At 41.0% G+C, this 101,595-nt stretch overlaps 2 long non-coding RNA genes across 7 annotated transcripts; one reads left to right on the forward strand and one right to left on the reverse strand.

Moving 5' to 3' along the window:
* Window positions 1–675: 675 nt before the first annotated feature.
* Window positions 676–71,429, reverse strand: LOC135279476 (uncharacterized). 6 transcript variants are annotated; one of them, XR_010346709.1, is made up of 5 exons: window positions 60,402–60,503; window positions 59,834–59,948; window positions 58,050–58,131; window positions 3,199–3,386; window positions 676–740 (listed from the first exon to the last, which is right to left on the reverse strand). It is a non-coding gene; the product is annotated as an uncharacterized LOC135279476 (long non-coding RNA). The 6 variants fall into 6 exon arrangements; XR_010346708.1 differs by lacking the exons at window positions 676–740; window positions 3,199–3,386 and adding an exon at window positions 47,152–51,236; XR_010346707.1 differs by lacking the exons at window positions 676–740; window positions 3,199–3,386 and adding an exon at window positions 47,152–52,613.
* On the forward strand, window positions 65,878–73,440 carry LOC135279477 (uncharacterized). Its single transcript, XR_010346712.1, has 6 exons — window positions 65,878–66,016; window positions 66,792–66,904; window positions 68,228–68,326; window positions 68,470–68,641; window positions 70,530–70,671; window positions 72,786–73,440. It is a non-coding gene; the product is annotated as an uncharacterized LOC135279477 (long non-coding RNA).
* Window positions 73,441–101,595: the final 28,155 nt, after the last annotated feature.

A 101,595-nucleotide genomic window follows, 5' to 3' on the forward strand; every position in this document is an offset into this window, starting at 1 on the left:
GCTTGCAGAGAGAAACCAGCTTGTCTGGCCCTTCAGGGAATAGAGAAAGCTGATCTGTATCTGTCTGCGGCTGAGCAGAGCTTCTTTTCCCACTTTTTCCCCCCCTCCAACTTTGCCCCTGGGCTCTGGGATAAAATCTGCCCCTCTTGCCCATTCTGAGTGGGGTGTCAGGCAGTTCATACCCCCCGGGGAAAGCCCATTAACAGCTTCCCGCTGGCCTGAAGGGCCCGAAGTCTCCAAAACCAAACCAGGCTGCCCACACCCATAGCAGAACAGCTCCAGCCCTGTGTGAACAGCTCCTACATGGTGCCACTGAAAAGCAGTTTCAGCAAAGCACATCAAACTTGTGCACTTTTACCCTGACACGGGTGCATTCTCCTCACTGCCCATTGCTTAAAATGTGAACAGAATCTGGGTTTTATCTTCTTAGTGACCTGGTTCAGGCTCATATTTCCAGTATTTCTGGAACTATTTCAGTGATGAACTGTAGATGGAGTTATTAACCCACCAGAAGCATCTGACAGAGGAAAAGGAAAAGGCCCTCAATGCATTCTTCAAAAAAATTCCAATCTCTGTGATTGTTTGTTCATTTACTAAAAATGGTATATTTAAAAGCATGGAAAGGCAGAAGGCTGAAGTTATTGAAGCATGTGACAGATATGACAGTTGGCTTGGAAATGCCACAGGACTTCTCCATATACCATTATTCACGTCCGAACACTTCTTAACAAATTATACACCTGCAGAAAAAAAGAACAAAGTACATAAATGCAACAGGAAAAGGAAAGATCTCAGGATCAAAAAAATACAACCAACCTAGCGCTCAACAAACCACATTCTTAGAAAGACAAATAGCCAATTTTACATGAATGCATTTCATTTTAGGAGTAGCAGTAGCTCCTCACTGTTCTGCAGTTGTCAGCTCACATCACAGCTCACTTTCTCTCATATTTCAACCTTGTTTTCAGCTGATCTTCAAAGGTTTTAGAAGTTGGGCAATAGTCAGCCCCCTATTCAGTAGCATCAGGATTGGGCTAATGCAAAAGCAGGTTCACTTTCCAAGACATGCCAATTGCTGAAAATATCTGGATGACATTCCCTTTGTAATAGAAGAGCTCTCAATTGTTACAATACTGGCACATTTCTTTCTAAGGAAGCAGAACACCCAGTCTGCAGTGGGTTAAGAAAATCCCCTGGAACTGCATCATAAGCAAATTTTATTCCTATTCAGTGATTTATTTAAATGCAGTTATCTCTGAAGGATAAGAAACAAATCCTCAGGGTATTCACAGAAGCTGGGAGTTAGGGCACAAGGGGATTTTTCACCTTCAGATCGAATTAACTGACTTTATTGTAAAATGAGGGTGGTCAACTGGGATGGTCAACCAAGCATTTGTCCACGACTACAGAACACGACTAGCAGAGGAACTCTGTGACCTGAAGGGGTTTTGAGTAATCTGAAAGCTCAGCTGTGGGAGCAAGTGAATTAACAGTGACTACTGGGGCTGAAAACTAACAGCCAGTCCTAGAGAGGATCCTGGAGAGCTGTTTGATTTAAAGACACTCCTCACCTCTCTCTCTGTCGGTTCTCCAAGGGATTTGGTATGCATTTTCTTATCACCCTGGGCAATACAGAGATATCAAGACACGGTTTGTAAAGTTAGAAAAGCTGGTGTGCTCTCTTCCAGGCAGCTCTTCTCAGAACTGCGTGCAGAGGCAAATGTGGGAGTGTCTTCTCACCCCCAGATATCCACACTGGAGCCTTGATCAGGCCATTAATTTACACCAGGGCATTGTAGGGGGTGGACTAATTCTGAAAAGTGCCAACACAGACATTCAGTATTGTCAGTCTGAACAAGGTGGTCCTGGTAGCCTCCATGCAAGACCATAACATGTTAAATATTCAAGTTTTCTTTTGCAGATAATGCCACAAGACAAACCTCAGACAGAAAATTGTTCACATTTGCAGGGAGTATAAAGATTATGCATTTTAGCCAGCTTAAAAGTATGTAAAGTTACCATTTAAAAATAAAATGCCTTGATAAATGTTTGTTATAATCCCTATGACACTGCAATTATTTGAACTGAAAAACCTCCACACCTAGCAAGGCAGTAATTTGATGGCTTGCTGAAAGAAACAAGACCTAATAATGTATTCATGTTAAGATCCCACATTAAATGGAAGAATCATCCTTGAAAGGATGGATGTCTGATTCTCTGTCACCCTGATTCTCTGTTACCCTGGGGCTCCTTCAGGGCTCTCAGATGAAACAGCCTCAGACCATCAGTGCACTTTATGCAGGAGAGCAGAAAGGGGAGTTTGGGCTGATAATTGAATAACGCAGAATGTATGGCTGGTTTTTGCTGTACTGTACTGGAGCCAGCGTGGGGACAGGTGGTGAGAGCGGGCTCCCAGGCTGTGTTTGTGGCTGTGCACACTGCCACACTGCTGCCAGGGCACCACTAGATGTCTGTCTCTGCCTGTGCTCGCCCTGGCACCGCGCGCTCCGGGAGGGCCTGGCCACCAACTCGCCTTTTGGACCCCAGCTTCTGTCTGTGCTTGGACAGTTTACCTCACATAACCTGAGTGCTGGTAGAGAGCACCCACTCATTGAGTTAACTGTTTAGCAGACCAATTAACTGCAGCTACTCCCCTCCATAAGTGCAGGAATGAGATCGTTCTCTTCCCCTCCACAATATGACACGATTGCAATGAAAAGTTAGAGCAGACTGGGTATAGCCATGTATCCAGCGTGACACAAGAATTATTGTGGGGAGTGGCACTTCCGCTGGTGTCTCCAACTGCATCAGGATTTGCAGAATTCCCCTTTCCCACAACAGAGATGTCCATTTTGCTGTGTCATTTTAACAGGCTCGTGTACAGCTCCACTCACTAATGCAGAGTTTACCTCTCAGGCTCTGTGTGTGTTGACTAATCTCTCTCACATTTTGCACTTCTTCCCAGCTGACTCAGCTGGTTGCTTTGTTAAAGACGTTTCCCACTCCTCACACATTAAGTAAACGTGACTTGCCTGCCCAGTTTGCCCTCCCCAAGCAGTGCCAGGGCTGAGCTCCTGTGGAAAAGCTTCCAACAGACACACTCAGGGCAGCATCTGCTCAGCGAGGCACAGAAACTCCACACCGAGGGATTCAGAGTCTTTGGCTGACTCCTGCCAGCCAACCTGCACAGAGACCCACCTCAGGAGCACTGCCATCTCTAGATTAACCTGTGGCAAGCAAGGCAGATACAGCTTCCAGCCATTTGTGCCACTTTTCTGCAGGAATGAGGATGGCGGGCTCAGATGTTGAGGTTTGCATGTGGACAGGGTAACAAAGGGCTCTCTCCTCAGCTCTGTCTCCCCCTTCTTCTCCACTACTGACCAGTCCTAGGAAAGAATTGGAGAATTTTTTAGAATAAGATGCCAAAACACTTTAAATTTGTCTTCAGATCCTTTGTCATACAATTCGGCTGTACTAAATGGATCAGTGAGCACATTCCTTGTATATGTTAAAGTCCCTCAAAGTAGAGTCATGCAGTCATCTAGCTTATTTTCCCTCCTAGTAAATAATAAATTCTTTCTTTTGAGTGTGTATCTGCAATTACCTCCATTTCCATTAAGAAACAGAGTTAGAGTGGGTCTCAATGGTTTGCTAAAGGACCACTCACAACACTTCTGGCAGACCAGAGAGAACGCCAGGAACAGAAAAGACAATTAAAGAGTCAGATACTCAGTGTTTCCAGCAGGTTCTCAGACAAAATAAAAGTACTGTTCCACAGAATCTTCAATTACACATTGGAGTTCAGTATCATCTAGTATTTTGGAGAATAAAAGTGTAAATGGGTTTGAGGAAGGAATTAGAAAAGTTGATCCCCATGATGACACATCTGCTTACCTGTTTAACAGACATTTTTTTGTATTGAACTGAGTACAAAGTCCTCTTGCAGCAGAAACAAGTCCAACCGATGGAATGAGGGGAAAAGGTTCCCTGTTCCATGCCTATTCCTTAAACATGACCCCCATCTTCCACCCTGCTCTTTCTGGAGATGGGATGTTTCACTCCAGAGGATTTGTGTTGAGGTCACCACTCCAGCCAGAGGAGAGAGCAAAGCTCTGTTTCATGAGGGAGATCTAGCAAGCAAGTGCAGCCATCATTCTACAATGCAAACAGGATTTGCAGGGAAGGAAGAGCTATTTCTGTGATTTTCCTCCAAGGTTCAGAGACTTGGTTCCTATAAAAGTATCACGTCTTAGTTCAGGATGGCTGGTTCAGGACACGCCATGGAACAAGCAAACAATAATGGCAGGGTTTGCATCATGGTCAGAAGAATAAGCTGGTTAAGTCAATCCAAGTGCTTTTCCCCTTTCACAGACAGGAAATTAGGCCTTTCTGCCCTGATGCAAACCCCTACTGCACACCAGGCTGCCAGGTGTGGAAATCAATATGAATCAGAGAAGAATCAATAAGAATAAGAGAAGACAAAGTTTCAAAAGGAGCCTTTCCACCTTTTGTGACCCAAGCGTGGTACAGTGGTTGTAAGGGTAATTTTGAAACTAAGGGCACTGCAATGCTGATTTTGCTTTGCAAAGCAAATGCCAGTTCTCCAAGTGCAGTGGCAGCTGATGGCAGCTCAGGGCTATATCCATTTTTATTCCATGAGTGTACCAGGAGCTAGTAGTGCTGGGAGGTGGCTGTGGAAAATGAGGGCATCTAAACAATTACTTGTTTACATAAATATTCTAAATATGCCTTTAGTAAAGCACTGGGGTTATAGAACTAATTACTCTGCTCATCTCTTACTGACTTCCATGGCTCTACCTATTCACTTTTAGGGTAGCTATCTCATTTTTGGTATGGATTTCTATATGTACCGAGTTTTATTGTTTCCAATGCTACAAATACTAAGCAAGTACATTATTAGCAAATGCAGTAAAAAAAATTTAAATCAAATTGAAATAAAACCAAACACAGTCTATTTACATGCTTATTTAATGATACACTTCAGTGCATGGCTAGTTATATACACTGCCTTGCATTAGAGAAGACTGTACTCAACTCACTCAACTCCCTTTCTTAGCTCAGGAACTTCTCAGCAGCAATTCCACTGGAGATCTCACACACCTAGCCTTTGCCTTTCAAAGGAAGATGGACTCCCTGAAAAAAAAATCCTTATCTTAGTTTTCCTCTCATTTTCATACTGCTCAGTGACGCTTCTTACATAGTCTTTATATTTTTTTTTTTTTTCCCAACATTAATTTTTTTTAAAGCTGGCAAAATTCTAGCAACTAGAAATATCCAGAGAGAATGCCTTTCCAGTTTAGTCCAAAACTGTTGGTGTGGGGCTTTTTTCTCAAAATGAGAAAATCCTCCCTTATCAATTGAAACATTTTGTTCATTTCACATCACTAATTTTTCATGTTTTAATTTTCAGGATTTTTTTTCCTCATAAGCTTCTATGTTATGTTTAAGTAAATTTATCCATACACAGGATGCTTTTGCTATTGTTTGCCATCCTAGAGGCTGAACTGATCCCGGGCTTGCTAAAAAAAGATATGAAGAATATCTGTGATAGCCCACTTCTGATAGAGAATTGAATCCATTTTGGAGCAGCATTGTGAGAGCCCCACCACAGCCCCTCTGCTCCTGGAGAAATGGACAGAAAAACCTTGTCAGCAGCCTCTCCTCTGCTGCTGTTAACTGTGTGTAACTTGGCTTTAAATAGGCTGTAGTTTGGCTCTGGATATTTTCATTTAGGCCCTTAGCATTAGACTCCCTGACACACTGTTAGCATTACCAAACCTTTCAGATACATCAAGGAAACAAAACTGAAAAGGCAGTGAGATAAATCTATGCTCCCAAACAGATGCTGCACAATCACATGCAGCTCAAGATGCCAGTTCCTAACATCTTATTTCAGCGAGTCTTACAGATAAGAAATTTAACACAATCTCACCAAACACAAACTGAATCAGCCTGTAGCATTCATGGATTTTAAAGTAAGCAAGAAGAGCTGTGACTATCCAGTTGGATTTGCATTGCACAGGCCAAAGAATTTCATCCAATAAATCCTACTATCAAATGAATTATTGCTTCCTTCCATGTAAGCAATCCTTAGATCCAGTAAGTTGTGGCTGAATTATAGCACATCTTGCAGGAGGGCATCCAGCTTCCTTCCATCCTGTAATGCTTACAATGCTAGGCACAGAGCCCAACAAGCCATCTCCTTCCCCATTTCCTAGTGCTGGAACTTAATCCAGCTTTACTGTGAAGGTAAACTTATGTTGTGAGTATTACTTCCATATACCACGTGCCAGAATTATACCTTTACTCAGGGAAATAAATGTTTCTTCAGAAATGATGTCTGGGATAGTGGGAGGAAATCAGTCAACAAGAGGATTGCAGTCTACAGAAGTTCTTCCTCTTTGGATCTTATCCCAATTTCTTTTGCAAACTTGGAGAAATTTGGAAAGTAAAGCAGAAAATGGAAGGAGAAGTGAAAACAAAATAATACAGGGCAAGAACGTGAAAATATCTCAGGTTTATCTTGTGCCTCTCACTGGAAATTTTGGAAAATAAAACCCTGGAGCATAGGAGTGTGTGGTGGGTTAAAGCACACAGTCACTGGCTCACGGTCCCCAGCAGGATGAGGGAGAGAGTCAGAAGAGAGAAAGTGAGAAAACCCGTGGGTTGAGATAAATACAGTTTAATAGTAAAGCAAAGTCTGTGCACACAAGCACATCAAAACAAGGAATTCATTCCCTGCTTCCCACGGGCAGGCAGGTGCTCAGCCATCCCAGGAGAGCAGGGCCACATCCCATGGAATGGTGACTGGGGAAGACAAACACTTCCACTGCAAAGAGCAGAACTCAGTGTAAGCCTCTGACTCATCTTTGGGAGCCTCTTTGTGTCTGCCAACAAACAGCAGCATGTAAAGAGCAGTAAATTCCTTACCTGGTGCTGGATTTGGGGGGTAAATTTGGACATTAATCATAGCTATGTCTGGATGAATGCAGACTGAAAATGGTCCTATTTATTCTACCGACAGATATCTGAAATCAATTTGCAGCTTATTTTATGTATCTATTACATAATTGCAACAAGGAATATGTTTAATAAGCAGAATCCCAACAACTCCAGGGTGGAGGAGATATTTTCGTTGTTGTAGGTGTTTGCCATTGGTGACATAAGCAAATACAAGATGTCCCAGCTGCAGCCCATTCTCCTGCCTGATTCAAGATTTTAATGTGAAAATGGCTATTTTTAGGCTGGAGCTCATTTGAGGTTGTTCTGTGTCCCCAGCATGTAGCTGATTGCTATTTGGGGGAGTGGGGGTGAACCAGTGCAATCTGCAAACATTACGAATCAGAATTGACTGAAAAGCAGAGCCAAAGCTGCAGAGACCATTCTGAGATTCAAGTCCAATCTCTGGTACTCTGCCTTCTCTTGAAGATCCACTCTTTAGTTATAAGTGACACTTCTTTCACATTTTAAATAGCTGGCAGAAAATAAAAAGGAAAAGACCCTAAAATGCTTTTGCCAGACTAGTCAATGCATTTAAGATTAAGCTGAACATTTCTATACATCAGTGACCTTTAAAATCTGTTAGGAAGGTGAGATGTTAGGATTTAGTCTCAGCCAGGTGATTGATGTTTTTTTTCAACTGCAAAGCAAAGCTATAGCCTATTTATAATCCTCTTTAACAGCACTTGGTATAAAGATACAACTCATTTCTTTGTGAAAATAGCCTGGCTCTGCAATAGTGTGATATATTGAAAGAAAACAAAGTAAGAACATGGAGCTTGCCTCCAAGATATATATTAAAAGTGTCAATAATTGCCCTGCATTTGAAGGAATTTTGTTAATATGAAAACCTGATGGCATTCCCACAAAGGAAGCATCAATAGGGGTGTTCATTCATCCACTTACCCTCTGAAACAGATTGGCAACTACAATAAACAACAACAGAAGCAGCTTTGTGGGTGGGGTGTTTGTTTCTCAGGATGCTCCCAAGGACGTCACTTTATCCCACTTGCAGGAAGGGCAGTCTGAGGGATGATGCCCATGGACAGGAATGTTTAACACAGCCCTTCACTCCTCAGCCCATCTGCTCTGCTGCCCTGCTCCTCCTGGGCTCCACGAAAGGGGCACGGAGCTGGAAATGGACCTGCCCTTCCATGAGCTTTCACCACACAGCTTTCTCATCCTGTCCTTACAGAGGACATGGGAAGAGGGAGAGAAATTCTCTTGCCTTCACTGCAGTAAAGAAAAGGCTCAAATTCACCCTCTTTAAACCTGAATGTCAAGCAGAAGGCAGGACCTTGTTCTTTACAACGACCCCGTTGTTTGCTTTGCCCACCTCATTATCTGACCCTGCATTGCACCTCCCACAGTAAACCACCAATAAACCCACTTCATACTATCACCAAACATTTGCCTTCCTTCTGGAAGACCATGCTGAGGTTTCTTTTATCCCCTCCTTCATTGTGATGTTTGTAAATAGTGCATCGGAAAAAGCCTCAAAAATGGAAAGCAAAATCTATTTGTTTTACTTAAAGGGATATACCTTAAAGCCTGTCCTAATGCACTTCCAGAGCGTGTCTGCTCTGGGGTTGACGTATTAAGCGCATATTATGCACTCAGGTTTCTACGCTGCCATCACTGAATTGCTTGGTTGCAGTTGAGCTGCAGTAAAAATTCACGAGGAAACACATCCCTGGTGCCTCGGGCCAACTTCTGTTTGAATTTTCCAGGGAAGGAGGAGGTGGGAGCACGGCCTGATTTGTTGCAGGCTGATCCCTGTGCAGGCAGTGCCTGCTGGCTGCTCAGTGCCCATCTTGGCACTCAGCCAGGAGCATCCTCTTATCCTGGGGATACCCCCTACATACCTTTTCCCTTATATCTACCTGTTGCATATTCATAGGCCCTTATGCATAGTAAACTTTTCCCCCAAACTAGTTTACATGTTCCAAGAACTGTTTAGCCTGGCTCCTCCTTGGGTCTGCCTTTTTAGTGCATGCAGATGCCTTGGTTGTGGTTTTAGTCCTTTTTTATCATCAGCTGCAGTTTTTGGGCCTTGCTGCACTCTGCCTTCAGAGGGCAAGTGCTGATCCTGGCAGATGTGTCCAGGTGTGCTCATCCTGTGTGCATTGGGTGTTATCCCATCCCAGCAGGCATTTTAACACAAGCACACTGATATCAGCTATTTCACTACTATGTCTAAGCTTAATTAACAGAAGAAATCAAAAGTATATCTTTATAATAAAGTAAGTTTAATATTACACATATAAAATCCATTTTAATATTTGTGAAAAGTCAGTATTATAATATGTATCTATAGCACACTCACCTTCGTCTTTACCCAGGCAACAGCTCCTTGCAGTCTGCAGCTACCAGTCCCCATCACTGTTTGCAAGCCTTTTCCATATTTAGTAACTAGGGGAGTTAATTCCAAGATTTCACTCAGGGGAGTTCCAACGTGAAAAGGTAGCTGTTGAATTTAACACCTTCTTTTTGCAAGGAAACAGCATATTTGTACAATAGCAAAGTGCTCCCTGCCATCATAGGCAAGGAGCTTTCTACACTGTGCATGTCCCAAGAACCAGGTGTAAATGAGCTAGACAAATTTAAAACCACATCAAGCTTGAGGCTCTGAAATGGAACCTCAGTTGCTCTGTCTGAATACCATTGGGACTTAACTGCAGTGCAGACCCTCGGAAAAGCCCCATCAAATATGTGCTTGGAAAGGGTCAAAAGACAAACTGAATGGCAATGTGATCAAAGTTAAGGTTTCTGTGGGCAGGGGGAAGGAAATGTTAACCAATCTGTCAAAGGAAATACTGAGTCAACACGTTGGAAAACATACCAGTTTGAAAATTTTTGTATAACTTTAGTCAAGGTATTTTGTTTGTCTTTGCCCTGGGAAAAAGAATTTTAAGTTTCTTTCCAGGTCATATTTCCACCAGGCGGGGTCTGATGAACTCAACAGATCAACAGACTGTGAGTAGCCCAAAAGATAAAGGGCCACCAGTGGCCATCAATGGAGCATCAGTGGCCATCTACAAACATCTACCCCAGACTCTGCTGCTGTCAAGGTTGGAGACATCTGCTCAGGAAAGGACTGATAAGAAAATCAGAGAATGAAAATCTAATTAACAATGGAGGTAAGGAGATTCAGATCCAATGGGAAACTGAATTCTGGCAGTTGCTCAGCTCTGGACCAATGAACTTTAAAATAGTACATCTCTATGGGTTTTGACTGTACAAAGTTTGGGAGAACATCCTGCAGAAACTTGTGCCAGGGAATGATTCTCTCTGCACACCCGGGTTATGTGTGGATGAGATGGTTTCTGTGGTACATCCTGGCCAGAAGAACATCCTGGCTGGAGAATAAAAAAGTTTTTTACAGAAAGAGTGATAAATTTCTGGAATGGCTGCCCAGGGAACTGGTGGAGTCACCATCCCTGGGTGTGTTTAACAAAGCCTGGATGTGGCACTGGGTGCCAGGGTTTATTTGAGGTGTTGGGGCTGGGTTGGACTTGATGACCTTGAAAGTCTCTTCCAACTCAGTGATTCTGTGAATTCTGTGAATAAAGTAATGCCTTGACTCTCTAACATTAAAGATGTTGTTGGAGGGTTTTTGTTTTTCCCGCAGTTTCGGTGACAAACACAGTGGCAGGACTGATTTTGTTCTCTGTAGTCAGTCTGGAATGTCCCAGTTCCTCTGAAAGCTTTGCTGGAGGAACACGGTGTATATATTTATTTTACCTGAAAGCAATACAGGAACATTTGCTGTAACATCTTGATATGAAAATGTTAACTGTTAGTGCTGCACTTCTCAGGAAAACAAGCAGAAAGGAAAGAATAAAGCTCGAGTAGCAGGTAAACACTCCTGCTACTGCATCTTCCTCTGCATGTCCAGCCTTTCTATTTTGGTTCTTTGCTGAAAGGAAGTACAGGACCATACCTAAGAAACATGACTGTCAGCATTCATTAAGACCAATGCTTAATCTCAGCTGACAACATCAATGTCAGCATCGTAGCTGGGAGCTGGCAGCATTTCAATAGAGGATTCTTCTGAGCTCTTACACACTACTTCAATAAATAATCCTACCGGGAAATATGGAGAGGAGCATTTAAAATGATTTTAGCTGGCACGTCACTGCAAGGTTGAACCACCATGTAGTGATGTGCCCACTGCCTAATTCCACTGTGAAATGTTGAAATACAGCTTTTAGCTCCACAGAAGCATGTAGGCCTCTATTTACATGCAAATTAATGCTATTCATGTGTGAACTACAGCAGGTACTGATTCTGCCAGATGGAATAATTTGGGGATGGGCCCATTCTCTTTCGCTGAGGGCTGCATGTATTCTCACATGCTGTAGATAATTGTTGGAGTTTCTATGTCACCAGAAGTCCCAATTAAATAGCTATTTAAATAATTTACTTTTCTTTCCAAGTGAAACATGGTCATGCATGCAGTTTCATAGACTAAAAATAATGATGGCAGTAATCACACTTCTAATGCCACCATTAGTAATAACACCATTAGCACGGAGGGAAAAGCAGGTGGCTCAGGGCAGAGTATCAGGAAACCTGGACGTGTCACTGCCCAGTGATTTTGGACATGCCGTTTCATCCCAGAACCAGAGAATGCAACAAATTGGAAAAGACCCATCAGGACCAGTGAGTCATTGTCTCTTCCCTTTGTTTTCATCTGTAAATTATTCACAGAAGGCATAATACTTTGCTCAGTTCCTGAACTGAAGTAGGCAAAAAAACCCCATAAATGTTACTGTGACATTTACATGCATTTTGCTGCATTAGCCCCCACTTGACCTTCACCAGCAGAGAGGGTCACTTGATTTTAATCAATGGCAGCCCCTAATTCCACAGAATTAGGATATTGAAAAGCAGTAGGTGGCTAAACTGACTGATGCAAACAGGCCTGGCTTGGCTGATGGTATTTTATTTGAAGCACTGATATGCTTAATATTAGTTCAATTATCATCAGCAGAGAAATCAAGATATCAGTCTGTGAAGCTCCTCAACATGCAGTGGCCAACTTTATATGAGGCAGCAACAAACACAAGACCTGAGAGGAATCAACAATAGGATCTGCTGATCTATTTACAATTGGAAGCTACAAAGGATTTCTTAGCCAGAGATTTTCATTCTCTTGAAGTTGGAGATGCAGAGACAGATTTCGACAGTTCCACAAAGAAAAGGATTTAATTAAACTGAAGAAAATGAGATAAACTTTGCATAACAAAAGGAAGGAGGAAAATACACCCATCTTGCATAAAGAGGCTGGGATAGGATGTGCGGGGCTGTCCCCACCTCCTGCTCTCCTTGCAGCCCGTTCCTGTGGTGTGACCTTCAGTCCCTGACAGGGCTGTGCCCCCGCTGAGTCTGTGTCTGCAAAGGGCACCAGCAGAGTGGCCATGGAAAGCTGGGTGTGGAAAGGAGGAACCCAAGCAAAAACAATCAGCTGCATATTGACAAATCCACAAATGCAAAATGACTGGAAAGATCATCATCAAACAGAGGAAAAAAACTCCAAACCTACATCAGAAAATCTCTAAATTCAGGCTAAATATGCAGCCATTAGGAAGGTCAGCAGAGCCCTTTCCTTTTCCAGCTTTCCTTATTCCAGAGCCATGTCATGAGCATTCAGCTTCACTGCTCCCACCCACCAGAATACCCCCAAATGCCTTTCCATGTCAGGGGCTCTGGGGTCACAGGATGGCTTTGCTTCACCTGTGAGTGATGGTGAGCACTGCAAAGCACAGGCTTACCAGGGAATCATTGCAGTGGGAAATACAGCATCATCTTACAGCCACGGAAAAATCCCCTTATGCTAATCCCTAATTCACAGTCAAAGATATTTCTCCCTAAATATAAATGGTCTTTCTGAAAGGCCATTAAAAAATAAGATCAGTCACATATTCCTGCAGAAGGGAAAAGAGAAACCTGTGAGAATCACAGGTGAATGGCACACGTTCTGATACTACTGCCTGAATTGCTTTTTCTTTTACCAGAGATAAAAACAGAACAAAACTAAAGTCCATTCTGGACTTCTGATTTTTTTCTTCCCTAAGTGCTTGATTTTAGGTCACTAATTTTGTTTTGCCTTTTAAATTTAATCTCTCTTGCTGAAGTCTACGGGATAACAATAAATTCAGAAAGTGAACAAAGGGCACTGCCCTGCAGCTGTGTCCATGTCTGTGATTGCTGTGTATTCAGCTGGTGGCACGTGTTTGTGAATGAAAGGCTGGGTTTTGCTTGCTTGCTAAGCAGCACCCCCTGACAGAGACATGGAATCAGCACCTGCCTGGGACCTGAGACATGGGAAGAAGCCCTAACAGCAAAAACAATGAGCAGCTGTTCTGTGTGCACCTTTCCACAGCCACTAAAAGCTCCTGCAGGACATCACATGAGAAGCCCACCTCGTTCTGTTCTCAGTCTCTCAGAGTGACCAAGGAGGGAGCACAAGCGATGGGAATGCACAGGGAAATGCTCTCCCTCATTAATTCAGTCTCTGTGACAAAAGATTTGAACAGACTTGCTTTTAGCAGCCAGTAATATGCTTCTCCTTAAAGAGTTTAATCACATTTTGAATCCATGTTTAATTTTATTTTCCAAAAATCTTGTAGCGATGAGTTTCGCAAATTAATTTTACAGTTTGTGAGAAAGAACTCCCTCTTCTTTCTGTTAAATGTACTCACCAGTAAGATTGCTGGTTATGTTCCTGCACACCCATCTTGAAAACATTAAAGTAATAATTCCTGATGCTTTTCCTTTTTATTGTTTATGATGTTATCTCTTCCATCACATGCATCCCTTTCATTTATTTTCTAAGCCAAAGACTCCAAATCTGTGATCTTTCCTCCTATTTTGAACATTCTTGTTGCCTTCCTCCTGTTTTAATATTCTGCCCTGGGCATTACTTTGGACTTTTCAAATTTTATCTGCGATTTTATTAGTTCTGTGAGTTTAAGGTCCAAGCTTTTCAGTTTGCAGTTTGATTATCCTGATAATTTTTTTTATTGCCACTACACTTGAACCTCCAGGATCTCTGCTAATGTGCTGATTAGTACAAATCCCAGCTGAAAGCCTTGGAGTGTTTCCCTTCAATAGAGAAGCAGTCCATGTATTCCCACCCTTTATTTCTTATCTTTTAACCAGTTTTTAATACTTTAGAGGACCTTTCCTCTTATGCTTTGATACCTTAGTTTCCATGCAGGTGTCCCATGAGAAACCCTGTCAGGAGTGTTGACTGAAAACCACTTGGATGAAATGTTTGTTATCAGGAATTAGAATATTCATTCAGAATCAGCAACCTGTGGAATGGACTATTTGATTTCTGGAGAAAAGGAAAAGGAATTTTGAATCATTTATAGGATGTTTCCTGACATCGTATGTCAAAATAGATGCTGCAGATGACATTAAAATATCATCATTTCAGGAACTTAGCTGATGTTTTAGTAATACCTGGTGAATAATGTAACTGGTATTTTTCTCTAAATTCTATATAATCCCACTTTCCCCGCTTCTTTTTAAATTTTTAAAAAATTATTTTTAAACTGAAAACTAAAATGAAAATAGGGATGACGTGACATTAAATAAAACAAGCTGAACTTGCCTTCCAGCACACTTTGGTGAGGCTGAAGAGAAACAAGGGCTGATACTCAGCACTGGAGCCCCTTGGCAGCTGCTGTCAATCCTGGCTCAGAAATCCTGGCTTAAGGTGCAGGCAAGGCAGACTGAGAACAGCAGCCTCTCCCCTTTGCTGGTGCCTGCTGCTCTCCAGGAGTGCCTCAGTTCTGGCAGAGGCTGCAGTGCCACACACAGATCTGGGGACAGGCCACCTTCCCTGCCAGCCCTGGCAGCAGCAGCCACAAGAAGCCCCACTTCAGCACTCTGCCCAGCCTGGCACTTCTCCTCCCCAAAAAACCCAGGGAACACTCCAAACCAGAGTGCTCCAAGCTGGGGCTGCCTCCTTCAGAGCCCAGGAAGGGCAGAGAAGAGACACAAAAGGGGAGAGCAGCGGGGCCCTGAGAGCCCTCCCTGGGCACAGCCTTCCTGCTGTGCTGCAGCCTGTCTGTGCCAAACACCCAGAGCCCCTCTGCTGGCATTCCCAGCACATCCTGCCCATGCTGGCATTCCCAGCACATCCTGCCCATGCTGGCATTTCCAGCCCATCCTGCTCCATGCTGGCATTCCCAGCCCATCCTCCCCGTGCTGGCATTCCCAGCCCATCCTGCCCCGTGCTGGCATTCCCAGCACATCCTGCTCCATGCTGGCATTCCCAGCCCATCCTGCCCATGCTGGCATTCCCAGCACATCCTGCCCCATGCTGGCATTCCCAGCCCATCCTGCCCATGCTGCCATTCCCAGCCCATCCTCCCCATGCTGGCATTCCCAGCCCATCCTGCTCCATGCTGGCATTTCCAGCCCATCCTCCTTGTGCTGGCATTCCCAGCCCATCCTCCCTGTGCTGGCATTCCCAGCACATCCTGCCCATGCTGGCATTCCCAGCCCATCCTCCCTGTGCTGGCATTCCCACCCCATCCTGCCCCATGCTGGCATTCCCAGCCCATCCTGCCCCGTGCTGGCATTCCCAGCCCATCCTCCCCATGCTGGCATTCCCACCCCATCCTGCCTTGTGCTGGCATTCCCAGCCCATCCTCCCTGTGCTGGCATTCCCAGCACATCCTGCCCCATGCTGGCATTCCCAGCACATCCTGCCCGTGCTGGCATTCCCAGCCCATCCTGCCCAGCCCCAGGCACTGCTGGCACTGCCCCTGCCCGGCAGCACCAGCTCTGCCATCCCCACGGAGCAGCTGCAGGACGGGACAGAGTCAATGGGAATTCAGGTTGCTGGCACTCAGGAGGGCCCTGTCTGCCTGAAATATGAGTTATCCTGGTAATTTGGAGACCTAAGCAAAGTGAGCAGAGAATATGTATGAGCAGGCTTTCACATCCTATTTCCTTCTGGCCAGGGCATGGAAAAAATAATTTACCAAGGAAATGATCTCACAAAGACATAACGTAAGAATTGGTAATGTCTAAAATAAAAAAAAAAACCCCACCCTCTCTAAATGTTATATTTCCTTATAATTTCTTAAAACAATAATTTTTCATCTTGAAAAAAAAAAACATTTGGATTTTATTTTATTTTATTTTATTTTATTTTATTTTATTTTATTTTATTTTATTTTATTTTATTTTATGCTTGGGTTACTTCCTGATGGATAATCACATGGAGATAAAATTCAGATTCGTGTGTACCAGGCATTTCAGGATATAATATGTCATTGTTAATTCCCTAAGCCATACATTGCAAGATTACCAACATTAAGATTACACTTAGAAGACATCTGCAAATACTAAGAACAGTAAAGGTCATTAAATAAAATTAACATTTCCCTGTACTTCAAGTAGAATAAAGACTTTGAATTCCTGCTGCAGGTGTCAAGCCCACTCCATTTTGCCTCTCCAGTCATGACCAATTTCATTTGGGAAGTTATCTTTATATCAGGGAAGCTTCCTACAAGGTTTATCTGGAGCTACACAACAATTTTAGAATAAAAACTAAACAGGAAATTTTAAAAGACAACTTCCCCCCTGGCCAATAATCTAGAAACATTTAATGAGGGAGAATTACTGCTCCTTAACAAAATGGAGAAAGATTAGAATACTTGATGAGAACATTGTTCAAATTTTTCCTTTCTAAGGTGTTCTGTGCTGGCTGGGAGCCATTTACTCCTGCACTGCAATTGAAGAGAACATTTGCCTCCTTGGTTTTCCACTCTAATATCTCATAGCACAAGCAGAGCTTTTGTTATGCATCAGCAGCTGCCAATATTTTAATGAAAGGCTCCAACAAAACCGCTTGTCCTTTTCTTTTTATTTCTTTTAGCTGGCAGATCTTCAGAGTTTCACTCCCCAGTTCAAACCCAGTCTGCTGCAATCTCTGCCCACAGCCCTACAGGATCTCCCAGTATTGTCCCATTACAAACTGATTGACTACACTGTCAGAACCTCTCAACAAACTTCCCAGTTTCATTTAGTCTGCAGGACTTCTGTCTTCAGCAAAGCAAATTCCCAATTCCACCCTTATCTCATATTAAACTGGAAGGAATATTTCACATCAGATGGGTTCCTGCTGAATCCAGATATATTTAGCAAAGTCTCTAAGCCTGTCTCTTCATCCTGTGATCTGCATTTGTTTCTCCACATGCAAGGCCTTTCTTTGCCTATTTATATAGGGTTTTAATTTTATATATATATATATATATATATATATATATTAATTCTTGTCTGAGTGTGTATTTCTCCAACACTCTTGGATGCTGTGAGGGGCACAAGAAAAATGCCAGGCACCTAAGGGAGCCTGTGCCTAAGACATATAAATCTGCAGAGTTAAATACATGGCTAAATTCTCCCTTGAACTCTGTGACAAAAAGATCTGGGAGACTTTTGCACTGGACTCTGCTGATGTCTCTGTTTTATACTTTTGGTAACAACAGCACTTAACCAGCTTCCCTTCTGGTATGATATTCCAAGGACCTTTCAGTAAATCAGTTGCAATCAGGGGGTAAAAAAGAAACCCTTGAAAGGTAATAAATGTCAATTCATTTGTACAACAAGAATAATGAAGCTGATTGCAAAACACAGGTTAGAAAAAAACCAGTGGAAACACTATGAATTGCATTCCTATTCATGATGCAAAATTTAAAAGCACAGAATTTGCCAAGTTTTAAAAAATTCCAGAGAGCTGATATTTTTTTACCCATTTCTCCTGGCTTTGCTGATTTATCTGGCAGTGATATGTCTGTGGAGATATAACACTGCTTGGCGTGCTAAATAGTGTCACTTTCTTCTGATTCTGTCGAGTTTTCATGTTGACTAGCACAAGGAAATGTTAACCTCTCCTGTTCTCACTCCTTCAGTGTGATTTCTAATACTTCTGACACAATCTCTTGCATGTCCTTATTTCTCTGTAATTACATTAACACGATGATGTGCCTTCATCTGGGACTTCATCAGGATTTCATCTTGTAAAGAAAAAAAAGCCCTAGATCACTGAAGTACCTTTTTTCTTACGGAACCACCTTCAAAGCCTTAACCTCAATGTTTCCAGAGATCTGTCAGCTTAGAAGTAACACCTGACACCATCAAATTATTGCCATTATCACATCTAGGGCAATCATTTCTCCCTCCCCTGCCATCCCAAGGTTTTCAGAAAACAAAAAGCAGGGTGTCTTTCAACTTGGAAAGTTGTTAGCCACAGGTGTGACTTAGATTTACCGAATTATTCTACTGTAGTGTCCCAGGAAGATTTGGCAGAGATTGATTCCAGCCACCCCAAGGATGACACACATCAAACTCCTTCACAGATGCTTATTCACCCATCAGTTTATATAACTGCTGACCCCGCAATTGCTGAAAACTAAAAGGGGTAAAGAGAGAGTTGGATGTGTGTGATCTGGATGCCAGGTCATTAAGGCTAGTCTGGTAAGACAAAACAGAAGGGTATGATGCAGACTTTCTACCTCAGGCTATGAACTTGTCATCTTACAAGAGAAGTGAAGCCAGTCTGCCTAACTGCCTGAGCAATAAATAGAACATCTTTCCTAGCACATAATAAAAGCAATGGACACCTTCTACTTCAGTTTATCTTCTTCATTCTCTCGTCTAACATTGCCCTGAGCTCTTCTGGAGTGCTTGTTTAAGAGTGCTCACTGTTGTTACCCATAAGCAATTAGTTGTGGTAATGGGGCTATGTCTTATGCCACAGCTGTCATTTTATGTTTACAAACACAACATCAAAACTTCATGAAGCAGGGGAATGTAGCTTATTTTTCACAACCTGAAACAATGCCTAAGATGGGAAAAAAAATGTACTGTAGTTATTTCCTAAAAATTTCCCACAGCATGTCCAAGTAAACTGGAATGTGAGCAAACACAGGACCTGGGCCATTTTTGTAGAGCTGAGATATTTCTCTGCTGACACAGTTTAATACTAAATATGTGTTTGATCAGATGTTCCAGTTTAAGATGGTTTCTTCCCTATGGCAGAAACCTGCCTATGGCACAGGGGACAGACAAGAGGAAACTCAGCAAGGGTTCCATTTTGAATCCATTATTAACAAAGCATGGTTCACACTTGACTGCTGAGAAGGTGTTCTGTGGGTGCACAAAAAACATATTTAGGGTTTATTAAAATAGCTGAAGGATAGATATTGCACTGACTCACCTCCCCCCACTCTTGATATTCACAGAATTTAGGGCAGCTGGGCCAATTTGGTCTCCTGTATCTGGCAGGACATTAATTTCATTTACCTTAATGTTCAGCCCAATGCCCTGGTCTGCAGTGAGGCATTTTGATCCTTGACAAACCGGTGGGAACCACAGACAGCAGTGTCGAAAGCATTCTTCAAACCTCAGTGCTGGTTGGAGATGAACTGAAGAAGTGAAAGAAGTGGTTTGCATTGGCTCTCTTCCTATGAAAATACAGAAAGCCACACTGGCTGTGCTCCTCTTCTGGCTGCTGCTTTTGAGTTGCCTTAGCTTTGCAGTAAGAACAAGTTGCCTTGCTCACCAGGTAGCAAAAACTTCATTCCTGGCTGTTGTGTCATGAAAATTGTTGATTTTCTTTAGAGGAAACATTTGTTAAAGGGTAATATTTGATCTTTGGTCTTCTGAGGAGAGTGTTTTCCTTCCTATGAATGGCTTCACCTTGGCCTAAATTAAAACATGGCTTGGTCTCAGTGCCCTGGCACAGTCCATGCACTCAGCTCCAGCCTTGTTTCCTTAGCTCTTTAAGCTTTGAGTCGGCAGAACTTGTGTCTTCAGTTATTGCAACAAAATTATGCTTACAAACGAGGGAGATAATCAGGTCTCTTTAAAAATCAGGTTTATGGGAACTAATCTAAATGTGAAGTTAACTCATTTTTAAAGCAGCAGCTTAAACTGTCATTAGAGCAACAAAATAAAGGCCTTTGGGGAGAAGGGAACATTAAGAGGAAGGAGCGGAGACATCAGGTTACAGAAAGTTGTTTCTGCCCAGCAAACAAGTAGTAGAGCTAACCACTTCATCTTCCACCTCACATAAACAAGTAGTTGATGATACAATAAACGCAGCAAAAGTGAATCTCGGTACTGCAAATGGCTTTATGCCAAAGCACAGCAAAAATCAGGCACTGAGGCTGGATGAGCTCTTTACAAACAGGCAGGTTAAGACTGCAATATTGCACAAGATCATTTAAAGCCTCTAAAAACCCTTAAAATTTCTCTCCCTCTTTCACTGGCACTTTAATAAGGCAATTCCCAATATTTGACTTGTGAAATAGTCTGGAATATAACAGTTGTAGCAGCAGCCTGTAGTGAGGCTGTTCCTTATTGGCCCTGTGTGCACATTTGAAGCCCCTTTGTACCACGATGAAAGCTACACCTACTCCAGGGCTTATTTGCACACAGGGAGTAGTTAAAAGTTTTAATTACTGGGAATGCAGATGGTGGGGCTGATTCTGGGAGTAGCAGGCTATTCTCCCAGTCCCCAGCATCTGGAGACCACTGGCATCCATTTTTTTTCCCTGAATGAAATCCTTTTCATCTGATAACAAATCTGTGACTCACATTGTTCGCTTCAGCAAGCCAGCACAGTGTCACATCAGCTTTGTCCCCATCTTTAAATATATTCATGCCATCTGTCTCTTGGTCTCAACTGGTGAAACAATTGCAACGTAGGTTACGTACAGTCAATTCCCAGTTGTTCTGAACAGCTTGAGATGTCTCACATCTAAACTCAGTGGCTTGTGGAAGAGACTGGTAAATGACTTTTTACAGGAAGATGATCGGTTTAGGATTCCCTTTGCAGACATTTCAGATGGCAAGAAGTTCAAATTTTAGCTTGATATCTTTGCACTTTTTCTCCATATGGTTTTGGTTCTTCTTGCAAAGAAAAGTGTTTGTCTCCATATGTCTCTTATCTTGAGTTTCCAGTGTCATCTTTAATTAGAAATTGAAGATCAGTTGGTTTGATTTATATTGGTATTTGTCATTGCTGCTATTGTCTTTCAGGCAATCATATTCAGATGTTAATGTCAGATTAAAATTATTCTTTAGAGAGTCATAAATATGAAATATGCAATTAAAACATTGCCATTTTGAAACAACAGTGTATGACAGACCTCTGCTCATGGCACCTCAGTCAGCAGTGTCCTTGTGAGAGAGCACTGTGAATCTGTCACTCAGACCTACCCCGCCAAACTTAGATTAAATCTGGGACTGCAGACACAGTTCAGATTCAGACACCAGGGGAGTTAAATTTGCGGTCAGCTCTTGTGATCATGATGAAATTGTCAAAGTGAAGGATCACCCAAGTGGAGAATGTAGGTGGTCCTTGCTGGAAGCTGGGGATCAGGAGCCATTGGGTGCCCTGGTGTCCTTGGGAATGCAGCCCAGGGGGAGCAGAGCGCTGGTCCCTGGCAGGACGCAGCTGGGGATGGAACCCAACCATCCACAGAGAGAAGAGTGGAGACTGTGCAGGAGCACAGGCCTCAACAGACAGGCCAGCACTTATGACACAGGTGTGTAAGCAAAACCACTCTCACCCAGATTCCATCTCTGAAAGTACATCATACTCCTAATTTATTTTTTTTTTTTACTTGAAAAACTTCCAGCTTCCTTATGAGGTCACTCCACACCAACCTGTGGGTTCTGGTGATAATAGGTAGGTCCTTGCCTTGAAGTCTTTGCAAAGAACTGGGATTTGTCTTTTCTTTTAAATGAAAGGAGCCCCAGCAAATGAATAACTTCATTTTCGTAGGTCCTTTTTTCACACTGTGCCTGCAACCAGCATTCCTCTTTCATAGGGAACCCTCTACAGTAACTGAGGTGACCCTTTTGTTCTGTTCCACACAAGCACAGGTAGCGTGAGAATCTCCAGCATCCCCTCATTACCTCTCCCAGAGGTGGTAATGGGCCCTCAGATAATCCATAAATAGTGCTAAGAACTGTGTGTGAAGAGCTGTACACAAAAGAAGCTTTTTACACCGAAGCATAAACCAAGGTATTTGATTTATCCTGCAAATCATGGGAACAAATGCTGCATACTCCTGCATGACACGCTGTCTTCAAGCTAGTTATTGGAGCTGGTTATTTCCATTATTTCCACGTTCCCAGAGATCATTTGGCCATCAGCAATGGCTGCAGAGTGTTCAGAGCTGTCTCCAGCAGGGAGTAAATCTATCTTCCCCACAGCCCTTACTGCATGTGGCAAGGAAAAGAGAGCCTCAAGGCTCCTGGAGGAGAAAAGCAGAGCAGGAATTTAGCAGGACTGATGGCAGGGACAGCAGACAGGTCCTTACAAGGTAGGGAGCAGGTAAAATACTCATTTTAGCAAACTTCCAGAATGTTCTTAGATGCAGAGGAAAGGACAAAAATTCAAGCACAAACTGCCCTACTCTCTCCTCCATCTATGATCAGCAGTGTCTGGAGAGATGATAAATACCTTTGAGAAATGGCCAGGCTCTATCCTATGGGAATTTTATTTCTGTGTAACATTTTGATCATTCAGTCCAGTTTTAAAGTGGAATTTCTTCTGCTCCCAGCCATTCTGGGAAATCCTGTTTGTGAGACAAGATGTCTTGGAAATTGCTGTGCCACCTGAGATGCTTCAGCTCTGTGCAGGGCTATGGGGACATTGATGATAAAATAATAATCATAAAAATAATATCTGAAGCACTGCTTCTGGACACTGACCTGAGTAAAGTCAATCACATTTTTGGAAGGCACCCAAGTAGTTTTAGCCTCCATATTTTCTTCTCTCCTAGTAGGTAAACTGAGAATAAATCAGGGTCTTTTACTGCAGTCCAAAGGAAACAACCTGTTACACTGGGCTTCCTGGGTCAGTGCTTTGATGTCTGTGCCAGTGTAAATCTGAGCTAAAATGTATTTCCTAACTACACAGGGAGAACAATAAAGAATGTGAAGGGAGCTCAGAGGATAAGTAGACTCAAACATGAATAATGAGAGAGGCTTTCAGTGGACACTGCATTCATCTGCATGAATCAAACAGGTCGGGTTTGGATTTGCTTCCAAGCCAGGGCAGCAGTGTCCTAGGAGGAATGGGACCCCTCAGGGTGTCACCTGCTGTGCACCTGCAGATTGCTGCTGGAGCAAACTGGTGCAAATACAGGTGACAGAGGAAGGGATCCACCTGCTCAGCCCCTTCTCAGCGGCACCTCTGATGGCCCACCCCACGCCTGAGTGGCATCTCAGCTCGTTCCTGGAGCTCCCCTGAGACATCCCAGGTGAGAAAGAGGGAGAGATGGTGCCAAGACATTCAGGAGTTTGTCTAGTGAACCGTAAGAAGGGTCAGTGAGATTGTGGAGGCATAAAGTTTACTGAGAAGCAAATTAAAATGCAAAATGTGGTGGACTCATACTGCAGTGTCTCCAGTGAGAAGCCCAGTGAATATCAATCTAAATTAATTTTGGCCTCTTTAATCAATCATCTCTTTATGAAATACAAATAAAGCCACATCAGTATGACATGTTATTAAGGAAGAAAAGACAGTTGCCCTAAACGTCTGGTGACAATTTACATAAATGTCGTTTGAGGCAGCAAGGTTAAGACCTCCGGCAGAGCATTTTAATATTCTAAAGATCATCAGCAACTTCACTGTGTACAAACCAAGAAACAAAGAGGATTGGTGCCCTGGAACCAGGGGGTGCTGGAGGAGTGAGAGAGAAGGAATTTAATTTGGCATCTCTGCAAATCTTAGTTTTTAAAGCATAAAAAGAATGTAAACAAGTCATCAAAATAAAATGGCCTGAAAGAAGAATATTTAGTGTATTTTTTTTTAAGAACTATAATACTCAACTCATCCAAAAGGATCTGTTTTTGTAAAAGATCTGTGCAACTAAGGTCCATGGTTAGTGTATTTATTATATTATAGTATTGCTGTGACAGGATTTGTATTACTGTAACTCCCAAATCACCAGATGGAAGTGAGACCCTGTTATGTCACACACGTTTGCTATAGAAGAATTTCACATGGGGAATTTTATTTTCTAAAGAGTGGAGAGATGGAAGGAGACTGATTTCCTAGGGATAAACTGAACATGACTGGTTAAACCCTGATTAAAGCTCAGGACATGCAGTTCACAGCAGTGCCCAGCCCAGCTCTTGCACCTCTCTGCCTCTCACACCCACCACGGGCTCTCTCCACAGAAAGGTCATCGGATCACTCTGGAGCCTCACTCGTGGCCAATTTCTCTCATCAGGTCTCTAATGTGTGTTTTGCTTTCCTTCCCTCCAGCCTGTTTATCATTTATTCCCATTCTCCTGTATGAAAAAATGAACAAAGACACTTTCTAAAGGCCATTTCACAGCTTTAGGGAGCTGTATTCAGGAGAGTAATGTGTGATCTAAGGCAAGCTGAGGAGCATTATTTTCCTATCACCACCCCACAGATGATGGGGAGTGACAGATTACATGCCAGTCACAGCACACTAGGCAAGGGGCCAGGCTGCCAGGAGTTCTGTCCTTTCTGGCTCCAGCCAAAGCATTGTTGAGAATGAAAGAATGATTTATAAATAGCTCACATGGAAGTCAGTCTATCATAGAAGCTGCAGATCAGCCTGGTCTTTATTCAGTCTGTTCAAGATGATGTCTGCAGGCTCTGTACGTGCAGGTGTTGCAGACAGAGCCTGCAAGGATCATGTCCCAGAGCTATTCCCTTCCTAGCTGTCACCTTTCTTTGCAAGAAAAAGAAAACCTACTGCGAGCACATTTAGCTTCACTCCCTTCATTCCCTTTTCGCTTCCCTCTCATTTGATAGATTCCACATTAATTTGTACTCTCTTAGAAAGACTGCTTAAAAAAAATTCAAGTATCTGTCCTTTCTCTGAAGAACTGACAGAGAAAAAAGAACAATATCTTATTAGCAATCATGCTACCAGATCTCCCACAGAAAGTGTAATATGAAGAGTTAGGATTCAGTGACAGAAGTGAGCAGAACCTTCTGCCAAAACTGAGCAGAGTCAGTCTGGAGCCATCACAAATGAGTCATTATTCTCTAACCTTTCCCCGAATGTTCACACACAAAAACTACATGTTTTTTCAAGACTTTCTGCTTATTCTACGAAATGAAATCTATCTAAATCAAAGTATGAGTATCCTCAGTCTGATGAGAGAAGTTGATAGCAGCTCTAGTGGGCCCGTGACACCTTTATGCAGATTTCCTACAACTTAACCTGTGGGCAGACCCAGAACACAACCCCACCCAGCCCAGCATGTTGTGATGGCCCCAGCCTTGCTGTCCTGTAGCTGAGCACAGCTACCAGGAGGTGTCTCCTTTTCCAGACGAGTGACAGGGGACACTGGTGTGGAGCCAGCTGCAAGAGACCTGCAGCAGCACCCCCTGCTTTGAGGCGAGCCTGAAATGCTGTGGTGTGGTGTTTTTACATGAAAAGACCTGAAATTGGACTGGCTTTCTAATGCATACCTTCACCTGGTGTATTTTTAAGTAACTTCTCTGAAATTAACTTTCTGCATTATCCATTAAACTTATTCTTGGCACTGCCAAAAGGAGGGAAGATGAATAAAGGCTATTTCTTTCAGAAGAGAACTCCTATGCTACAATAAAATTTTATTGCCAAAAGCGAAACCAGAACAGATTGGAAGAGAATCTGTGCCCACTGAAGATTTTTTTTTTAAATTATCACTAAATATCATTTATCCTGTTTTAATCTTATGCACAGAACATCATTGCTTCTGATATATTGACCAAGAATAAAACCTGACAAGTTACTCAGGAGCTGAAGGTGTAAGATGAAGCCTAATGAATTATACATATGTTTTGGGCACAGCTGAAATCCAGACAGTATGGGTTTAAATGGGCACTTACAGATACCAAAATCATATAATCTGAAATTTTCAGCTGTGTACCTTCTGTCTGTTCTGCATGTGTGAGCAATGACTGCCCAGAATATCAGTAATGGTAAGAAAGAGAATGACACTGCAGCTCATCCCATTGTTTGTGGATGTATTCCTTTGGGGTGGGAGAGGAAGACAGAGAGACAGAGAGTCAGACAGATGGGGTGCAGCGTCCTTGTTCTACCATCCTCACCCTTCAATCCCTGAGACAGACATTGCCTCTTGCCAGTGGAAAGGTGTGAATGAAACCCTGGCTGCCATGGAATGGAGAGGCCCCCACATTAGCTTCCTAATTTACCCTAAAAAACCTCCTTACAATCAAAGGCTGCTTCTAATATCTGACAGAGAGTTTATGGTTTTCTGTGCCTTTTAATGCCACAATCCTGAATCTTAAATCCATCCCAAGTGGAAAATGGATCCATCTCCTCTCCAGTGCTGCAGAATTCACGTTTCAGTGTTTGTGGTGCTTTTCCACAGAGTGTGGGTCTGGTTCTGACAGTGCCTCCTACCAGGAGCAGTGCAGGCACACAAACAGGGCAATTCTGTGCTCGCACTGCCTGCCCTGTTTCCTGTTCTGTGCCTGCTCGGGGTAATGCTGAGCTGGCAAACACCAGGAAGATGGTGACAAGCAGCTCTTTGTGCAACAGCTGAAAATAGCTCTGTCTTAAAAGAGAGCCTAAGTGCTATTCATTGATCATGTCTGTTATTGTCTACATAAATAGAAGCAGCTGATTGCAAAAGTCCTCCACTTTGGGAAAATGAGGATCATGATGCCAGTTTGAGGCCAGATTGCACATGGCTGATCAGCAAACTAAAGGCAGAGGAATGGGAAGTGCTCTGCCCCAAGGCAGCAGGGTACTACATGAGTTCTGTGGCTGATCCTCTCCTAGGGGTTCTTCAAAGCAATTAAAAGAGTAGGGAAGCTTTTATTTATTAAGAATCTGCATAGTTCATGCCCTTGAACCCCAAGAAGCTGATTTCCGTGGGTGGGTAGACAGTTACATTGAAGTAATTGACAGGCAAAACAGAAACTGTGTTAGCAAGGATAACTAAGTCTCAGAAATTTGGACATGAACTTAATCAGCAGCAGAATTCTAAAGCTTCTGTGCTGCTGGGTGTTTATATGATGAACACTGGGAGTGGCAGTGTCCAAAGCCAGGTTGGATGGGGTTTGGAGCAACCAGGAGTAGTGGAAGATGTCCCTGCCCGTGGCAGGGGTGGAATGGGAGGAACTTTAAGGTCCATCCCACCCAAAACACTCCATGATTCTATGATCCTGTGAATAATATTGCAATAACCAGTTACAAATAAAATTATTTGATTAGGTTATTTACCACTCCTGCGGTAAATTTTCTCCCACTGCTCCCATGACCAGAGGAGACACAAAGTTTGGCAGTGATCCTTCATTGTGAACACTGAAAATTTAATGAAAATTCTGCCTGTTTTTTTCTTTAACCAAGAACCATATTATTGGTTCAACCCAGACAGTAGACCTGTGATTTCCCCTGACACTAGATGAATTCTAAAGGTTGTTAAATGCCCCTAAAATCACAGCAGGCATTTCTTGCAATGAATCCAAAACAGTTCTGTTTTACTCTGCTCCTTCAGCCCTTTCAGTGCTGGAAGGTCAGAACCTGACCTACCATCAACTGGAAGCTGCAGAGGAAGAACATGGCTTGCAGAAGGAGAAATGTAGAAAACATTGGGTCAGGCATCTCAGCACTTCCAAGAAGCCCACCAGGGGCCCAGCAGCATCATTTGGAGGCAAAATATTTTCAAAATCTTCCTTCAATGTTTTAGACTCTCTTAAACCTGCAAAATAAAGGAATGTCTTGCCAAAGATTAAAACAAATATCTTTTGTCTTAGTGTCCTCTGAGTCAAGCTATTCTTAGAGGAAGCATAAAAAATGGAAAAGAAAAGAAATAAAAGCTGTACCACTTATCTCTTTAGTGTATAGAAATAGCAATGCTAGGCTAATCCAAATATTACTTAGCCAGATTGTGGTTTGATATTCCAATGGTGCCTACAGTTCTAAAACAATATTTTAATATTGAATTCCCTAAATAATTATTCACTGTAAAATATATTCAGTCCATAGAATTTTTCCTCTTATTTTCAGGGATTGAATCTGGAAGTCCTTATTAAGGTAAGATGCTGCAGAAACCCACAGGGTTTACCTGAGTTAAGAGCTCAAGTTAAGAACTGGTCCTGCATATGCACATAAATTGCTTTGGGAGCTGGAAGATTGTAACACAACAAAAGAAGAGTCCATAATGCATGCAGGTTTCTGACAGTTTTTGCAAACATCAAGGAATATGACACCTACTCTTAATATGTTTCTGCTCTGATTATGAAACCCAAACTGCAAGGAGTCCATTTTTGCATATGCCAGAGAAATCAGTTTTCCAACCTGAGCTCTCTGGCATTTCTTTGAGTGGATGATGAACTTGTTAAAAATGAAATAGAGAGTAATGGGTACTTATAATTTAAATGAACCACTGCATGCAAAGTAATTTCTTTAAACTATGTGCCGGGTAAATCTTGATTCACCAGCATGACACATTTGAAAATTTAAAAATGTGAACATCCATTATTTAAATACGAGTACCATTAATTGAGATTCAACAGAGTACAATTCCTTGTTTAAGAGGAAAATCCCAAGATGCCTGTGCAACAAAACCTTCCAAAGTCAAGAGAAGTTACACCTGCAGAGGGAGAACAGATGACAAAGGTCCCAGTCTTCTCTGTCAGACAGGCCAACCTAATGTTTACCTTTACCAAATTGCAAGGAAGAACTTTCAGACTTTGTATGATGGAGGAAAATGTTATCTGCCTCATTATCTAGCGACCTGCTAGTAGGCAGGGTACAGAAGGCTGGGGAGGGTGAGCTGAGCTGCTGCCCAGAGCTCAGGCTGTGAGGTCTGGGAGCTGCTGGCAGGAATGCTCAGAGCTGGGTCAGTGCAAAGGAGTCTGAAACACCTCGCTCTAAATGCAGCCTGACAGGTCTGGAACTGGCCAAAATTGTTGATTTGCACTATAGACAGTTCAGATTCCAATGGAAAAGTTTTGCCTTTAAGAACAGCACATCCTTTTAAGAAGATCTGGGTGAGAACACAAGGGGGTGAGGCAGGTTGGCTAGAAAGGATTTGAGGTGGGGAGTTTGTGTTCAGGGAGATTTTCTGCAGTGTTGTTTGACAATCAAATTTCCACCAGCCCCAGCAGTAAAATGCAGGCATATTTTCTCCATAGCTGAGTGGAACAGCCAAAGCATTCTGATGAGCAGCTGTGCAGATGCATCAATCTGTGCAAATATGCTCAGGTCTGAGGTGAGGATGGGTGAGGTGGAGATGAGTGGTTTTTTGGCTTGCAGGTGTAATATCCTTCCCTCTGAAACTGTGAATCAGTGCTCTGCAGTACCTCAGGGACACTCCTGAGCTCATGTGACACAGACAAAGGTCACTGTGGGGTGCAAAACAGCACAACAGCAGGATCAGGCACTACATGGCTGATATATCACAAATTTATCCTGGTGTGATTGTTAATTATATCTAATATTTGCTACATCTTTCCAATACAATAACATGCTAAAATGTCAGATTGCTGATAGGTGGATTAAACCAAACTCTCTTTCCTAAGAAGCCTTTTTTCCCATGGACATTCCTTCTTCTGAAAGGGTGAGAGGTTGAGAGCTATCATGGGTTTAGCTCAAGAGCATCACTGAGACTGAAAACAGTAATGAGGAAAAAGAAAATACAGTGTGTTCAACACAGCCCATTTAGAGATTTTAAAACTCTGTATTTCCCTTGACCAGACCTAAAGCAAAACAATGTTCTGTTCTGCTAAGCCTTCATCTCTGGGAAATCAGAGCGGGTTTTTAAAGTGAATTAAGCAATAGGATGGGGTCACATGAGGACTGGTACTAAATTGAAGAAAATTGAGAAATCTGTTCTTTAACTGCGGTTTTGTGTTGTGTTTGAACTTATTCTTCCCATGGTGATTTTGAAAGCCTTGCCTCACACTAGCAATAATTAACCTAACACTCACAGTAATGCATTTGAAATCAATGAAGTTAAACAGGTATACAACTGGTGTAACGAGCTTCACCCATTAGTACAAATTCTGAAATTATTTGGGTTGCTTTATGTCAAGGGGTAGTATCTCATTGACTTCAATGAGCTTTGAATAAAGCTTTAAAATTTTCTGTCTCACTGGATTTTGGATTTGTTTAATGAGAACAAAACAAGATGGTTCCACTTAAATAAATGGAACTACACTTGTAGAAAATTAAGGTACAATCAGAACCAGGATTACTGATATTATGGTTTAGGCAATCACAATATAAGGGTTCAAAATCAATTTCCTATTATGGCCATTCTGGAATAGCATTTTCCTTCTGTTTTTTTTTTTTTTTTTTTTGGGTTTTTTTGGTGGTTTTTTTGGGTTTTTTTGTAATTATTTTTAATAAAACAAAAGTATTTTACAGGCATCACTCATATTACCAAAACCAACTGGATTTACAATTTCTTTTTACTACCACTAAAAACATACTAAGTCAAGTTTTAGATGCAGTGTAAGGCCATGGAGCAACAATAATCTTATTTTTATAGACCTAAACATATAGAATAACTTAGGCTTTCTTCTATTAAATACAGCCAAGGCATTGCACTTGGTAAAGACAGAAGTTGACTTGTTCTTCCCTTCATGGTTCTAAAAACAAAAGGGATTAGGCCAATGCTTCAGGTTGCACAAACCTTCTACACTTCCAATGCATTTCAGCCACAAAGCTGTGCTGTTGTATTCAGCTTTCTCAGCCCCAATTACAATTCTCAGAAATGCTGCAAACATGACAGGTGGCGTCACCCTAACAGAGGACAATTCAATGATATTTAGATGTTTGCCCAGTTCCCTGCGTGGCTTTGTTTATACTCAGTGCCCGTCTTCCTGTTGACTTACGTGGCCTTTAAATTGTCTCTTTGAAGACTCCACTAACTCCTACCCTATGGGAAAAGCCAGCTAAGTCAAGTCAGCTAAGACCCTTTGCTAAATTAAGGGGTTTTTGGGAAATAATATTCTCAGTATAAATAACCCACTGCAAAAACCCAACATTTTTGGAACAAAAGAAGACAAACTAACAAATCAGTAGATGAGCAAATCAGACTGGAGGCTGGATTGCAGGTTGAGTAGGGCGAGCCCTCTATCTTGTCCCATAAGATGAGAAATATGTTTGGAATGGAAAGCTGCTGGAGGAGTTTTCACCCTGGGGGCCAGTGGGGTGCAGGGAATCAGGATGTGGGTGTGCACAGAGCCTGGGCAGCCTCAGCCTGACACAGGAGCCACCTGGGCTGGAAATCCATCCGGAGTGCCATCCACCCTCCCTAACATTTCCATCTGCAAAGCACAGAATATTTTGCAGTTTTGACTGGATGATTGGCATGAGGAAGAGGACATAAGCAAATCAGAGTGAGCTCCTGAGGTCACCTGCTGGGGAGGTGTCATCAGGGAAATTGCCACACTGGAGCTGCTGCTGGGCAGTTCAGAGCTTGCTGTCCCTTTGCAAAGGATTGTCAGGCTTGATTGTGCCTTTCCAGGTGATTTCACAATCGAGGGATGGCACTGATGAGCAGGGAAGGGATTAAATGCAGGGCAGCTGATGAGAGTGGGACCTGATGAAGATGATATTTCTACCAGTCCCTGTATTTGACACGTTTGTTCAAATAGAATTACGGGAGAGAGTTCTACTCTTTTGTAAGCTCTGTTTGATTGGTACAATTTGTGTTTAACATCTGCCTTTGATTTCCTGGCTTTATAAAGTGACTCCCATGGCTCCTATTATCCAGTCCAGGCACACCACTAAGCTGAAACTGGCAAGGTGGGAAGGGCGAGATTGAGGCTAACAGCAGAAAGCCCTGCCAAGCACAAACTACCTGATCTTTAAACAAAGAAAGCAACTGACAATCTTTTCTATACATGCTTGCATGTGTATTTTGCCATTAAACTTGACAAAAAGTTTGTCACAGAAAGCAAAAAGTGCATGAGCAATGTGCCATTGCTGTATTTTGAAGTGTATGCTTGGGGGCAGTTGCTGGAAGACAGGAGGGGATTGTCACTGTTGAGAAATGGTTGCCTTTGTTCACAGCTGTGTAATTTCCAGGCTGATTGATAGTCTACACACAGACAGAGCAAATATGTGTTGTCCTGAAACCCTGAACTTTCTTTTTGTTTCCTTTTATAATATTTTTTCCAGTGTAGAAACCCCAGAGTGCAAATGTAATTTCCCGCTGCTAAAGTAGAGCCCCCATAACGTCACTGGTGTCCATCATTCTTACCCAGGAAATTTTGCCATTTTCTTTATGGTATTAATGAAATTGACAACTCAAACATTTTCCCAAGTGGCAAAGGGGATTTAACTTTTGTTCATTATATTACTGTGTTACACTTTAAGAATCACATGAAATTATGACACCCATCATCTACTACATTGAAGAAGTTCTCTAAAGGAGCCATGGACTCAAACAGTTCTTGATTACATGTAAACGGGACACAAGTACTGGTATTTTTAGGATGAGCCCCAGCTAGTGAGAGGTGTGAGATGGTGACTGAAACCAGTGTCAGAGGGACAGAATGTGGAAATGTAAAATTTAGAAAATGACATGGTAGGAAAATACAGCAAAAAGAGCAATGAGGGCCAGGAGACCATTTTCCCCTGCCCAAGGTATTTATGTCTCTAACAACAGCTCCTGGTATCAGTAAAATCACAAGCATTGGCCTCAGAGATAAAACTGAGAGCCAGTGACTGGAGTGATCTATTGGCCAGATGCCACTCCTGCTCCTGCACATCTGTGCTCATCACTGTGCTCCACTAGAGTGACTAAATCCAGAACAACTCCACTGGCCCTATTTTTAATTAAACATTTATTAATAGAAAGTTGTGGATGTTACTGATGTACGATAAAAGCAGGGATGCTCCACTGTACATCATTTCCACACAGCTGCTTCATTGTGTATTGTTGTGATGATCTATAAAATGTTCTTTGCAGCTTTTGTTCTGAAGTCATTTATAATACAGAATAAATCATTGCTGTACCATAATTGTTTATGTCCACTATGTTGGTGACTTAATCTTCCAGAAATTCTTAAGCAGGCACAATACAAACATGTAGCTGGTAAAGTTTTAAACTTATAGAAATATAAACTCATGGAATGGTTTGAGTTAGAAAGGACCTTAAAGCCCATCCAGTTCCACCCCAGCCATGGCAGGGACACCTTGCACTGTCCCAGGCTGCTCCCAGCCCCAGTGTCCAGCCTGGCCTTGGGCACTGCCAGGGATCCAGGGGCAGCCACAGCTGCTCTGGGCACCCTGTGCCTCCCCCACCCTCACAGGGGAAGAATTTCTTCCTAATATCCAGTCTAAACCTACTCTCTCTGTGTTTAAAGCCATGCATGTTGCACATACCTAGTGGGAAAAATGCTGATTTACTTGAGACTTGATGCCAGTCAGTCTGGGATTTCCTAATTAACAGTAAACTAAATATACCCAAAGATAAAGATTCTAAAAATATTGTCTACTTTCCATCTCCCTTCATTCATCAGAATCCTGGTCTTTAAAAAGAAAAAAGAAATTCTGTTTCTTTGTGCTTAATATCATTGTCTCTTTCTTTTTAGAAAAAGGTGTTTGTGAAAAATAACTCATGTATAAGGCGCTGTACTTTGTTATTCCAGAAGGATTTCCAGTAAGAATGTATGGTTTGTGTTTGCTTTCACATTTATTTTTCTAAGAAGGGCTGGGTTGCTAACACTGTATTAATAAAGCCCTTTGTTTTAATACTCAGCTGTGTTTCAGTGTGCCTTTTGATCAAGGAAAGGATTTGGCCAGCCACCACTAGGTTAACAAATTAATATGCACAAAGCAACCAACATGACAGCAGGCACTCACCCTCAGCTGTAATTATCCCTATTGTGATATAATATTGTTGGAATTCTGTGTCCTAATTGCAGACACCGGGGATGTGGCAGGTCAGGTTCTCCTTGGAGGAAAAATTGGTGCCATGGAATATGGGGAGCAGTCCTGGAGCAGCTGGACAGTGCAGTCCTGTGTGCTGCAGGGGTGGTGGCACTGGCAGGGCTGCTCCCTCCTCCAGCCTTGTCCTGTCACCTGCCACCAGCCAAGGGCTTGGCTCTGCCTCCAGGGCTGGCTCCAGCCTGAAATGATGCCTCAGGTTTAGGTTTTCTATTTTTCACATTCTGTGCTGCTTTAGTGTGTGGGTCTGGGCTTCGTATTAGGGGATGGTGAGCTCTCTGCACAGAGCAGGGAGACAAAACAATTCCTGCTCTAGCTGGGGACCAAGGACAAATAATACAAATCCCAGGCCCAAGAGCACAAACAACGTGGGCTGGAGAGAGAAAAACAAGAAGGATGGGACTGCATGGGCTAAAGCTGTAACTGGACAATGAACTGCAATCTGCAAATGGAGCAGAGCTGATCACAGTGAGAGACCCCTTGCCCATCGTGCATTTTGTGACCATTTTGGTTCATCTTGGGTGCAGCCCTGGCTGGGCTCTTGTGCTGCCCAAGGTGGATCCATTGAGGAGATCCTTTTAATAAATCCCTGCTTTATTCTTTAACTCTGTCCAGCCTCTGTTCTAGGGCAGCCTGAACAAGGCATCAGAAATATGAAGAAGACAAATTCCTGGGCTGTTCACCAGTACTTCCTCCATAAAAAACTCTCAAGCCAAAGCAGTGAAATGCTTTCTCACAAGCTCCACATAATTTGTATGCTGTCAAAGTAAGGTCTGGAGAACTGACTCCTTCCTGCCTTAGGAGACTTCTGCTAAAAATAATGTAAGTTTTCTGTCCCCAGTGCAGAAAGGATGGCCAGGTCACAGGACTGAAGAATCCTGACAGACTGAAAAAGCACCTTTTTCAGAGAAAACTGTGGGACAAATTCTCTCTGTGAAGCCATGCATTTCCATCTTGTCCTTACTGAGTAAAGGATAAAGGTGTGCAATCTGCTCCTCACTACCACTCCCCAGGGCTAATGCAGATTAAGGGAGAGCTTGGAGAAGTTTGGGGAATGAGGGACAATTTAAAATTGAAAGAGGCAGTTCAGATGGAACAAAACACAAAGGAATAAATGAAAGAGATAAAGGATGATGGGTGACATGTGTGAGGATAATATTTATAGTAATTCCCCTTAAAAGGACTTCATAGTGCTCTGTGCCTCCTAAAAAGTCTCAAGAGGTTTTTGGCAACACCCAGTTGTGCCATAGTTTGGGAAATAACTTGAGAAAAAAAAGCCATTTTGCTGCCTTTCTCAGGTAGTTAAATTATTCATATTGGCTCTGTAACTAATGAAATGAGAAATGAGAGACAGCACTGGCTCTAGCACAATTCCAATGCTGATTGATTGGTCAGTCTTAAGAAGGGATTGATTCATTTTATCCCAGAGTGATACTCACCACCATTTCATTCTACTGAAAATGGAGGTGTGAAGGTCTAAATATCACCTATGAGAAAGAAAGCAATTAGCATTTCCAACATAGAACTCTATTAATCCCATGGCTACAATATTCAAGCCCCAAACAATTTACTAAGATGATGTATCTCTATTTAAATCTAAAAAAAGAATAACTCTATATCAATCTGGCAACTTGTAAGGGTGTGGTTAATAAGAAATACACATATTTATGGGGAGCACTTGGCTTTTATATAGCAAAATGCCCAAGGATAATATTGCCTCCTGATAATCACATCCCATGCTGGGTTTTATTGCTTATAATTCTCACTTTCTTATTAGAAAAAACATCTTCCATTAAGTTTTTAAATTATCAACCAGCATAGACAGTAACTGAACCTTATCTCCTTTCTTCAAAGTAATTATTAGGAGAGTTCAATTGTTGGTTTAGAAATCAATTATTTAGAAAACTCTCTCATTTTAGTGCTTCTCTGAAAGGGCTGGGGTTTATGGTGTGCTTGCATTTTGCTTGCACAGCAAAGCAAACTCCCCAAATCCATCTGTCAAATTTGTGTGCTGTGCAAATACATTTGTGGAAGTAAACAGGAGTGTGTCTGCAAAATTATTATTATATCCAAAACCTAATAGTTGAAACTATACAAAGAATTTTTAAAATGCTTTCTTGCTGTGTGGCATGGGCTGGGGAACAAGATTTAGGTCCTTGCCCTAATTCTGGTTTATGTGGTGTGATTTTGTCATGAGGGAAATGAATCATAACCCATGTTCCCATTCACAGTGGTGAAAAGGAGGGGGACTGTGACTGTGACATCTCAGGATCTGGTCCCAAACTTGGCTTTCTCTGAGTGATGGAATTGTGCTATTTTCCTACAGTGCAGAATCCTGCAGGAACTAGAAATGAAAATGTTTTCATCCTTTGTTGCTTCTTCTATTTTAAGGCGTCCCTTACTTTTTAATATTAGTCTGGAAATATTTTTCCTGAACATGATATAAATGACATGTTCATAAATACTTCTGACCTGAGAGAAAAAAAATCACAGCAAGGGTAGTTTAGCACTGCAACAGGAGTCAAATAAAGCAGTCTCCAAAAGGTGGAAGTTCTCAAGTCAGGCCTGGTCCAGTTCCCTCCCAGCCAGACCCTTCCTGGGGTTCTGTGAAATGTTGATGAGGCAACAAATTCACTCCAGAAAGGAACTCCCAGCTCTCTGGGCCATGGGACTTTGGCTGCTGAATCTGCCATCAGCATATCTCAGAAAAAAGAGATACAAACCAAATAAGTAATAACTTATCTACCCCTAAAGCAGAAGAAGCTGACAAAGAATAAATAAATGAATAGCAAAAGCTCCAGGGTTACAGTCCTGAGAGATGTACTGTTTGAACTGCACTCACTTATCTGGGAGATGAAAACGGAGAGAACTTGATAAAACTGTAGGGTTTTAGTATGTTTAAAGGTTTTTTTCCTATGTAAAATAACCTGTTCAATGCTTCAGGCAAATTCCAGCTGGTATTTTGCACCACCTCTGCAGAAAACAGGTTTCATTGCAAGGCTTGCTGGCTCAATCTGTCCTTGCCAAGGAGTCCTTTTTGAGGCATCTGGCTGAACACTGCAGTACAAACATTCCATTCCAGCTGCAGTGGTTCCAGGCTGTGTTAGACAGATGGGAGCAACACTCAGGGCTGGTCCCTGGTTTGGAAACTTGCTGGGAGAGGCTGTGGCTCTGCCAAAGCAGAAACTGGAGAAGCAGCTCATTTTGCAGGCTGCAACATCAAAATCTTGACTCGAAATCCAAAGTTGGGATTTCTTTTTCAGTCACCCCCTGGTTGTACAACATCTCCTGCTGCTGACAGAACGTGCTGCTGCTCTTCACCTCAAGTCACAAGGAGACAGAGACTGAGATCATCAGCTGGTGATATGTTCCAAAGAGGGGCTGAGGCAAGAACCCATATCCAAATGACTGAAACAAACCCCAACCCAATATACAACCTGTTAGATTAGAAGACTCAAATAATCAACGTGGGGTGTGTTGGTTTGTTGGTTTGTTTTTTTTGTGTTTTTTTTTTTTTTTTTTTTTTTTTTTTTTTTATTCATCAGGCTTTTTTTACTCTAAACCAATGGTGCCAGTTCTGACTGCTGATGGTGGTGGTGCCCAGATTTATGTGCTGCAGATTAACTCAGCCAGTCCAGATCAGGGTGCAATATTAATTGAGGCAGAAGTGCATGAGGAAAAATCTGCTCTGCTTATGTTTAGCACTTACTTGTGGCAAATGTTCTCAACATCCTATTTTTATCACAGGGCAAGTGAACAGGGAACAACTTAAAAAGCACCAGAACTGTGACAAGAATGGCATTTTCATTTTTCTAAAGAATTTGTAATTTCAAAACCGGTTTCATGCCCATCAGGAAGAAAATCCTATCACTTCAAAATTCACCATGAAAGAAGATTCCAACTGTAACAAACCAAAATACTGTCTCAAGCCAGCTCCTGACAGATTTTATTTTGACAAAAATCAAAATGCTTCATTTGGTTGCAACTGCACTTTAGTGTAGAATACAGAATAGAAAGGAAAGCCTCATTTGAAAGGAAAAATAAAAATATTGTTAGAAAATATAACAGCTGAGCAAATAAAAAAGTGCTCATTGGCCCATGCCTCTATTTTTCCCAAAATAAAAATTCAACAAAATTAACAATCTGTCAAACCATTGAGGTACGAGAAAAGTGCACTTCCCAATAAAAATTAAGAAATATATTTTCAATAAACACAGAAAACCTCAGGTGTTTTTGGATCCATCAGTTCCTGATATGCCATCCCTGAGACACCAGAGCCAAAATATCCTTTTTGGACACAGGCTGCAGATGCAGGTACTGTGCAGCCACAGTTGGCTGCTCTCTAAGTGCCTTCCAACACTGGCATGGAAAAGATTCCAAAAGGTAAAACACGATCAGAGCCAGCCTTGACAACAGCCCAGAGACTCACAAGTTTACCAAGCACTTGCTACTGTGAAAGTCTTCTGAGTAACACCCTGACATGAACACCCCTAGGAAAACCTGTGATTTTGTTATTAAATGTGTAATTACCTGAATTCAGCTTCTGCCTGAATAACCTCTTGAGCATTGCTTTTTAGTCGAGCTCTTGGACCGTAACACAAAATAACCACCAGGCTTCTCTTTTGTCCTTCTGTCCCTTGAAATTGGATCCCTCTGCTCTTAATGCAAGGAAGGATATTTGAAAAGGAACACGTTGCCATTTAGCAGGTCAGGTTTTAACACAGCCTCCAATGTAAATTGGGAAATGCTCCAATGAGCTGCACGAGTTTACACAAGTAATCTGCTCATACCCTTGCATTCCTAATCAGTGCACAGACCACAAAGGGGAGACTCTTAAAGGTTAATAACAGTCATTTATTTGTACAAGGATGCAGCAGAACTGTATCCATATTTCACAGGCTGCTGCAGGCAGATATAAGTCAAGGAAAATATTACAGCCAAAGAAAATACACTCCTACACAGAAATAATTGCTGGAATTTTGCAGAAATTTCTGGAGTGCACTCTCAAGGAACATAGCATTAATCAAACTACTTATTATTCTTTACATTTAACAACCACACTGGAACTGTTTTTGTCTTATTTAAGAAGTGTAATTTTTCATTGACCTTAGATTTGTGAAAATTAGGTAGAATTAGGTATAGTATGTCAAACTGGAACACCTGTTTAGTAACATAAACATATTTAAATATCAACCTTTCCCTCTGATTGGCTTTTGTGGGAGCAGATACTGATTAAAAGCAGAAATTTCAAACCCTGACCTTCCATGGCAGGAGCTAACACATCATGCCATTAAGTTCTGATATTGAATTATCTCATTAACTAAAAAGGGCAGTTTTCTTTTTTTTTTTTTTTTTTAAATTTTAATTTTGTCAAGCACCATGACTTGCAGTGTTCAGTGTTGTAAAGAAAACCTTGAAAGCAAAGTTTATAGTCTTTCACCTTGTTTGTACAAGGCACCATGGTCAAAACATCTCTTACAAACAGAAATAAACCACACCAAAGGCATCCCTCATAATGAAAATCTTCTTTTTTCCTTTAGAGATGTTTTCAATGAGCAGTGGTTTTTTGTGGCACAGCTCTCTTCACTGCATTGGAAGAGACAGAGTTCAGAATATAGGTGAGATTGTTGGTCTAAATAGCATCTGATAAAAAGGAAATCTATTTTTGTTGAAAATTTATTACAACGAACATGCACCAACAACTTGTTCAAATCCTTGTATTTGCTAATAAAGACTTTGTTGGTGTTAAAGTTCAAACTTGGAGCAAATGTAGATGCAAAGAAATGATGTATTTTGGGATTTTTTTGTACCATAATCTTGTCAGAACAGATTATCAAATGATCAAAGCAGCAACAGAATGAATTGGGGTTTAAACGTTTATGAAAAAGCAGTTATATTGTAGGATGGCACTTTTTAATAGACTAAAGGCATTAAACAGACCTTGTATTAGGCTTTGAAATTAATGGGTCAGTGTATAACATTCCAGTCTTCATAGATTGATAAGATTAATGCTTGCTTATATAGCAAATTCAATGGCACATTTAATTTCATATGAATGTTTAAAGTTAAATTGCTTTTGGATTAAGTCTAAACTCATTATTAATTTTAATGTCTGAAAGAACTTCCATTTTTCTTTCATTTTATTTAATCAAGTGCATCATCATTAAGTAAAGGCTATGAACTTAGATAGTGGAGAAATAAGGAAGTTTATTAATTTAGTTTTTGAAAGATCTATTTGTTAAAGTTTAATTCAGTGGCCATTTTAGGTTCCATAAGAAGTTAGGAAATATAGTGACTTCAGCCTATTCAGTTTTCCTGTAATAATTTAGGGGGAGAGGGTGCTTTTGGGCAAGTGTTTGCAGCACATGAATCCCTGAGAATTTCAAAGGTAAATTTTGTATTCACTTCTCTTTGGCTCTTTGAAAGACTGATCCCCCTTCACTGTAGCTCAGCACTTTTGCCCACACCTGGCTCACAATGCCCATGGACTGATTGATTTCAGTGAATACCCCCCAGTTTACATCAGGTGAGACCCTGGCTCTGCATTTCCCACTGATGTTCCAGCTGAGAAACGATTTTCCCTTAATTCTGCATCAGGAGTTTAAAAGTCTGAGTTCCAAGTAAAGCCTACAGCAGATTTTCAAACGGAGAGGACACAGGGAGTGACTCTCCAAGAGCAGGCACACAGGGTTTGTGCTGGGCACTCCCTCCCGTGCCACACACAGGCACACACATCTGCACAGTCACACTCTGGGCACCAATTACAAGTTCCAGTACAACTATCTCGTTATATATTGCAAGTTCCAGAACAAATATATCTTTAAAAACATTCACACATCCTCTTATTATGTAAAACTTCATGCATTTGATGAGGAGCTTGGCTGAGGGACCACAAAACCCCTCTCTGGGATTTACCTGGGACTATCAGAGTTTAAGAATGTTAGCTAATGAATTATTCAAAATGAATTAATAGCTTGGGAGAGTCCTTCACCTGTCTGACACAACTTCATTTTTCCCTAGATAAGGTTTCTCAGCAGAGTCAGACACTGGCAAACAACTTTGTTTTCCCTTTCTAATGTGTGTGAAAATGTGCACTGTAGACAATGAAAAAAATTTCCTTGCATACTAATAATAATAATTTAACCTAGCTGCAAGATAATTTAAGGATGGACCTTTGAATGCCTTGCAGTGGAGGCAAAATCACCAGCTGATACCTGACCATGTCCAAAACTCAAGAGACAAACCAAACCCAGGGCAGAAGCCAGGCTGCTGTGTCCAGCTGAGCACTCTGTTCTCTAGGCAGCATTGCTCATTTTCTCAGAAAGCAACCACAGCTTTCCATAAAGTATAAGATAACATTTGAAGGCACTTTTTCTTGTCCATTGTATACAAAATGCATTTTTTTAATGAGAAGAGATATTATACTTGCATCATATTTGTCAGTTCTTTCCCACTGAATGTCTTACTCAGGAGCTGAAGAACAATTTCCTTTTGTAGTACTGCTGTCTCCTATTTATTTATGGGTTTATTTAATTAAGAAGAGGAACCTACTTTTCTTTATAATTGACTTTGCATGGTGTGTCTACTGCCAGTATCTCATTGTTTGCAAATGGTGAGGACCTGTGTGCACAGACACACATCCCCCTATGAAGAATGTCCCTTCATGGCTTAGTTTGTGATTTACTGCAAATTGTTAAGCACTTCTAAATCAAAACACTTTATTATAATGCTATTTGCAACGTTTGAAATAGTGCTAATCACACAGTAACAGAATAAATTCAAATGAGGTCTGTGTTCTCTTGCTGGATGTTCCTTCATTTAAGAAAACAGAAAACAATTCCCAGAGCTTGTGGTAACCTGTCACCAAAACCGGACGTTTCTAACTCGATAATGACTTTGACTCCATGCTGAGTCAGGGACAAAGAAAATTAAGATTCCTCCCCCCTTCACCTCAGATGTCATCCTTGTGGAACATCAGGATGGAGGTGGGTGAGTTTTATGGTGGCTGCTCCTCCTGAGAAGCCACGGGAGTTATTGCTGTGCTTTCTCTCCCGTCTCTCATGACGGGCACAGGAGCTGACCCTCTGTCAGGATGTGGAATTTGTGCTGCCTCTGCTTTAGAGCAAATTACTGCTGCCCTGAAGCAAAGGAGAAGCATGGCAGGAACATGTCTCTGAGGCACATCTCCTTTGAGGTTATTCTGGAGGGGGATGCAGCTTGTGCATCCTTTTTTTTTTTCCTTTTTGATCAACAACTATCTTTGAAAATAAATCTGCTCAAGAGTCCCAGGGGGTTTGTTACAGCCCCTCAATCACTCACAGCTCTCAGGGGATCCTGCCAATCCTCTCACTCCCCTGCCTGCTCTGGGGAAGGCCAGCTACTGCTGGGGTTAAAGCACACAAGATGGGAAAAGAGTATCGGCTGTGGGCTGGAATAATGAAAATAGTAATGGAACATGGCATCAGCAGTGACATGGAGGCTGAAAGAGCAGAAATGTTGTGGAGATCAAAGCAGTTGGGAACAGTCCTTTGTACTATTAATATCTCCCATATTTTGAAAGTGGAGAAGAAATGTAAAAGCAAGCTGTGTACTGCTGTCCCTCAGGCCACCTCCATTAGAGGCACTTGATAAGCCCTGCGAGCTCCTGGGGAAGGACAGCACACCACTGGAGTACAGAGCATAACATGCACTGTCTAAAAGCTGACATGACAGATACAAGGCCAGGCAAGGATTCAATTTGGGCTATCGTGGAAAGAAGGAAAAACAAGAGGAGAATCTTTAGTGACAGCTTGCTTGGAGCTGGCTCTGCTGTGTCTGGGAGCAGAGCCCTGAGCCAGGACAGCGTGCCTTGGAGGTGAGACAGCCCTCACCAGGAGCAGGCTGGGCAAACACAGACCTCCCCCATGATTCTTGACATGTTTCTGCTTTCTTTTCTCCTTATTCTTGATGAATAACTCTTAAAGGTGTTTGTCTTTTATTTCTAGCCAGACAAAAAGAAACTGCATCCTTCTTCCTGCTTTACTGCCCTTCACTGAGAGCCTGAAGAGGCAGGACCAAGCTTCACCTGCTTGTTACCAAGCAAGTTGTGCCTTTTCTTCCACAGGGTTGGGCTGTAGATCTTTCTGAACCATGCAGAAAGTAGTTTTCTTGCCAAGAAATTCACAAAAATGGGTTAAGAGAGAGCATGGATGCCTGGAAATGACAAAAAGGTGTGTTCTACTCTGTTCTACTCTGACACTCCTCATTTCCCTGGCCCTCTGTCCATGCTTGCTGTATTTCCCTCTCTGGAGCCAGAAGTGTCTCCCATAACCCATCAGGGCTGCAGGAGAACGGGGTTTGATCATGGCTGTATCCATGGGTAACATCACAGCACAAATAATAATTTTAGAAGCAGGATTACTGAGCAAAACATTTGCCAAAGAAGACAGTGGATATTGTAACAGCAATTCAGTGCCTGCTTGACACAGATTGAATATAAATGTATCCTGAGATTATACGTGAAAGAATTGGTTTAATATATTTCCAACAAAATAAGCTTCTCTTGGAAAATATCAGTGAAATGGAGCTTTGCTTATTTTTGCTTCTTATTAAACATTTCTCATTGAAACTTCTTATAAAATACCTTGAACTGGTTTTATCCAAATTGTATATTTATTTCAACATTAAAATTTAATTTAAAATATTCTGTATTTTTATTCACATTATTTCATGATCAGGCAGTAGTAAAAAATGTGAAGCTTTATCCCGCAGAAGGATATAGAAAACAGCTCCTTCTCTATTGTACTGATAAAAAAATCAGCAGCTTCTGATGATGCTTTTGTTCTCGGCAAATTCTCCCATACACTGACATTTCTTTAACCAAATTCTGACATCGGAATAATAAGAAATAAAAAGACAATTTTAAATCTAAACTTTTGAGTTTCAAATGCACATTACTTTTTGAAGCAGCTATTTAGAATTTTCCTTTTGTAGGAAAGATATTTGTTCCATTTCTGAACAAAATTGAACTTCAAGATGTCCACATTTCCCAAATAGAAATTCTATATTCTGTTCAGCTCTGTTTAAAAATTCAGCATGTTACGTGGTGCTCTCATTGCTCAGAATAGTGCTATTTAGGATTGTGCTATTTGTGGAATATTTGACAATTATTAACAAAATATCATTTCAGCCTAGCTTATAGCTTCAGTTCAAATTCTGCTTGATAGTGTTTATGTGCAGGCTGAAGTGCTTTTCATGTGTTACAATGACATCTTCAGATGTCTTGCACTATCTCACAGTTTTCAAATGAGGCAGCTCAAACAGGACTCTTTTTAGTGGCAATTTCATGAAAATCATCTAAAGAAAAAGATTATTTAGAAGTAAATGGAAGGGGGGAGAGCACAAGAAGTAAATGAGGCAATGCATTTCCAGCTAGGTTAAATGTCAGATTAAAATTCAAAGAAGCAATAACAGTAGGCAACTGTTGTCAGATTGGAATGACTGAGAAGTGATGGGTCTGAGCCTGTAGGTGCTGTAGAAGCTGCTGTACTGGGGCATTTCAAAGGCTGAATGGGGCAGATTCTCTGTGGAAAATTATTATTTGGGCTGTGGTGTTACCCATGGATACAGCCATGATCAAACCCCTTCTCCTGCAGCCCTGATGGGCTATGGGAGACACTTCTGGCTCCAGAGAGGGAAATACAGCAAGCTTGGACAGAGAGCCAGGGAAAAGAGGAGTGTCAGAGTAGAACAAACAAAAGGACACACCTTTTTGCCATTTATAGGCATCCACGTTCTCTCTTAATCCATTCTTGAGAATTGCTTGGCTTAGAAAGATCTACAGCCCAACCTTGTGCAAGTAAAACTTTAAAAGTCCTCTAAGATGTCAAATGGAACACAGCAATTTGTATCAGCTGCAGACTGCTGTTGTATTTCTCACATCAGAATGACAGGATCACAGATTTGTTTGGACCTTACAGCTCATCTCATTCCACCCCCTTTCACCATATAACATATATTTTATATGCAGTATAAAACATACTTCTACAAACACATCAAATATTTCATATTATTATATGGCCTTCCCTTAGAGTTAAAAGATGGCCCTATCCCAACACCATCAAAAACCTATATATTTTTTTTAGACTAAGTGATATAGCTGTGTGAAATCCACTGTGCAAATGAAACACAGGCTGTGTATTTTTCTGGAGCTATGCATGTACCTGTGCTTGCCCAGGCATGCTCAGAGGCACTCCCTGCTGCACAAAGCACTTGCTGGAGCTAAGAAATGTTTTCTACTTGCCTTTTTCCTTTCCCTGGCAGAGATTTTGGTAGTGCAGGATCATCCCCTGAGTACCAGCATGTAGAAACATCATATAACAAATTGCCAGATTGGTGGTGGAGCTGCACAGACCTCACATGTGCCTTCCTCCCCGTGGTGCTTTGGCTTTTAGGAACAAACATGCACATTTCCCTGGTGGTCTCTAGCAAAATACACAAAGAATTTTTTTTTTTCCCTTTCCCTTCCCCATCCTTTGTGAATTATGGAGCAGTAAGCACATTTTAAAATACAGCTCTGCAGACAGTGAGATACAGTTCCACTCTGTGCAAGACGAATTGAAGCTCATTTATGAAAGTACATCTAAAAATGCCAAGGGAGTAGACTTATCAAAGAGATGACATCAAGCTGTCACTCATGCTTCATACACGCACCTGTGATTGAGAAAAGTGTTTTCTTTAATATAACTTGATATTTGAAGAGAACATGACAAAATGAAGTCCCATCCCTTCATCATTTACATTATGCCTTAGGGGTACAAAGCTGATCTAAGGCATTTTGATTTATGCCTATTAGTGAAGCTGTACCTACAGATGATCAAAAGGCTTATTCTGATTCCTATAAAATAGTCAATATCACAATTAGGGAAACATATTAGGTATAATTAAATTACAGCAATAAATGACATAGAACAAAGATATTTTATGATAAATATCATTTGATATACCAGCCTTTTTAAAGAATTCATCCCATCCATCCTCCTAAAGGACATGAAAAATGATGCACATGAAAAGAAACCTTAGAACTAACCCAGCAACTGCTTGTGCTTTCCCATCTGGCACTAGACAAGCTTTACCATGAAGAGGCAGGAATAAGGAAAGCACCTTTTGTCTTTATTTCAACCATAAGTATCCTTTGCAAGCCAAGATGTGGTGGAGGTGAGCAGAGAGGGAACACAGGGCAATCCATGCCACGGGAATCCAGCAGAGCTCAGTGTACATTTTATGAGAGTCAGGGGGTATTTGTATGCAAAAAAAAGAGCTTGGGATGGCTCAGAGGCAAGGAAGGAAAACACACTGCAAGAAGTTCATTCCTCAAATTGAACATGCCAAAGACACTGCAATTAGAAATACCCATCTGACCACGGGGAATGGACTCAGGGACACTCAGGGCAGGAGTGCCCAGAGTCAGCCAGGAACACAGCAAACCCAGCTGCAAAATCCTGAGTGTGTCTGTCTGCTATGATCGGGTTACCTGTGGAATACACACATCATTTCAGCTTCTTTCAGGAGCTAAGATGTGGAAATTATTTCCACATGGAGCAAATCCTACTTAACCAGTGACACCAGGGCATGAGAGCAAACATGAGAACTGCAATTATGTTTGACCTGTGCTCTGCCTAGTCTGTTGTACTCCCTGGATGCTGCAAGCACCACATCCTTGGACTAGGTATGAAAAGCTTCCAGTGAAATAAAACCTGAAATCGTGCAAAACCGCATTACTGAAGGAGTTCTTGCTACCCTCACCTTGATAGGCAGATGACTGTAAATAAACATTGTATAATCCTTGCTCCTCAGGTCCTTTCCCCTTCCCATGGAATGTGACTGGAGGCAGGTTGCAAGGCACTGAGCCAGCTGCCTGCCATGCTGGGAAGTATCAGTTCCAATCCTGTTCTCTTTCAGCAGTCAGGATCCTTCTGTCAGCTCTCATGTCATTTTTAGGCTGCAGCTTTCCCAGGCATAAAAATCATCTTTTTGTTCCTGTAGGAGAAGACAATGCTGGAAAGCAGCTGAGCACCTGACTTCTTCAGGGCTGCCCATACACAGCAGCTGGACGGGTCAGATCAGTCACAGGGAACATCTGTGTGACTGGAAATCAATTCATACACAGAGAGGAGTGTGAATGAATAATCCAAGGGAAGTCCAGAGCCAGCTCAGGGTGCTTTGGTGGAAAAAGGACAGTCTGCATTGTGGCCAGGCCATTCAGAGCCCTCTGAAACAAGCTCCTCACTCAGGCTGAGTTGAGCAAGGGGGAACATTTAATCGTAATTGTTTTGACTTCAGTGAAAGTGCTCATCTGTTCAGCATTAGACATCTGCTTAATTTCCTGAATGGATTGAGTCCTACAGAGCTAAACATCCAGGAGTGACAAATGCTGGTTCAGGTGTGGGATTATGCCACTCTGAGACAGATGTTCCTAAGCCACCGCATGCATCAAAGGCAACGGCACTGAAAGAGAGTTGAATTTAGCCTTGTTCCTGTGTTTATCCATCCTGCAGCATTATGTGCTTTCCTTTCCTGCATTTTTGTATTCTACTGTCTCACTTCAGTACAAACTGTATGAGACAGAGGCTCCTGGGGGAGCAGCTGGAGATTTGAAATTCACATCACTGTTCCCCTTAAGCCTGTCAGATGATCAGATAGCCGAGGAAGTGCTAATAGCTTATGCTCTGGTGAAATATGTTTTTCTGTACATGATTACCTTTGTATTTTGTTCCCCTTATCCCTGATTGTCAGCATTTTAATTAAAAGTAGAGGTGTGAGAACATGGGAAAACCTGTCTGCAGAACAAGGCTGACTTTGATTTAAGTTAGTGTACTAAGTTTGTAAATGTGGAACCCAATTTTCTGCTGCTGTCATCTGTCTGGAGAGAGACCATGGAGCTGGATGCCAAGCAATTCACTTTGCTTTCTGAGGCCCCTGGATCTCTCCAGCAGGGCAGAGGGGGTGTACATAGCAAGTAACCCTTGATGGAATTTTCCAAAGGTGCTTTGAGCTGCTGTTGCTGCTCTGACTGAAAGTTTCTGTCCCTGTTACAACACTGGGAGACCATTTGATGTCAAATCATCTCCTCAGCATCTCCACAGCCAGAGCTCCAGTGCTCAAAGGCTCTGTCTCATCAGCTTTATGGCTGGATTTAGGAGATTAAATCCACAGGTCTCGTCTTTAAGGGAATACTGACCTTGTAGACAACACAACAGGCAATGTGCCTAATTTCTCAGCTGCTCTAGCTCAGACCTCCCTATTTTGATGCCAATTAATCCAGTGGTTGGTAGGGAGTGAATTGGTGTGAATTCAGCCACCTCTGCCAGCTGCAGAGGGAAATCAAGGGCAGGAGCAGACAGGAGCCTCTCTGATGAGCACAGCCTGAGTTTCTAAGAGCCCTGGCTGCCTTGTGGGCACACCCTGCCCTCCCCAGCAGGAAAGGACTGCTGAAGGGCTGGGGAAACAGAGCACAGGGCAAAAATGCCACCGCATCACCTGCTCCCACAGGACTTGCTAGTGAACTGCCAGCTTCGGTGGCACCTTACATAAAACCCCAGTAACCCAATTCAGTGCCAGCAGCCCTGGCTCTGGCAGGGCTGGTCTGCTCAAAGCCAGCATGAGCACAGCCATGATCCAGAACTGGAGCTCTTCCTTATGCCCTGGGAAACCCAATTGGTAGGAGCCACAGTTCTGTGCTGGGTTCAGCTTTGCGTAACTCACCCACTTCTGAGATGAAAATTTTCCTCTCGAGTTGCAGTAAGGTTTTTTAAAGTAGCCAATCTCTAGTGGGGACTATAAAATAGAAATTGTGAAAGAGAGAGAAATCCTTATGGTTTTCCTTGTTGTACAGTACTTGGGATGGTTAATTAATTTTTATCAGGATTTTTGTGATCAAAAACCACCTTTTTGATGTTAAAACAAAAAAAAATTAGCACTTTATCACAAGAAGCAAATGTACTATTTTATCATAAATCGGTGTGAAGATTACAATTTGGTGGGATTTTTTAGGTGGAAACATGCTGTGAACCATTGTGCCAGAGCACATATCTGATAGTTGAGGTGACACAATCATTTGACAGAAAATTGCAAGATGAAAGGAAGTAAAACAATATGATAAAGATGAAAGATGACACAGCAAAAATACCATGAGGAAAGGAGTGAGCATGAAATAATAGCATTAGGGCACAAGAAAATACAATTGATGGTAAAGAATTAGCCTGATCTGGTTCCTGACGCTGCTGCATAGGAAGAACTGTTATGAAGATATATTGCAGAGACAAAAAGCAATGTTGGATTACTCAGAATAGGACACATAAATGGACAAAGCAGAAAAATGCTGCCATGCACTGCAAAGTAGACAAAATGCTTTGATATTTATATTTTAATGATCTCATTCTGATTCTCTGGAGCTCATGTCAACAGCAGTGTTCATATTCCTGTTGATTGAAATATAAAACAATAAAAATACATTTTATATAAATAACCTTAAGGTCTCCTGAGGAACAGAGGGAGGCAGGAGAAATTCCCTGTGGGTGCTAAAGCCCTGCTCCCAGGGCTGAGTGGTGCAGGATTGGTGCCTGGCTGGGATTTGGGGTCATCAGGAAGGGTCACAGCTGAGCCCCACGTGCGTGAGCAAAGACAAGATGTGCTTTATTCCACAGGCAGCTGCCACACTGCTGGGGCCCAAACCACAAACCCCAGTGTCTCTGCTGTGCTTATATATTGCCGTGTTTAAGCTGAGGTGAAATCACTGAAGTTTGGACAAATCTCTGTTTCAGATTGTCTCTGTGACTTTTAGGGTGCTGTGTTTCTTTCCGTGGCAGGAAAGTAGGTTGCTGATATTCTTGGTTCATCTTTGCTCACAGAGGTAAAATTAGAGGCCTTGAGATTCCTGCTGGTAGAACAAGCTCTCAATTTCTCACTGCCGAAATTCAATCTGATTTCTATCTTTTTCACTAAAAAGCTGTCAACAGAAAATAAGCAATTCCCATCAAAGAGCAATATTAGTTTCTGAGGTATATACATTTGGCTGGTGGATGAAGAAAGCCTCAAAGTAATTTAAATTGTATTTTTTTTATTTTCATTTGCATTTCACAGCAAACTAAGCAAAAATATTAATGCAGGACATAACTGTAACTCATTCAAAAGAAAAGAATAAAAAAGAGAGTCTGTTTCACTGCTAGATCACTAATAACTTCTTTTCTTACTGTGGCCCTGGGTTTCTCCTCCTCTTGCTGGTGTAACTCTGTCATCCTGGTTGTCCTTTATCTGCTGTGCTGGAAGCAGGAAGGCAGCACATATTTGCAATGAAGAACATATAATTAAAATCAAACCCAGAAACTGTCTTTACAGTAGGCAATAATATGAGAGCTATCAGGAGCCAATGGGGCTGGCTTGATATGCCAACAATATAACCCAACTTTTCATAAGTGGAATAGCAGCTTTCAATGGCAGAGACTATACAAATTAGATTTCAGGTGCATTTTTGCATTTGCAAGTCACATTTTGAAACCTGATTTATGTTTTATTTGTAAAGAAATGTTGAAAAATATGTAATATTTTCAACTTTTTAAAATCATAGAAGAATAGTGGATTTTTCAGTGCATTTTCTGCATTACTCAGTTTATCAAAGGAATTTTAAAAGTGAATGTAAGTTTGGACTTCCACACTATGAAGTCCCCTTCAGCTTTCTCAGATTTTGAGAATAACACCTGAGCTGCGGACTTCTCCTTTTTTGACAGATATTTAAGCAAAAATGTTGTTCAGATTAGAGTTCTGTGGCCATTTGAGATTTTCTATTTGTTACAGTTTATTTCTATTTGTTAAAGTTTATTTACAGCTTTTTTTTTTACTGTAGCAACTGGGAATTTACTCCAGCTGCCCTTCTGATAGCTTTGCCAGAGGACTGAGAACCTCCTTACAGGGACAGAGAGCTCAGAGAGAGCCCAGCCTGTCCTAAACCCCAAAGGAACCCAGCCCTGATCTTTAAGAATTGCTTATTTATTGTTTCCTCACAATCTCTGTTCTTGCTCATTTCTTGCTCCTCTTGGATTCTTCATAAGAACTTCAGTCACATTTCTTCCTTCCACAGCTTTCACTGCTCAGAATTGTCAAGATAGCCTAATTCACTTCAACTCCATTGCTTTTGTTTGCAATATAAAAGATGAATGAAAGAGAATGGTCGTGTTCCATCTAAATATAAAAGTCCAGCTGCAGTAGAGAGGATGAAATCCTTAAGGAAACCTGCAATAAGAATTCCAAAGAATTCCAATGCTACGGAATATTTCCCTGTGCAAACCCTGGATCCCACCATCTGAAAAAAAAAAAAAAAAAGCCCAAAACCCCTAAAAGCAAGTGAACAAATAAAAAAAAATAAATGAGAAATAGAGAGGAAATTAAACATGCTACTTGATGAGAGGAGGGCAAAAAACAAGCACAAACTTGGGCCTTGTTCTCCACAGCTTCCTTAATGGGAGTTGCTGAGATCCTTCAGAGCAGAACATTGTCTGAGGGGAAGCAAGGAAGAGAACAGAGAGCAAATAAAGATCCCAGAATTGAACTCAGTGCCTTCTCCCATGGGCTGCCCTGGATGCTTGCAGTGAATGGGGAATATTTGCTGTGCAGCATTTAATGGCACTCAAAATCATGCATTCTCCCATGGTGTGTTGGAAGTGCCCACTGTGTAATGGAAAACCTGTAGGAGAAGGAGATTTATCCACAGCTGCTAATGGCTTTCTTTTGCTCTCCCTGAGATTCTTTATTCATCCAAATATATTGCTTTCTACCTGAAAAATATTTATCAGAATGGAAAGACACACTAGGAAGCTTCTTCCCAGGAGGGATTAAATGACCACAAATCTCACAGTTTGCAGGAAAAAATGTAAAACTCTGTAATTTGTCCTAGCTTTTTTTTCTTTTTTTATAAGTAAATCAACAAGAAAAGAAGAGCTGAGAAAGGAAAGAGAAATCCTTGACATTTATCACACATATGTTTAAGGCATTTCCTGATCTAACAGGTTATAACTACAGAGACAAATAAGCTGAAGTGCTACATACAGTAAAGTATTAGTGAACTGAGATATTTCAGTGAATTCTACTGTTTTTCAAGAGCCCAGGTCCCGTGTTAAGATTCAGGACAAGAATGTATGAGATCTGAGATCAGGTTTGTGCTCTGTCCCACAGTGTCTGTGTGGCTTCATGCAAGTGCTTTTGAAGCAGATTTCAAAGCTGCTTACACACCTAAAGAAACAAATCGAGGTGTGAGTCCTTCAGGTGGGAGATGGACATTTTCATGCATTTGAAAATCCCACTTGGCACCACAGCAGCCATTTGACTCTGTAAGTCTTCAGTGGTCTGTAAAAAATTCAGTCCTTAATCCCTCTTCACCTCAGTAGTAAAACAGGAGCAGCAGCATTTTCTTTCCTGCCCAGTCTATTTAATTTGCAGCTTAAATCACCTGAAATCAGCTTAAAGCAGGGAGGGGTTCTCTCAGTAACTACAGTCATGTGCTCCAGCCTAGCCCATAACCAGCAGATGATGAATAATCCCATGATGAATAATCACCTGCATTTTCAGTCACAATATTCCAACATCCTGGGGCTGCAACACCAAGCTGGGGGTCTGGGGAGAAGACAGTGAGTGATGTACAAGGAGGAGCAGCTCCAGCTGTGCTCTCATGCAAAAAAAAAAAGAACTTTGGTTCCTGATGCACCAGAAAGTTGAAGGGTGGAGAGGGATGAGAGTGTGTAAAGGTGGAGTGGTGGGCGGGCAGAAAAATCACTTATTTTTTAAAGCTTCAGAAGAAAATATTTTCAGTTTTGCACTGATATCAAAGTTTACTGTGGAAAACCTTGCAGAAAATCCAGGCAAAAATGCAAACAGGCAGTAACTGTCCCTTCTAACACATGACTCTCTTTTTGTACCTGAGCCTTGCTGGGGATGGGCTGGGAGAAGGGAGGGAGGGCAGCCAGGCTGCAGGATGTGACCCTGGGGACTGGGCTGGGCTGGGCTGGCTGATGGCACTGAAGGCAGGGCAGGAAAAGCCTCCCTGGCACCAGGACTGCCCTGCCACACAGCCCAGCACAGGAATTCACACCCGGGACCACCAGGATCCTGAGGCTGGCTGAGCTGAGGGGAAACCTGAGCCCAGGAGAGGGAAAACTCAGAGAGCTCAGAAAATTATAGCCCTGAAAATGCATAGAAAAGGCTAGAGAAAACGAGATACTGTGGTAAACAAACTTAAAATATGAACAAACATTCAGAAAAAAAAGGGAAAGGAGGCTCTAAACTTACAAAGCATTAGCAGTTGGGAATGTTGAACAGCTGCACTTATCAATACTCTGCTCAGTTGTGGATATCTGAAAAGCAAGATTTTCCTTTGCCCAGGACACAAAGCACAATACTGATTGTTTTCTGTAATATTTTTGTGCTCGACTGCTGCAGCTGATCACAACCCTTTCTAGTCTTAGTGATAAGAATCCAATCTCCCAGCTGGATGTCCCACATGCTGGGACTGCCATCTTCCCATTACATTGTCCAGACAGACAAAGCTCCACAGCAAATTCCTTTACTTTTGAATATAGGGAGCTGAATACTTCCTTAAACCCTCCAGAGAAGGGCTGAAAAAGCCTTTTTTTATGGTCCCCTCATGGGTTTGATGAATATTCCAACAAGCCAGTGCTTCTATTCTCACAGCAACAAGGTGAGGCTGAGGCACACTAATATTCCTCCAGAATTTACAAGAGCCAGAGCACAGGCAGGCCCAGGGAATTTGTCTGCCTGATAGGGGTGAATCTTCCTGAGCCCTGAACTGGTATAAGGAGAGACAGTTCTGGTCTCAAAGCCACTAAGTTGTGTTATTCTGGGACTTCCAAATCAAGACAGGCTCATGGATGGGATCAGGGCACCCGAGGCTCTGAACTGTCTTTTCCTGACTACACTGACAGATCTTAATCAGCCTTCTCAAGGTCAGCAAGAACCTGTGGCAGGAACTCCTCCTGGAAATCAAGCTTTTTGTTTCCCCCTCAGGGAGCTGTAAAAATACAAACAGATATAAAAGATACTTTCATTTCATGAAAATATTTTACATTTTCTTCCTTACTCCTCATTTTTTTCTGATACACTACTGCAAGTTACAATTAATGAGAAATTTGTGCCATCATTTCACAGAGTTTCAGCTGCCTGGATCTCTGCACTAAATTCCATTGCCCCAGTCACTGTCATGTCTCTTGTCATCCTACTTTCAGCTGCTTGAAAACAAAGAAGAAACAAAAGCATCCTTTTTTTTTTTTTTGCAGATTAAAAAAAAATTGGGTGTTTGTGAAACTCAAATAAAAACTGTGTCTGGTTGGTTATTTTTGATTATTTTAGAAAGAGCAGAGTTGGCCACAGTCAAACAGCAAACAAGGCAGAACTCTGAGGACAGAAGCCAAATGAAGAAACAGTGGTGTGTTAAATGAAGAGGTGCCACTCAAAGCACGTTATGCAAACTATTTAAAATAGTTAATAGACTTCCTCAGAAAACTTTAAAAAGAATTGGTTGGACATATTAGGAGATGAAATTGATTAAATTTATTTTTATTAATTTACTCAAACCCCTTAATTCTTTACTAATTGATGATTATTTTTCAGACTGTCGGGAAATATATGTAGCCTGAAGAAGGGAAAAAAAAGAATAAAAGCCCCAGCTGCAGTGTTATTAAATAGGCCACAGATGAAACAGAGCTCACTTTAACAGTCCAGAGCACAGATTTACACTCAGTGTTGCAAAGTGAAAAAAATTCCAATCAAGCTGGATTTCAGAAAACAAAACAGTCCCAAACCTTATTAGGGTCTGTGTTTTAAAAGCTTTTTTAGCAGCACCCACCATCAGAGGCTGCTAGCAGCTTAAAAGGACTGAAAATTGCATTTTTTTCCCCTTGAAACTGATGCTGGAAGTTTTCATCTTTGCTGACTTACACAGAATTTATTGGCGACACACAGAACCCTCAGTGAAGTTCCCATATTAGATTTCAGCTGGGCTCTGTGCATTATTAGTGTAATATTAGCAATAATCCACTGATGTAGAAAGAATACTGGACCACAGATGGACAATGGACTGCAATACATTTTAGGAATCATTACTTTTATCACCAGTGCTCATATTTGGGTATTCCAGTTCCAAAATAGGAATGGTGGTAATTTCAGCCAGGACAGAGAAAACATTGTGACTAAGAAATGGATATTTTGGGAAGCAAGACAAAGCTTGGTTTTAATCAGGCTGTCCCATATGCCCTTTCTTAAGAAAAACAAGATAAATACATTAGGAAACTTTAAAAAAGAGTGCACAAATGCTGGAAAACCCACACTCAGTGTGTAGGAATCAGTAAGAAAATGTCCTGCTCTGAGGACACACCACCAGTGATCTCACAGGGATTTATTTGCTCCAGGTCTACCCCAATTCAGTGTACTTATTGACACATTGGTGCAAAATAAGATAAAGAACACTGCATATGGTGGGTGCTGGGAAGCACTTTGGACAACAGGCTCAGAATTCATCATGGTTTTGACCTTACTAAATTGGAGAGACAGCCTGGAGTCAGTAAGATGAAATTCAGAAAGGACAAGTACAAAGTATTCCACTAAGGAAGGCAAAATAAACTTGTAATTACAAAACTGGGGATTAAGTGGCAGAGGCTGGAACATGCCACAAACTGTTTCTGGCTGACCAAAGTAACACTCTGGGTTAAAAAAGGAAGGAAAATCTCCATGAGAGAGGTAATTAAGAGACACTCCTTCAGAACACCAGTGAGATAATTATTGCACTTTGTAGGCTGGAGGAATCCTCTTCTAGAAGAGCAGGTCTTCACACCAGGAGACATGGGCCAAATAAAGAGACTCCTGAGGATAATAACAAAACTTGCTAGGATCTTAGAAGAAAATATTGCTTATTTAAAAAGGTTAAAATAATTGGATTTGTCTGAACCAGAAAGGATGGAGGGGGACATGAAAAATATACCCAGAAGTCAGGTTGTTATAAAGGAGGTGTTGGTCAGTTTCTCTCTAGGTAAACTGAACTTTAGATGAGAAGAAACAGGTTTAATTTTCATCACAGTAAATCCAAGTTGGACATTGGGAGAGCTGTGGTAACTGCTAAGAGCAGGTAAGCATTACCTGAGAGTCCAGAAAATCCTCTTAATGGAAATATTTTTTAAAAAAACCTGAGGAGTATTGTTTAGCAAAGATCTAGATTTACAAGATTTTCATTAGACTGGAGACAGAATGAGACAAATTAAATGACTTTTGTTTCTGAACTCCCACAGCTCTTTCACAGGTGAGAATTCGGTTGTGTTTAAAGAGACTAGAAGCAATCCCACTGATGCTGACAGCATCAACATCACTGTATTATTTTGCTACAGGTCTCTTTTCCTAACCTATACACTATTTTAATAGCTTTTTCAAAAAAAGATACCAAATTCCTTTCCTGTACTTTATAATGGCAAATCCTTGGCATTAGCACTAATGAAAAACTGGTGCAAGTGAAAGAAAACTGAGATCCACTCCATGTCTAAACAATCACTACAGATGCTCATTCAAAATTCACAAATCTCCCAATCTTGTCTTAAAACATAAATGTGTGAACAGCTCAGAAATAGTGCTGCTGATCACAGCTGCATCATCCAATTCTCCCCCAGCAGAATAGAAGGAATTTCTTAGTCAAGACAATTGAAAAGGCTGCAACTTGTGAATAAAATATTAGAAAAGGTTGGCACATGTCTGTCTTCCCTCCTCTTGACCTCCTTGCAGCTGTATCTGCTGCCTCATTAATTCCACTGCTTCTGTTGTACTCAGTGATAAATTCAGTCAATAAGGTCAATAAGGTCGATATCTTTGTGTCACAAAGACACAAATCAGATTTCCATCTCCATTGTAGCTGATGAATATTTCCAATGACTTCAAAAAGTTTCTCTGACAATATTCTACTGCATCTGTGGGGCCAGGCCTAACATTTGCATTTTTGACCATGCATTAATCTAAATGTATTGCATTGTTTGCCTGGGTAAAGTAAAATCCCCTTTCTAGCAACACTTCTGTCAAGAGTATCCTGTGCAATTTCTTTTAGATTATTTAGAGAGCTTGTGAGTATCCCAAAGGACAAAACACAAATATCTTCTTTTCTGGGGCCGAGGTGCTCCACACTGACCTGTCACACTGATTCTTTTCTTTCCTTCTTGTCAAACACTGACTGAAAAGGTTTTTCTTCTGTTTATGTTGCATAAGGGAAGGAGATGAAGAGGATGATTCTGAAAACGTTTCTGTATTTGTCCGGCATGACACAGATTTGCTCTTTGTAGATTGCATATTATTGATAAGTACAAGCAAAGGAATAAAATGTTGTGATGCTAATTGTTTGTGAAGCCTATCATAAACAGTACAGCTGAGTTAAAGATGGATGTTACCAATCATGCTCCCCAATACTGAAAAAGACATTTAATGCACACTGTATGAAGAGAAGCCAAAATAAATTCACTGCAAAGTGGATTCATTATTTTCCAGTGATCTCAATCCAGGATGCTTGCAGACAGATCTACTGAAGCACCCACTGTTTTAAAAGGAAAATAAACCATACTCTCTCTGAGTGTGACAGCCATTAATATTAACTTGCAGTGTTATTACTTGAGGAAAAAAAACCCCTTGTTTCATAATCTCTGTGACCTTTCCCTGCTAACATTAGTATTCTTGATAAAGTCTAAATACTAGCTGCTACACATAAATACTGTGATATTTCTTCACTGTTATGATAGACAGCTTCCCAGTTGAGCATCCAGAGGTGAACAGGCTGGTACATGTTTTATACATAAGATTATACCTAGAAAACTTAACAACTCCACAGGATATTTGAAAGAGAGAGAATAAAGACTAAATGTTGCATTGTCTTGGCTTTCTTTCCTTCTTTACAGAAGCTCAGAACGTGGTATTAGAATGACTTATTTCCTGCAGACCTATGAAATCATGAATATTTGAAAAACCTAACCAAAACAAACAAAAAAAAAACCCAATAAAAAACCCAAGTATTACCATTAAGGTGCAAGGAGATAGGTGTGGTGATGTTGCACATTCTTTGTGGTACTTCAGAAAAAATTACCAAATTGGAGTGGATCTGGACAAAAAAGGAAAAAAAAAAAAAAAAGTCAGCTCACAGCAGACAGAAAACAGCCCATGGATTGTGGTGTATTATTACCAGGGAAGAAAAGTTCAGGTGCTCACATGAGAGGAGCTGTAGAACCTGTGGTAGCTGTCTTTATAGATTTAAACAGATCCCATCCCAAACACTGAGCTGAAGCAGCACAGAGAAAGTTCACCAACAGGGCACAGGGAAAACATGGAAATACAAGGGAAAATATGCCAAAACTCTAAGTGAAAAGGCAAATTCACCAGCAGAATGCAAAAGAAGACCTATTGATACTGTAGAGGGAAAATATGATAATGGAAAATGCCCTGCATAAGAGGTCATAAGCAATAATTGTAGCAAGAGAAAACAGCGTGTCAAAGGTTGTAGATGAAAAAAACAAAGTACAAAGGCATCATATCAAGGAAGCAGGCAGTGACTCAGGGGGTGAAATTTTGCATGTCCAACATAAAGGCAGCACAAAAATAAATAAATGGTTTATAAAGCTCAGGCTGGCATAAGATTCAAGGGCAGGCACAGAAACAGCCAGAAAACTGAATGCCAATGAGGAAGGAGAGCATCAGAGACTCTGCTGGCCTGTAAAGTCTCACTTACCCTGAAATAAGGAAAAAAAACCCCAAACAAATAACCAAGGCAAAACTGCACTGACCTGCACCAAATTAAAATTCAACTGGTGCACAGACATAATGCACAGGATAATGTAAATTGTAATCAGAACACAAAAGTATAGTACGTAGACCAAGGTGTGGACTGTAAAAATGAGGCACAGCTATGTGCTGAAAGAAGTGAATGTGGGAACCTAAAGGAATTATTAATAAAGTACAAGAAAGCCCAAAATACAAATAACTAAGAGCAGGCAATTCTCTATGGTATTCCTATAGCAAAGCTGCTAAAAAATTACCAAGCTGTATTTGAAAGACTGGGACACTTTCCAAGGATGTTACACCTGGAAATAAATAAAACAATTCAGTCTGTACAACATCTGTCTTGCAGAACACGCTTTGCATTAAAACAAACAAACAAAATAGTGAGAGCAATAAAGAAAATGAGAGGAAAAAACCCTAACCACTCCATCTATCATTGCTAAACAAATAACGAGGCAGTCACAGAGGGCTCTGGGCAAGCTGGGAATTCACAAAGGGCTGAGGAACTTAAACAAAGTGCTAAGAGGAGATAATTACCAAATACATCTGCAGAACCCTGCTTGGTCTAACAAAGCCCATTATATTTTGAAGGTAGGTGCTATGTGGGTCGGGAGCACAGTGACCTCTCCATACACCAACAGAGACAGTTTTCCTGTGGTGGGAAACAAAACACCTTCCAAATTATGGAAGACTTGAGCTTGCAGCAGACACACCTACACAGGCAACAGGTCCTTAATGCAACTCCTTGTGTCTTTGTAAGAATAAGTCAAGAATTAGGAGCCAAATAGGATTGAAAGAAAATAACAAGAAATCTCCATTTAATTTGTAGTTTTGCAAGGGTTGTGAATGCATTCCTAAACAAACAAACAAACAAACAACAAACAAAAAAAACCCCAAACAACCAGAAAACAAAAACAAAACAAGAATTGAGGTACCATACTCAAGAATTCAGGTCAGTTTGAGAATTAAGAGACTCATCCATCACATGCAAAATACTATTTTGAATCAGTGACAAAACACCGTCTCACCTGTTTATATTTGGGTCATTTTCTTGTCAAAAATTCAAGTATTATTAGTGTTCATTTTACACAGTAACAACTTTCTGAAATACTGACTGAAGACAGGAACCAATATATGGAATACCTGAAAAAGAGAGGCAGCAGTTGTTTGTAATTAATCAGTATTTCCCACAGATTTCCACATGAACACTTCACTCTGCTAAGAACACCTAAGAACATAAGAACATTAGAGAATCTTTGGGGCAGAGCATGATGTAATTTTTAGTGCCTTGAGCACGCTCCTCCACTTTCCTTCCCTGGGGGCTTGGGTGCCTGGGCTCAAGGCCAGCTGAAAGGATGCACTGTGTGGCCAGGAGGAGCAAAGCAGCCAGTCTGGCTTCAGGTGGGAGCTCAGTCTGTCCTCCCTGGCCATGCACGGGCTCTCTACAGCCATGGCTCCCTGAGCCTGAGCCCAGGGTGAGCTACCCTGACCTCTGTAGGCTTGTGTGGTGTCTGGGCTGTCCCTGTGCCCTGCCCAGGCTCTGTGGGGCTCGCTGTGGCAGTGCCACCCTGTCCTGCCTGTCCTGCTGGCACTCACTGGTAACAGCACTGGGAGAATGCTTTTGTGACCACAGGTAGCCATGATATTTCCTGAAAAATCCTTTTGCCAGGATTTTCTCCTGAGGAGCTGAGGAGCCTCAGGAAAGAAATGTAAACAATTAACTATCTGCTGCTGTGGAATGCAACAGGTGCATCTGTGATTGGGGCATGTTGGTTGTTTCTAATTAATGGCCAGTCACAGTCAGCAGGCTCAGACTCTCTGAGTCATGAGCTTTTGTTATTCATTCCTGTCCTGTTCTTTCTAGCGTTCTGATGGATCCTTTCTCTCTATTCTTTCACTGTAGTTTTAATATAGCATTTTAATATCATAATATAATAAATCAGCCTTTGAAACATGGAGTCAAGATTCTCATCTCTTCACTTGTCCTGACACCCTCAGACACCACCATAACCACACATAAGGATTCCAAAGTCTCCAGTTTAATCTGTTGAAATCTCATGAATTTAGGTTTAGAAATATGCATTTCCAGGAAGGATTCAATTTCTATTTGGCTGCCTGCTTATCCTGAGCAGAACAGCACTGTGAGATCAACAAACAGACAAATCTCTGGAAACATTGTCCAAGTCAATTGTACAGAGACAGGGCTTGGGAAGAATCCAGGAATCCACTACAGACAAAGATTTGTGTGTACTGTGATCCATCTTCCTGCTCAGACTGCCAAGCACTGCAAGAGCAGCTCCACCAGACAGCAGCAGAATCAGTGGGATTATTGGGACCATATCAATTGCTTCAAATAAACGGGCAGAAAAATCACAATCCTGCTTTCACGTAGCCAAGTACATGGCTGCTCTCAGGAACACAGGGATCTGTGTTGTATTCAGAAGGCCAAACACTTCGGACCAAGATAAATAGTGTGTGAGGTCTGGCTGATGGATGTGGTACTTATGAAAAAATTGCAAAGAAAAGACTGAAAGAAACAAAATACTTTTGTAACCCAAGGACCCAGACCTTACTAGGAACATTTTTTTTTCCTCAGAACTAAGCACCTGCAAAATATCTCATTATTATAGACAAATCAGAATTCTTAAAAGTAGATGAAGTGGCAGACATGATTGTAATGATAGTCACTGGCAAAGCAATGCAGTGTTCCAGTAGTTTGATGGAAGAACTGGATTTCCCTGCAGTGACTTCCTGCAATCTTCTGATAAATGAAAATTGAAATTCATCATATTATCACCATAATCCATAATGACCCCTTCAAAAGCAAAGCTGGACCAGTATTACAATTCATATCTGCTATTAAAGAGTTGTGCTAAAAACCTTACCTCAGGCAGAACAAATAATTGTGAAGGGCCAGGACAGGCCCACAGAAGGCCAGAGAATATTCTGATGTTGAGGTGCACATGAATGATGATACGTGGTGTCCCTAGAGCTCCTGAGAGCTGGAGGGTACCACACCAAAAGGAGGAAGAGAGATGCTAAAAGCCAATCCTACACAAGGAGCTAAAGACAGATAAAACCACAGACTTGATGCCAGGTTTGGATCAAACTGCTCCTTATTTCCACAGTGCTGTGGTGGGTCAACACCAGCTTTCCCCAAAGCTGACAGAGTGACTCAGGGGTGACACAGGCAGGGGCTGATCCTCCCAGGGAGAAGAGAGAGGCACCTGAGTTCCAAAGGTGTTTTCTGCTTCCATGCCCACAGTCCCAAGGCTCTGGTGAGTCCTTTGCTCACCCCCAGATCTTTGGTGTGATTTCAGCACCTGCACACTGCCTTTGGAAGTTTGCCCTGCTTTGGTCAGACAGATCACACTCCACTGAGAGACACCAGGGAGCTACACTCAGGAATTCAGGATTTCCCAGTGGGAGTCAAAAGCTTCAAAATTAGAAGTTTAACTCCGAGTTCTGCACTAGATTTGTTAGGGGTATTTGCAGTCTGCATACATTTTTAACTTAGAGAGGTAGGAGTAAAGCACCTTAAAATGAAATAATTAAAGGAGGCACTGAAATGCACAAAGATAAAAATAAAGCCAACAGGACTGTGAGAGATAATAGTTATCTGCAGTAATAAACATTAAGTGAGAACAATTCATGATTTGTGATAACATTTAATGTGAGCATATAAATCAGATGAAAAGAGCACAGTTGAAAGATGGAAAACACACACAGAGCTAGGCAGAAATAAAGAAAATATAAAGAACCTTTTGTTATCTTCACCTTGTAATTGAGATAATGCTTGTCTTTAATGATACACCCTTAGAGCAGCTCCTGCACTCAGCTGCAAGGCTGGAACAAAGGCAGAATAACAGGGAGCTTTATGGATATTCCTGGTGGGCACAGGTCTGTGCCAGGCACTGCTGAGCCTGCTGCTTGCCGAGTCACACTGAGCTCTCACTGTGTGCCTGCACTTTGGAACACTCAGCTCTGAATCTGCACATCAGCCAGGGCTTCCAAATTTATTCACCTAATGATGTGTTTATTGACATTGTCAAAGTCTGATGGGTAAAGCAATTCACGTTTGCATGTCTGCCCAGGTGGAAGAAAAGCAGGTAGGACTGAGGCAGGGCTGTCCTGTGACCAGGGGTGAGAATCCTTGTGTTGGTCCTGGCTGTTCCAGGAGGTCCTGAGGAAGCACTTGGAAAGCAAACAGTGCCAGTTTCTTTTCTACCTCAGAGGAATAATATTCAAAAGTAAAAAGAAATTGAAAGAGCCAATATACCAAAACTATAAAAAAGACAACATGTTCATACTGGTTCCCTTGCAGCTGCTGACATTGCTTCACACAACATTTTCTAAACCTGTAGAAGCATCTTACAGATGAAAGAATTACAAGGGGAGGGAAAACAGAATGCAAACTTTAGCTTGAGATTAGTTATGAATATTTCATGGCCTTACTGAAAGGATATTTCAGGTGAGTCTCCATAGCGATCTGCTTTGTATCCACTAGCATTAAATAATTTCAAATTAATGGCTTAGTTAATGGAGGAGACATTAAATTTGCACTGAAAACTGGGGTGGGCGGGACTGCTAATTTGCTGCAGCAATACAAATGGCATTACCAAACTGGAGAAATGCTCCAAACGAGGTGCAGTTTTTGGGAGGTGAGAACAAAGCCCTGCACACAAGCAGGAGGAAGAGTAAGGCAGGAACCTGCCAGCAGAGAGAAAGCCCTGAGAAAACCCAGGTGTGTTGACTGGCTCAGGATCTGCAGAGGGTCAGCCACAGCCTGCTGCTGGGCAAAGGGTGCAGCAGGAGGGTGGGGAGGGGCTGCAAGGCACGGGCAGTGGTCCCTGGGCTGTCCAGCAGTGCTGGCTGCAGCGGGAACAGGAGCGCTGCTCTGGGCACTGCATGGCAGCAGGGCTGGGGATGCCTGGAAATACAGAATTTGCAGGGAAATGGAAGTGTGGCAGCAGCTCTCTGGCCACTGAGAGAAACAGACCACTTCCCCAGAATGATCCCTGTGAGAAGTTCGTGAGAAGCTCAGAGAAAAGAATGAGAAACAATTCTTATTTCAACTTGCTGCACCTGGTATTGTGAACATGTGGAATGTGCTATGGAGATTTGTTTACCAAAGGGGGTTTCTTAATTAGCCAATGGTGATGGTGCTTTAACTAAAGGACCAATCAATTCCACCTGTAGCCAACTAGGGTATAAAAAAGAGCAATGGGTTTCTTAATAAAGATTAATTAATCAGTGTTCTGGAAGTACATGGAGTCTGTGCCAATTATTACCCTGTTTGGGGATCTGTGTGAGAAGACATGGGGCGAACTCTTGAGTCAGAAGGGTGAGGCAGGACAGAGTGACAGCTTCACGTATGGAAGCAGCCGAGAGCCTGGGCAAGCCCACCTGTGAGGACACAAGGAGCAGAGGGCTCTGCCTGCACGGCAGGGCTCAGGCTGGGCCCGAGGAAAGCCGCCGTGCTGTGAGGAGAGCAGAACGATGAAGAAATAAACACCTTTGTGCTTCCACCTTTGGGGGTGCGTGAAACGGGATGGGCAGGCATTTATCAAGGATAACAAAGAAACAGACTGACTTCCTGAGTTATTTCTAGCCCTCACTTTCCATTTTTTGACACCACTCAGCACCTACGTTTCTGTGACTCAAAAATCATAGTTCTGTACTGCTCTGTTCTCCCACTTCAGCCTTTCTCTTAATATTCAAAAAGGCTGTGACTTTCCCTGACACTGACTGTGCACAAAGAACTTGTCATGAATATATATGGACAGGGAATTTTCTTGTGAGTAGCACTGAAACATTAAAACTCGTTCTTAGAAAATGTAAGTGTCCCTACCACCACTGGTTCTTGAGAAATCAAAGGGCAAAATGTAATTTCTCTCCACAGTACTTTTTAAGTGTCATTTTTACAGCAGGGAGTACAAGACCATCATTTTCTTTTGAAAAAAACCAATAACAAACCCTTAACATGGATTTTAAAATTCAGATTGGTGAAGGAAAAGAGGCAGGAAAAATATTTTAATATGGACACTGCTCTATAGCGCCATGAAAGAAATAAAGTGTCATGCAAATCCAAGATTTGAATTATTTGGAAATAATTTTTTCTGTCTTTAGAATAAATAATTTAACTGTGAATAAGACACTTTGAAACCACTAATCTTTAGATCCCTAAATATTTTTTAAAATGTCATCACATATAATACTAATACTGTCAATATTCTCTGAGGCACACAAAATTTAATGAGGCTTTTTTTCATTTTTATTGGCCAAAGAATACAAATTTTCTGACTGTTCATAAACAAGTATTAACTTCAGTTGTGGGAGTTCTTCTATTACTCACCTTTATAAAACAAAATAGTTATTTCTATTAATTTTTCACATGCCTTCCTTGCATGATTTTTAACAATTTGGTTTTGTTTAAGAAATAGCACACTAGAAGTCAGGATCCTTTTCTATTTCAAGAATGTTCCAAAGACCCCATGGAAGTCATTGCCTTTGAAAATCCCTGTCTGTTTATTTGCTTTCTGGATAACAATTCTGTATTGTGAAAATATCTGTATAGTCCTTTATTCACTGGTAAAATATTACTAACACTTCAATTTTGTGTCTCCAGCAAGCATTTAATTCAAATTTAGCAAGCTAGATACTGCTTTTTAATTAAATATAAGATGATTGTTAAAAGAGAACTTACTGAGTATTTAGAAGATAAATCTAATAGTCTTATAATTAGCTCAAAATTACATAAGCAAGAAATGCCTAATCTCATTCTTAGTAGCACATGGACTTTGTAAAGGAATTTGTAGATACTTAATTAACAGCTATCAAAATGGCCTACAGCTAGACAGGTTTCTATTAATTGTTAAAATAGTGATATTTAATAAGCTTGTTAAATGATAATACACTTGGGACAACAGACTCATTTAGTTTTTCAAGTATTCCATTGTTATTCCCTAATGTCTTTATCAATATTTCACATTGCTGTTCTGTTTTGTGTAACCAGTGATTTTGCATTGTGAGGTTTGCAGGGAGCAGCAGCTGTTCAGTTCCCTCCAGTGCTGCCAGTTCTTGTTCACTTTTGCAGGTTCTGATCACAACAGGTTCAGTTTTAGCTTTTGGGTGGGGGGCAGAGCCTCTCCAGCTCATTTTGTTTGCAGACCTGAACTGTTCATCTTCCACGTCCAAGTTACAGACAGGAGGTAACTGCTGGAAATCCTTCCTTTCCCTTTCCCTTTCCCTTTCCCTTTCCCTTTCCCTTTCCCTTTCCCTTTCCCATTCTCCTATAAACAAAGTGGGTTCTTTGGTGAAACTCAGTTTTTTAGCATGAGGAAATCTCTGAGTAGTTTAGAGAGTCTGTACTGGCACTGAGTACTTCAGGAAAGCTTTGTTCTTCTGGCTAAGCCTGTTTACTCTTGCTCCTGGGATAGCATTACCCACTTCCTCCTGCTGGAATTTTCTGCAGGATAACAGCAAGGTCTAACAAATTTCTAACAGTCTAGATGAGGTAATAAGGGCTGAGCTTATTACCAAATAAAGAAAATTATATTGATTATGACATATATGATAAGATATGAGATGGTAATGTGTGACTGCATGGCTGGATTTCTGAACCAGTGACAGAACAGACCACTGTAAATCCCACAGTTCCCAGGCTAAACTGGCCACCAGGAACCCCTAAATGCTGTTTGCAAATAGGGAAAGGTTTGCTAATGCAAGAAATAGGAGCAGTATTTTTATGAAGTTGCACAAAAAAAATAGAACACCATTTTTTCAGAGTTCAAAAGTGTAAAAGTAACAACTGCACCACAAGTTTCTTAGAAGGACTTAGAAGAGAATATTTATAGGTGTTTTTTTTTCATTTACTCAAGAAAGAAGGGATTTCTGCAGCTTCTCTTCAGTCCACAAATGAAAGGAATCATATCCATATAAAAGAGATTTGGAGGAAAAACAACTGACCTATATAATCTTTTACAGTGAGGACTGGCTTCCAAATATATTTTCTTCAGGACGTCCTTGAGGATCCAAGCAGTGAGAAATTACTTTAACCCAAGTAACTCAGCGGAAAAGTAATTTTCTGCTTCTTTTTGGTTTGTAGATTCTTTTTGTTTGCTTGTTTATTAAAGAGCTGGCAGCCTCAAGAGCGGGCACTGCCCCATGGCCCCTGGCCACGGGAGGTTAAATTAATTAGAGGAGCTTGAACCCTGAGCATTGCACATTGCACACTGTGGGCCATACATCACTCAGAGGGTTCAGTTCTGAAGAGCTCAGGCTGCAGTTGTTATTGTTAACTCTGTGGTGATGGCTGCCCATAGGGTCCTTACCTCTGCAGGAGAGCATTTCCTCTTCTGGAATGGGAATTTCCAGGGCCTCCCTGGCCCCTGACACCACTCCAAATGCACAGCAGACTGCAGCCTGACAAATTCCACCACCAGCAGCTGGACACCTTGCAGGTGAAATGAGTGGAGAGGCTGTCAGGATCATGAGCTGGCATTGCTAGGACCAGCTGGAATTGGAGCATCTGGAGAAGTGTTCCTCCTGTTCCCCAGCACAGCAAAGCTGGCTGTCCCAGCAATGCCCTATGGATCACAGGGAACAATGCCTGTTCAGATTGCATATTGATGGGTACACACTGCTTTAAATGGCATTTATTAGCTCACAAGTAGCATGGGAGTCAGTGATGTGGTAATTCATTTAATTTGTTTAGCCTGTTTAATATACCGAAGACACTGTGCAAGTACTTGTCAGTCCATTAGCTGCTACAGTTCTAGGGGCTCTTTCATCTGCATTTAAGCCTATTACGACCCTAGTTTTTGAGTCCAAAACTATGACCAAAATTATGGACAGAAATCTTCTTTAGGCAATGCTTACAAAGACAAAAACAGGTATATCCAGTAGCATCTGTGATAAATGCAGTTGCAGCAAAGATAAAATGTGTGTTTGGGGCAAGGGGAATGGGGAGGCAAGGAATAAAGTCTCCCTTAAGTTTCCTGGCTTTGGAAGTTTGACACCAAGAAAAATATAGGCAGAAGCTTAAATGTTTAATTTAACAATATTTTGGAGAATTAGTTTTATAGCTTTTAATAAATGTTTTAAAGTTTACAATAGCTTGTGTCAATAGGAGCAAGAGCTTTGTGAAATAACTTCTGAAGTTTTGCCCCAGAGAGGCAACTTCTGATAGAGAAAATTAAATTTGAGTGGAAAGTATAGTTGCTGATAGAGAAGATTTTACCTGCAGAGGATCACAGATACTGCCAAAACAGATTTTATCTGCTTGCTAACAGAAAAGATTTTACCTGGTAGTGAAATGCAACTATTGACAAAGAAGATTCCACTCATCAGCAACTGAACTACTGTGGCACATAAAACTTTTCTGTTTGACACTGAACATAAATTTTTTGTCTCCATTTTAGGATAAAATCTAAGGGACAAAAAAAAGGAAGTTGCTGAGAAAGCTTGTGTGAATATGTGACGGTAAAGAGTTCACTGCCTGTGACATAAATTTTCACCAGGTGAGAACCCAGCTCAGCTACGTATGACAGACACAAATAAAGCACTGCTTCTTGGAGCAGGAGCCAAAGCACTTCTAGACTCCAGAGAAGTAACTTTCTTATGCAAAATTTAATATCAACACTCTAATGATTTCGTTTTTTAGAGCAGTGGTGGAAAGAAGGGTGCTCAGCTGTTATTGCTGCAGAACCAGGATGACCTGCACAGAGGGAGGGAAACCAAGAGCCCCAAAGCAGCCTTAACTCCACTGTGTCTGTGTTTGTCTGTTTTTCAGCTTCGGGCTCCTAAACCAGCCATACATTTTGCTTTTTTTTGAGGTGAGTGTGAGTGAAGCTTCTATTTGTGCGGGCACAAAGTGTCTGTGTGTTGGATTATGCCTTTTTCTGACCCAGAGATGGGGCAACTGAGAGTTATTTTAAAAATTTTTATTCTATTTTCAGTCTCATGAGAAGGGTGAGACAATATAGATGTTATCATTCAGGCCATCACAATTAGAAGCCAACTATTTCCCAATTACAACACACTATAAACATTTCTTAGCCTATCAGTTTTTACCACACTATGTTATAAATACCTTAAAACCAATCATCTAAAATTACCCCTCATAAATCCTACTACTATACATCTTTCATAATTCTATTTCTCCAAAATATCTAGTCTTATTTACAAAATCATCCTTTAAAACATTTCTAATTCAATTTCTCTCTCAACAATGTCTATCCTATTCCATAGCATTTCTAAGTCAACATTTCTTATCTCAAAGTTTACATACAAATACACACTATGTAAATCTTCTATCAAACTCTAAGAATTTTCTACAAGTCCATTTCCCACATCTGTGCATCCAGGAATCCCCTTGGAAGGCACAACTTCACCCTTGGCCACACAAAGACATGCAGGCAGCTGGCAGAGCAGGAAGTGATGAAGTCTGAAGAAATGCCATTTTATTTAAGGAAAAGCAATTGATTGGTATTAAATACCTTTGTCTTTGTAAATGCACAAATTGTTGGATTTCATGGGTCTCATGCAGGTTTCTATTTCCCTACAACTCCTAAGCCACTTGCTCCAGTGCTTTATTTTTCAGAAAAATGCAGAACTGCAAGATAGCCATATATGTTCCAGAATGCAAAATGTACATATAAAAGACATTCCCCACAATTTTGGGTTTCAGATTCTTTCCACGTAGGCTGTTGAAAGAGATGAAAATGGATAAATGTGTAGCCACCGATGGCGTCTGCCTCTCTCTTTATAGAGAGCTACCATTTCATTAAGTTTGAAGTTTTTGAAATAATATAATCATAATGAAAGAAAGGAAATAAAATCCTCAGAAAGTTCTCAAAGGAGTATTAAAAGATGAGATTTGAATAAGACTGATCAAATGTTGGAATGGAAGATGCAGATAGGTCATAAGCCTTTGCTTTTTTGATTGCCCATATTGTCTCGAAACTGTTCAGCAGAACAAAGAGTTTTGTGGATGAAAGACTGGTGTGAAGAAACATGAATGTCAACTTGAGTTCTGAAAGACAGTCTGCTAATGAAATATTCTAAAAGTCATTTTCAAGGTGGTAGAAAGTTCTCACTGATGTGCATCAATGCTTCTGATAAAAAGCATCAAATAGTTATGCAAGTATTGGCTTTTAGGTCTGAGAAAATAAAGCAATGCTTCTATGATTCCAAGTGTTGCAGCAACGTGTTTAGTTTTCATATTTTCTGGGGATTAAAAATAATAATTAGGATGTTTAGTTTCTAGCTTAAGCATACAAAACTATTCTGGATCAGTTAATTTTCAATATAAGAAAATGAGATAATATATAGTGAAAATGAGTACACTGAAAATAAAGACAGATCCTAAATGCATTTTCTGTTCAAGGAAAAATAAACCCACGCTATTTGTTTGTGCAATAAATAAAATAAGTATAATTTGAGACAAACAGTAAATAATACATTTGGCTGCTCCTAGTAGGATAGACTTCTGAATCTGACACTGTGTGATATTTAATAGCTTCTTCATAATAGGAATTCATAAGACAGAAAGATCTAAAAGCAGTAAACATATTTCCAACAGTTCTAGGTGAGCAGATCTAATTAAATTTTGGAATATGAAAGCCTCTGAAGTAGTGCTGCCAGTTCCTATCTTCTACAGGGATTTTCTTGCACGCTTGAACTAGCTTCTGAAAAACTTCCTTTATCTCTGATTTCTTGTAGGGCCAAATTTTAACAGCACTCAAGTTCACAAAGGGGAAGCCTCGTGTGGCCATTGGGCCACCTTGGGTGGCCATTGCTGCCCCCCTGGCAGCCCCCTAATTAAAGGGCTGGACTGAGATGTGAGTCTGTGACCTTGGAGGAGGTAAGGTGTTAAATACCCAAAGGGAAATTTAAAGCTTTTTTTTTTTTTTTTTTTTTTTTTTTTTTTTTTTTTTTTTTTGCTATAGGAGCAAGAAGCAGCATTGCCTGTAGCTACCTAAAGCCATCAGGGACTGTTCCTCTCAGGGACAGGACAGTGACCCCAAACCCTCTGAGGCACTGGAACCTGGTGGCAGATTGAGAATATGCAGCCCATAAACCAGCAGGGGATGGAATGGTACAGAGTTAACTTGCAATAATCATTTATTTGTCAAATAGAGTCGAAGGAGAGGTGGTTCGAACTCAGCCCAGTAATTAACACACTGCAAGAAGTGAGAGAGCTCCTGTCAGAGTGGCTGCAATCCTGCCTCTGGTACCTTCCAGAAACCCCTAGTGACAAAGCCAAGGCTGCTGGAAAACAGGGGAGGGATCCCATCTCACTTAAGCTATTTCACAGTATAGGAAAGAAATCAAGTTTAAATAAGTCAAAAAGGAGGTACAAGGAATCTGATTCCATAATCCTTGTGGGTCCCTTCCAACTCAAGAGTATTCTGTGAATATTCTGCAATCTCAGCAAGTGAAGGTAAACAAGGTAGTGAGACGTCTAGCTCTGCTGCTACCCTCAAAGGCTCACTCTGAAGAGCTGACAAGTCAAGACCTTTCTTACCTTAAATCTCAAGTGAAGGCTCTTTGCTTTTGCTGTCACTGTCTGGGGACCTGGGCACGTAAGAAAGAGCTCTGAGCTCTCACACAGGCAGTCTCATTTTAGTGATGCCAATCTTACAAAAATTTGGCTTTAAATCTTCAGCACACAGCCCTTTCCTTTTGTTTCTATTTTGAGACTGTCATAAATATATATCCTGTGTGAGTTACAGCTTTTATTCCTCGGGTCACTCTTTCAATGGTGCAGGGCGTGGGTTCTTTGTTCCCAAACAATTCAACCAGGTTTCAAAGAGATAACACACATTGTATGCTAAGTCTGTGCTGGCTTTTATCACGAATCCCCTTGGAAACAGGAAATGCCCGGCTGTTTTTGGCTGCCCTCCCTCATGATTTAGAAGAGGAGCTGTAGGAAGGCTTTGCTGAATGGCCTTTGATTTTCTGTCAATGCAGTTTTGCCAGAATTTTAACCGAGGTCCCAAAAGTAGAAATCAAACATTAATCTGCTCCATCAGTCAGTCCCTGGACAAGCCCTAGAAGCTGAAAATCTGTTTACAACAAAGATATCATAACCCTTTGAATACTTAATAAGAATGATAACAAAGCAAGTAACTCTTTGTTTAAAACTAGTTAAAGTGCAACCCTCCTGTTCTGATTCTAGATGAACAAATAAAAGCCAGAGGTAGGTTGCAGTTTATATTTTAAAGTTACCTGGCCTTTTTCTTAAAACCAGCCCTAAATGAAATGTTTAACTCTCTCTTCAAATGTGTGACACCATCCATCACAATTTTATAGTTAGACACATAATAATGTATAATCTCAGCTGGCTGTCCACTTGTAAAAATGGGAATAGACTTCAAGAAATAAGCAATTTCCCAACAGAAAATTGGAAATTCTGCCAACCAATTCCAGGTGACCTGCCATCAATCAGTGTTAAATTCTCCCCAGCTATTGCTGAAGGGTATTGCCATTACTGACGGGCTTCACCTGGTGACTAATGGTATATAACAAACACATTCAAGAACTATAGAAATCCTAAGAATCTGTAATTGCCAGTTAACTTCCAGCAAAGACCTTCTCAGGCAATTCAGAGAGTGAGATTTCTATAACCTCAAAACTACTCATTTTTATTATAATTTAAAAAAAAAATCAGAATGACTTGATGCCATGAAACTAAATTAAATCAGATTGCAAAACACTTATTTGTTGCAGAATAATTTCTTGTAACTACTTTGCTGTATGCACTGAATATGTGCTAATATGACAATTGCTATAGGCCTGGACTTGTATTGAAGTTCCTCAAAAAACTTTGTGTGATTAATAATTATGATTAATGTTTGAAGTGTGCTATTCCAGGGTAATAGTTTCCTTCATTTGCCAGAGTATACATTTAGAATTAAGTATTGAAGTGCTCTGGTTACTCAAATAAAATACCTATAGCTGTGATTTACTTTACAGGTGAGAAACATGCTGCAAACAAGAAATCCTGACTCTCTTCAACCAGTACCAGAGAGGCAGAAGGAAATGATGATGGATTTGTTACATGGAATCTCCAAGACAGGGAAATAGGGTTTTCACAGTTGTCAAAAAGAGAATCTGTCAAGGTTTAAAGCTCTTTGTGAAGCATGGAAGCTTGAATTTTCACTGAACTTTTAGATTAAAAAATAAGATAAAATTGAAAAAAGTAGTTGGAAGTACTGCTGGGCTGACCCTGGAATTGGATCCGATCAGGAAGTCTCCTGTCCCTAACAACCCTTTCAAAGTCACTAATTCTGAGTTTAAAGGCGCACAGGACTATAGAGAGATCTATTGCACCATTCTGCTCGTCTGATTTCCATGGGGCACTGACAGGGGTGGAGAAAAGAACGTGATTTTAACAGGACTTATATTTGTACAACCTGCAACAAGGTGGGTAATTAATCATGTATTAGAGGGGCAAGAGGTAGCAGTACCAGAATAATTTTATTTTTTCTAACTAAATCTTTTTCATGCCGTGCTATGTTAGGATAATAATGATGGGGTTCTAAGAGAGAGTGCAACATTTTAATTAATGGTAAAAATGCTGTCTTATTCATAGTTCTAATGTCCATGGGATGCTGGACCACTCTTCAAAATAATACAAACCAACAAATAAAAAGGTAATGAAAACATTTTATGTGTATTCAGTGTCAGCTTCGTCCAAAAAGGTGGAAGACAGTAAAGACAGGGAGAGAGCTGTGAGCAGGAAACCATCTTTAAATCCCTGATAATGTGCAAAGTAAGAGGCTTGCTCATGCCCTTCACCACAGCTCAGATAAAATGTACACAGAAGAAGATATCTCTGTGCAAAGAGAGACATCTGGATTTTCCCTGTGTGTGTGCAACAGTGGAGATTTCATCCTCTGGGATGCCCGTGGCTCAGGAGCTCTGGTTTTGTTCCTAACCCATTGTATGCAGCCCTCTCATGCCTTGCCCAGCCAGCAGCAGCAGGAGCTGAGCCCTTGGCTCTCCAGAATCACTGCTGGGAGCAGAAACCTTCCCTCCAGCACAGCCAGAGCCTTTACTTTCAGATGACATCACCTCATTCACTTGGTCAGGATTTGCTTCAAATGCAGAAAAGTCAATTTTCAGAAGAGCAGCCAGCTTCTCAGCAAAGGCAGAGCTTGCTGTGCTGGGCTGCAAAGTCACCATGCACACTCTTTTTTGTTAAAATCCCACATCCTGGAGTGCTGGCACTCCCAGGTCAGTGCCAGTGAGGGCAATACTGAGAGTAGGTGTTGGTTATGAATATTGGACTGCAGTAATGCTGAGTTCTTAATTGCTAAATTTGGGAGATGCTCAGCATTTCATAGCATTCTGTGAATAATCAGGTCATCTTTGCAGCTTTCCCACTGCATCCCTCCATCAGAGAGGTGTTACTTGAAGGCATTGTGCAGATTAAGTATAAAATGGAGATGTGCTGTGAAAAAAGAATTAGTATCAGGAGTGGGTTTCAGTCCCTTTGACGTTCTCAGAAATCACATGTCCCATTCTCTCCACAGCTCCTGTGCTCTCTCTGGGTGCTTAACATAATTTGTAAAAGAAATAGTCTTAGATTTTCAAAGTAGAGTCTTAAAATAGCCTTAAATACTTAATGGCAGATTGAAAGATTGGGGAATAAAAGCAGAAATATATTGAACAAAATAGCATCTAAGATACTAATTTAATTACCAAGTCTCCTCTAAGGGTTGGGTAACTGATCTGTGGTAGCATGGACCTAATTTTTCCCCTCAAGTTGAGAACAGAGAGAAAGCAAATGACATGATCTTCTATTATTCTCTTGATATATATCAGTGAACACTGTATTGCTGAATTTCACAGAACAATGGTCCTTCAAGTTTAGTATCTTGTCTCAAGGCATGTTTTCTGAGAGTATAGTCACTAATGAAACTTATTGAGAGACTTCAAACTGAACATATAGTAGATTTAAAATTAGATTTGCCTTTGGAGTCACATTTTCTGGGATAATTGATATTTTTAAAAATTTTAAAGGCAGTTTAAAAACTATTTCAGATTTCTGAGCTAGACCCAGACATTTTAGATAGTGGAAGATGCCCTGTCATGAAACAGCCTTAAATATTTCTAATCAGTTCAGTAACTCACCGTAAAAATACTGATATTCAATTACAAATGACTTTTTGTAAAACATGAATTTTGGTTATTTGGATTACTTAAAAAAAAAGGAAATGCAAGCATTTCTCTCATTACTGTGAAACCCTCAGGAGCATTTCAACACACTGAAGATTTCAAAACTTCTGATTGTGAATGTTCTGTGAGCAAAGGATGAATTCTCAGTCACTGGATAAGTCCTGCTGATTACACAGAATAGCAGCAGTGTAAACCAGGTGATTTAGAAACAATTCTAAAGAGATTCAGGTCTATAACAGGTCTGTGTATGACAGGCTATATCCAAGAGATAAGCCTAAAAAGGACCTTTCTTCTTATGAATCTTTGTGCCAAATTCACAGCAACAGCTTGGGCAAATGAATTCTACTGAGCAGGGAGAAAACCAGGCCTGTGCCTGCTGACACCTGAAAGCAGAAACAAGCAGGTGTCTTCATAGGATAGCTTTACTGCATTAGACAGAATTGCCTCAGAAATGCACAGACATAGCAATGGTTACGACAAATATTAATTAAAACTGCCCGAGCCTGGAGCTGTGTGTACACTTCCAGCTTTTCTGAAGCTCTCTCAAAGCCCACCAGGCTTTAAGGCCTGTCCCAAAATGTTTACACATCGTGCACCAGCACTGCCATCACTGCTGCTCCTGAGTTGTGGCACACAGGAAAGGCATCCCAAGGAAATACGGACTATGGATTGCTGAAAAAAATCATCATACACAAAAAAAAGCTACAGGAAATAGGGCTGCTTGCACCTACAGGTCAGAGCTTTCTATCTGACAAGTCTCGCAGTAAATGGTTATGGGAACTGTAGGAGCACCTAGCAGTATATCACTGTGAAGAATTCTGCCATGTCTGTAATACCAGAAAAATTGCTGATAAACCTTAGGATATGATAAAGAGTTTAACTCAAGTATTTCTCTCTGAGTATCTAGATTTCCTGCAGGGGCAAATTCTGACACCTGTATCCACGCTTAGTAGAACCTCACTTTATGATTTTTCTCACTGGCTTAATAGACTTACTGATTGAAGGGTTTCTTAGAGGTGTCTGGAGGCCCATAAAAAAGCCCCCACTTTTTAATACACAAAGACTGCCTTCCAAATCCTTCCTCAGTTGACAATTTCCTCATCAAAGGCAGAACAGCATTAAAAAAACCTGTAGCATTGCCAAGCTGGAAATAAATGATTTTGTTGTTTTAAATACAAATAATGATCTGTCGTTATGCACTTTGCAAGGAAGGCATTACCCTGCCTTGAAAAACACAGAAGACAAACAACACTGAAGTAGTTTTGATAAATGCTGTCATTCTCTATGGAAATTTAGGAATTAGAATGCTGTTAAATGAAGCTGCTTTATATCCTCTTTGAGTTTTCATTCCTTCAACAATGGAAACTGCCTTTGGAAAGACAGCAGACTGCAGGTCCTGTGAGGATTTAAGTGGCTTGATCATGTCCTTGTGAGCAGACTGAGGCAGGGAAAGCCAGAGACATTGCAGTCCCCTGGCCCATTGCTTCTGGTGAGTTTCTTCCCAGCCTATAAAATGAACAGGCAAACAGCTCTAACATTCACACACACAGAAATTTCTGTCTCCAGTAAAACTTCAGAATGTGAAAGTGTATATTCTAACCACAAATATTCTTTTTGGGAACTTCTGTGTTTTGGGCATAACAGTAAATTCGGCCCAACCTTCTTCTCAAGTCACCTCTGTCCGTGTCACTGCAGCTCATTTTCAACCTGCCAGAGCCAGGCAATATGAACTTGCCTCATTTTTTCCAGCTGTCCCCTCCCAGCATGAGGATCCCACCAGTGTGTGTGCTGAGCTCGAGGCACCTCTGAGATTCTGGGTAAGGAGCTGCAATTACAAGCAAGCAGGAGCAACAAGCTTGTTTGTGGTTTGAAGTACAGCTAATAATACCCTTTAATGGGGACGAGCCCATTTGGGGACACTTAACAGCAAAAGGACAGGTAGTCGTGATGGGAGGCAAAATAGAGGAGAAAGCCAAGCCAGTGCAGTGTGAGCAGCACTGCTTTGAGATTTAAATATCAGAGGTTCTAGGGGATATTCATTCCAGAAATGAAGGCAATGGAAGGTTAAAGAAGGGAGAGGTGTTCTCTAACCCAGAACAGCGTGGCTCTCCTCATCATGGCCTTCACTGCAGTCTGTCACTGAGCCACTTTCTATTCCCCCCGAGCAGGAGCTGTAGAATATTTTGTAAAGTTGCATCTTTTAAAGTTCAGAAAATAAGCAGTGAAGCAAGATGCATCTCCTTTAGAAAGAGGAATTGAACTCGCCCCATGCTCCATGAAGCCATCAAGCTCATGGCTGAGCAACACATTGTTGAGTTGAATATAATGAGGCTGCTGCATAATGTCACATTATAAAAAAAACTGTGCAACACTACAGAAAAAAAACCTCTACTGCATTCTGATAACACAGCTCCCTTTTCCCCTACTGAAAAAAAATTCAGAAGAAAACTAGGAAGTGGATTCAGGCATAGCAATCTTAATTAGCCAGTTTTCAGTCAAAATGAAACACAACTTTCATTTCAGCACTGAACACAACTGAGATTCTTTAGAGATTATCAGAAATTAAGTATATGAATTGCACATGCTGTCCTAAACAGCTCTTTCTTTACCATAAATTAACACAACTAGAGATGTAAAATCGTGGTGATTTGATGGCTAAAATATTATTTTTATAAAGTTAAATGAATTAATGCTTCATTTGCAATTTCATTAGTTGACTGCAACTCTTTAGCCTTGAAAACTCTATTGGAAGAGGAATTCAACCCAAATTCTAAGTGGTTAACCTCTGAAATGGGTGTTGAGCAGAATTATTAATTCATAATCCTGAATTTGGGGCATCCTTGATTATCTCTAACTTAAATAGACATAAGTGTGATGATAAATCAAGCCTTAGACTTTTTCTTGGCTTTATATGTTTGAAATTTGGATGTTTACTTCAAGAATAACCATTCAAGGACACAACCATTTGCTTGGTACACTGCAATGAAAATGAAAGAATAGGAAGAATAAATGAAGAGAAGGAATAAATAAGATAAATCCTCCATGTCTCTTAAGAAATGTGCCTGATGACCAGTGCAGTTTTCCTGTGCAGAAATCCCTTCCTCATTTGCAGTTTGTGTTTGGGCACTTTTTTATCTCATTTATTTGAAAATTGTTAATTTGCAATCTTTTATATCTTGCCTTTTTAGGGGAAGGAAAAAACCCACTCCAACAACCAGAATATTCTGTCACAGCCCTGATAAAAGCAGCTCAGCCATGAACCCTGCAGGAGGTTCATGCAGTGCTTCCCCAAGGCCATGCCATGGATTTGTCCTGTGCCATGGAGCTTCCTGCTACACCAAACACAGGTCAGTACTGATCTCTGCCCCATTCCATGGCAGACAAGAAGATTTAGTTTGTTCCATGCCTTAATAGGCACCAGGCTGTGGATTGTGAAAGGCAAGTGTTGATATGAAATTTTTAAGAGACTCCTCATAATGAAGCAGTACTAGTGACACAGATCTTCTAATCAGGCATTTAGTAATTTTGCTTTGCAGCTTGGAAAATGTATTTCATTTAAATTCACCTCCTAGGAGCTGTGTGTCAGGCAATTACTCTCTACCAGAAGATTTCAAAGTCCAAGCAAATTAAATGGGCTCTGTTCTTAAAGTAATACTGCCCTCAAAGCATCATTACTGTTGTTAAGAAATAGCAAACCTGAAGGCACAATTTCTGCTCTCTCCTATGAATACAGGTGCAGCTCCCATTAATGTTATTGGCAATCAGCTGTGCATATTTACAGATTTAAAGCAGAGTCTCTCTGAGTGAGGAACACACCTGAACACTCGCAGTTCTGAAACAACACTGCTGAAAAGGAGAGCTGAGTGCAGTTTCCAGAACACTAGGACTTCTGAATTAAATTCAAAATGGAATGGTCTGTAAATATATTAATTCCAAATACACCCCAATATTAGTAGAATCACATTTTTTTTCAGCAATAGACTCCTGAAGGAGAAGAACAACCTTGCAAGACATGGCACCAGTGAGCATTTGTCTTCCTCTAACTTACTACTGAGTGAATGCTCTTGTAAAGTGCAGTAAGCCTCCACATGCTGCAGAATGTTGGTATTAGGTTGCCTCCTCACTGAAATAGAAAGTAGATTCTTGATTTTGTGACCTTTAAAAACTTGTGGATCAGCTGGAACCACTGTTCCAAGTACAGACCAGCTGGGAGCCTGTAGATGGGTTTGGTACCAACCCACCTGCCTAGGGGAAGTGATGGAGTCACCATCTCTAGAAGTGATAAAAAAACACGTGGAGATGGCCCTTGAGGACATGGTTTGATGGTGAACATGGTGCTGGATCAATCATTGCACTTGATGATCACAAAGGTCCAGCTTAAATTATTCTGTGAATCTATTTTCTATTGTGTTACTATTTCTCACTGTTCCAGAGCTCTAGATTCCCAAAGATCCAGAGATATGTAGAGCAGAATAATGCAAAGGAGGTCAGTTGGCACTTTAGAAATATCTCCTTTTGACTATTTACTGCGACTTAAGAGCAGGAAAAAAAATCCATCTAGAGGTGTCCAGATCCCTTTTTAAGCTCAGACTCTGTCAGCTGTCTATTCCAAGCATACACAAAAAGCATCTGGTGATGGTCCTTGGGCACTGTCCTCACTATAGGAGAGGTCAAACTGAGCTGAATAGAACCCTTCATGTTATTGAAGTTAACAGTAAGAGAAACACTTCCCTAAATGGGGAGCATATTGCCAGAATTGCATCTAGAATGAAAGAATTCCAGCTTTGAATACTGATACTCTGTTTTTCTGCCTTCCATGCTTTCAAACAGACAGCACAGGATACACATAAATACAGGCAAACAGATGTAAATAACCTATCCAAATATTTCTGTGAAGCACCTTCTTTGTGCAGCATGCCAGAATCGCCTCCCAAGCATGGGTTTTGTAAAGGATATTACCTCTCACTAGTTTAAGTCAACTACTCCTAGAGACTAGAGTGGGAATTCTGCAGGGCAGGTTATCTGTCTGTCACACTTTCAGAGCAGCTACTGTCAGAGTCTGGGTACTGGAGCAGCAAACATTTGGGCCAGATGCCAGTTTTTATGCTCCTGCAGTAGTTTTGCCTCATAAAGATCCTTACATTTGCTCATGCTATTCAGTGAAGTTCATCTATTTCAAGAAATGCAATATCAAGTACTCAGTCACTGACTCCAATTAAATCTCTGCTTAAAACCATCTCTTTCCACTCACTTTTCATTCTTCTTGCTCCTTGATTGTTTCACTTGCAAATAGAAAATAAACAGTTCATTGTTATTGAACCAAACTCTTGTAAGCACAGTGACATAGCAGCAGTATGTCAATGATTTAAAAAGATAGTTAATATATTTTATTGTGTGTAATGCAATGGAGCCTTGACATTTAGCCATTAGTGTAATGCAAATAACAAACAATAATGCATAACTGTGGTTAAAATTGAATCACTGAGCAAATGCAAAAAGAAAAGAAGAGGTGGTTTACATAGTAAACAAGGACATAGGACAATCCATCAGGAGCCAAAGATAAGTATACTTGGAGCCATAAAATTACCTCGTGTCAAAACTAATTGAGGGAAGCAGCTCGTCACTGATGCAATTGTGCTTTAATAGTGGAGATGGCATCTCCATGGGCCTGGGAGAGAGGCAGCTCTGAGAGCCAGGAACAGAAACTTCGCAGAGATGGGTTCATTCTCTCAGCCCTCTGCGCTGTGCAGCAGGCTGAAATAATTGGGTGCACGGTTTCAAAACACAGAGTTTCTGCCTGAGTGGGCAGCGGGACCTCCTGCAGCTCAGGGTAACCACGGGCTGCCTGGGGACCTGCAAAATGCACCAGGTGGTCCCCTGAGAAGCAACCCATGTCATCCCATGTCCTAGCTCCTCTCTGCTCCAGATTTATACAGTCTGTCAAGGTTGTCAATGTGAAGCCATTTAGATGTTGTCTTGTTTTGCATTTCTCACTGTAAAATGTTCCAGAAATGAATCTGCTGTCTCTGAATAGAGAATTGGTCTAGGAATTGGCAAGGACTTCATTCTTACTTTTATTAAGGGCTTATCAAGTAAAAAGGACTGGAACAAAGAAGAATAAAATATTTGATTTCCCCACCCTCCACCTAGTCTGAATGACAGTCCTTTTGAGGTCAGTATTGCTTAAGTCTGTAAAATGAAAATGCTACGAATGACAATCAAATAACTGTCAGGCGCCTTATTAAATTTCATTCAACTCCATACAAAATCTTAAGGGACCATTGCTATCTTCCAATTTAGACAAAGATTAAATAAAAGCTGATCAAAGATTTATAGAATTCTAAAGTGATACTAAACACAATGTGCTGTGCTTGGAAAGCTTTCCCTGGTACAATGGAGCTGGAAGAAGCCTGCTTTAATGGTTTCATTTAAACACCACTTTCCATTGGAGGAAGAAACCAGCAGTTTACAACCACCTCATCTAATTAAAATCTCGTAATTCACAGTCTAAATCAAGTTTAAATTGATACTAGGGTTCATATCGTTGGCCAGACAGAATAAAAAAATCAGTAACCATTTAAACACAAGAGGCTTTGGGTTTTTTTTAATTCAAAAAAAGAGCCAAACCATCAGCTTTGGTGGGCTTCCTGACTAGAAATTTTCAGCCTATGTGTCATAAAATAAATGTACAGGTAAGCTAAGTGCAGGTAGTAGCAGTAGTTACTAGAATGGCTGTTTTCAGCACTAAAACAAACCTCTGTTCCGTCCATCAGTGGTAAAGTACGCAAGGAATGCGGACCCTGCTACACTTGAAACATTAACAGGAAATATAGGGAAGAAAAAGAAAAGAAGCAACAAGAAGGGAAAGGTGCTTTAACAGAGAGAAATTGTTTCATATTTTCTTTTCTTGCTGCTGAAGGAGAGAACTAAATAAGAAGAGTCACAAGCAGGGGAGAGTCTGCCTTACACATTTAGAGAAAAAGCTCTTAAAAATGTGTTTGTTTTCAAGGCAAGCATGTTCATTACAAAATGAGTCTTTAATGTTCCAGTGTTCATCTACAACAGAAATCATATTTCTGTAAGAAAAAGTTCTGCCTAAGGCTTAGCAAGAAATTTATGATGCTGAACATAAAATCTGAATTCTGCGGTCAAACCTCTTGTGAGAGAATATACAATTACAGCAGACAGACTGATTTCTGAAAAGCTTTAATGATATGTAACCTGGAGAATATTTCAGCCATTCTGTGTACCTGATTTACTTTCCTCTACTGGGGCTTGTCTGAATATCCACAAAACCCTTTGTTAGTGAGGTGGTGCTGAATATTGTACCACAATGACTGACTCCACCCTGGGAATGTGGATCTATACCTGTTGAAGAATTAAATATGGGGTAAAGATGCAAACCTCAGACACTGCCATCCCTTCTGGACAGTGGTGCAGCCTCAGTGCCCTCAAGCAGGTGTGAAAGCAAAGGCAAATTTGCCGCAGAAATGCCTTGTAACTTCTGCAAGCTGTGGTATTTCAAAATCCCTTTCAGATCCCAAAAGGAATGTAAAGCAAGATATCAAGCAGGCCATCGTTTTTCTGTTAGCAGTGCATGTAGTCTTCCATATTTTGGCATGAAATCCTAAGGAGCACACCAATGACAGTGTTTATATTTGTAGTTCATATATAAGGTTATTCTGTTATCTGTACTTGATAAACCCAACCCAGGCTCCTGTGAAGGCAATTCATAAATGTCAGCCAGAAGGGAAAACACAATGAAGTGGTTTACAATAAGCATGTTTGCTTTTTATTAGCAAGTTCAAACTAGAATCTTTCCCCTCCAGTCAGGAACATCACAGGTAATTAAGCCAATGCCCTTTTGTCATGCCCTAAAAAAGGAAGATGTAAACTGAAGCATAACAAGAATCATTGCCTGCTCGTCACAACTTCAGTATGGGGATGACTAAATCCTTTTGATACTGCTTGAAATATATGATTTAAGATGAATTCTAAAGGGGCAAGGTAGCTGTATAAAAAGATGGACTAAATAAAAGATAACAGACTTTGCTGTATCATTTCAAATAATCACTTTGGTCACTTTTTTAGGATTAGCAGAGATCAAGATTCAGGTTCAGCAGATTAAAAAGTAAGAGCAGCAAAAATGAGTTGAAGAGAAAACACATTGTATGTCACTTATCTATCTGCAAAAGATTTTCTGTCTGTTCTTCCCTCAATGCAGGATCTTGTCCCCAGTGTTAGGCACGGGAATTGTAAGTACTTCTGAAACATGGTAATTTCCAACTGTCAGTGCCAGAGAAACCGCGCCGAAAGTCTCCGATGGGACTCGTGTCTGAGGAAGGAGCTCCATCTGAATTCAGTGCACTAGGATAGTTTAATATTTCTTTTTTGGAACATCTCCAAGGAAACAGAGATGAATAAAAATGAGACAAAAATTGGGAAATCCCATCTTCCAACTTCTGCTGTTACGAGCCATCTTACAAGCCAGGAGAAAAACAAACACAACAACCAAACTGTCCCAAAGCCCAGGACATGTCTGTGGTGGGAATTTGGGTTATAAATGTACATTTTCCTTATTTTGAGGAATGAGGGATGAAGTTCTGTTATCTGGGCCTGACACAGGCAGTACTTTGTCTCATCATCCATCAGTGAGAAAAGAATTAAGAGAGCAGACTCCTGAATTTTCCCTTCTACTGTCTCTTGACCTTGGGTGATATGAGGCCTTCTCCCACTCAAACCCAAGAAAATACAGACAGAAACTGCCATTTATGTAACAGAGAAAGAAGCTTTAATCCAGCACCTGATGGCCAATGACACACAGAGAAAAAAGCAGGGTTTTTTTCCCTACTGTCCCCTTTCCCAAGGAGACTTCCCCTCCTACCACTGAGTTTCACCCAGCACATTCCTTAAATATTATTTTAAAATACCTTTGGATGGATCAGCTGGCAGAGGAAGGTCCAGTGACACAGCAGCAAAGGCAGGTGAATTCTATTCTGGCCTAATTCAGGGGCAAAATGTAAATTAATTTGCTCTCAGCTCTATCACTGGTCATGAACCCTCCTGTTCCCTAACTGTTCTTGATGCTGCTCCTTGCAAAGAAATACCATTTTACCCCATGATTTCCCAGTTCCAACCTCAGTTCCAGAAACAGCATTCAGCAAAACCCCACCTTGACCCCTTTACCCATTTTTGCAGCTTAACCCTGTTACACAGAACAAAACGTGAGTTTGTGGAATGTCCAGAGGGCAATGGTGAGAGTCTGCTAAAGGGGACAAAGCAGTTGGAAAATGGGTTTTTGGGCTAATATGTGGACAGGCAGTTAAACACGAGGGGTCAAACTCTGATGGAGCAATCTTTCTTCGTTTCACCAACAATGCCCACTATTAGGTGAGCATATACCTTGAAATTAAGCCAATGGAACCTGGATGGAAAACTTGGTATTAACTCTTCAGACAAATTAAAAGGCCAATGAAATTACCTCTGCTCTCAACCAGTGCTGTTTCACAGCCACTAAATTTCTAGCTCATGTAAAAAACTCCTATTTTTCTTCACTTTGGGAATAAAAAAGAAAAAAATTGGCATTTTAATACTGAATTTGTATTTAGAACTAAGAACTGACAAAACAAAATCTGAAATTAATGTGCAAGAACAACTCTTTCAAGTCTATTAGGAAAATTAATTTAGTCTTGAAGTCTTTAAAGAACAATGTATTTGATAAAAGGCTTACACAAAAAAAGGAAATATTTTGGGGTTTTTTTTCATCCAGAATTATTTTAAGGCTGAAAACTCCAGTGTAAATAGTGTGCATTTCTAAGTAATTTTTGACAAATCAGCTATGAACTGCTTCAAAACAATCAGTATGGAAGTAGGAAGTCTGAGTTGAGCTTAAACATGTAGAGATTGCTTTTTTAACGTTCTTTTTGCTTGAATGCAAAGTCAAATAACATCTTTGTTCATTTAATTATTTATAGTCCATAAAACCAATCGCAGAAACACACTCACTCTGAAAAATCCAAGTACCCTCATTTTCAAAGTGCTCTTAAATTTCAGAAACCAGTCTGAGATCCAATCAGGGACCTGACTTTCAGCAGAGCACTAGACATGATTGAGCTTTTCTATTTGTTTCCTATTTATAAAACATAACTTCAGATGACAGATAAGCAATTATTTTCAAACTGAACTTACATTCTCAAAATATTTTGCTTTATGCAAATCAGCTTGCACCAACATTTCTACAACCTTTGCCATGCTCAAAGCCCTTCTTAGCAAATGAAAATGATACTTTTGAATCCCCCGTTGCAAGCTTAGGCACAACATGAAAAATTGCAAAGAACCAAAGAATGTTTACTGGCAAATGGCATCTCTAAAGGACAGAGGAGCCAAGGCAGTCTCTGTGTAGCTGAAACATGTGACAGAGCCATGGGCAGCTTCAAAGCTGCTCCGATGCTGCAGCTGCCAAGCAGCAGCTGCTCCTGCTAGACAATCTTTGTGACTTGGCACCCAGGCCCTGTGCTTGCCATTCAAAAGCAGCAGAAAGTCACAGGATGCAGGATGGCAGCTACCCCTTCATAAATCATGGAATATCTGCAAAAAATCCCTGTGGAGATAGTGGGTGCCCTGGGAAGTTACAGTATTGCTCTGAAGTGCTGATGCAGTCAGTCACAGGCTGGAAATGCAAAATGAAAAATAAATTTATTGTTAGAGCTCCTCTGTATTCCTGATAAATATCTCAGGGCTCACAAAAGCTCCTGCAGCATAAAGAAGTAATATTTTCATTATTTTGAAAAGAAGGAAGGTACCAAAGATTAGCTGGCTCAGGAAAGGTCACAGAGGGGGTTTGAGAGAGGAAGGACTGGAGTATGTCTCCCCAGAAACAAGGCTGACATGGTCCTGAATACATCATGCCTTCTTCTCTATGAAGAACAGATAATTTCTACATCCAGCAAGATGTTTGCCATCTAGCAAGTGTCAAGAATGAAACCAATACAACTAAGTGAAATCACAGTTGCACAGAATCTCCTCTGAGCAGCCTTTCCCAGTGTTAATGAAGGATCATGCTAGATATTGTACTTTGTGCCATTCTATACAATGTTAAAGCAAATCCATAAATCATATCACTTTCTGTAATATGATTCTGGGAAGTTAGCCTCTTCTCTCAAACCTTAAAGAATTTTATATTAAGAGCAGGTCTGATTTGATTGCTTCAGGCTTATATATTAATTCTTATTTTTATGGCTCCCTGGAAATAAATAGATTGCTGTTCAATCCTCTGTAAACTTAAAAGCAGCGACACAATGGAAAAATTTAGTGTTGGTGCTACAGCATCACTGGCCAGAGTTAGAAGCTCACAGAGCAGTGATTTGAAAGCCTCAGATTGATTTCCAGGCTCATTCCCTGGCGAGAAGGGATGGGGTGAGCAGGACTGCACCCACTCCCTGCTGCAGCTGTTTGTCTCCAAGCACTCACTGCACACACATTCACTGAGCCAGTTTCTGTGTCTAGAGGGCAGCCTGGCACCAGCTTCTCTGAAACATTCATATATTAGATCATATCCAGGGATCCAGCAACATTTAAACAAGACAGATGATTAAAAGATAGTGGGAGCTATGCATTATGGATTAAAGTGTAGAGTGAGAAGTTTTCGGAACATTAGTGTTCCAGAAATATGAACTATAAACCCATGTGAAACATTGAAAATCATCACATTTAGTGATATTCTGTGTTCTTTCAGTGGAAAATAGAAAATAAAAGTAGTAGAGAAACATATCCCAATCGTATGAACAAATGATATATTTATAATTCTTTATTAGGATTTTCTGAAAAACACCGTTTTCATAATCTCACATTGGCAATGGAGAAGCTATAAAAGCTAATATTTGGCTTTAATACAGCCTTATTTTTATTGCACTAGTTTGTGTGAACAACACTCAAGGATCTTCAGCTGATTAAAGCTCCAGAGCTAAAGAAAATGTGAGTGGAGAGATATGTCCAAAAATAGACTGACATGTTCATTCTCTTTGTTGTGTCACCTGTGGTTTCCATCAAAAGAGGAAGGCAAACTGAAAATGACTTGGCTTCTGAAATATATGTACAGGAAATATTCTGATACATAACTGATCAGGTATTTCAGCAGTCTTGGAAATATTGAGGATTCCACTGGAAAACAGAGAAAAGACATCCTCTGGGAAGCCAATGGTCCTGACCAGCTGGGCTCTCCAGCTTTCTTGGCCCTCAAGTGGCCAAATGCCACGGAGAAGGTGAATCCTGCTGAGCTGTTCCCTCAGTCACTGCAGCCAAACCAAACCTCAAAGCAGGTCCCACTCTGACAGAGGTTCCTGCTGCTGATCCCACCTTAGGGCTGGCAGTGGAAAAGGTGTGACAGAGATGGGACACCCAGTGTGCTCCCTGCTTGTGTGACCTCACTGCCATAAACGGGATCTCTTTGGGACATCCCAGTGCAGAGAGATGCACAAAGCCCTCTGATAGATTCACATTTCAAAAGTACACTGTGGTATTATTTAAAAGGGAGATGCAACAGTTTAAGATACAGTTCTAAAGGAAAATGACACAACTGAAGTGTGATCTGCAATATGAGAAGAGGGAACAAGTTAAGTAAAGAGGGTACCAGACAGGAGTAAGGACCAAAAGGGATCCCATCCTGTATTTTAACATTTTCCCTTTTAGAGTTCTGCTCTAGGTGTGAATGATGACACAGAGCAGTGGCCAAGGCTCTGTGCATTCCAGCCATGGGCAGGATGCTGCAGTAATGAGGATGTCTGGTGAATCTTTGTGTTCTGAGGCCAGAATTTATGGGAAGTTGTTACATTTGTTGAAATAATGAGTGGGAAGCAGTACTAGGAAATGCTACAACTGCAACAAAAAGCTCACAAGAAGTCAAATAAGCCCCCCTGGATGTTACTTGCTCATATCTGGGGGAGTAGATGCTTGTTAACAAGTAAAACATTATTATGTCCATGCCGGTTTGTTGCTCTATTCGGCAAATTTCCTGATCCCTCTTGACTTTCAGTTCTGAAACACACATTGTCAGGAACTAAAATGATTAAACTGTGTAATCTGTTTATTCAGATCATATGCTGAAAAGTGTCTTATTTCACATGTATCTATTGTAGAGTGATTCCAACAAAGACACCAAACAAAAGATGAGCTCTCAAATGAAGGAAGACAGTCTTTACCTTCTCTTGACAGCTGCCTGCAGCTTCAACCCTCCATTGAAATACTGCCATATAAAAATTTACCTATTAAATTATTTTTGGCATTTAAATCATATCTATCACAAAGGCAGCTGAATTGTTAAAAGCACTGCATTTTAACATGTGCATGCTTTGGATTATACTTCAAGGAATGCTGCAGCTGAACAGGACTCTGATATACTCTGTACAGGTTAATGAAAGAAATTTTACCAGACACTTCTTAGCCTCAGCCTCTGATTTCTCCATAATCTGCTTCCTGAGATCTTCCATCAGTATAATTAAATATGTCTGTGCTAGTTCATGGTGCTCTGTTCACATACACCAGCTAAAACCCTTCAATTTTTCAATTTGTCCATGCAGCCACCTCACGTTCTCTCTGTCATTTGGGATACGTGACAAATACTGATGTCTTGCATGGGAAAAAGTTTGTACAGCCCAATCCACCAACATTGTCAATATTGGCTCCAGCTTACTAATTAACTTGAGAAAAGTGAATGAACTAATTAGCAGGGCAAACTAAATAGAATATCATTAGTTAGTCAATCAGTGCTGGTTTCCACCAAGTGAATGAGTAATTTCCACACATTCTGGGTCACTGTCAACCTCTCAAATTTCCCATTGGACTTCCCTGTCCTGCAGCAAATCTTAAACTGAAAATACTCAACAGGATGACCTGGTTCAACGTCCTGCTTGTACTTCCACAGATCACCAGTGGTTACACTCTGGAAAACACTGAAAAAACCTCAGCTGATTCAGGCTGGTTTCTGCTTCACTGAGAACAGAAAATGAGGCCAGAATTCTTCCAGGTCCCAAGAAATCTTAAAAGTTAAAAAAAAAATAAAATCCTCACTTATGAAATTATTTATTGAGGTACAAATCTTGCAGCCATAAAGAGAACCTGCCAGAGGGACAAATGACCAAAGGAAATGGCTTTAAGTGGTGACAAAATCCCAGAATGGGTTGGATTGGAAAGAACCTTAAAGATGACTTAGTTCCAAACCCCTGCCATGGCAGGGACACCTTTCCCTGTCCCAGGCTGCTCCCAGCCCCAGTGTCCAGCCTGGCCTTGGCCACTGCCAGGGATCCAGGGGCAGCCACAGCTGCTCTGGGCACCCTGTGCCAGGGCCTGCCCACCCTCACAGGGAACAATTCCTCATTCCCAATCTCCCATCCAGCCCTGCCCTCTGGCACTGGGAGCCATTCCCTGTGTGCTGTCCCTCCAGCCCTTCTCCCACGTCCACCCCCAGCTCTCTTGGAGCCCCTTTAAGTGTTGGAAGGGCCTCTAAGTTCTCCCTGGAGCCTTCTCCTCTCCAGATAATCCCCCAGCTGTCCCGGCCTGGCTCTGGAGCAGAGGGGCTGCAGCCCTGGGAGCAGCTCCATGGCCTCCTCCAGGCTCTCTCCAGAAGATCCTTCTGATGCTGAGCACCCCAGGGCTGGGGCAGCGGAGCAGAATCCCCTCCCCTGCTGCCCACGCTGGGCTCAGCCCCTGTGCTTGCCTTGTGTCTCATGTAAAATATCTTTGGCCTCCAAGTGGGGCTATTGCCTGGAACTGTTTGAGTGGTGCATCCATCAAATCCATGTCTGCCCAGTTTAGGGTGTTACGTGGGAGACAAATGCTTTGCACAGATCCAGGGAGATGACATGATCTGTTAACTGGCAGTTCCCCAAGACATTTTGAGTGTGACAAAGTAAATTAAAGATTATTGGCATCAGACCTGCTTTTCCTGATTACCTTTCCTGTATCCCTCAAACCAGTCTGGTGACCCCCACCACACTGCCAGGCCTGCAAACCCTTCTGTAGACAGAGAACTCTAGAAATAATAGCACAACACACTATAATACAGCAGGCAGCCCCCAAAGAACATGCTCAAATATGCTCTCACTGCAAGGTCTGCTGCCCAAACTCGAGTTCATTTACTTTAGTGCTTAAAGCCTTACAGGAATGTCTCAGCTCTCTAAAGGCTCTGATAGCTGCAAGTGTAAACACTGAGTTTCAGTCATGGCCCTTATCCTTTCACTGATAGCATGTAATTGTTTATGGCACCCTCTTAATACTGAAATAACAACAAATACTCAGCTGGAGACAAGGGAAAATGATAATGCACCAAATGCTCATGGTGCTTATGAGTCTTGTCATTCCCTGATTTCAGAGCTTTTCTTATACAAGTTGTTTATTTTGACTAACATCCATCTTTAATGGCTGTGCCATGCAAAATCTCGTGCTACATGTGCATTCAGACATCACAAGCAGTGTTTTGGAAACGAAGCATTCCCATTAGTTTAGATAACATCATCAGATTCAGTGGGAGAGAATGACTGATCCATATAAATACTGGTTGGAACAAGTGTGCATGATGAAGCATCTCTTATTGATTAGCAGATTTGCTCTTGTATATGGTATTTCCCAACGTCCTTAATCAAGCCTTCTCTGGATGATTCAAAGAAATTCTTGATTTTGGTAAATAGGCTGTCATGCAAGGTTAGACTTGTGATGTTTTTAACCATTGGTTGGACCTTACATCCTTGTTCCAGACCTAAGTCCTAATACATAACACAACCCCTCCAAAACCCACATATAATCCAAGAGAAATGCCATATTTTGCTATGACAGCTTTTGCATTGTACTTTGGAAAAAAACCTGTTACCATCATGTGAGGGGATTGCATGCTGAGAGGGTACATGCTCCCTGTAGGCTGCTCTTCCCAAATCCATGTCTTTGTGTGGTCCAGCAGAGCAGTTTGTAGCTCTGCAGTAAGTACAGGCATTGGAAGTTGCCTGCAATGCACTTTCCAACATGATGCCTTGTATTGGCTGCCATTTCAGAATTTCCAGTAATACAAAAACGTGGCAGCAGCTCTCTGGCCACAGAGAACAACACACAACTTTCCCAGACATTGTCCTGGGAAAGGCTGTGAGAAGACCAGAGAAAAGAATGAGAAACAATTCTTACCTTCACTCGCCGCACCTGTTGTTGTGAACATGTGGAATGTGTTATGGAGATTTGTTTACCAAAGGATGATTTCTTAATTGGCCAATGGTGATGGTGTTTGGGTTGATTGACCAATTAGGTCCACCGGTGTTGTGACTGTCTGTAAGGGTGATGGGCTCCTTAATAAGTATAGTGTAATAAAGTGATTATCAGCCTTCTGGGAATCATGGAGTCAATGCTAATTATTACATGGCTGGGGGCCTGCAACAACACAAAAGTGCATTGAATCACTGGGAAGGGCAAAGAGAAAGCTTGAGATGGGAGAACTTTTCTCCACCAAACACACTGAAGTAAGGGGAATTGCAGTGTCAGTCAGTGGAGGTGAGAAGACAGCAGAACATCCTTCTGTGCATTCTGCATAAAATAGAAATGGGGCTTCATTCAAGCATTCCTTGTTTCCCTAAACTATTCCATTTGCAGGACATCCATCAAGAGCATTTTTTCCATTATGTTGTCTATTACAGCAAATACCACTTTAGAGACACAAGAATTCTTGGTTGCATTATACATAGCGAGTCAGTTGCTAATGATGATTAGAATTTGTGTAAATAATCAATTAGTAGTATATAAATGGCAAATGTCTGGCAGAACTTGGAATCAGATCCTTAAAAATGTAATTTGTTGCTTTACGCTGCAAGTTATCTCCATCACAGAGGAGATAACTGCATATGATGCTGACATATAAATTTCAAAACCTTCAAATATGCATCTTTAATTAATAATTTAATTAAATGCATTTTTTTTCAAATGCTTCTTCAGTGAGAAAAATATTATCTTCAAATAGATCGCTGCTGTTCTTCAAGGACAATTTTTTACTTTTGCAAATAATATTTGAATTCCTTGGAGGCAAGCAAGACTCCAGTGCAGAAGGCAAACATTAAGGCAATAAAATCCCATTACCTCTTTTGTCCATAAGAGATCTTTCATGTGGAACACCAAAAATGGGCATTATCTCCTAATACCTACTGGAGGATTTGAGCTAGCCCAAGTGAAAAGACTAAGCACTGCATCACCGCTATATTACATTTTTAAAGTATTAATCTCCTTCTGATTTAGGGCTGATACCACTTCATACTCTCCCCACTCTTCCTGCAGGTGTATGCCGAGCACGGAGCATGTAGGCTCCAAAGAGCTCTGAAATGAAGCAGTGCTCAAAATAATGGGAATGCTTCTCCTAAAGTTACAGACTTGATTTATTAGAAATGGTTCAAACATTTTTCCTAATTAATGTGAGCAAAGTGCCTAACAAAACTAGAATAATGTCTCCAGCTTGGACTCCACTGAGACTAATACTCATCCTTCACACTTCAAGGGGCAAAGTTGGGTAGGAGAAAAGAGGGAGCACTGGTTTCTGTCTTAGTGACAACATTTAAAAGGGCCATTTAATGTTGGTATGTGAGCAATGGCGGGTGAACAAGGTCTATGTTTTTCCAGTTAAATTGTAAATAAATCTTGAAATTTAATTGAAAAATCTCACCATTATCTCATACCCATATTTCCCTTCACCTTCTGAGAGTCACACACTTTTAAAAATATATGCATATGTTTTCCATAGCACTGCAAGGAAGTTGTGGTTTTATTTTCCAGCAGATAAAATGAAGTGTGGATTCAAGACTCATCTGGAAGTAAATCCTGATTAGGTTAACCCTGTCTTAACAGTGGGAGTCGTGTTAGCCACCTTTAGCTTTCTAAAGTATTCATGTCTGAAGGAGATATGAGAGGTAGATTGACTTCACAGGTAACAATCATAGGATGTCTCTAAGCATGACACACATCTGACAGTTTTTACATCTCTTGTTTTAGCCTTTTTTGCCACATTAAACAACATCCCCATTCAGTGTATTGCCTCTGCCAAAGCCCATTCTGGGCTCACTCACTGTACATTTGTCAGGGTTGTGCATTTTATTCCAGCAGCCAACAAAACACCAAAGTCCCTCTGGAGGTCTGGCTCAGAATGATTTGCCAACAGATGTGACCCATGTCATTGTCAGTGCCAGACTTAGGGTTTCAGGAGGCCTGGCTTCCAGTCCAAAAGCACAAAAATTACTCTTGGGAGAGATAGCTAATGCTCAGAAAGATGTAGAATCCTTCCCCCAATTTGTATGAGCAGTAATTGTGGAGCCATATGTAAAAATCAGTCAACCGCTCACCCAGCAACTCCAAATGCCGAATGTGGTCCTGCATAAAAAGCAGAGGGGGACAAGACAGTGCCTTCTTCCCCACTGTTTGCCATCTGACTTCCACAGAAAACTTCCCATGTGGAGGAACAACTGCCAAATTCCATGAAGTCTGTCCTTTATACATGCCTTGTGTGAGACATTAACTCAACTGCTTATCAATGCCACTCATGCTGTCAGATGTAGATTGATGTGCTAAAAGCTGTGCACATCAGTTTCCTTGTGCCTAGGCTGAAGCCATGTCCCCAAAAGTAGGTTTCTTTCCAAATGTCTAAATCAACTTAGGTCAAATTATGAGAAACTGCCAAAGCACTTTTGCTAGTGAAACAAAAGAACAGTTACTCTAAAACATTTGGCCTTCGATGGCACAAACGGTATGGTAAATGTTGGGATGTTGGGGATTGCTAGAAAGAATGTCTCAAAACTGTGAAGCTGTTTTTGTCATCCTGCCAGTGGGATGTGAGGAAAACACCGTGTCTGAAAGCAAACAGGGAAGTGTTTGCCAGTGCAGACAACAAGGCTGAGGTATGTTTGTTGTGTGTGTCACACTGGTAGGTCACTGGCAGAGTTTGACATTTCTCTCCCACGAGTTACTTGTGGAAAACCCCCCACATTTTCAGATCTTTACCCAAAGAACAGCAGTAGTGCCAGTGCTAACGCAGACACTGAAGATCTTGCTCTCTTCTGACATCCAGTTCAACCTTGCAGTCAACATGATTTGGCCAGGTTGGCACCATTGGCAATAATTTATCAAAGTCTACTGAATCACTTTTCAACCTCTTTACATGCACAAGCCTACTCATTAATAAAAATCTACTAAAATCAGTTAAACTGAATGTATTCATATAGTATTTTTCTTTTCTCTTGGTCCTAGTCAAAAGCAAATGTAACTCTTAAAGGCACACATCTGTAACAAAGACACGGGAAGTCAGGTAGAAAATGATTGACTAACAAGGAAGGCTAATGATACCAATAGCAGTAAAATGTATAATATAAACTAAGGAATTACTATTTGATAGAGCCTTGCATGCATGCACTCATACAGACATTCTTCTTCCAGTCACACTTAGGGATGTAAGCTGTCATTAGGGTAAAATGTTAAACTGCTGTGTAAAATTTCCTTAAACAATGCAACTTTGCACTTTGCATTACTGAAGGTACTGCAGGAGTGGTTGAAAGTTTTGGCAGGTAAGTACATTAAATGTAGGTCTGAAGGCCATCTTTACTGAAAACAATTAGATTATTACTTCTACCCTGGGGAAAAAAAAACCGCAGCTTTAAAATATGACCTTTTCTGCATGAAGATTGAGGTTTCAGTTAAGATTTTTTACAGTTTTCTTTAATGTGTAAATAGGACCACAATCCCCAACCAAAACCTAAAAAGCCAAGCCCCCTTTATGCCAGGTATATGAGCTCACTTATTGAGGACTGTTTGACAAATTCATCCATTTATGGTAGTGAATGAGCAGTGGATAGGTTTAAATTCTTACAGACATATTTATTTATTACAATGTATGTCTGCCTAAAGCTTGTTCCTGGGTTGTTTTTAAAGTGATCAACCTTTCATTATTCACTCTGTGGTGTGACTGAATCTGGTATTGTTAAAAAAATTATTTCCAATTCTTATTTGCTACCAATCCAGTCAAAACTGTATTTGTACTGACACAAGATAGATTTGCATCCACTCCTCTTTTGAGAAATTTATCTCTGGGTTCAAGTAGTAGGTCCTGGCTCTGGAATTATGAAATGGGGTTCTATCACACACTAAATGAACTTCTCAAGGTCTGTGCAAAGAAAGCCCCAGGTTAAACTTAAATGTTTATGTGAATTCATGTCTGAAAGCCCTTTTTCCTGCTATTATTACTACAAGCAGAAATTTGTGAGTAGGAAGTGGATAGAAAGATTTTAAAGGCAGAGTGCTTTAAGATGTAACTCCCTTCACTGCTGCTCCAGGTGTGATTTATCTTGCCCAGCATTAAACCACAAAGTAACAGCTAGTTAGTTTTTGGGTTGACCTAATCCTAGAGTCCCCTTGTGCAAAAGTCATCACAGTTATCAATCTTAGAAATGTATTTTTTTTCTTCCAGAATTAACCAAGGACCCATCCAAGACAATGATTAGTCCACAATTCTTTAATGTAAAACCCCACCAAAATTCAGATGCGTATGTATCAAACACACATGTGGTAATCTTTTATGTTATTGACATGAGAATTGACTCAAATGGGTAATTGAAAAAGGTAATTTACAGTCTGGCATCTTGATTTTAAAGCTTTCTTTTATTAATATCCACCAAGAGAGTAATCAATTTAGTGGTGAGGCAGAGCTAATAATTCTACAGGAGTTTTATAACGTCTTCATGTTTCAGCGTGGAGTTTTGTCCTTCCTTTGTGTAATGGGGGATATTTATTCCATCCACACATTTTCTTTCAATGCTTGATTCATTGAATCACAAAAGAATTATAAAGTGGTTCAACAAGCAAGTGAGTAATTGTAAACCACTGGGTTACTTTCTGATGCTTATTGCAGCCTCCTTTTAAACATGCTCCTGAATCTGATGAACAAATTCCTTTCCTGTATGGTATTTTCTTCCCTTATGCACCTTAATGTGTCAAGAGCCTCTTTTTCAGTCATATAATTACAATGATTAGGCTTTTCCCAACCCGTTCTCACTCAGGAATACAGTGCTGTGTATTCCTGTACCCTTTCATGGAAACAAAGGCGGTTGATATGTTTTGTGAGGCCAATTACAAATGAAAGAACTTCGTGTACTTCTGGCACCAGCTCAGGCTTTCTTTACAGCCGTGTTCAGAAGGATATTGAGGTACCACATTTGGGATCCAGTGAAAATGAGATGCACTGGGCACGTCAAGGGCTCAGTCTCACACTAAGGCGTGTTGCCATGGGTTGTTTACAAACTTCCACAGGTTCTTGATCTTGCCTTGAATTTGCTTTGAAAGCCCAACACCATCCATGTATATTTTGCTTCTCCCCGATCTGTGCAAGATGAACTCATAATATGAGGGAAAATATTTTCCAATTACTGAATACAAAAGGAAAAAATCCATTTGCCTGTGCCAGCCAAAGGGGAGGCCCACATTTATGGTTCTCTTTACGCATTTTCAGGAGAGAATGTAAATGCTGGGCAAGAACCAGAGGAGCTTTAAGGGTAGTTCAGAAGGTGCCTAGGCCTGTTCATACACAGGACCATTGGCTAAAATAAAATGAACTAAGATGGCTGGAACAAGGTTGTGTTCATGACCTGCTTTAAAAATGAGTCACCTGCTACTTTGACAGCTGTTTGCTGCTGTGAGCTAGGCAGAATATTCCAGTGTACAACTTCTATTTCTTTCTAATTATAATTTTAATTCTTATTTTGATACTACTATTACTACTACTAACATAAAAATTAAACATTAATTTGTGAAGAAGTTTGATTTTGAAATTAGTTTTTGTAAAATTAATACATTAAATCGAAAGTAATTTCAAAATTGAAGGTTTTGCTCTTCCATTCTTGACAAGCAACAAAATAGAACATTCTCATCACTTGGTTGTAAGGTGCTGCTTGAAGAAAATAAAACATCATTAAAATATATCTCTCAAAATTTTTGTATTTGACAAACCACATTTTCCTCCCATCACTGAAGACTTTCCCTGAAATAACTCCCATTCAGGCAATCACAATCAACATCATTATTTTATTACAGCCTAGAATTCAGCAACAAACAACTTTATAACAAAGTTAGAGCTTAAAAGGACTCATGAGGGATTTCAATCCTCATTCTCTTGGACCTCTTGGGTCTAAGGAAGCCTCGAATTATTCAGCAGATAAAATCAACCAACTTTTGGAAAGATTTTATACAGACCAAATTATGAGAGACTCTGCTAAGTTGTAGATATGTTTGACTTATGACTTTGACATTGTGGTTTAGGTAGGGCTTTTTTAAAAAGGAATGGATAAGTAAAGAAAATGAAACATTTTTAGAAACTTGATTTTCTCAGGGTTTCACAGCATGCTATACTTTGGCTACTGATAGAATATCTTGTGGCAACTGTTTCCTTTTTAATTGAGGGAAGTAAAGCAAGCGATCACCCTTGACATTTACATTTTTCACTTATTTATTGGTAAAGAAAGCTATCAAATGTTTTATAATCAGGAAATAATACAGGCTGGACAAGGCTTTCATGTTGGTGCTTTCCCACCACCATTTGGCACAGCAGTAGCCTTTCTTGAGATGCTTTTATTTTCACTACAGCCAGTGAAAATCTACCACTTGCACACACACTTGCTGATATATGAGAATAACAAATAACAGCTCAGAGGTTTCTCCATAGTCTAAAAAAGGAAGCTCTTCTGGCTTATGAAGTCTTACAGTTCCAGTCAAAGGAGCTGTACTTTGCCAGTGTAATTTGTTACATTAAAATAAATCTTATATGTATGAAGAAACAAAAAGTTTCTTTGCTCTTTTCCAAACCATTGTACTCCTGTGAAACTTTGAATCCCAAAAGCTTTACCTCAAATTACTGCCTGAACAGAAACCTTCAGCTTCTGCTTTCTCTCAGAGAGTTTTTTCTTGTTCTCCTGATTATTATTTCAGCAATTGAATCCTTCTTACCAAAAGCAGCAGTGAATGTAAGGCTTCTGTGTGCCCCTAAAATTATATTGCCTTCATCCTCTGTGCTTGTCTCTATATCCAAGTCACCTTTATTAAGTCAGTCCCCAGTGCAAGCTCTACAATGCATTGGGAAACAGATGCTTTGAGTGTCTGTACAACAGCTTTTGGGGTATTCTGTTTATTTTAATGGGACCCTGGGTCCCTGTAACTGCAAGGAACATTCACACATTTACGAAAGATTTTATAATGCATTCCAATGAGAAACCATAAGCAGATTCAGCTCTTCTGTACTCATGCAATAAAGAAATGTTTAAGGCCAGAGCCTGGAGACACAATTGAATGATTCAGCCCCATGAGGAGAGAGAAGAGGTTTCACTTCTCAGGAGAGTCTGAGATTTGACATGGGCTTAAAACAAACTTTAACTATTAAAGAGTTTCTTGTCAGAAAATGCTCACCTCCTTCCCTTCAGAAGGGAAAGATAAAAATAGTTGACCATTCCTATTTTCCTGAAATGGTCCCCACGCTCTCATTTTTGTATTTACTTTCACTCCCTCAGCCTGAGAAGAGCAACACATACATACTGAGTTAACAAGATAAAGGGAAAAATTTTAGCAGTAGAAGAGATAAATGCAGTGGGTAAAATACTCAAAGGTATGATGCTAGAAGAAAATATGACTCAGCAGGCACTGCACACAAAGTTCCTACAGCCCTACTGAAACAAACTCTGGTTGAGCTGGCTGGGAAGTAGATGAAGGCACAGAGAATAGGAACTTTGAAAGCTGTGTGCAAACCCTTCCTCCCATGGTTCTCACAGACTGTGCTGGCACTAACAGCCTTTCCTCTTGCTGCTGGCAGTGCCCTGTGTCCTCATCCACCCTGGGGTGACACTGCTGCCTCAGCTTTCTCGTGGTAGGGCAGGCAGCATCAGGAACCCCAACTCCTCACCTCTGATTTTAAAGGCTAATTTTCCATCCAAAACACAGTCCTGCCTCCTTCACCTTGCTGCTCCTTCCCCTCTGTCCATGCTCATGCAGACCTCCATTACAAGGAGGTGATCTTTCTGAAAATAAAAGAGATCTTTGTTTTGAGTAACGAAATGGCTGCTTCTTCCAGCAGCAGTAGAGCCCTGGGAATGAGCAAGTAGAGAAAGGAGAGATGCTGGGGCTGCCTCTCTCCATAGTGACATGGATTTTGGCTGGACTGGGCAACTACAGACTGAAGTGTGGGTGAAAAAAAAGCCATTGGAATGAGTGACTCCTTGGGGAATTATTTGGACCTTCACAGGATGGCTGTAACAAGAGGGCTCACCTGAATAACAGCTTTCAGCTCCCTTTGGTGAAAGAAAATAATGTAATATCTGAGGGGGAGGCAAATAACAGTTATTTCACCTCCCAGTTCTTAATCAGCACCTATATTATTGACCTCCCTCAGTCACATACAAATAATTTCTTTTTGGTCCTTACCTTCTTCTGTCCTCACCTCTTACAGGCAACGCAGAGACCCTCCTACCACAATATCACATATTTAACACCTCCTCACTTACCTAAGGAGGTGTTTATGAACAATAAACGTAATCAAATTTATTCTCCTGGGCTGCCCCTCCCTCTTATTTAGGACTAAGGACATCAATGTTTCTTGACACCTTTGCCAAACAAGCAGCACTTTGCAAACTTGAGAGAGAAAACTTTGAGCTCCTGAACATTATTTTTTGATGGAAAGTGTTAACAACCACAGCAGACCACAGAGAGCAACACCACAGAAAATAAACATGAGCGGCAGGAAAGAGGAGGAAAAAAACCCTCTTGTGTGATTCCTTCATTGGCTTGCAAAAACTTGCACTTGATACGTGAAGAGCTCTGTCTGAAACCATTAATAACAAAAACAATCACTAAATGAAAGAGCAGCCTTGCAAGCAGCCATCCATAAAAAGAAAGCCAGTTAATTAAACAAACCACAAGCTATCTATGGACTGTCTCTCTTACTTTAAAGTCCTCAGTGCAGAAAAGAGAAGAAAAAAAAAATCTCATCAAATGATATAATCATAGCAGCCTCAAAATAACTCACACATATTTCCAGATAAATCACTCCTGAAATACTAAGTGCCTAGAAAAGCTTGGAGGGAAATTGCACCTCAGCTGCAATTCCTGCTTCTTGGAGAGGCTTTGGAGAATACTGGATCTTCTATCTGCTCACTAAATGTTTATTCCTATTCCTTAAATTGTCAATTTTTAATATAAAACTTTAATTAATCTCTGGATTCATTTCACTTAATGTTGCAGGGCCATTTCACTGTGTCTCAGAAGGCACTTAATTGGAATTGAAGGCTCGGGGTTAGAAACACAACATTTTTCCCTTGCCAAAACTTTACACAGTTTGTGAGAAGGGCCAGGAGCCCCATGTGAGCGGGGAATTGGCTGTGTGAGGATGGCTAAAGGCACTGCTGACCCTGAGCACATTATGGCCCTGATGGAACAGATAGCAGTGAGCTAATGGAACTGGATGTGCATTAATTTTCTGAGATTATACACAGCCATGAGACGCTGTCATCAGCCTCTGTGGGTCACAGCAGCTGGTAGGAGCCTTAGCAGTGTCTTTCCATTATAAGGCTATTATTGATCCAGAATCTAATTTGAAGATCAATTTGGATTGGAATCAGAACCCAATATGACAATGATTTCAGAGAGGATAAGGATAATTTACTCCTCGGGTGCCAGAGATCAATTTTTGTTTTTCTGCACAGACCCAGCAGCCAAAAATGAAAGGGGGGAGAAGAAAAAAAAAAAAAAAAGACCTGAGGATAACGTGCAAATAAAGGATTACAGTAATCCAATCTGGAGGTGATAAAAGTATAAACCTGGCTGCAAACCCATCTGAGGTAAACAAACATTTAATCCCAGCTAAATATCTCTGATAATGGCAGAAAGGCTTCATGTTATTTTTGATGCATTTTGCTAATACAAAATACAGCTTTGAATTCAAAGCAACTCCTTGCATTTCACACATATCTCTTTGTGGCAGTCAACACCTGGGAAGTTTCTGTGGGGATCTGGAGAGCCAGCCCTGCTGTTTGTGTTCCAGCTGTGCTGGACACACGGGCACATCTGCATTAAAGGGCTGAGATCAGACTCACCCAGATGCTTTCCCTGTGAGGTGCCACAAGGGTTTTGTCCTCATCCCTACACATCCAGTCTGTTCCCAGGGAAAGGGAGGATGCCCAGCTGGCTGACCCCCCCGTTTTGCTTTGCTGTGTGCATCCCAATCCCTCTGCACAGGTGGTGCACACCAGGAGTCAGGTCCTGAGCTCACCAGGGTGTGAGAGCAAAGACATCCTGCAGCACACAGGCACAGCCCAGCCCCTGGTGCTGCCACTCTGCACCAGCACACAGCAACACTCCTGGACCTGGGGCCTGTCCTGCCCCCACAGCAAGAGGGGGCATGGAAAACTGAAGGGACTTTTGCTCAAAGTTGTTGGCAGAGCTGAGAATTTTCTGCTCTCTCCAGGGTTGGCCCTTAAACCCTTTTCACTTTTATTAAGTGCAGATGCACTGCAGAGATGCGAGACTTAGTTATCTACAGTGAAACTGGAAAAGGCTTTTTCTTCTTCTT

Source organism: Passer domesticus, chromosome 12, assembly GCF_036417665.1.
Source record: "Passer domesticus isolate bPasDom1 chromosome 12, bPasDom1.hap1, whole genome shotgun sequence".
Classification (NCBI taxonomy): Eukaryota; Metazoa; Chordata; class Aves; order Passeriformes; family Passeridae; genus Passer; species Passer domesticus.